Raw genomic sequence first — 126,839 nt, 5'->3', positions numbered from 1 at the left:
TTACTGACACGATTAGGTCAAACCCACGGTCAAAGCAAAAAAGGGTTATGAGCTTAGCAACAATAATTTCATAAATTATTTATTTATTAATCAGGTGTAAACAGCACACTTAATGGTTCTTTTCATAATTTTTTTTAATAATTTTTAAATTTAGTATAAAACTAAAAATCAATCAATCAATCATAATAAATCAATAAAACTAAAAATGATTTAATTGGTCATGCTTCATTTTTTTTTGATGGTTATTATAATGTATTTGATAAATATAGACTATTTTAAGAAACTAATTTCGGTATTTTTTTTTAATTAATCCTATCTACTATAAAAAATATATCAATTTATTGCTGGCGTGACGTCATCAAATCCTCAATGGATAGTGTAGTCTTTGACTGCACAAAAAAAAAACGTTTCGTCAACGTCAAGGTATTAACGTCACCGCGGACTGCTAACCTCAAAAAACTTGAAATCGCATACGGAACTTGTTTAAAATGGAAGGCTACAAGTGTTTCGTCCCTTTATGTCCGAATAACAGCCGGGATAACCCGGATTTGTTATTCGTACCAATCCAGAACGACTGCAAGAGGAATGGTGTCGTAAAGTGGAACAAAAATACATCAAAAACTATTTGCAGTTTTGTTGTGAAGATCATTTATACGTATGTACTTATTTAAACAAACACATTACTTTTACACAATTGTTTGTATATAATATAGTCGCTTATATATAATAATAAAGTCTTGACCATTGAGTACTCGTATAAATTAGATCGTATTTATTAATTATTATAATATTGTTTTATTTTGCAGCGAGAAGATATCCAAAATTATTACAAATGTAAGCTGATGAATGAGCAACCAGTAATGGCACGAAATGCTCAGCTTCGACGCGTTCCATTAACTGTGGGTCAGAAGCGATCTGTTTTGTGTGATTTACTACGATGCGAGGACACACAAGAAACACCAAAGAAACAAAAGTTAAACCAAAATATAATACCTAGTACTTCAGGATCAACATTACCAATCAAAGTGAATGCTGCAGTGCAGTGTGAAAAGATTGTGTGTTTTGATAAGGGAACAAATACACACTTTAAGAAGAAGATATTATGCCAAAGTCCAAGAAGCAGTACCTCACTGTGGGAGGAAGAAGTTGTCAATGTACAAGAGGCATCTAGTCCTTCAATAAATAACTTTCCTTCAGAAACAGAAAGTGAAGAGATTGTTTCAACTAAATCTAATTTGAAAAATCTATTTTTAGCACTAATCTATAAAAACCCAAAAACTTATTTAGGTTTTCCTCAAAAATATGTTTGGTTAATAAACACTATAGTAGAAAAAGTGCAATAAAAACAAGTATTATGTCTTTGATAATTACATTATTCAAAATCAAACAGAATGACACATTGGATAGAATGTGTGATGTATTTGAAATAACTCGACCGAAGATGACAAATCTTTTCCAACAAGGTGTAGAAGTGTTGGCAAATTATTTCCAAAACTTTATATTCTTGCCATCAGCCTTACAAATAAAAAGAAATTTACCTCTGGTTTTCAAAATTGACTATTCCAATGTGCAAATGATAATAGACTGCTTTGAAATTCAGATAGAAAAACCCACAAATCCTTTGAGGCAATCTCAAACCTGGTCTCAGTATAAAAGCTGTAATACTTTAAAATATTTAATTGGTTGTACTCCAAGTGGCTTTATCAGTTTTATATCCAAGGTTATGGTGGGCGGATTTCTGATAAAGCCCTTGTGGAAAAGAGTTGCCTGATCGAATGTCTTCCTGTTAACGCAGTGATATTAGCCGATAGAGGCTTCAAAGAAATTGAGTCTGCATTAGTAAATAAGAATATAAAACTATTGCGTCCACCAAGCGTTTACGCAAATCAGAAACCTTCCAGAGAAGAAGTCCTTAAGAGCAAAACGATTGCAAGTTTGCGAATCCATGTTGAGCGTGTCATCAGGCGAATTAGAGAATTTAAAATCTTAAAGCCCCACTCTGTTGTCAATCACAAACATGTAGGCTTCTTGGATCAAATCATAATGATTGCTTGTGGGCTTATAAATTTGCAGGGTGATTTAATAAAAATAAACTGAATTTGTAAAGACATGAATTGTTTTATTTTAATAATAATAAAATATGTTTCTGTGATACAAAAAGTAGGACAAAAATTAAAACATATTTAGTTAAAACATTCTTCAGTTGTTAACATTTTGTGTAGTACTGCCAAGGACATAAATATACCATTTAAAACTGCACAAAATTAGAATCATCCTAATACTCATTAATACATACACATTGAAGAACTCATAAGTATGTATACTACACATACACTAATTTGTATACATCAACTGTTACATTAACATGTATATGATATTAAGCTAAAAATAAATATTCACATATATGTAACTATTGTAGCTGCCAACCCTAACGCTCCGCGCAGTCATAGGTATAAATATAAATTTCAAGAATACGGCTAAGTTACTTGTATTGTGATGTTAGTTACATTTGGCACTTAACATTATTTTTGGATATATAAAAGTTTTCCAAAAAGTTTGTCGGACTAATGCCATCAGTCTTGCAGTGAGCAGCTTCATACAATTTTGAAGCAGTGAGCCGTCCCTGCCGAATTAATGCCAATATTTACTATTACCTGATTTGCTGTTTCTGGTTTATTTTTTCTATATCATCTTTACCTATTTGGTGATCTAATGTGTCTTTAAATATTCAAAATCATGATTACTTTCCTTTTCAAAAAAAATCTACCGACATGTCAAAGAGATTAAAAGTTTTTTTTTTTAATTGTTGTTGTAAATTACATATTAGTGAACCTTTTGCATCTCTTTGCACACATTGTTCATAAAAAGTTTGTAAAATGTAGGATCTCTTGGAGCCATCTTAATTTTTTTAACATTTTTGTATACATCTTCTGCCAAACATGTTTAGTTCGTTCAGATCCAAAGTAGGCTTAATCCAGAAGCATTGTGTAGATGTGCAGGAAGGCTCACAACTCTGCTTTTCAAGCCAAAATAAAAGCAGTAAAGAATGCTTGCAGCCACCTTAAAAAAGAGAGGTTGGTATAAATAACTGATTGATTTGAGGTTAAATTGGTAACATCCTGCCTATTTTTTTTATATTGTAAGTAATAAAAAAAAAACATTTATAAAAAACTATAGTTACAAAAAGACTTTTTTTTAAATCAATCAAAGTTACGCAAGGAAAGATTTAATAGATCTTACCTGCAGAAGCTGCACAATCAGAACAGTTTGACTAAGATTCGGCATCAGTTTCCCTTATTTTGGCCATTACAGTATATGACTTTTGTGTTCTATGCTCTGGTACAATTCTGGCTTTGACAATACAGATTCCCAAGCTCTCTGCACTTCCACATATCCCACAGCTGAGGACAAGTAACTATCCCGGGATGACCTAAAAAGGGAGAAAATAAATTCAACTGTAGTACTATTTAATTTGGTATCAAAATAATAAGTTGTTATTTTTAAGCCAGAATTTACTTACATAAGAGCTTTAGCTCCTCTTATTTCAGCGATGTTTGGTTGCTAGAATTCGTCATGAACTCCAGTATCATAACATTGTCCACTAGTGGCAAATTCCGGGAATCGGCTTTTTCGAAATTAGCCGTCCTTTGGCCATTTTCTGTTCCGTTAGAGATAATATGCTGGTTTTATTTACTCTTTGTGTTTTAAATAACAAACAAACTACAATTACTACAAAACGAAACGATACGTCAACGTCACTTGTGTTTGACTTAGACTAGACAGACGTCGGTGTTTTTTTTTTTGAATAAGGCATAGGAATCATTATCCATTGTTCATTTGATGACGTAGAGAAAGGTCATTTGAAGATCAAAACATTTCAACGAATATCTTAATAATGTATGTTTTTTTTTAAATCTGATACATAGAAACTGTACCGAAAGCTTGTTTCTCGAAATGGTTTTGATATTTCCATACATATTAAAAGTTAGCATGATATTTAATTGCATAATAATGCATGAAAATAAGGAAGCCAACAATGAGGGCTATCGCGTATGAATTCGCCGCTAGAGGCACTAGTGTAGCGAGGAGTTCTCCGGAATGTCAAATCTCACTGTTTTTGGGTGAGCTACGCGGGTTTATTTATAACTAGCTTTTGCCGCGACTTCGTCCGCGTGGAATAGTAATTTTGAGAATTATTTAATTTATATAGGATACCTATTCTGCCATAATAGTACATAGAAACTTCTATGGTTTACCGAAAATAACCTATTTTAATACATTGCTATAAATATAAACTAATTTTTTTTGTTCTTCCATACATACATCGATCCGATGTTCTTTGGTAAAACATAAATATTTTGCGGGTAGCCACATTTTAGCAATACGACGTGTATTCTACCCTGCCAACACAAAAGGACTAATTCTTCATAGTGAACTCTCACCTTACGTCCTTTACTGTAAGTCAAGGCATTTTTACTAAGCATATAGCTACACATATTTCCGATAAATATACTTATACGTAGTAACTTGTTTGGAATACATTGCTATAAATATAAACTATTTTTTTTTGTTCTTCCATACATACATCGATCCGATGTTCTTTGGTAAAACATAAATATTTTGCGGGTAGCCACATTTTAGCAATACGACGTGTATTCTACCCTGCCAACACAAAAGGACTAATTCTTCATAGTGAACTCTCACCTTACGTCCTTTACTGTAAGTCAAGGCATTTTTACTAAGCATATAGCTACACATATTTCCGATAAATATACTTATACGTAGTAACTTGTTTGGAACTTTCATCCCCATATTTTCAAGTAAATAGGTCGAAATTTGAAAAGCGCCAGAGCAAATAATTATTAGGGTTCCGTACCTAAAAAGGAAAAATGGAACCCTTGTAGGATTACTTTGCTGTCCGTCCGTCCGTCTGTCTGTCAAGACCCTTTATCTCGTAAACGCGCGGAGTATAGGTAGGTATCGAGTTGAAATTAAGACCCTAAACTCAGGTCAATAGTCCCGAAAGCTGTGAAAAAATCAAACCTCTAAGTCAAGGCAATCAAAAGCTACAGTCATTCAAAAGGTGTTTCCATACAAATTGCCTCAACAGAAAAAGTTATAGGGTACTTCCGACTGTCCTAGAAACTTGGAATTTTGCATAAAGGTAGCTCGTATAGCAAAATAAATAAGAAAAATCTGAAAACCATAATTTTTCATGTCTGACTGTCTATGTGAATAAGCCATCTAAAATGACCCCACATTGCGTACATTTTGCTTATGAGTTTAGAAGGCTCTGCTAACACTGCACCATCCCCTCTGCTAACATCCCCTAGCAGGTAACATTTTCAAAAACGCTTGAACAAAAGTTTCATAAAGGACCATCGATTTATCTTCGACAATGTCGATCTTCCATATAAACTTCATCCCCTATTTCACCCCCTCATAGGAAGAATTTTCAAAAATGCTTGAACAAATATGTATTTATCTCTTATCACGTGACCAAATGCCAAGTTTCATAGAGAACCATCGATTTATCTTCGACAATGACGATCTTTCATATAAACTTTCATCCCCTATTTCACCCCTTCACAGGTCGAATTTTCAAAAAAGCTCAAAGAAATATCGATTTATTTCTTATTAAGCGCCTAAATGCCAAGTTTCATGGTTTTAACTTCGACAGCAGAGTGTAAGACTCGAGCATTAAACCCATTGTATTTTCCCCTCGACGTGTCTATCCACCCTCGCCGTACCGGTTCGGGTGGCTATATTGACCGTCTTGGGTAAATGCTCTACGGGACTGCCAGGAACTGCTTACACTTTTGGCAAATTACTCGAGGGCATGACTTTCAAGGTCGCGCAGTATTGTCGTTGATTCCGTCTATATATTATTAATTACTTACTGTTTTGTATATTAACCGCGGTCATTTTATATATACTTACTTTACACTGCGAGTGCCTCATTTGTACACTCGTAAAGTAGCGTCAACAGACTACGGGTTGAAATGTTATCTTGTTTCTATAGCTCTATTCGCTTCTCGTTCGTCGTCGACGGTCAGACAAGCGCCTAATACTCAAGGTTGGGTCTACCTTATTGCAAAGAACTACAGCCCGCGGCACGTAAATGTAGCGCTGACCGTTAATTTCTGCACATGTGAAAGTTGTGCACACCAGTCAGCGCTTACGCTTGTCAGTCCCGCCGCCCCGCGCATCCCCTGTGATACCTTATTTCGTACTTGCACGTGTACGCTGTGTACGCGTACGCTTGTACGTGCACATTATAATGGTTACCTCTACACTTACGTGCCTCGGACTGTAACACATCTTAGCAATTTAAAAAAAACATAGTTGTTTGAGAACAGAGAGGGCATCGATTTTGATCCAACAGAGCTACAAACCTCATTGTACAGTCAGCAACAAAGACATGAAAACAGACAAAGTGCAAAAAATATGTACACACGACCTTAATGTACATGCGGCAATAAAGTCCTGTGTATTGGCGCTTCAAACGTATGTATATTTTTGTTACTGACTGTACAGTGTCGAGGTTAAAAAAACTTCATGTTTGAACTTTCGTTTAAAATTGTCAGATGGCATACAGTGACAAGTTACTAAAGTGTAAAGGTATATTTGACCTCGACTGTACCTAATTAATTAGTTTTCATTGGCGACAGAGATTTATCCTCCTGAGTCCTCGCGTACCTACTTTATAAAGGACCAATTATTAACACTAAGAATGTATTTCGTCCCTTTCGGTGTCGAGACCCTTGGTCCGTGGGGCCCAGGAGCACTAAAGCCTCTTCAAAGAGATTTCGAAGAGGCTTATAGATGCCACCGGTGACTGAAGAGCTGGCAGCTACCTCGCTCTAAGAATTAGCCTAGCGATTCAACGAGGAAATGCTGCCAGCATCTTCGGCACAATGCCGCAGGAGCCTTTTTAGGGTTCCGGAGCCAAAATGGCAAAAACGGAACCCTTATAGTTTCGCCATGTCTGTCTGTCTGTCTGTCCGCCCGTCCGCGGCTTTGCTCAGAGACTATCAATGCTAGAAATCTGTAATTTTGCACGAATATGTATGTAAAGTAAGCCGACAAAATGGTACAATAGACGTAAAATGGGGGTGATTTTTTTTCTCATTCAACCTTGTAGTGTAGGGTATCGTTAGATAGGTCTTTCAAAATCATTAGGGGCTTGCTGAAACGATTTTTCGATTCAGTTATTTGTTTGCAAAATATTCAACTTTAAAGTGCAAATTTTCATTAAAATCGAGCGTCCCCCCCCCCCTCTAAAATCTAAACAATTCAGAATGGTAGTAAGTATATCAAACTTTCAAGGAAAACTATAACGGCTAAGTTTAGATAGCTAACGGCTAAGATTAGTACTTAGTTCAAGAGTAAAGCAGCCAAAGGTATAAAAATATACCTATATCTATCTACTATTTTTTTTTCGTAATGGCTACGGAACCCTATTTTGGGCGTGTCCGACACGCTCTTGGCCGGTTTTTTAGGTATAGTTTAGTTTCTAATATAGTTTGTAAAATTTAGTATTATTTCTGCCTACTACTATTTATTTCTATCTTTATAAAGTACAAATAAAGAATTCTAAGAATTTTGAAATAATATCCAAAATAACAAAACAGTTCAACCACTAAGTTTGTTGTAAACAATGTCAGGACTCAGGAGGTTAAGTTAAAGTAGGTACCTAGGTAAGTATACCTATTAATTTGAAGTCTGAGTGTGGCAGATAAAGAATAAAATAAATTTATTTGGTGTAAAAACGTATGTACATGAAACATCGATTTGAATACATTAAATCTTAATCTGAATTGTGGGTAACTAGTTAACAGAGCACCAAAATGGATGCAATAAAGCTAGGAACAGCAGGGCTACTACGAAACTCGAAGTTCTTATCGTACCGTCCCTCTTGCTCTCGTATTAAATAGTATGTGTCAGAGGGACCACACGACACGAACTTTGAGTTTCGTAGTAAGTAGCCCTGCAGTGACGGTTCGTGGGGAATTATAGGTGTGACTTCTTCCGCAAATCACCCGATATGTTCAAAAATATTCTTTAAATATGATTTAATTAACCAAGCGTCCTTTAAATTTTACGAGGTCAATGACAAAAAATAATAAACCTAGTAATTGCCCATTATGTTGTGTTTCATTATCTGATATTGGAAACACCGTACTTGATAAAACTATTTCCTGTTAATGAAACAGGCCAGTTTCACACGAATACAGTAGTTTCAAAGCAATAAATAAGCCTTTCCCTTATCTTGAATTTAAAATTCATATTCAGTTTTGCATGATGTAGCCTCGTAGCCTGCCTGACTTTTTATGATGTACCTAGAGCATAAAGCAAAATCTACGTGTAAGATCAAGGCATTCAGCGCCAATAATCACATAGAAGCTCGATTTTCGAATAAGTTCGATTTTCAAATAAATTCAACCGCGCGCCCGCGCATGGGCTGCAGCTGCTGATGCTGAGCTGTACGGGCTGTACGCCGTGCGATTTTGAATAAGTAAATTAGACTTTAAACGCAAAACAATAAGAATTGAAAATTACATTAACTAACCGGGTTATAATGAAATTCAGTACAACATTACGCCTCGGCGAAAGCCTGTATAGTATAATGATTTACTACCTTTTGAAAGGTTTGCATGATATATATATAATTAGGCATTGTCCTGCGTGCGGCTTGGGTGGATATAGTCCTCAGATAAATTGGTGCGCTTTAGGATATACTTCTTTTTTAGGGTTCCGGAGCCAAAATGGCAAAAACGGAACACTTACAGTTTCGCCATGTCTGTCTGTCTGTCCGTCCGTCCGCGGCTTTGCTTAGGGACTATCAATGCTAGAAAGCTGTGATTTTGCACGAATATATTATATATATGTAAACTATGCCGACAAAATGGTACAATAAAAAAAATTTAAAAAATATTTTTTAGGTTACCTCCCATAGACGTAAAGTGTGGGTGATTTTTTTTTCTCATCCAACCCTTTAGTGTGGGGTATCGTTGGATAGGTCTTTTAAAACCATTAGGTAGGGGTTTGCTAAGACGATTTTTCGATTCATTTATTTTTTTGCGAAATATTCAACTTGAAAGTGCAAATTTTCATTAAAATCGAGCCCTCTAAAATCTAAACCGGTGGGTGGGAAAATAAAAAAAAAATCAGGATGGTAGTAAGTATATCAAACTTTCAAGGAAAACTATAACGGCTAAGTTTGCTTGAGAATTATTCGTAGTTTTACTCTTAAATAGAAGCCTAAGGTATAAATATACCTAAACTTAGAAAAATATTAATTATTTTTTTCGTAATGGCTACGGAACCCTATTTTGGGCATGTCCGACACGCTCATGGCCGGTTTTTGTAGCATTAGAAATAAGGTAAACAATCTGACGAGTCTTTTTATTAAAAAACGTTTTTAAAAAACCGGCCAAGAGCGTGTCAGACACGTCCAAAATAGGGTTCCGTAGCCATTACGAAAAAATTAAGTAATATTTTTCTAACAATTTCGTATTCTATACGGAATCTTCCATAGTTGAGGTATATTTTATACCTGAGGCTGCTATTTACTATTAAACTACTAATAATTCTTAAGCAAACTTAACCGTTATAGTTTTCTTTGAAAGTTTGGTACTTATATCCTGAATTTTTCCACCCACCGGGTTAGATTTTAGAGGTGGGGGGGGGGAACGCTCGATTTTAATTAAAATTTGCACTTTAAAGTTGGATATTTCGCAAACAAATCTCTGAATCGAAAAAATTGTCTAAGCAAACCCATAATGATTTTAAAAGACCTATCCAACGATAGCCTACACTATAGGGTTGGATGAGAAAAAAAATCACCCTCACTTAACGTCTATGGGAAGTACCCAAAAAAAATGTTTTTTTAGTTTTTTATTGTACCATTTCGTCGGCATAGTTTACATATATATTTGTGCAAAATTACAACTTTCTAGCATTGATCGTCCCTGAGCAAAGCCGCGGACGGACGGACAGACAGACAGACAGACATGGCGAAACTATAAGGGTTCCGTTTTTGCTATTTTGGCTCCGGAACCCTAAAAACAGTAACTATACCAAAAGCATGTACATAAACGATATATGTCCTTGCTAATGACATTGTTTATTTTATAATTACTTTTAAAACACAATAGCTACATTAAACATTTAAAAATATGACTGTACAAAAAATATATATGCTAACCTAACCTATAAATAAAAAATCCCTCCTAGATCACCGTCGCTGTTCATTGTGCCCAGAAGGCTGGCAGCATTCCCGCGTTGTATCGCAAGGCTATCCTTTGCCCAAAATAGCTGCCAGCCCTCTGGTCACCTGAAACATCAATGAGGCGCAATGAGGGCTATCGTTTTTTGTCTCACTAGATGGCGCACTGTTGCGTGAGGTTTTTAAGTATGGCTTTCAAGGTCTGTTATTACAGGCGTGAAAACAAAGTTTAGATTAAAATCATATTTAACACACCTTAAAACCGTACCATAAAAACATCGAGCATGCCAGTGTTGCATAGTCCCCGTTTTGTTCGGAAAAAAGGGAGGACAAAGATTTCCGACAGACAAAACTGTCTCAAAACACAGACATTCATTGCCCCGGAACGCATATTTGCCATAATCAATTTCAGATATTGCAAAATATTCACAAAATTATTCTAGTTATAAATAAACCCGCGTAGCTCACCCAAAAACTATGAGATTTGACATTTCGTAGACCTCACGCTACACTAGTGCCTCTAGTGGCGAATTCATACGCGATAGCCCTCATTGTTGACTTCCTTATTTTTCATGCATTATTATGTGACACGTCAAGATCGCTTAACTTCTTTCTAATGCAAAAAAAAAAAAAACATAGGTAAAATTAAAACGAAATATTTCAGCAAATAGAAGGGCAAGTTGGATCATGTTGGATTGAACATAAATTGTTAACGGTGGAGTTTTATGTAAAAACTAGCTTTTGCCCGTGGCTTCATTCGCGTTAAATTTGGGGTAACATAGATTTAATTTCTACGAATCTTTTTTTCGTGTTTTGATTGATTTTTCGGAGGATTACCTATACAAATACAGACAGACGTTGCACAGATGGTGCAAATTTTCGAATAAAAAAATCAACCTACATAAACATAATTCATACCAACTTTAAACTCCAGCTGTTTCACATATTCAGGAGTAGAATTTCGCAAAAACGTAAAAGTGCCTACGTGTTTCTTTTGACCGCAACTTCGTACACGATAGTTATTAGATAATTCTCGCGAGATCATCAGGCCTACGCGTCTGTTCCAGGCGAATTTTGGCGTGACGCCTGTGCACAACGTCTTTGGTGACTGACCAGACCGATGTGCCTCCCGCGAGATACGAATTAGTAAATACTAACTAAAGAAAGCTACACTGTTTTTTTTTTCTTTATAATTTAAGTCGTGTGTATCATCAAAGCTGAACGTAGGTACATGACTGTAAAATTACGTATCAGAGCTATGAGGGGTTCCCTCATGAGCAGACGACCTTGGCTATAGCATCAGGTGGTGTCTATCATATGAATTGTCATTGAAAGAAATTGAATAATCTTGCAAAACTTCTTGTGAGTGCCATTAACTTTTGAGGAGTTCGTTCATGCGGAGACGATCTGGCCGGACTACCTGGATGTCACTGCCAGATTATTGTATTGTCACCAGATTCACATAAGCCTGTGCGTTTTATGATTCAATTAGTTTAAAAAATCCTCTTTAAACGTTTAATCCCGTGGGAATTTTGCGAAATATTGAAACAAACTGTAAGTGTTACCTACGTGCATGCCAAATTTGAGGTCTCATATTTATAATTCCGGAGTTAAGGCCGCTTTGAAGCGAAAAAATAAATCCCATTTATTATTTATCCCGTGGGAATTTCGAAAAATCCCTTTTTACCTACCTACCTCTATGACTCTAGAAATATATATTTCAAATATCAAGTCTCTAAATCAGGTAGTTGGCTAGTATAAAATAGTACGCCTTATTAAGATTGTTTTTTTGGAATCTTTTTGTATTTTTTATTTCAATTCCAAATTTTTACTTTTACGGTCATCCCGTAAAACCGAAATTGAAAATACAAACTGAAATATAGATGCACAGAAAAAACAGAAAAATAAGACCATCACTGGGAATCGAACCCAGGTCCTCGGTAATCCGTACCGCGTGCTATACCGCTACACCACTGATGGTCACCTGACCTGAGGACCTGGGTTCGATTCCCAGTGATGGTCTTATTTTTGACCATCAGTGGTGTAGCGGTATAGCACGCGGTACGGATTACCGAGGACCTGGGTTCGATTCCCAGTGATGGTCTTATTTTTCTGTTTTTTCTGTGCATCTATATTTCAGTTTGTATTTTCAAGTACGCCTTATCCCGTGGGAACGTCGGTAAATTCTGAAAATTGTTTTTAGCTGTTAGTATTAGCTACTTGCATGCCAAATTTTAAGTCTCTTAATAATAGTTACGGAAATAGGGTAATTTCGAAGTGAGAATATAAATCCCATTTATTCCCTATCCCGTGGGAATTTCGAAAAATCCTAATAACGGTTTTTATCAGTTAGTTACCTACTTGCATCCCAAATTTGAAGTCTCTTATAATTATAGTTACGGAAACAGCCATTTTAAAGTGGAAATGTAAATCCCATTTTATTTCCTATTTCGCAAAATCCCTTCTTTGTGTACTGTCTATGTCATAAGGTATATGTATGCCAAATTTCAAGCGTTTAACTTCAGCGGTTTGGGCTGTGCGTTGATATATCAGTCAGTCAGTCAGGTCAGGACTTTGAATTTTATATATATGGATAAAAGTAGCGGCGCTATGCAAAATGTGAGTGTCGGCGACATCAACTTTGCGAGATCCCTGTCATTTTATTTTCCAGTTAGGAAGAAAACTTTTAATAAAACACGTTTCAATAATACATTAAGAGTATACTGTAGTTATACACTAATTTTATTGCTGAAATAACAAAAAACGCACCTAATTCCTTACTTTAATATAAAAAGACGAACTTTTCGGTTGTCCGACTTACTGTTTCTTTTTTGCGTCATAATCACTGCCAGCCACTATTTCAGCTTCAATTTTCAGCAAAGACAATTGAATATGGAAACAATTGAAGTCAAAATTATCCGATGTAAGTATAACTGGATGCCTTTTATTTTTACCCGACTGCCCGAAGGAGGGTTATGTTTTTAATTCATACAAATACTTAACAAAATGTATGAATGAGCAAATAAAGTATTTTTTTAGCTGATGATATATTTCTTCTCACAATACGAGTATGTCAAAAAAATTTTAAAACTCTATATATAACAAATAAATAATGAAAAACAAGAATAATGACTCCACATTAAATACCACACAAATTACTCCATATATTTAAATTTAGAGTTGATTGACGATTTTTTTTGTGATTCAGCTACGGCATTACCTCTGGAGAAACAGTACAAAATATTTCCTTAGTTCCTTACTAAATATAAATGTACAAATGAAACTTAATAGGATCCTAGCAAATATTGCCGATCCGACAGTGAGAGTTACAGCTCCATTTACAAGCACATAAAATACTAAGACTACCATGGATGTACGAGTACATTATTGTATGTTTAGATAGGCCTATTTGCAACGGGATCTAGCCCGTAATACCCTTGATCAAGATGCATGGCTTTACTTACTGGCAATGAAAAAGCAAACGAGCAAGCAAAGGAAGGGTCAACCAATAAATACACATTGGACACCAACTTTACATATCTAGGCGGTTTCATTATTTATTTTATTTTACATCACTCCATGCAGTAAGTAGTATTTTCAACTTACTGTTTAGGCTAGAAGTTCAATTTTTAGGTCAGGGCAAGGCGTAAAACTGCGTACAAAGCACAGGAGGTAATGAAGAAAGCTTCAGGTTGCGTGGTTTTGATTGGCATAGGTATGCAGGAAATATTACGATTTGAGACAATGCTTATTTTATCACCCCAGTTACGTAATGTAAAGTAAGATGGCAAGTGTTTTGACAATCAATCAATATATGCTGTCTGTAAATGACTAGCAGGTTAACTTTCTCTAAGCTAGGACATGTCAGAGCGCAGAACTATTTGGCGGGATACGTGTGAATTTTAAATACTGATTAATGATTATAAAAAAACAAGTTAACTGCGATATATTTGATGAGTAATGAAACACAAATAATTTATTTATAAAACATGAGAACTTAGATTAAAATTATCCTTGATAATTAAAAATATAAAAAAAAAACAAGATAATAAAAACTGTATTTCATGAAATAATTGGGTACAACAGTTTTTACTTAAATTTGTCTATATTCCTAGCTTCAATGGTGTTTATTGAAAGTGTCGTCAGTTTACGTTCGCTGAGGGATCCACAGTTTTGTACTTTGGCTTGCTGTGAGTAAAAGGTAGATACCGGTACTTGATCATGTGCTGAAAAGAAATAAATCATTATTCATGACTTACTAAGAAAAATATTGGGTTCCATTACGCAGTGAAAACTGAAAGTAAACCGATCATGTTGCTTAAAGATCAAAAGTACACTGACTTAATGTGCAGTAGGTACCTATATTTTGGGCTTTATCGTAATATATTCTAAAAGATCATAGATGGTCGCAAGGGTCCATTCATAAGTAAGATGCGTCACACAAGTTTATAATATTAGTATGGCAACGAAGTATTAATATATCCATACACACATACATAAAATCACGCCTCTTTCACAACGGGGTAGGCAGAGACTACGTCCTTCCACTTGCTCCGATACGATCCTGGCATATCTCTCGCTTCCTCTTCATTCATCAATCTTTTCATGCATACACGTCGGTTAAGAGTACTCCTGACCCGACTTTTCTTAGGAACGGGATGTTTCTTCACCGTATTAATATATGTATTATAAATAAGATGATCTTACCTTGATTTGCCTCTTCATAGTTATACAAAATAGAGTTATAAAATACATAACTAAAATAGGCCAGAATACTGGAACATTGAAAGCATCAATGAAAGTGCATATGAATCCGATTATTGTACTTTTGGTAACAGAAAGCCAGAATTTGAATTCCGGTAATCTTCTTATAAATGGTCTGAACTCTTCAGTGGATCTGGTTGGAAGGGCTGGGCCATTATCATCGTCTTCACCTGGAGTTTAATTGCTTATGTTAGTACATATTTAAAATGCATAAATATATCACTAACTATCATAGTCGTCAGAGAAAATCAGTGTTGAACAAAGACCACTCCCTAAGATCGCCACAATGAATCGCCATCTGCATCCACCAATTGCTCACAATATTGTCAGCTGTCGCAATATTTTCATATTGGCATCAACAATACTGTCAACAATATTGATAGAAAGCTGTAATTCTAGAATATGTGTAGCAACTATGCCGACAAAATTGTAAAACAAATTAAAAAAAAATTTTTTTTTGGGATACCTCCTGGGATACCTCCTACCCCATAGACGTAGTGGGGGTGATTTGTTTTTCTGGTCTAACCCCATAGGAGAGGTAATGTTGGATACTTATTTTAAAATCATTAGGGGGTTGTGAAGATGATTTTTCGATTCAATGATCTGTTTGCGAAATATTAAAATAAAAAAGTACAAACATTCATTAAAATTGAGCCCCCCTAAAAGTTATTCGTTTAAAAATTTTGGAAAAATTAATTATGCTAGTAATATATCAAATTTACAAGGAAAACTATAGCGGCTAATTTTGCTTGATAATTATTAGTAGTTTAAGAGTAAATAGCAGCCTAAGGTATAAAATATAAATATACTTGGTACAAAATACAAAAGATTTTTCCGTATCCTCTCTTGGGGGTGTTCGACACGCTCTTGGTCGTTTTTTTTTGTAAGTATACGTATACGATAAGTTGATATGATAACAAAACTATTCAAGATTATTTTGCAATAAATGTTAATGCAAAAATAATACATACCGAATATCATAACTCAATCTTATTGCAGGTGTATATTTTTCGAAAAAATCAGAAAAATCTAAATTTCTCGAAAATTATGAGATATTTGCCGATGTCATTTTCTATATTTGGTATATGACTTGCCTACCTATCTCCCCTTTAAGTTTGTCGTACTACTTACAGGACACCCTCTATGTCTATGTACTATTGTTATTTTCTGTGAAAAATGTATGTAACTGTAAATAAAATGTAAATGGTGAAAACCGCTTTAAAACCCATTGCATAGCTTAAAAAATGTAAGCGTATATATGTACATACATACAAACAGACAGAGATACGGCAAGAAGCAACTTTATATACCTAATAGAGCTCTATGGCGTGCATTGAGTAGACAGCAGGCGCTAGCTATCAACTGCCTACCCTGCAATCGACCCAGTGCAGACCAATTTAGAGCTAAAGATGGGCAAAACTATTAATTGCCAAAATTGGACTGCTGAAAATACAATTAATTACAAATATGAATCAAGCTTACCATCAAAATCCATGGCAGGATCAATTTTCGGTGTGAGGAATGCAATAAATAAATTTAAATGGTAGATACCAAGTGCGTAAGTCACGATGTACCATCCCTGTAAGTAATGATTTTAGAAGTTAATATGTAAAAAAGCCGTGGTGGCCCGAGTGGTTTGACCTATGGCCTCTCAAGCAGAGGATCGTGGGTTCAAACTAGAGATGGGCCGAATATGGGTTTCACCGAATACGAATATTCGGCATAATTGATTCCTTTACGTAAACAATACAAGTCTGAACTTCTTGTCGCAAAGCGCGCGGATGAAAGTCTAACCCTCCCGCCCGCTACCCTCGCTGTACCCGATGTTGGTCTTGCATCATCTAGTAAATAGTGAAACTCCAACACGTGCGTTTGTTTTGGTTATTAATACGGTATTTGACAACTCCTGACTTTGCCATATCTTAATATTATTATGAAAATATAGATATACAGATAGAGTTTAGCGAAGAGAAAATTAACATCGCTTGAAAATTGGATTTATAGTGTTTTTTTGAAAAATCTATATACCTGTTTTTTTTTTCAAACGCTTTTCTCTATGCAGCAAGTATGGCGGTACTGGCGTGAGACGTCACATGCCAGTATGTCTTTCTCTGTATAATCTTGAATTTCAAACCTTTATAACTTTGTTTTTTGTAAAGGTAGCTTAAAAATAATTTTTCCATTCGTTAACAGGCATTGTGTAGTTTTAATTTATAAAACATATACAAAATAGTCAAATACCGTATTATTTCAAGTCTCTTTTATATTGTATTCTAATCCAATTCATGACAAGCGTAAACAAAGACGCCATTAACTCGACCATAGACATTTAGCGATGTGAAAACCTAGAACCTATTGCAAAATAATTAATCTGTTCAGTAACTCAATTACTTATTAATTTAATAGATCAACGTATTTTTGTCTATTTTATTATTTACAATACTTGATTTAATTCCAAATGTTTATTCAATTCTAAAAGCAGTAACTATTTTTTAATTTTAAGGAAAATAAATAAAAATCGCTTATTCATCCGCGCATTAATCGATTTTCAAAAAGGTCAAATTTTCTACCATCTCTACTCTAGTCTATGCTACTTACTAATGATTATACACATGTTTCAATCAAGAAATAAAATCAGATTTTGACGAAGATTTTGCAAATTAAAAATAAATATTGGGATTATTAAATGAATTTTGGTGAGAAAAGTGATTAGACATCTAGTTAAAAGACACGAATTATAGATAAATGTGTTATTGATTTGATCCAGCGGGTGTGTATATAAGAATTTTGATGAAATCGGTGTTTACAATTTTAATATATTGGATAGGCATAACGTATCATGAGTTTCTTTTAACATAACATAAAGCCTCACTGTACCTCATAAAAATAACACATTTAACACCAACTCAGACATGGCTTAATACAGTAAAAAGTTTGAGTACCACTTTGCCGAACATTCGGTGATTTAGCCGAATCTTTGGTAAACCTGCCGATTTTTTTTTTCATTTTTTATTCGACTGTATATGACGAATGAAGAATATAAAGCGAATATTCGGCCCATTCCCAGTTCAAACTTGGTAAATTTTAACATTACGAGTCACATATGTTGATTCATATCTATCTACACCCCACTGTTGGGCAAGGGCCTTTTCTCAGAAGGCTCAGCTTGCAGTTCCCATGCATACCTTTAGCAGATTGGGAACTTAACATACCAAAAACCAAAACAAACATTTAAATTTGTAGTATATTACATATTATATTGTATAACTTTTTACTGTACATAAAACAGATGCAAATAACAATTAATACCAGAAAGAGTTGTACAAAGGCAAACTTATCCCTTATTTACAGTTACTTGTCATTTTAAATTTTAAGTATGTTTGTGAAAAATAAAATGCATACTTGGCAATTTACAATAAGAAATTTAAATATTTGTTTGGTGGCATAGTAAACAGTTGCGTTGCTCTGAGGATGAACTCTGGTTGAGTTTGAAATGCATCAGTGTTGTGTGGTGGTGGTGATAGTTGGGTTTGTGTGTTCTCACAGTTTGGGAGGTGGAGGAGCTGCGTGAACACACATTTGTTGCAAAGATATAGCTATTGTAAGGTCATGGATGAGCAAAGTAATTGTTTACAGTTGATTGACATGTGATCATGGCAGTTGTCAGAATTACACAAAATTAAAAACCAAAGTAAAGACTATTTAGCATAAAAATATTGTTTGTTTTATGTAACTCCAAATCAAATGTATGGTCGACGCCATAATTCGTGAGACTAAATTGACATTCATTTTTTTTTAAATTTATTTCATGACCGTGGATTCGAAGTCCTTCAGTCGGTTGACAATTAATTTTTTTTTAATTTTTTTCATGACCGTGGATTCGAAGTCCTTCAGTCGGTTGACAATTCATTGTGCTCAAGTGTTGCCACAGTCAGGGTAGTGCTGTTCGTGTCGATATAATAAAACATTACGGCATTGGCTTCTAGTGATATTTATTCATTATTTGCGGTGACAATATCAAATTAGTTTAATAATTTACTTTGCAATGTAAGATATCATTGTGAGAAGTGCAAATACGAACCAACGACAATTATTTTATTTATTGTTTTGATTGGCCTCACCTTAAATCCGTTTTAATTATTTTATATGCGCATGATATCATTGCCGTCCCCAAGTGCGCAGTGCGCTAACCGAAGTAATAGTTTCATCATTATCTTCAGAAGAGACGCCATTTTGTCACCGGTAATGTGTCGCGATTGGCAGGGGCAGGGGGACTATTACGAAATTCTAAAATCGAAGTTCGTATCGTACCGCCACTCTCACTGTCGTATTAAATAATATTAACGTCAGCAGGACGGCAAGATAAGAAGTTCGAATTTTATACACTTCGCTTTTCGCTTTTCACTTTTTTTTTTTAGGGCTAGGGGCGGTGCGGGGCATTTGTCGATTTTTCACTTTGAATCGTAATATAAAATAAATAAAAAATATCACGGGACAATTCACACCAATTGACCTAGTCCCAAAGTAAGCTTAGCAAAGCTTGTGTTATGGGTACTAAGCAACGGATAAATATAATTATATAGATAGATACATACTTAAATACATATTAAACACCCAAGACCCGAGAACAAACATTCGTATTTTTCATACAAATATCTGCCCCGACACGGGAATCGAACCCGGGACCTCAAGCTTCGTAGTCAGGTTCTCTAACAACTAGGCCATCTGGTCGTCTAAATGTAATGGATCTTAAGCCTATGAAACGATTCACGGATCGGATCGCATGCTCTTGAATCGATCTCAATTTATAAACCTAATAAATACTACTTATAAAAAATAATATCTACCAGTTTTTCTTCCCTTGTCCAAAGTACTTCCGAATTCCCACCCTAATACTTAAGAACCTTACAAAAACAAGTAGGTATTTAGTAGTTCATCTATTGTAAAGATCTCTTTTTTCTCCATGAAAGTGACAATTGCAACAACAATATTCCCGAAATTGTACAAAAAAATGCCACTTAGCACACCATTTAGTCGAATCGATACTGAATATCGATATCGGCTACATCACTATTTAATTTCGTCGAACCCTGGTAACCCTGTAACTGTCATTGACTTGTCAATTTAGTCTCACGAATTATGGCGTCGACTTTAATAGCTAATGGGCGGCTGACAGATGCAAATTAAGTCAAAATCGTGTCGAATGATATATATGGATATAATTTAATTTGCCATAATGACAAATCTAAGACATAATAGATAGAAACACTTAATAGTCTTGGAATTCTCAGGTGATAATTTAAAAGTACTTTCTCAATATACTAATGAGGGCTATCGTTTTTTGTCTCACTAGATGGCGCACTGTTGCGTGAGGTTTTTAAGTGTGGCTTTCAATTTTCAAAGTCGGTTATTATGGGCGTGAAAACAAAGTTTAGATTAAAATCATATTTAATACACCTTAAAACCGTACCATAAAAATATCGAGCATGCCACAGTGTTGCATAGTCCCCGTTTTGTTCGGAAAAAAGGGAGGAAAAAGGTTTCCAAAAGACAAAACTGTCTCAAAACAGACATTCATTGCCCCGTAACGCATAATTGCCATAATTAATTTCAGGTAATGCAAAATATTCACAAAATTATTCTAATTATAAATAAACCCGCGTAGCTCACCCAAAACCTATGAGATTTGACATTTCAGAAACCTCACGCTACACTAGCGCCTCTAGCGGCAAATTCATTCGCGATAGCCCTCATTATGTACGGGTATGATTTTATTGAGCACCTAACTAATAAATGCGTTTTCGGCAACCTAATAAATAATATTTGTTCCTAAAATAGTAGATCTTTCACCTAAATTGAATCACCAAATAATATTAAAACGGTTACCTAAATATTATTTAAAAATTACTCAGAAATAATATTGATCATCAAATAATTATATTGGATTCCAAAATAATAGATGTGTAACTAAAACTTAATCACCAAAAAATATAGAAATGGCTTCCTAAAAACTAATTATAATCACTGGAAAATAATATTGATCAACAAATAATTGAACTGAAATTTGATGATAATGATATACCATAAATGAAATAATAATAATATCTTCTCCGAAATCACACCAATTGACCCAGCCCAAAACTAAGCAAAGTTTGTTCTATGGGTTCTAAACAACGGGTAGACATATACATATACTAAAATACATACAAACATTCAAGACTCAAGTACCTACTACAAACATATTCATCATACAAGCATTAGCAAAAAATGTTCGGTTCTTGCACTTCGCCGGCCGCTGCCGCGGCCCGCTCGCGCACTGAGGGTCGCGGTTCTACTTAACACTTCTCCTCGCTTCCCTGGTCATCGTACCTAACCAGACCTGCCTTAGTAGAATAGGTAGAGCATCAAATTAAGGAACTGATCTATTTATTAGGTGACAGATCTATTATTTTGGTGATTGAATTTTTATGATCGAACTATAATTTAGGATACAGGTTTACATTAATCTGACAACTCATACTTAGAGACAGATTTGGTTAATTTGATGACTAATATATTTCTTAGGGATAGATATAATAATTACAGTATCGCAGTTTAGTGACAAATCTAAATTGAAGTGACAGAAAATATAGTTCCCATTATGTACTATGGAGGATAGAGGTATTATGTACTGATTTATGTATAAAGACTTATTAGTCTGCTTCCAGTAGTATCAAAGCTTTTTGAGAAACTTTTACTTCAGAGAATGCTCTCAATACTTGCTGAGAAATCCATAATACCTGATCACCAGTTTGGATTTCAAACAGAACATGGTGCAATGGAGTAAGTACACCAAGTGTACAAAAGTATCAGAAAATCGTTAGAAGGTAAAGAGTTCTGCATTTCTTGACATCAAACAGGCTTTTGATAAGGTGTGGCATAGACGTGGGGTGTGGGGGTGGTGTGGACTTTTATACAAAATTAAGGCTTCCTCACACATTGTTTGAGCTTTTGAAATCATATCTAATATATTTCAAGTAAAAGAAGGACATCCAAGTTGTACAACATCTTAGCAGGCGTACCACAGGAATCCATGCTCGGGCCCATGCTGTACACAATTTTTACAGTGGACTTGCCAGCGAGGCCAGGAATCACCACAGCGACATATGCAGATGATACAGCAGTTGTAGCAAGTCATAATAACCCATACACCGCCTCTAAAATGATACAGGACAATCTAAACAAGATACAGAGTTGGTTGAAGAAGTGGAGAGTGAATTTAAGTACAACTAAATCAGTACAGGTCACTTTCACATTGCAACAAGGGAACGAACTGCCCCACAAAGATACTGTAAAATATTAAGGCATGTATCTCGATCGGAAACTAAACTGGAGACGCCACATACAATCCAAAAGAGACCAAGTGAACCTAAAAATGAGAAACATGCAATGTATAATATATTGCAATAAATCAATAACATTCACTACTAACATGCATGATTTCTCATTAAGTGAAATGTAAAATTTCTTTTGAGTAATAAATTTCTTTAAACCAAAACTCTGTACTCAGCACAGACAGCACAGATAATAAATTACTAGTGTATAAGACCATCTTAAAGCCGATATGGACCTACGGTGTACAACTCTGGGGCTCTGCTGCCACCTCTAACATAAACATCCTACAGAGAATGCAAAACGCCATCCTAAAAAAGCATCTCAAATGCACCATGGTTTATCAAAATTTCAGAGGTTCACAAACAACTGAAAATGAACACAGTGAAGGAGGAAATAACCTCAGTTGCTAACTGCTACAAACAAAGACTAGAAAGGCATACAAATCGTCTTGCTACCAGGTTAGCCAAGCCAGCTCATAAAAAGTGTCTTAAAAGATCTGCTATAATGGATCTAGTAACCAGCACTGACAGCTGAAGCGTTGATGTTGAAAGAGAAGAGGCTCCCGATGGGGATCTTCCTCAACAAGCCAATCTCACTTCAACCCATCTGCTTATAGTCTAGGGACTGATTGCAAGATCAAGAATTAGAAAAAAAAAAAAAATTATGTATACATAACAAAAATTGCATTTATTTTTATACATAAATATTCCTCTAAATTTAATTGGTTTTATCCATCTTATGCTTTTGTGACCATATTGCATCTGTCATCCGCCCTTTGGCCATTGACTGTTAAGTAAGAACAGGTTTCTGGATACCAACTACATGTACTATACTCAAGATAAAAGATAATATTATGTATTACATTATATTCCTCATATCTTAACCTTGACTGGTCAGCCTGCTGTAGTTACCATAACTAAACAACATATGATATTAGCCTAAAATCACATGTAGTGGGCTCTTTACATAATTCAACTGTTTTTGTGTTATATCACAGAGCAAACAGATATTTTTATTACATACAACTAAATAATTAACTATAATGCACATTTACGTTGTAAAAATCATCACAGATGAATATCTCCTGTACACCATGAGACTTGACACTTATAGCAGTTGTAGGATGTAGCTGTAAGGCTTCCTTAAATTTCTTTAGATGCTAGAATAAATTGTTGCTTACTTGCTTGGCAAATATTCGTAGCATAAATACTGCTAGTAGAATAATAGTTCCAATCCATCTTCCTCTTGCATATGGTGTCCATCTATCTAATGTACCTTGATATATCTAAATAAAGATAAAACAATTTTATTGTTAGTTCACGTACATTTCAAACTATTTGACTTAATTAGTGTTTCACTACAAGTAGGTTAGTCAAATGTCATCAATAAATGTAGCAACATGGTACCAAGGAAAGGAATGTAGCGTCCCATAAATTCAAGTTACCTGAGACAAACGAGTCCATGCTTGAGAAATTACTCCTTTTCGCGATGTTTCAGACGTTAAATCATTTCCATCCATCATAACGACAATCTCACTTTTTTCGAATAAGACTACTGTTTTTATTAGGCTAGTTGAAATACATCACTGATACATTCGAGTTTTACTAAAACTTTGATTAATTAACATCTAAACTAAACAGTAAAGTACATTTAATAACATTAATCTATTTAATTTGCTGTACCTAGCCGAATAAATCTATCGGTCAGCAGGAAACTCGTCGGCACACAGATAAGAACATAGTGATGATGATGACATATATGACATGACATAAATGCGACAGATAAGAAAGCTGAATTTCTAAAACTGAAATTTAACCAATGATATCGCTTGATATTGTCGAAAAAGAAACAAACGCCAATGGGAAATGTTATTTACTAATGGTTACGTGGCCTTCTTTGTGCTCTATGGCAACTAACCTCCACTTTTTTATGCCGTCCGTCACCAGGCCGTCACTAAAAACAGTGCGCCAATAAGACCAATTTATTTCAATTCATTTATAGTCGGTATATAATAATTCACATGTATAGAATTGTTAATTATATCGATTGCCTTAATTGCCTTATAGCGCGTACACACCGGCCCAACGAATGGGATTCGTTGGTCCTGTCTGGACGGCTTAGCGAACACCAACGATTGTTCGTTGGCGTGTGCCGGCGATCCGAAGCGTGGCGGTAACATTGGCGCGTACAATACACACCGGCCCAACGAACGAAACCCATTCGTTGGCGGTCGTCAGGGCGTAATATACCATCTGGGGCCCTTGGAAAATTCTTTTGATGGGGCCCTATCAGTAAAAATCGTCACGTTGTACTTAGTTTAATTTTAAGTAAAATAAAATATGTACAATGTTATAAAAATATTTCTGAAGGGCCCGTGGCATTTTGCCAGCCCTGCCACCCTATAGTTACACCACTGACTGGCGCTCGTTGGGCCGGTGTGTACGCGCTATCAGGTATCTGATTTACCAACCTTGGCTTAAGCAAAAATCCTACAACCTGTTCCAGTTTCTTTACCGCCCTAGGTTCGTAATGTAAAGCGAACAAAGAATGACACACATCATTTTTTATAATGCGGGATTTACACTCTCGCCTCGCGCCTTGTCTCCGCGGCTCCCCGCAGCTTCCCGTTTACTCTCGTGGCGAGTTCAGTTGTCTTTGAGCTTACAACCTGCGCAGCACAATGTTCAAACTCGAATGAAGCGAGAGCACGAATGTAAACACCAAGGTCGCGTTCGTCGCGAGGTCCTTCCTTTGACTCGTGCCCAAAAACCGCTCCGGACGCGAGCGCTGCGAGGGGCGAGGCGAGGAGCGCGCGTCTGTTCACATTCTCACCTCGTACCTTCAGCCAAATAAGTGGTCTACCAATTTTTAAACAAGTTCCTATCAAATGAATATGTTACTAAAGTCCAACTTTCAAGTTGACAGACACGTCTATTGGCATTATTGTTTTATTATGACATGCAAACGATTTTCAACTTTAGTGGTATACCACACCACATATTAGGCTGATGGTACCTCGTACGCGAGTGTAAATGCGGCATAAACATTTTTTTTTATAAATAGTTATAAATGAGTCGTTATCCCTAAATATCTGAATTCTTATAAAACGACCACTTTATGTAGGTACATTAATAAACATAAAGTTGATAGGTCAGTTTACTAACTACATAAGTAAAATTCTCAATTTATTTAAATTACCCATCGCACAGTGCATTATTTACTCATGCTGACAACTATTAGGTATATATAACCGCACAGTATAAGTGGTATAACCTAGTGTTTTGACTTTGACCTGTTGCTCTCAAGCTAGGGCCGTGGGTTCGAGTCCGGGCTCGCACCTCTGAGACGAAACTTACATTAAATGTGAAATTAAAATTTGAAAATTTAACTACTATAAGCTTTTCTGTTAAGGAAAACATTGTGAGGAAATCTGTACCCGCACTGGTAGGGAACTAAAGCTCAATTCCTCTCAATGTGAGAAGCTTATGCTAAGCGGTATACTTAGGGGCTGTTTCACCATCCATTGATTAGTGTTAACGGGCGGTTAGGTGTGATGCCGTCTCTATTTGTTTTGTTCGAATAGACGGAGGCGGCATCACATTTAACCGTCGGTTAACGCTAATCAATGGATGGTGAAACAGCCCCTTAAGGTATATAAGGCCGGGGATGAGATGAGACGTAGTTGGCTTCAATCTAACTAATAGCCTACCTGCGCCGTCAATGTTCCGTTAATAAATAACTAATACGCCTCTCACCGGTGTATATACAGGTATTAAATTACTTTTTAGTCTAAAACCTAGACCTAGACAGTCGTGAGTAGGTAGCATAACCATGATAGAAAAATATTCAGTTTTGATATAATACGAGGAGGATCGCGAAAGGCAAAGGCAAATGTCACTTATTGTTTAAGAAATTTAATGAAATAATTGTTCTAATTACATTTTATACACTGTAGTATGGTACACTTTATTAAGATAATTTGCTCCTAGTAATTAAGTTCTAATAATACTATATAATAAAAAAGATAAAATTAGAATAATTATTATGCTTTATTTTCTATTACTTCTATTATTGCAGGTTTTTATTTACAAATTGTATTGAATATTATACAATAGACATTTGATTTGTAGTATCTTATAAATAACATCACCCTTTTAATTCAAAAAAAATTTTGGTCCAGCTAAATTCTATACAAAATCAAATTTCTAGTGAACAAATTGTCGGATATTGCTATCATTTTATTAATGTTATTATTCTGAAAAATTTACAATGTATTACATACATTATTAGCTTGTAATGTTACTAAGTACTATTGGGCTTCAACAAATAGTAATAAATGTGACGCAAGATACCAGTAGAGTATTTATTATACGTACCGATTCGTTTTGCTCAGTAGGTATGTACTGTCGCCATACTTCGGAGCGGCCAAGGTGGTCAAAAATATCGATACATGAACTCTAATACCTTAATAATAGAGTGCTTGTGCGGATATTTTTGACCACCTTGGCCGCTCCGAAATATCTGATGGCGACTGTCCTGTCTGAATGTTCTGATTTTATACAATAGTATCATTTTTCATTTTTATGGTGCGCATGAAGGTTATTTCACAGTGGCTGGTACTGACTATAATAATAATTATCGAACGTAGAACTCAAGTTGGTGTCGTTACTAACTTGCGCTTTTATAATTTACTTTCATAATCTACAGCAAAACAGTCTTCAACACGAAAGTTGCTGTGGACGTGCATGGTACATTAGAAGCGGCTTTATAAAATGACAACATTTTGGCCTCTTATTGTACCCTGACCCTGACGGCAGAACCGTGTCGCTCCAGAGCAAATTATAAAAGCGCCATATTGAAGTTTCAATATATCCTTATACGAGTTAATATAAAAGGTACCCGCTGAAATAAATAAAGTAGCGTACTATAGTTGAAATTATGGAAGCACATTAATAAAGTTTGACATTACTCTTATTCTTTTAGGTATTTAAAAAAAGGCAAACAAATCCCACCATAAAGCTGTTTGAAATTTACAGGAAATTTATTTACTTTTTGTTGCTACCCGACAGAGTAATACTTTAAGGTAGACATTCACAAAAAGAAAGAAGAAAACATTTTTAATTTCATTTAATTTAAAACAAATAACGGACGAATTAAGAATTTCCTCCTATTCATGGACTGTTTCAAACAATAGAAAAATATAAAAGACAAATTTAGAATAATGAGTTATAATATAATATAAAGTTTACCAATCTAGATTATATTTTGCAGTTACAATTTACAATAATAAATTATAAATGCCGACTGCATTAGGAACTTACATCATTGTGGTATTTTTTTCAACATTCGGACTCCCGTAAATAATAACAGCTATAGCAGAAACAATTAACGCAACTAACAGTTTTTTGGGCCCTTTCATTTATTTTGTGGTTCTGATACGTCACGGATTACCGCCCTATATTTCCTGCTAATATGCACTTAAGAGGATTTTTGCCGTTACGCTTACTGTGGCCTCATTCAAAGCATGTTGACAAGCCGATATAACTATATAAAATTCGCTACCAAAGTGTCTTGCAGACTACTAGTGAGTAATAGGTTTTTAACTAGATAGATATATTACATTTGTAATACCTACTATAGATAGATAAATACAAAGTAGTTAAGAAATCAGAAAGCGTACAAATTATTACTTGTTTAAGGCTTTGTCGATTATGTTTCTTATCATAATCACTACGACAATATCGAATGCCGCGTAGAAAAGCACGCGCCGTTCTAATAACTGAATATTAAGTTAAAATACTACATAAATGCCTGACATTTGTGCGGCGATTATGTCTGGACTTCAGTCCTTGAAATGACGCAGACAACCGCCTGATAAAAATGGAATGAAAAATGGCCACGACCGCTCTATTAACACTATTTTTACAAGAGGGTTTTTTTTAAATTTCCTGATACGAAAACGATAGCTCTGGTATTGATAGTTTTTCTGCATATTTTCTTGCTACCAAAACAAAAGATCGTCTCCCAAAGCAAGCTACAGAAATGTATATGGCTTGTAAGAAAGTTATAATAACAACAAAATTGTACATACAAAAAAGGTTTATTTCCAATTTATGTTCTATATCTATATTATAGGTGTGTTGCTTTCTTACATCTCAATCAACATTAACTACTCTTCGTCCATGTACAGTATAGTTTTTCCCTTATAAAGCAAATTAGGTACTAGTAGACTGCCTAGGTTAGCATGATTCACAGTCTAACTATATACCCGTAATAAATGCTACCAAAGTGGCCACAATGGAAGATCTACATTTGCAATGAAACATAAACATTTATTTACAAAATTTAACATCTCTTCAGCACAAATCAAATCATAAAAAATATTTAGTAATTTCTCACAAAAATAAAAAGCTAGCTCTAATTTACTTCCAGTTCAACAATGATGTTGCATCCCCCGATAAAAAAAAATTACTGTCAAACACTTTAATTTCCAAATGTCTTTCTGAAATAAAACTATTCCAAGTAGTAACTCTATAATAGAGGTATGATAATATAAGTGGTTATAAAAAAAACCACTACACAATGGAAATAAACTAACACAATGTTAAATTTCAAGTTCCATTGTGACCCCCTACAAGAGGACTGATAGTTTATCTAACATCGATATGCACAAATTTCATCATTTATTTTACTGCTGAAAAACTTTGCATTTGGTTGTTGCTATTAGAGGCCACCCATGAACTGAAGACATCCCTGAAAACAAGACAAGTCTTATGTAAAACCCTGCACTTTACACACCACACAATTTAACAATTATTTTTATGTTGCATGAGCTGTTATCTTGATATTTCTTGAAATGCTTTTGATTTTGAAAAGAAGGTTAAATAAAACAGGTTTTACAAAACAATACCTTACAAGCAAAAGTTTTTTTTTATTGTGTTATTTTGACGGTATTGCTTAGCGGGAGATTTTCATAATAGAAAAAATAAATAACTAAGCATTTGTATTATTACCTGCAATGGCTGACAACACATTCATTAGAGCAATATTCATCTTCCCATTCACTATTGGCTATGGCAGGGTTGGTACAACCCTGACGGATGCACGATGGCGTGCTTCTGTTTTCACTTTGCTGCGGACAATTGATCAAATATTTCAAATGCCTACGACGAAATTAACAACTTCACATGAGCTGTTAACTAAAGAGGTATATTGGGCAGTAAAAAACTAAACAATTTGAATACAAATTAAATTAAAACTATTCTAAATAATTTATTTATTTTGATTGCTCCTAAACATAATACGTAAGGTGAGGTGGGTGAGACACAGAAGACAAAATATCACACTCTTGTTAATTAGCTTTCAGAAATTACCCCTTTAAAGCCGTAAGGTAAAATTGACGAATTACCTCTGGGGAATGCTGAGGCATGCCAGAACTTCCATTGCTGTTTGGTGAATGTTGTTCGGTTTTCAGTGCTTGGTTCTGAGGCTGTTGTTGTGGTTGAGTTGTTTGCTGTTGCTGCAGTTGCTGAATTTGTTGTTGTTGCTGCTGCTGCTGCTGCTGTTGTTGTTGTTGTTGTAATTGTTGTTGTTGTATTTGCTGCTGCTGCTGTTGTATTTGTTGTTGCTGCTGCTGCTGTATTTGTTGTTGTTGTTGTTGTTGTTGCTGCTGCTGTTGTTGCTGTTGTTGCTGCTGTTGCTGTTGTTGCTGGTACTGCATTTGTTGATGTGATTGTTGCATTTGCTGGAAATGTAAACAAGATATAGGGTTTAAACTTTTTTTAATAAATGTTGCAGATAAAAATGGCCGTGTTGCAAGGGTTTGGTACATACCATAAGGGGATTTTTTAATTATCATGTTAATTGAAAATCATTGACTTTTTATAGATTTTCTACATAAAAAAACTATGCATTTGTTTTGGCAATAACACTTGTTGAAATGGTAAATTTTCATGTATCATTTAAAAACCATTTATTTTTAAATTACTTAAGATACGGAACCCTGAAAATGAATTAAAGCAGTCAGACTGCTCCTAATTTTTTCTTTCATGTAGTTTTGCTTGTAATACAATCACTTGTTATTTTTTTATACTAAGATAATAAAGAGGTTTAAGTACATGTTTAATTACCTATATGTGGAGGGCTGGAGCTACAGAACTAATTTACATAAAATACTAACATTGCAAGTTAAATAAAAGCTTGTTATAATTTATATTAATAATGAAAAAAAATTAAATACATATTTATTCAATAATTTGTTTCCAAATTTAGATTTTTTTTCATTCATAGAAAGTTTATACTATACCAGGCTAACAACTTCTTTTCCTGATACAGTGCAAAATTACTGATGAGATGATATTGGAGGACAAAGCTAGGTTCAAATAGTCTTAGAAGTAAACACCAAGATTACAAAATACAATAGAAACAGTAGTCACCTGTTGAGAGTGGTGGTATTGCATGGCAGCATGTACTTGGCCCATTGGTGGTGACTGGGACTGCACTTGTCTGTACCCTGGAGGAGACAAGCCAGATGATGGAGTGTAGTGGGCTGGAGTTTGTGTAGGCGGGTAGCTCCGTGGCGATTGATTGACACTAGGCTGGCAACCTTGAGGTGGGGTTGTCGCATTGCCTTGGTAACTTTGAGGATTTTGCCCCGGCACACCCTGATAGAAAAAAAATAGATAAGCAGATGTGTTTGAATTATAATTAATTGAAATTGATTGATTAATTATAATTAATTGATTAATTATAATTAATTAATCAATCAATCTCTCTTAAGTAAAATTACCTGTATAATACTATTAAAATCAGTTTAATGCAGAAGTCCCCAAATTGTGCATTGAGATACACATTTTTAATTTTATGGTTAAAGAACTTTATTTCTCAAAAATATTTACCTTTCACTTACTGAGAAAATGCTTAAACATACAGTATCAGCGAGCACCGAAAAATACACCATTTTTTTATTTAAAAATGCCTATTCTCTTTTATAAAGGGTATTACAATTACAACCTACAAAGGGAGTTGCAGCATGGAAATGTTTGGGAACCCCAGGGCCCAATTGCATAACAAATAACAAGCAAATAGTATTAGTGAATTTCAATACAAAATCGCTAATACTATTAGCTTGTAATTTATTATGCCTTGGTTAAATGTAAATGTTGTAACTACACAAACAGAACAAATATTTAATATTTTTGTGACTAATTCTTACCTGGTAGGTAGCAGGATTGTGCGCCATGCTCCCTTGGTAATTCTGTGTTGTTTGCTGAGGGTTTTGTGGGTAGCCTTGAGTAGGCTGTGCAGGGTAGGCTGCTTGAGGCTGACCACCGGGATAGTTCTGAGGCGTGTATCCTTGTGGCGCGGGGTTGGGTACATATCCTTGAGGCGAATGGCCATTCCCATATGCCTGTCCCTGAACCCCTTGATAGTAGTTCCCATAGTTGGAGTTAGTATTGTTGCCGTGATTGTACATGGCAGGAGTTTCTTGTTCACCTCCCTAAAAATTCCAGACATTTAAAAAAAAATTAATTGAAGAAGTTTTTATACTTACAAGATAATAAATACAATGTAATTTTAAGATTATTATGATGTGGCCCTAGCCCATGGACAAAAATTAAAACTATTTGTTCATATTCACACTATTTCAGTTAGATTTTTGTAATTTTTATTTTTCTAATAATAATAAAAAGCGTTTTTGTGAAGTAGCATGTTCAGTATTTGTTCATATAACCTGTTTATGCTCCTACTTAGGTACTAAAGTCAGCGCACTATTCTTGTGTAAAATAATAAATTACACCTGTTCTTTAAAATCGGCATTAGAACTAAAAACTTACTAAAAAAGAAAAATTGTAACCTTTCAATTTTTTCACTCGCGCCGCTTCTGTTTTTAACACCAATACTTTAATAAATCGTTGCTTTTAATGTCACAATCCAACAAAAAATACTTCGTAATAATGATTAACAACCACAAACACTGAATTTCAAACGAATTGAGCTTTAAAATGTTATAATTCTGTGAATATTTACGAACGAAACAAAAGCTCACCACACTTCCCCTCTTGAAAGCTTTAACTTTTTAAATGTTCAATTCAAGGCTAGTACTGCGTCATATTTGGATTCTAGCGAAGTTGCCAGGCGAGCAAACATTGATCGGTACGCCAAGGCGGCGGCACTGTGCGAAAGAGAACAACATATTCTACTTCACCCTCGTCCGTGTGCCTCGGTTAGTTCCGTAATTTCCGAGCGAGACGACGAAAGTTTAACATGAGAGTGACGAGGGTCAACCAAACTTGTTTCCGTATCGCGGAACATGTTGCATTTAATTTCATCTCAAGTAGAATGATTTCGTGATTATATTGCTTTTGTTGTGTAAAATTGTTACTATGGCGCATAGTACATACATATATACGTAGTACATACTCGCTCAATGCAATGACGTTGGTATATTTCAGATTGTGAACATTTTTTATGTATTTTTTTTATTGGAAAGGTTTATTTTATAAAACTGGAAACACTGAATACCACAACTTCAACATAATGCTAACAAAAACGCCTGTCTTACTATATTTTACTTATATCATTGCATTGTAATACAAAATAGACTATTAGACTGATAAATTTCAATCAGGAATGTAAATGACATTGTTTTGTTTACATTTATTTAACTACCTAAACCTTTCAAGTATAACTACTTTACAATACTGGAAGCATGCTGTGGTTGCGCGATTGATGTATCCAGCCATACCTAAATACTGTTTTTTTAAAGTTTAAGTTAAATCTGTGTATTAGTCTTACCTTAGATACTAAGCTTGCTCTGTATGCGGCAAGTGCTTTCAAGTATTCCTTCTTGGCTACCTCAGTTTTCTGTTTGTATACCTATGATACAAAACGGGAAAATTAAAATTTTAGTATTACAATCAAGACAGACCTTCCTTCTGAAAATTAAATATCTGCAGAAGCTCATTTTACATGCCTGGTTAGATTAATTACTTACACTTTTATGTTCAGAGTCCAGCCCATCCCACATAGAAGCAACTATTTTGGAGACTTCTCCAAAGCTTGCATTAGGATTTTGTCCTTTTATTGCAGCTTGGGTGTCTCGGAAGAACAATGCATATGCTGATACAGGCCTGAAAATATTTTTGAAGTTAACTTTGTAATTTGATTCCCTAATTAAAAAGATGGAATATGAATTTAAATGAATTCATGTAAGATTTAACTTACTTTTGTGGTTCATTGGGGTCTCGTTTTTTCTTTTTTTTCTGAACTTTAGGTTTCTTTTGCATCTGTCCTCGGTTGATTCCATTGTCAATAGGTTCTGGTGATGACCTCTTCACACCCATATTACTGGCACTAATCTGTGGATAGAACTAAATTTAAAATGGCAAATTATACAAGTATCATCCAATAAAAATATAGTTCATTGGCAATGAGTGTATAATGGACAGTCAACATATTCCTAGAAATATGTATGTAAGATAAATCTGCCTATACCTGATGAAGCGTAGTTTGTTGCTGCCGGCTCGCTGAGCAATAATGGATAGGCAGAAGGCTTTCCGCATCACCAGGCAACTACCAACAAACAACCAATCCATTAGAATTTTCTATGTTCTACTATTTGCATCTCAATTTTATTATTTCTAGAATGAATTATGTAATTGGTATGCCAATGAACTATATTGAAATAAAACACATGGGACACATACGCATGAACAATTAGTGAAAAAATTATAGGGATATAAGGTGGGTAATTGGGTTAATGAACATGATTTGTTTGGTCTCTTGCTAGCCAAAATAGATACGCTATGCACAATTAGCATTGGAGCAAAATCTTGTATATTTGAATCTGAATACACTAAGTAACATTCTATCTATCTATATATATATGTCGGCGGCCGATCGTAAAATCCGCCAGAGCAAGCGAAGCGAGCGTGCCGCGGCAACGGTCTTATGATATGCCTAGGAATTTCATGATCTACCTAAACGTCACTAGGCAAATCGTTAAACGGTGAGTTTTGAACAATATAGCAGATCTCCCTTAGCCAATTCATCATTCTAGCGGATTTTACGATCAGCCGCCGACAATCGGGATCTGATGAGTGGATCCTAGGGAAATTGGGAAAACTGTTCATGGGTACCTTGGGTATATTTAGTAGTAACTCATGCAAACTTTGCTCTTAGAAACCACCATTCGGTAAAGTAAAATTTATGAAATGTCCAACTGAGAATATGAAATAATGAAATAACTATGAAAATCAATAAGATTTGTATAGGCAAAGTACTAGTCCAGTTTATAGAGAAGATACCACTTATGATGATTGTAATTACCACTTAATTAAAGTCATTTTGACATAGTAATTATTCTATACACTAACAATCCATAAATAAATGTCAGATTGAGTAGCTAAGGATTGGACAAAATTTGGGTAAAGGAATTCTGTTTATATAATACATACATCAATGGTATTTTCCCTAAGCTATGTCCGATTATGTCAACAAGTTATGAATTACTTGTGAATGGTGAGAAGGCACACTATCATCAGAATCATCACTTGTGGTCCCAGGAGGAGAGGCCCTCTGTGGTGAACTGTAGACTGGGGCAGAATTCTGCGTAGGGGTGTTGGGGGTTGGGGGGCCATTCATCACTTGGGATGGCTGCATCATTAGTAGCCGTTGCTGACCTCCTGGTTGCTGCTGAATCACGTAGTTACCAGCTGGCGCTCCAGCACCACTGAAAACAAAAATAATGTAAGCAATGTGTTTATAATGTGAAACAACCTTTTAATTTGAGCAGTATCAGTATCAAGAATGACGAAAGTAGTAGAGCTAGCAGGAAATAAACATTTACCTGTGTGATGTAACTGGTGTGTGTGGTTCTTGCAAGTACAGGGGTTGTTGATACGACGGGGCCCCGCCCGGCGGCGCCAGGCCGTCTTGTGCCGGGTTCATCATACCGACCTACGAATAACACTAGTGATGTAACAATAACAGCTAAAACTTATTTGATATAATTGCTCCTATCAATTACCAAGTTCGAAAAACTTAACATAAAGTAGTACTTAATAAATAAGAAAAAAGTAAATGAAACTCTTTTATTCCAATAAGAACTAAGTTTTAAATTGGAAGCTGAAACAGTCTACAATGATATTTTTCACGAATAGGAAAAAATACTTCATTAAATAATGCAAAGAACAAGGGTTTTCTTTGATAATATAAACGAAAGAATAGAAACAGAATAGAAGTCAAAACGTAGGTGCTGAATGACAATGAATGACAATCACATCACAGATCATAAAAAAACACACGCCATCTGATTAAAGCTGTTCGGGGCAAGTATTTGAACATCAACGTGTAATATAATAATTCACAGAATGAAAAACGTAGCATTATTGAAAAAAAATGCATACTTATGTAAAAAAAAACCAGTTTGAGAGATAGATCATGTACAGTCGCCATCAGCACCAATGTCTGACACAACAAGCGTGCATAAATATCTGATATGACTCTATTTATAGGGCCGGAAGGACGTGTCAGATATTTTTGCGCGCTCCGCTGTGGCAAATATTAATGCTGGTGACTGTACCTATTATTCTATCACTTCCATATCATATCACTTTACGAGTGTACTCTACTTTATTCATTTTTGTTAGTGAATTATTTTTTCGTAGTTTCAGTAAACTACGAAGATGCTACGACCGAAAATATCTATACCTAGCCACGAAGTTCGAAAACAAACTACTATATAAGCCTATTCTTAATATTGGAATCTAATTTGTCAGTTACGTTTATTTACCTGAGGCACTGCATGATGCATTTGAGTGTATTGTATATGGCCTGGTTGACCGCCGTTCGCATGCTGCCCGTGTATGGAAGGGATATCGAACTCTTCGTCGCCGAAAGAAGGTGTGTGAAAGGTCTGAAACAAATAAGAAATATTTTAATTACCTATATATATTGAAGCGAAAATACAGAATACAGCGTTTCCAAAGATCTTGAAGTCGGTTAATGCGTAGTTCTTCTATTCAACACTTGGCGGCGTTGCTTTGCACGTAGACAGGTTCAGGTTAACTACCATTCAATACTAGATGTCGCTAACATCCAAACGATACTAAAATACTGTTACAGAAAAAATCGGTTTAATTGTTTTATAATTATGTTTGTATGAAATACTTAAAAAATATGTAGTTTAGTAGCCCTAGTTCAAAATAGTTATTATTGCCATCATTGAGATAGAGCAAAAATGATGGAAACACTTTCCTAGTATGAGTACTTTCTTGGGAACATCTAAATATTTCGGATTTAGCTTGTTCCGGTTTACAAAATTGCACATTTCAAATTACCTACTTAAAATACGAAAATTATGAATACCAATGTCAACATAAAAAAAAATTGTTTGTTTTCCGACATTCATAGCTCCGCAGAAACAAAATCTGAAATTTCAGTGGCAGCAGAAATTTAACATTTACAGGAATAAAACTTCTGTTTTAATAGTCGATGTAAGTACATCTTAAAAATTTGGGTGTTGCTATAATTAAAACTGCGACCTTAAGAGAAACGACCTGTTAGAAATAATTCTTATCCTGATAGTGGTTAGATTAGTCTGTTGCTGCGTGCGTCCCCAACAAAAAGAAAATAGATTGGTCCCAATGTGTTGATATATATTTGTTAGATTGCTTTATAAGCTCGAAGGTCACACCGCATTGGATACAATAAATGTTTAGGCCATGCGACTGTGCCAAGGGGCTCCACATGGGCTCCACGGATCGTTATAGAGAAGTTATTAAAATCCCAGTAATATCATAAATGTGAAAGTTTGTTAGTCTGTTTGTTTGTTTGTTACTTCATCACGTCTAAATCGCTGAATCTATTTAGATGAAATTCGGCAGAATTCGGTTATCGCTATCCCGCGCGAACTAGGTATGTATGTAGGTAATTTTTCGGGATAAAACTGTTCTCTGTCCATCCCCGGGATTTAAACTACTATCTATCTGTATCCTCCTGAGTCCTTGCGTACTTTATAAAGGACCAATGAACACTAAGAATAACGCCCGAATGTACTTTATAAAGTACATATTGTTCATTGAATAAAGAATTCTAATAACTTTGAAATAATATCCAAAATAACAAAGCAGGTCAACCACGTCTAGGTCTTAAGCACTAAGTTTGTTAAAAAATGTCAGGACTCAGAAGGGTATACAGAATTTCATCTCAATCGGTTCTGCGGTTTAGACGTGATGAAGTAGAAGTACCTAACAATCAAAAAACAAACAGACTTACAAACTTTCGCATTTATAATATTAGTGGGGATGGGATGCGGCAAATACTACTATTTGACCAAATTGTCGGTGTGGTTATTATGTACAGTAGGTACACCTACCTAAGTATGCCAAAGTATAACTTGTAGTCAGTAGGTACCTACAGTCAAGGAATTTAATTCATGAGCCACCATGGAACCTTTTCAAAGGAAAAGTCATTACGACTTTCCTTGATAGTTAATGCAATCACTATGACGTTTACTGTGAAATGGTTCCATGGTGGCCAATGAATTAAACTCCTTGACCGTACTAAGAATATCAAGCCAAATCGCGGAAAGACAGTCAAACCGACGATCGGACGGACATAGCGAAACTATAACTGGATTAGTTTGTAGCCATTTTGACTAAGGAACTAAAAAATAATCTTTTCACCTCAGCACCTCAAACAGGCAGGTTTTGCTATGAGAAATCAGTGAGCAAAATCGCATTCTACCTACGTATTTCTAATCGTATTTTACCTACTGGTCAATTTTTCGTTCCGAATTCAAAACCTCTCTACTTACCGCTTTTGAAAAATGTGTGGCATTCTTAACTTTCTGGTGACTTTTTAAAGATGTAATCGCGAATGTACGTATCATTTTTGAGTACTTAAAGGTTTTAAAATGTGATTATTATTATTTGTTTCTAAACAGGTAGGTATATATGTGGTTTTATTCTTATGTTACATTTAAATTATGTTCCCGCTGCTGAGGTGAAAACTTGTATATGTCACACGAGACCAAAGTTTTTTTGCATCTCGTGTGTTTGAATCCCTTGCTACTCTCAGGATTCTTACCTAGAATCACTCGCTACGCTCGTGATTCAACTATACAATCCTCGCTTACTCGGGATTCTAAATCAACACTCGCAACGAAATCAACTTCGCTCTCTTGTTGCACAAATAACTTTTTTTTTTACTTTTATCGTATCGCTTTTTTAAGTTTAACTACGTGCTTTATGAATTGTTCCTTGATTAAGATTCGTCATTCGTACCTGTGTCTGTAGGTACCTAAGTATACCTATATCACCTTATCGTGAAACTAGGTTTTAAGTGATGAACGACCGTACAACGGCTAACCGATAGTGTCTTTTCCAACCTCGACATTGGCGGAATCATCGATAGTATCGATGGAGCTATACTTTTAAGAATTGAATTGAAAAAAAAAGTGATGAAGGAACACTGTTCTGATTGCCTGACTAGACTACGACCTATCGCTAACGATACCTAATTATAATGGAATATGCGCTCGTTTTCAATTATCAATTCACCTCTTCAATTTGTATATTGAAAATAAGTTATAATTATCTGCATACATTCGTACGAAATTTAAATTTCCGAGAATTATATTTACGGAGATAGGGCCACTTTGAAGAGAAAATATAAAGCCCTATTATTTCCCTATCCCACGTGAACTTCGAAAAATCCTTTCTCTGTGCTTTTCTATGATCCTCAAGTTATACATATGTCCGATATCACAAGCCTCTATGTATATTGTATAACTGTCTCTATAGCTTCAGTAGTTTATGCTGTGCGTCGTCTGACAATTAGTCAATCAGGCTGTCACGTACATACATACAGTCGCCATCATATATTTCAGAGCGGCCAAGGTGGTCAAAAATATCGAAGCATGAACTCTAATACCTCAATAATAAAGTGCATGTGCCGATATTTTAGAGCACCTCGGACGCTCCGAAATATCTGATGGCGACTGTACATAAAATCACGCCTCTTTCCCAACGGGCTAGGCAGAGACTACATCCTTCTACTTGCTACGATTCTGGCATACAACTCTCGCTTCCTCTACATTCATCAATCTTTTCATGCATGCACGTCGGTTTAGAGTACTCCTGACCCGACCTTTCAGGCAGTCACGTTATTCTTTCTTTTAGGTAACCAACCAACAATTTGGCGATAAAATAAGTTCTATAACCGCCGTTTATTAGTTCTATTAAAATCCTATAGCTCTAGCACGACCTAAAAATTAGCCATATAGCACGCTGTAACTCTCTTATAGTCCGATTTTGGCAAAGACGTGATCACTTAGAGGCTCTTGAGTAGCTGGAATTAACTCCAATAGTGATATACAAGTGGTATAATAGTACCACAGCAGCTAATAATAAAGAGTCAAACCTGTGGAATGTTTTCTTATAATTATCACTTAAAGCCTTACAAAAAGCTACAGTGATGAAAACAAACTCTTTTCGTGATAGTGTACTCTTTTGTAAGCAATTTTATAGAAATATTTGTATCTGGAAATTAACATGTGCCATTAATAACAAAACGCGAGTGCAAAACGGTAAATGCGAGATTTTAATATCAATTATTTTTATGTAGATACGTGAAAAACTATTGAAGTTGTAAGTTTTCTGTTATTATATATGATATTTTACATCTCAATTTTCAAGCGCCTTAGAAATTTGAAATACTACGGTCCAGTTTTTTTCTAATAGTTAATTTAACGGGTTAGGTTTGCAAATGGAAGTACTAAAGTCACTAGATTTTATACTTTTGACTGTATTGACAGTAAATTAAACTTAATTTCCATTATATGTCTGGCATTTTAAAGTTATTATTTGTAAACAAAAATGGCGTTATTATCTGTTACTCTTAATCGGTCCGATATCTCTATTGCATCGATCATATGGATATAGCAGCGATTTTAAACACTTAAAGTGATTATTAACACCTTTCAATAGAGTTTAGTTCTGTATAAGTTAAAAAAGATGTATCAAAACCTAGTTTCCAACTTTGAGCTTCAAGTAATCATGTTAAACAGCTTTTGGTGATATAATAGGGCCTCTTACATTAAACATCTTAAACGGGCTTAAAAAGTAAGTAACGAGCTTAAAAAACTTGAAACTCAAAAAGCTATATCTTCAATTTCTTTTATAGCACCATAAACGCTAAAACAGCTACACAGAGTTTCAACGGGGTACCCTAACTCCGTTATATCACTCTCTCAAGTCTCTCATTGGGAGCTATTAGAATTGCCATTATAACCATTGTATAGCTTTAGGATTTTCCTACGGCTTATTTAACACTATAGGCGACATTTAGCACTAGAAGGTAAACATAACACTCTTACAGAGCGACAGCTTTAAGATGCGTTAGTAGACACTCCAAAAGAGCATTCAGTGATAAAATCACCCTATAGCTGCAACTACAATCTATAACGTGATAACTTATAGCACCACTTTACAGCTTCGAGCTTTTTTTTTCTAATTTCTATTAAATCACTTTACTATCGTCAGTTGACTAATGTATTCAATTAGCTCCATAGGTTCGCTAAAAACTATTACTATAGATCTTATAAAGCTATTATAAGACTTAAAGCTGCTATAAGCTCAATATTTATCGCCCAATTGTTTGTTGGCTACATGATAGAACAGGAAATACGCAAATACGAAATACGCAAACTGCACGCTGGCTCAGCGTTAGCTAACTTATATGACATTATACCACAGTGCATCTCCGTTGCCAAATCAGTGCCACATACTACCATGCATTTTGTCCGCGGGTACCTATCCTGAGACAGACAGGGATGACAATAATATTGATCGCTTGCGGCGGCTAGGACAGCTTCTTTATCCTGCACGTTTTACATAAAATGCAACGTTATTAGTTTTCAACTGAGCGCCGTCGAGCATTTTATTAACATTAATTTACATCAATTACTATCTGTTTAACATTTCTTGTCGCAGGGGTTATTTCCTGAGGTAGTTATAGCGTGATCTTTTCAACTCTTTGCCAACCGGCAAATTTCTGCCTACCTATATTAAATCATCTTGACCCGAATTACTCACGCCTTAAATCGAGTTTAGCTCGACATGTTCTGCCTTACTTTGTAAAACCCGAGTTGAAAAATATAAAAAAATATATGGCTCTAGATTTCCACTACCAAAGACATACGAGTTACCCCAGTTTAGACCGTGGCCCATTTCAGGACGCCACAAGTTACAATTTACAAGCGCTAATCTCTTTTCAATGCCTACTTATTGCTAAACTACCTACTGCTAAACGAAGACTACCGGTCATAAATTATGTAACTTGTAGCTTCGTGAAATACGGCACTGCAAGAAAAATCGTACAAGTTGCATTACATTGCGGCGCTCAATTGAAAACTACAAACAAACTCGTTGGCTTTACAGCCTGCCAAAATATTCCAACTTGCACGGTTTTTCTTGCAGGGCCCTATTTAACCACGCTAACAGGTGCGACTACAACTATCCTAGAGAGCCATTTTGAAAATACGCGTAGGTACCTATGTTAACCACAAAACAAAACACATACGAGTACAATCGTAACGCAAACCTGACACAGCTTTAATCTCATGTCAAGAAGATGTCAAGATTTACAGACAAATTTACAAATAAATGTCGACTACGAAAAATAATTCTTGTTTTACAACATAATTATCATTAAATTTAGATACAAACATTAGATTGTCACTCAACATATGTCACTGACAATTGTCACGTTTATGAAATAGGTAGGGGTCTATAGTTATGTACCGGGCTATAGTTATGTTTCCAATCTGCGTGTCTCAATTAAAATTATTAAAAATTTTGAATTTGTGCGTGTAATTTGTGTAGGTATTTGTCGAAAGTCAAGATACAGAAAATCCCTTTAATTGTAACTAAAAGTACTTACCTAAGTCCAGAATCAAAATGTACTTGTTTATGGGTTTCGATGTTTATGCTTAAAATTAGGCGCGTCAATCTCAATCACATAGTTGAATTCCGCGTCTCGGTTCCGCTCCTGTTGCAATTCGATAATTAGACGTGAATTTTGACTCATGCGATCGATCGATTCTGCGAGTACCTACTCTTGTTCGCTTCGTTACGCAACAGTGGAAGCGAACCCTTAAGATACCAGGAAAATAGTTCTAAGCAGAAAAGGCCTTACCAAAAAAACCGGACAAGTGCGAGTCGAACTAGCCTGGAGAAATATCCGTATGAAAAATGTATTTGATTTTTTTTAATTGTGCCCCGTATTCAAACAACACAATTTCTTATTAATTTTGCCGTATTGATACAGATAGATTGAATATGTATAGATTTTTTTAAAAAAAATTTTTGCCTGATAGTTCCGAGATTTGGGGACTGGTTAAATTAGCGCCTATGTTTTTTTTAACTCGTTATGTAACTGTTTATTTTGAACTTATAAAAAATATATATTTGCTCACAAGATAGATTATACGATATAGTTTGCATTATTTTAAAATTTTCTAATTTAACCACAAAAGTCGCCCTCACGTTAAAAAATTGTTTAAATTTGCGTTTCTCGTCTATCCTTATAGTATGGGATCGTTGGATAGTTCTTTCAAAAACATAATTACTTTTATTTTTATTTATTAACTTATTTAGTTTGTTAAGACTATTTTGAATTCAGGGTGCCGTTGCAAATTATTAACCTTTAAAATGCTAATTTTTGTCACAGACAAGTGTCCTCCCTCTCTACAAGCTAACTGCTGCCTTGAAAAATCTGATAAAAATATGATGGTGATATACGTATACCTATAACGAATTCAAAAGAAAACTATCATAGCACAGCCATGTGAGCTTTACAAGTTAACAAGTAATAGTCGATCATAACATAATATTGAATATTTGCCTTATTTAGGTACGGAACATTTGCCCGTTTTTTTTGTTTTGAGGAACGAAGCTCTAAGAATATTTCAAAAATTGTACAAATTTAAATTTATATACGAGTTCGGTTGGGACGATTCCTTTTCCCTGGGTAATAACGGCTATGGAAAAAAACAAAATCATAACAAAAATGTTAGAAAAAAACAGTCAATTGGCACCAAAGAAAGTGGGTCTGTGAGAACAGCACAACACAAGGAGTTTCTGCACAATGTTAATGGCAATAAAAAGCTCTCGCTGTAATTTGTGCCATTGTTACGCTGTTACTCGTACATATACATACATATACATGCGTAGCAACATTCTTTTGTCGCGTTGTGTATTAATAATCTCCACAATACATGCATAGCAAACAAAAGATAATTAGATAAAAGTAATTTATTGTTATTGTTTTAGTACGTGTTATAAATGGCTTTAAATGGGGTTTACGGGCACACTTCCGGAAGTTCTAAATTCTAATTACTCGAGGGGTGATTTCTGAATTTCGTATGTTCAAAAGATTTTTCACTCCTCATGCTCTAATAGTACATACGTCAGTCAATAAAGCCTCACGGAGCAAGAATGAAATGTATCATTTATTTATTTTTTATTTACTAATCGAATAAATCCAATGACATGATCTATCTCTATACAGATGACAAGATCTATACAAATCAAGTCACTAAAAGCAACTGAATGCGGAAATTATGTATAATAACAAACATTAAAACTGGCCAAGAGCGTGTTGGACACGCCCAGGATAAGGTTCCGTAGCCATTAGGTACAAAAAAATCAAATAATATTTTTCTAAAGATTTCGTATTGTGTAATATTCCTTTATATTTTATATCTCAGGCTGCTCTTAAACTGCTAATTCTCAAGCAATCTTAGCCGCTATAATTTTCCTTGTAAATTTGATATATTCTGAATTTTTACATATTTTTCTTTTTCTTCTTTGATATATTCTGAATTTTGACATATTCTATTTTTTCTACTCAACTGTTTAGATTTTAGAGGAGGGGGGGGGGAGCGCTCGATTTTAATGAAAATTTGCACCTTAAAGTTGAATATTTCGCAAACAGATCACTGAATAGAAAAATTGTCTTAGCAACCCCCCAATGATTTTAAAAACCTATCCAACGATACCCCACACTATAGGATTAGACGAGAACAAAAATCACCCCCCTTTACGTCTATGGGAGGTACCCTAAAAAATTGTTTTACTTTTTTTTATTGTACCACTGTCGGCGTGACTGATATGTATGTTCATGCCAAATTACAGCTTTCTAGTACTAACGGTCTCTGAGCTTACCCGCGGACAGACAGACGAACAGACAAACAGACGGACAGACATGGCGAAACTATAAGGGTTCCTAGTGGACTACGGAACCCTAAAAATCACTTTTGCTTTTGTGATCTGAATGTAATTCAAAAGGTTACATCCGTAAAATTGCTAATAAAAATATTACGGGTATAATTCAGTGAATTCAGTAGAAAAATGAGTGATGGTGTGTGGACCATTTTCTATGGTACTTAAAGTATTTTACATTTCTTCTGCTAAGACGTTAGATCCACTTGAATCCAATAATTTTAATTTTCCTGCATTACTGTTTAAATTTTAAATAATAAAACAAAAAAGTTTAACAGCAGCGAAAAACTTTATGTAGTTATTATTTTTGATAATTTCCCTAAAAGTAAATTTTCTGACGCATGGATCAATGATTTGAGGAAGCGAAAGAGGTGATAGGTAAGTATAGAACCGTTTATTAAAGTTTAATACTTACTTTGTTTATATTTTTTTGAAAATATAGTTATCATCTCAAGACTAAAGCTATGACCTCCTCGGACCTTCTTAGGCATCGAGGGGTTATTATGACTCAAATAAATATCTTGATAAAATATACTAAGGCATCGCGGGGTTATTATGACTCAAATAAATATCTTGATAAAATATACTACCTACTAACGGCGTTTTAAAAGTACAAGTTTGAAAAAGTTTACTCAGTTCCTGGCTTTTTTTGTCACTACAATTTAATATAATGTAACTAACCCTACTAATATTATAACTTCACTAAAGTTTTCGCCTGCATGTGCGACCACGTGTGTGTTTTTGTCTTTTTTAAGCTAAAATAGCTCATACAAAGATTGAGGTGAAGTAGGTACCTACCTATGCCTGAATCTCGGAAATGACATAGGCTGGTTTTTATTTCGATAATCACACGAGATTACGATGTGTACTTATTAAGTTTAGGTATGGTAGGTATACTTAGGTAGGTAAGCTTTACATCATGTGGGGGATGAATTCAATAAGTTGGACAATGTTAGCCGCTGTTACTATAACTGACTGCAAAAAGTTTCGTCACTACTGAAAATTATCAAACTATTTTTAACTATCAGTGTTGCGCTATGGTGGCATCTATTTTTTTTTAACTCCATCCATGTGCCCGGGCATTATGAAAAATGACCAATATGAATGAGATAGCAATTTGATAAAAAATATTCAATTAAGTAATGAAATTGTCCGGGCGTTATACATAATGTCTATCCCCTATTGGGCAGAGTAATGAAACAAACTTGTTTCATTACTATTATTTTTATTTTTTATAGATTTATTACCTACGAAATTAAATATGTATAAAAATGTGTAAAGTAAGTTATCTATAATGGCAGAGTTCAATTCTGGCAGCCGCCGGCCGCTGCTACGACACGCTCGCTCCGCTCGCTCGGCTCGTGCTTGTTATGGTCACAGTTAAACCTAACACGCTCCTCTTTGCTGCGCTCGTCGTCGCACCTAAACTCTCCGATTCAATTAATCATGCTTCGGTTGCTTAAAAATAATTTGTAATCAATTGCCCAGCGATCTCGTAGCAATATTCAGAACGATCAGATAATGTGATAAATAATGAAGTTTAGTAGTATACTAATTAAACACTCGGCCCGGTATAGCTTGAAATTGTTCATAATGCCCCCATTAATCACTTTGTCCATAACATATGCATATTAAATGCCCGGGTGTCCTTCATAAAACGTAAACGAGTAACTACGGTATTTTTTTTGGGGATATGTATAAGAGTTTAGTAAGTATCACGTAATTTTAATTCAGTCACGAACAGAAAGACAGTGTACATTTTAGCAAGGTATCTAATTAAAATAAATCCATTTTTAAGTTGACTGGTTAAAGCAACGTGAGCTAATTACCGTAAATCAGATAACACGCCCTGATTCGTTGGAATTAAATGAAAGTCATATAAAGTATAATCAAAATATTATAATCAACCTGCTACACCGGTTTTTTATCACTTTGCATAAATGAAAAAGTAAGTAATTATCTGAAGGTATGGTCTCATTTTAATTTACGGAATGCACACAGTACAATTAAGGGTGACAGGACGTTTTATTTAAACTTTAGTGTTGGATTTAAATGTTCTTTAACGCCATTATTACATTAAAAAACGAAAAGATAAACTATTGAGCATATGGGATGCACTTTAACAATACCCTATTTTCTTCAAATATACTGTAAAACCAGAACATATTGAACAACCAAGAAAAGATACGCTGGGCCCGGGAATCCAACCCGGTTCCTTATCATTTCGTGATGTGCGCTTCACCCGTACCCCGGCGTCATCTTCAAGTACCTACACTAAACCGAGCGGTTAAACGGTGAAATTTCCCAAATCCCAATGTTTTCTCGACACAGTTATTATTACACTGCGAATTTTTATGTCCCCAAGCATCATTTATATAAATTGATAATAAATACATTTTGGAAGATGAGACCACAAATGTTTACAATGGTATAAGTACCTAATATTAACGGAAGTGAAAAATGAATAACGAGCGATTAACTTCTCAAAGTATAACTACAATGTTATGTTTAAAGTATTATACATACTATTATACCATGTGTGGTCTACATCGGATTAACAATTTCCATAGTCATAAAAATAATCGTTATCCTTAAAATATAACGGCGTAATAACAGTGGTTAAAACCGGAATTTAATCTGATTAACCTCGTATACAGGACTTCAGTTTTTACCCGAATGCGACCGCTAAGTGGGGCTCGAATTGATGTATGTGGTACGTTTTATATAGCACAAGCCAAACTTGACAAGACCCTGCTGCAAGAACTTGGTTCATTAAATAGGTAGTCATATCATCAGTTTTTAGATAATAGTATACGAGATATGGAATTTTAAAATTAAATGCATGGGGCGTCGTTTCACTGACCACGACTTGGTCGCGCTTGCTAAAGACGTTGCAAAGTGCCTGCTTAGTCCATAGCTCACTTATTCATACGTTTCCCTAAAATTTTTATTATTGTGAGCCCATCCAGATACCGGAAAAGTGGTGCTTTCTTGATCTAATAAAGTTTCAGCCCTGGCAAGGTATGCCCACTTTTATGGGAATTTTAAATGGCCGTGATATTTCGGAAGTTGAACGATACAAACATCTGTGTATTTTTATAGGGCCCATGGAATTCTGTTTGTATTGGATAGGTAGGTAGTAAGTTGGTGCTTACCTGATCATTCATAGTATACACGCACTACCTATCTTTGCTATCTGTACCACTACCATGAGTTTACAGTGACCGTACTCGATAGCGACGGCGTAAATTATTTGTAGAGGCGCTGTACAATTCTCCATACAAATAATTTACGCCGTCGCTATCGAGTACGGTCACTGTAAACTCATGGTAACTGGCGGTGTGCTGACGGGGTAATAACTTAATAAGTTGTTAGGTACTCACCTGATCATTCATAGCGTACACACTAGATTTAGTGTCGCGTGGTGCTGACAGCGGCAACTCGAGATTGTCTGGTCTCTGCAACAAAAAGATTTACCTACATTAAGGTCCATCTTACTGGCCTGGCAATCATATTAAAGTTCCGAAAGTAGATGTTATAATATTCGTTATCATCATAATCATCATCATCTAAAACTGTATTTTTACAAGCTCTTATTCAATTTCAAATGTACCTACTTGTGTATCTATGTCCTTCGCAGAATTTAAAGTTCATAATAAGAGCCAATGTGCATTTTTCATAAAATTTCTCGAAAGAATTTGGTGCACAAATCTACAAAATATCCCTTGAACAAGAACTACATCAGAAAAAGTTCTTATTGATCTGTGTCGTATCTAAAAATACCTAATCATATTCTGGAATAATATTGACTTGTTTATAAGTTTGTTTAAAGAATATATCAATATTGGTATTGAACGAACAGTATAATGTGACGCGGCAGCTCTGTTTTAGTTTTTATAATCGGATATAACAGGTTAGTTAACTTCTCAGCATGATAGTTACGATCAATTTTGTGTAACTTCTTGCTTTTTATTCTCAAAGGAAAAGAAGCTCCCTCAATCTGCCGAGTAAATTGTTGATTAGATCTATCCATCCTGGATAGAAGCAAATTATTTGATCATAGTTATTTGCTTCAGTAGAGCTCTAGTTGATTGAGAATCGCCTGCAATCAGGAACTAATGTTCCTTCAACGCGGAAGTTAAAGTTCAATTTTAATAATATAGAATACAAGCTTAATAACAGCGGTTAACTCTTGTTAAACTTGTTAGGTACTAATAGGAGATTAAAATGTAGCTTTGGAAAAATAATTACCATTCGATCGCTTTTTCCACAAATTGATTTACTTAGTATTTAAAAAAAAGATAGAACTAAATTCCTCCATTTTACGAGCAAACGATAAACTTTTCTGATTTGTCTCGAGAATATACCTATATGTCGGCCGATCGTAAAATCCGCCCGATCACGAAATTCCTAGGCATATCGTGAAATGGCGCCATTTCATGAATCGGCTAAATCTCACCGTTTAACGATTTGCCTAATGACGTTTAGGCAGATCATGAAATTCCTAGGCATATCAAAAAACGCCGCCATTTCATGATTTGGCCAGTTTAGGCAGATCATGAAAATCCTAGGCATATCATGAAACGCCGCCATATCGGTTCTGGCACTTCGCTGGCCGCGCCGCGGTACGCTCGCTTCGCTCGCTCGGCTGTGCGTTGTGGCCAAAATTAATACTAACCACTCCTCGCTTCGCTTGTCGTACCTAAATTTTTCTTTTTTTCGGCATATCACGATGTGCCCGATATAGAGCTAGGTATATCGACGAATCACGAATGCGTTGCTCTAATCGATCTGCTGTATTGTTTCAAAGGCACATCGTGATATGGTTGGCCAACTTTTAGGCATACAATGAAATGGCGCCATTTCACGATATGCCTAGGAATTTCGTGATCAGGCGGATTTTAAGATCGGCCGCCGACATATAGGTACCTAGATTGAGAACGTAGCAAACGTACCTATTGCGAAACAAAGGTAGCCAATGTTGGTTATAAATTAAAATAACTCACAAAACTCGTTCACCTTTACTACCTACGAGTAGAAGGTACTCATATCAATCCCTACGTTTTTCACAAAGTATATGTATGTAAATACTATAATGAAAATAAGTAGTCGAGGGGAAGACAAAAAACTATTTTGGGTTGCATGCAGTCTGTGATGAAGATAGACACGGATTGTTATTAAATGGAAAGAACTGTGTTTATAAATTGCTTGCGTTAAACATCATTTGAATGTAAACTATACCTAAATGTATATATATACTCACTTAGTTCATTTATGGTTTTAAAACGAAAACGCGTAAAAAAAGTATTATTGTCTTCTTTATTTATGAAAGAGGGTAATGACTTAAAACGTTTTTGAATTAAGCATGTTAAAATAGGTTTAATGGAACAAGTACATATCTACGAGTGTAGATCTGTGTGATTCACGAATTCAATAAAGTAATAAACGCTAGATTTTTTATTGCACATGCTTTATTGATTTTTATGGGTCTTTATTGGTTTTATGGTAGATGATGCGATTCTTCATTTTAGGAGGTACTTTCTTGAAATGATAATTTGTGACATAAATGAAACTACCTTTCGCTATTCGTATTTGGGTAAAAGTCATCTCATTTATGGAGATGCCATGAGTAGGCCATGGGGCTAGCTTAGTAGACAATTAGTGCAAGATGCATGATGCAGTTATCAAAAGTAAGCGCAAGTATTTTACTCAAATTTCTTTGCAAATCAAATCATCATCATCATCATGACATACCACTCCACTACTGGACATAGCGGCCTCCCCTAAGGCTTTCCACTCAGACCGGTCTTGTGCTTTGCGCATCCACTACGCTACGATCCCGCGATCTTAACCAGGTCGTCGCTCTGTCTTGTTGGAGGCCTACCGACAGCTCCTCTCGGTCCGCGGACGCCATTCGAGAACCTTCTGATTCTGACCCCATCGGCCATCAGTCCTGCGAGCAATGTGCCCCGCCCATTGCCTCTTCAGTTTTGAAATTCTTTGGGCTATGTCGGTAACCTTAGTTCCACTGTGGATATCATCTTTTCTGAATGTATTTCGCAGAGAAACCACGAGCATAGCCCTCTCCATAGCCCTCTGAGTGACTTTGAGCTTCCTCATGAGGCCCATCGTTAGCGCCCACGTCTCAGTTCCGTATGTCATCACTGGCAACACACACTGGTCAAAGACTTTTGACTTCAAACACTGCGGTTTTTTGGATGAAAAGATATTTCAAAGAATATATTATAATATTGATCTTTACATAATGTCCACAATTAAAATTACTCCATATAAATGTGTCATTTATTCATTCCGCGTTATAATTTTATAACAGTTCGGTGTGGCAATTCTCGATCCAGTTTGTATTTCTTAAGATTGCGATATTGAATGGTACAGAGAGCTTTGCACTTAAATGGCACTGTGTCTCGCAGCATTGAGTTTGCGTTTGTTAAATTATTTTATAACTAGTTTATCGTCGACGTGCAACGTTCTAATCCAATGATCCGACGTAAAATTTTATTGTCTTTATTAATTTCGTAGATACATTTGTAACTTGATTAAATTTGAATGGGGAATAATCTGTTTGACCTCATAAAACATTTTTGTTTAATTTCGTCTTTGTTTCATTCAACAAGCTCTGACCTAGAAAGAACGAAGAATGTTTTAAAGTTGATATGGTGAATCTAATTATGCATCTAACTTGTAGGATTTATATTATAGGATAGTACCTACTATCAATACTGAATATAGGAAAATTTACTAAAAAATAACATTTTTTTAAAGTAGTAGTAGTAGTAGTAGTAGTAGTAGTAGGTGGAGGATCAAAATAGTAGATTGTTCAACAAGAAACTAAAACAAGCCATAATGACACGAGATGTTTATAGAGGGTGGCTATAGTTCGAGTGGCATTATGGTTGTTTAGTCTCGCGTTAGACTCTCTACTTTTCACTTTGAATGCGAGGAAAAAAACAATGTTCTGTTCAATATTAATTTTTAAAAACGTACGATCGACTAATGGCAGGACATCTGTTCAAAATTCAAATAGCAAAACAAAAATGCGCGGTTTTATCTTTTCTTTTATTGTTTTTGAAGTGACGCTTTAAATGCTAGCATATTTAGCCAACAGTTGTAAAATTGAAAATTAATTTAAAACTAATTGGACTATGCATAATAAAATGAATTAATCTTTAATATAATTTAATAGATTCATATTCGTAATCATTAATTGTGTTTCACGAAATTAAATAGTTTTTATTTTTATTTTCGCATAGTTGTCATTTTCAGGTTATTTACACGTCCTAAAAGTTTTCCATTCACAGACACCGTGATAGGCTTTCCACCGTAAATAAAAACAAAAACTTTAACCCCTGGAGATTAATGAGGAGCTTTAGTCCCGATATGCAGAGACTAAAGTAACATTTTAAGAGCATGACAAGTGAAATTTATTTTTTGTCTTTTTAAGTTTAGATAAAATGAAATTGAACTGGTTTTCTTTCATTTTATTTACCATGTTTATTATAGGGATTTAGTCCATATTATGATTAACCCTATGGATGTACCTCGGCCATGCCATACAAGTACAGGCTGTGACTGTTGTACTTTAGTCGATTTAATATCCGGGCATGGCAAATTTACGTTTTTAGGGTTCCGTAGTCAACTAGGAGCCCTTATAGTTTCGCCATGTCTCAGAATCAAAATCAGAAATACCTATTTGTATGAATACGGTTACACGGTCTTAAAATACAAATATTGGTACATGTGTATTCAACCTACATGTCTGTCCATCTGTCTGTTTGTCTGTCTGTCCGCGGCTAAGCTCAGAGACCGTTAGTACTAGAAAGCTGTAATTTGGCATGAATATATTTTTTTATTTATTTATTTTATTCAAGAACAATATACATTGTGTTTGAAATCATAATGGGTACTAGACAAAAATGCATAACAATAGATCACCCATATAAGTAATAACATAATCAAAACAAAACAATAGAACATGCACACATAATAACATTGTCAATCAAAAATTTCTAAAATGTCATTACAATTAATATTAATATATAATCAGCGCTGGGGTGTTTATAATTAACGCTAGGTATGCTGAGCCAGTGTCCGATTTACAACCGCAATGACACATACTTTCCTACGTGTTGTCTATTTGTACTTAATACTTTTGTCTTGTATTGTGAATAAATGTATTTTCTTTTCTTTTCTATTTTTTTAATTATTTAAGGGTACCCTACCTTCCATAGACGTGAAGTGAGGGTGCTTTTTTTTTCTCGACTAACCTTATAGTGCGGGGTATCGTTGGATAGGTATTTTAAAACCATTGGGGGGTTGCTAAGACGATTTTTCGATTCAGTGATCTGTTTGCGTAATATTTAACTTTAAAGTGCAAATTTTAAAATTCAGGATGGTAGTAAGTATATCAAATTTACAAGGAATATTATAACGGCTAAGTTTTGCTTGAGAATCAGTAGTAGATAAGGGGCTACCCGGCGGAATTCGATGTTTTTACTTCGCTTAAAGTATGCTTGAACGTTGTATAAACAATAAAGTTCCTAGGACAATATTTTAGCTTAGTATTTGTTCTTTAAACCTATCTTTTCAAAATTAAAAAAAATACCGTGTCTTATGAAAATTAATTTACCGTGAATCCTTTACTCGACCTAAAATACGTATAAACTCCCTTATTTTGCAATGCTTAGATATAAAACTTTAACCAAACAAGTAAATAGTAGTAGGTATAAACTACCTAATCTGGAAGATTCCGTACACATTACGAAATCCTTAGAAAAATATTACTTGATTTTTTCGTAATGGCTACGGAACCCTATCTTGGGCGTGTCCGATACGCTCTTAGCCCGTTTTTTTTTCAATCATCATTAACAGCAGTTATGTTTCTTTTTAAAAATAATGAAATGTTTCCTTGCAGTACATTTTTGTATCTTCAAAATGTAGACTACTTTCCTACCAAACGGCAGTACTACAAAGATCTCAATGAACGCGTCAAAAAACTGAACTTAACTTAATTGCAAAATTTTACTTTTTACAGTTCGCCGCGAATGTCGCTGTAGATAGATAGATCTTTTGTTCGTGATTTTTAAGTTGTATTTTGAAATTAAAGCATTAACAATATAAAGTTAATAATAATTTAATAATAAAAATAAAATAAACACCACTCGTGCAAACGTCACCTATTTTCAGTAAGGTATTTGTTACACTTTATTTGCGTATGAATATTTTAACAGGTGTCATATTTTAGTACCTACCTTATTTAAGCTGCACAGCTGGGCTGCCTATTTATTCTGACCTTGTTACCTGAGTTTATCACAGAATTTTTATTTACATTACTTAATTCAAAACCAATTCCACATTCCAATTGATTACAAGTTTTTGATTTGTCTCATTACTTTCCACGATAGTCAATCAGCCAAATATCATAGGTACTCTTAAAAGCTGAACGAGTTAATTCAATATCTAACTTAAATCATTTTAATATCTTGACAACTACAAGAGTCGATGTTTTAATTTTGTTTTAAAGTGGCAGATACTCTTACTAGGAACCTTTTTTAAGAAAAAAAATACGTAATTTTCAAGTCAAATAATGAAGAGACGATTTTAAATATCACAAGAATCACATCTCAGTTATTTCAGTTTTCAATATAAAGCAGTAACTCTATCTACTCGATATTTATCTTAAATGAATATTGTAAGCTTGCTAAAGTTAATGTACACACCACAGTCAGGATGCCAGTTGATGCGGAAGAGGCTATAGTTAAGTGAAAACGCGTAGTTATGTACTACTGACGTTGTTTTACTTTACTATTTATTGCTTTAATACAACATTAAGGTTGAAATGATTGTCAGTAATATGTAGATAAGCAACCAAATTATAAATTTTAAATGTGCTGTGTTATTTTTATATCTAAGTTTTTGAAACCAATAGGAGTAATTAGTCAAATGTTGAGGCGAGTATCGTACATCTCGTAGTTTATAAATGAACTAGCTTTTGCCGGCGACTTCACCCTAGCGGAAGAATCTTCTTATGTTTGTAAAAGAGAACTAAAGTTAGTCAGTCAGTCAGCGATGTTCTAGTTTACTTACTAGGTAAAGCAGCTCTTTAATCTTTACTTTAAATCCATTAACCGTAGATACTTAAAAAGTAAAATAAATAAGTGAAGTAAATGTTTCAGCCGATCCGAACTCCGATTGATCAACATTGTAATACTTAGTAAGTACCTTGAGCCACAACACAAGTCGGTCTCATTCCTTTCGGACCGGTTTTCGTGGCACACCGGCTGCGCGGTCCCAACGGCCTGATACAATATTATCAATAACTAAGTGAAAGGACAAGCTGATAAATATTTCTGCTTTATTTGTATCATACTGTAAAATAATTTTAAAATAACCCGTAGCTACTAAAGTTTACTAAAACCTAATACTTAAACCTTTACACAAACCCCGTAATTACATCCTGTATACAAACGTTCAATAACTTGTAATTGCTACAATTACTCTAGTCAAGAACTAAATTATAATTTACGTTTACTATAAACGTTAACTCGAAAGTATTATGATAACAAGGCGATTTTTTTCTAACCGATATATCTCAATAATTGTCAATTAATTCTGGCATCCATAATGATATGATGTTTCTAATATGTTTTTAGAGCGTGGAAAGTAGAAAGTTTTGTAATAAGCAGGTAGGTTAGATTAAACATTTCTAAAAGTGGGTTATCTGTAAGTGAATTTAAGAGGTAATTTGTAAGCATTGCGCAATGTAAATAGGATACTAAAAACGAGTTGAAAGGTAAATTTTTAAAGTTCAATTGTGGATTATTGGTGGATTATAAGGTACGTACGGGGCACATCTACACGTTGCTTTCGAAGTATAAACTGAGTCGTGTAGTGGATTCTCTAGGAGGAGGACATTATAATTGCCGGTCGGTGACCTCGTTTTGTTCCTCCCACTGTTAGAGCGTTAAATCAATTGATGTTATTATTACAAATGGAACGTGTCGTTCATCAACTGGGACACGCTTACATTTTGGGAGTTATGAAACCCTGGTAACTTAAAGGAATATTTAGGATAGGTAAGTCGCGGTGTTGGATAAATTTATTGGAATTCTTTTATAAAATCACGTAGGTAAGAAGTTTTTCACGTATGCATGTATCTGTGGGATCGCAAACTGAGTTATGGAACTTATGGATGATTTCTAAATCCATTCTGAAAATGTGTGTCAGTAAATCGGTGTAGCAGTTTTATTGAACATGTAAAACGCAATTTTATTCATCTAATTTCATGCAACTATAAAACGGAAAAAACATAAAAAATCCATTATCATCCCCAATAAAATTGATGTAAGAGGTTTTTATACGAGAAATATTCGTCAGAGCTGCCATCTATGGTAGCGGCATCTCATTTCTTTGCTAGCGAACATGAACCTGCTTTACCAGTTTTTAGGGATTCGGTTGAACGTGTTAGGACCCTTTGGACATTTATTTAACTTCCTCTGGCAGTTTCAACAATGTATGTCTTTCAATTTTGTTTATTTCGTATTCAACTAATATTTTAAATAACATGGGCAAGTTCAGTCTTTAATTAAGTTGTTATATTATTTAGCTAGTTTGCTAAGTATTCGTGTTTTTGTAAACAGAAAACTGTCTATTTGGCTGATTAATTAAGTGTCCAATTAATATTTTCGCTGTTAGACGGCATCCACTTCACATATAACCAAATTTTAGTAAGCAGAGAGTATGTAAGTAGAATTTAAATTTTGAACTTCAACGTACGCCTTGTGACATTGTCTGTCTGTGAACGAACAATAATCATCTTATTTTGGTTTAGGTATAAATGTTAATTTGAAATATCTGTTTACATCTACCTAATTTTTTGTAAGGTAATTCCAGTGTGTCGTTGATGGTCCAAAATATTGGATGAACGAGTAATCAATAATTACAATCGTATTACCAATAGCTATTAGGTACTTAGATTAACTCGAAAGGCCGATCGGACTTAATTTTGGTTAATCAAAATCAATTTACTCTCTAATTGACGGGCATATACCTAACAGGCACAAGTGTCGTGAACAACTTTAATACATTCGTATTATTTTTGATACGAACACAAACATATGAATAAGCAATGTTCTGCGGAACCCTTCACGTTTTTAAGAACGAATAAGATGGCAAAGGATTTTTATTTTACACTTTTTAAATAGGTTCAGTTAAACAAAGACCAAGATGAAAGTGGACAGCGATTGGTAGAAAACTGAATCGGATTTGAGATTTACTTAAAAATGTTGACTATAGAACATTTAAGTTTGTTTAGTTTTAAGATTATTTACTAAGCGACAAAAGCGACAAGCAGCTGACAGCAGCAATGCCATCATTATTCACTAGATGGCATTAAACTTGTAAGAAATAGTTATTTGTGCAACAAGAGAGCAAAGTTGTTTTTTGTTGTGAGTGTTATTTTGAATCCCGAGTAAGCGAAGGATTCTATAATTGAATCACGAGCGTGAGCGAGTGATTCTAGGTTAGAATCCTAAGAGCAGCAAGGGATTCAAATACACGAGATGTGAAAAAACTTTGGTCTCGTGTGACACATACAATTTTTCACCTCACCAGCGAGAACATCATTTAAATGTAACTTAAGAATAAAATCACATATACCTACCTGTTTACAAAACAAAAACATTTTTTTTAAATATAATGTGATTATTTTTCACATTTAAAACCATAAAAAGTGTCCAGTAGATACAATACAAATCTCATACTCATAGCATGTATTGTAATTTGATCTTAGAACTTCTTGTGCTAGGTATATGTCACACTTATTTTTTTATACTGCAAAAGCCTCATCTTGGGGTCATTAAAAAGGTTGAACAATAAACGTATATTTTATTATAAATGTTATTAAACCTTTAAATGCGAATATTATTAAGATTTCTATTAAATAAACATAAATCGATTTGTTAAAAATTCATTCAATTTTCAAATACCTATTTATTCCAACTGTAGAGTACTGTAACATAGTATACGGAGTTATTTTATAAAAAAAAATATACAAGAAAAGCGGCTTTCGTGCAACGAGGTTGCATACTTTATTAAAAGATCGGGAAAATTTACATTTTGGAAATATTTCGTTGTAATGTAATTTATTAGGTATCTATCGATATATTTTTAATATCAAAAATTTAATTTAAGATTGTAATCAACACATTTGATCCTATCTCTCGTGTTTTTCGTGTTGAAGTGAAATGACAGATCAAAGTGAAGTTCAAATATTTGGAATTCAGTGAGTAGACCCAAACACTGTACCCAGCATTTAAAAAAAATAATTAAAAAGCTACTTTGTCTCACGGAGTGAGCAAAATGCGATTTTGCTCACTGATTTCTCATAGCAAAACCTGCCTGTTTGAGGTGCTGAGGTGAAATAGTTATTTGTGCAACAAGAGAGCAAAGTTGTTTTTTGTTGCGAGTGTTGATTTTGAATCCCGAGTAAGCGAAGGATTCTATAATTGAATTACGAGCGCTAGCGAGTGATTCTAGGTTAGAATCCTGAGATCAGCAAGGGATTGAAATACACGAGATGCAAAAAAACTTTGGTCTCGTGTGACACATACAATTTTTCACCTCAGCAGCGAGAACATAATTTAAATGTAACATAAGAATAAAACCACATATACCTACCTGTTTACAAAACAAACACATTTTTTTAAATAGAATTCGATTATTATCAAATATAATAATTACATTTAAAACCATAAAAAGAGTCCAGTAGCTACAATACAAATCGCATACTCATAACATGCAATCTTAACTTCTTGTACTAATGTCACACTTATTTTTTAATACTGCAAAAACCTCATCTCGGGTAATTGAAAAGGTTGAACAATTAAACCTTTAAATATGATTTTTATTAAGATTTCTATTACATAAACATAAATAGATTTGTTAAAAAATCATTCAATTTAACAAATAATAATTATACTGTAGAGGCAGTATACGGAATTCTTTTTATAAAAAAAAACAAGAAAAGCGGCTTTCGTGCAACGAGGTTGCATACTTTATTAAAAGATCGGGAAAATTTACATTTTGGAAGTATTTCGATATATTTTTAATACCAAACATTTAATTTAAGTTTGTAATCGACAAATTTGATCCTATCTCTTGCTTTTTTCGAGTTGAAGTGAAATGACAGATCAAAGTAAATATTTGAATATTTGGAATTCAGTGAGTAGACCCAACACTGTACTCAGCATTTAAAAAAAAAAATTAAAAAGTTACTTTGTCTCACGGAGTGAGCAAAATGCGATTTTGCTCACTGATTTCTCATAGCAAAACCTGCCTGTTTGAGGTGCTGAGGTGAAAAGAGTATTTAAATCACAGCATATAAATTACATTAAGATCCAGTTGTTACATTCAAATATCAAACGTTAAAAATATTATATTACAGTCATGATAATAATTATATATTACATATGTATAAAGAAAAACAGTTACGTTGCGTTGCGCCTCCGCTACCACTTCTTGTTTGTGGACACTTCTTGTTACTTTGCTGAAATTCCTTTAAAAAAGAAAGGACTTCAATTTATTTAGTGTAGTACCATCAGCCAAATAAGTGGTCTATCAATTTTTAAACAAGTTCCTATCAATAATATGTCGCTAAAGTCGAACTTTCAGGTTTACAGACACATCTATTGGCATTATTGTTTTATGACATGCAGACGATTATCAACTTTAGGGTGGTAGACCACATATTTGGCTGATAGTACATTATGACACTTGGTATTATGCTCCATTTGATATAATTGGATTTTTTTTAACACCTGTAAATTACTACAGGAATCGAAACAGTTTTGCCTCCTGAACATGGGAAAATATTTATTATAATTTATTTCTCCATATTTAAAAAAATACAAAAAAATATATCTGAATTTGCCAACACAGAATAGATAATTTTCCTTTGCCTTTTTCACCAGAAAAAGGAGCTGTCATAATTTTGACAACGTCGAAGTTCGTGTCGTGCGGTCCCTCTGACACTTATACTATTTAATACGCGAGCGAGAGGGACGTTCGTAGTAGCCATGTGGATTTACGTGTTCTTTTTTTTAATAGAGACTAGACAAAAGTATTGGGTCTATTGTGTGGTAGTTTTGGAGTTATGCCCTTTTAGAATAAGTCAGCACATCTTAAGAAAATTGTAATAAATTGATTAATAATCGTAGCGAAATTTAAAAAATGTCAGCGTCTTTCTCTTTCCAAACAGAATACAGAAAAAGAATCAAATTATAATCTTAGAAATATGAAATTTTAAGATTGGTTTTTTTTTGGAATCTTTTTGTATTTTTGTCAACCCGTAAAACCTAAATTGAAAATACAAACTGAAATATAGATGCACAGAAAAAACAGAAAAATAAGACCATCACTGGGAATCGAACCCAGGTCCATCAGTGGTGTAGCGGTATAGCACGCGGTACGGATTACCGAGGACCTGGGTTCGATTCCCAGTGATGGTCTTATTTTTCTGTTTTTTCTGTGCATCTATATTTCAGTTTGTATTTTCAATATGAAATTTTGTCAATTCGACTTCAATTTCGACTTACATTACTTACTCTATTTAGAAGTAAAGGGTTACAGGATAGTTCTACACGATTCTGTATGATTTGTATCGGTTTAGGTTAGGTTAGGTTTATACCTATTATATCACATCATAACGGTATTATTAGAGAGTAGGTAAACTCGTGCTTCAGTTTTGTAATTTCATAGATCCTCGTAGGATCGTAAAAACGATCGTGAATTAGGCTGAGAGCCAAAATTTAACATATGATTTTTTTAAAGGGTGGAAAAGAAACAAGTGGGTCATCTGATAGTAAGAGAGCACCACTATTCATCATCATCATGATTAAAGTCAGAGCATTGTAGATGGTTGCCAGCTTACAGGGCTAAGAAGGAATACAGCTATGTGCTGGTAATTTCGTCGTCCACACCAGAACACAGCAGCGCTAGCACTACTGCTTGGCGGCAGAATTAGCGAGTGGTACCGGTACAAAAGACAAGACAAGACGTTACCATCCGTAAATACAAAATAAAAGCATATTTACACTAATCTGGTAGAGTCGATTTTGAAGGATTACGCGATTATTGCATGTCTAAGTTTACTAAGCTCATGACACGTAAAACATAGTTAATTTAATTTGAAAGTTAATATTAGGGCAGCATAACGTATTTATGTTGGATTCATTAATAACACGGCATCTTATCTTTGTATCAATATCTTTCGTGGCAGTTGCGTGTTAGATAAGTGCTGTTAGTTTATCATTATTACAAATATGTTTATAGTCATGCTTGCTTTATTTAAATAATACTAAACTACTCTATAATATTACGATACTAAATACTACTAAGAAACTTACTGTTAAATGAAAACTGAAAAATAGTATGATAGAGTATTGACAATATGGTATATGATGTTGTCTAAATTAGGTTACTAAATTAAAATTAAAACTTATTTAAGTTAGTTTCTAGAAGTACAATAAATATGTAATAAAAATTGAACCCACCATTTAAAGTTTAATTACTGCAACATCCAACCAGCAGGGTTTCATAAATTCCATACATTAATTTAATGCGTTCCGGTCCCAAGTAAGATCTTAATTAATGTATCGAGGAAGTTAAAAGAGTAAAGCTATTAACAATAATTGATAGAGCACTGGTACGGTCACATGAGTTCACAAGCTGCACTGAGTTTTTTTTACAGGTATGCGTGCGCGTTAAAACTGTATAAAGTTAGTTCGGGATTTTAGTCGGGGTTTTGTGGCACGCTAGAAGCACGTGCGGGCCGCGCGGGAAGACTGCGTGGCGTTGGCGCTGCCGCGACGGGGCGGGGGCCGCTAGTACCGCCGCGGGCCGCGCGCCGCCGGGGGCGCCAGCCCTGCCGTGCCCCAAACATGCCCAAACACTAACACCACACCAACTACACCAACCACAGTCTGCGGCATCCGACGTGCCACCTCACCACACTTCCGATTATTGTTTTTAGCATTTTGACGCCTTTGACTTTTATGATGATTGCCTTTTTTAGTGCCCCATTGTAGAGTCGATTTTGATGTTTTTTTAATAGTAATTTTTGTATATACTGTTAGTTGTCAGATATATTGCAATTGCAGCATAATTTGTGGATAAAATTTCATGCGTGTAAATTTTTACTACATTTAAAAATTAAGTAAGTGTTAGATATACAATGCTATGCCATGGATTTATTTTACTAGGCGGTCTCGTGCAGACTATAGAGTTAACTATTAGATACCTGTAATTCCAAGTTGAGTACTATGCAGGGTCAAGCCGTGTCAAAGTGTATGGAATTGGTATCGCTGACCCAGGTTTGACAATTTAGTTTTATTTCACCAAACTACGCAGGCACAGGTTCATACCCTCCAGTCATCATCATCATCATCATCCCAGCCTATAACGTCCCACTGCTGGGCACAGGCCTCCTCTCAGAACAAGAGGGCCCACCCTCCAGTATTATTTCACTATTCTCTCATTAAACAAATAAGTTCAAACTATAAAACACATGTCTTCAATAAAGGGGCGCCATGTTTGGCTTTGGAAGACGTTTATCTAGTAAATTCTGCCATTTTGGTGGTATTAGGCAGGGGCAGCGGCTAAAGCATTTCTTTTTATACTCGTAGATACAATACAATACAATTACTCTTTATTGTACACCAGAAATAGTAAGCGATACAGAAAACAGGTACACAGAGAAAATTACAAGATAATTAATAATCGAATTAGAAAAGTTGATAAACTCCCGTCATTTCATAGTTTGATAATTCAAAAACGGCTAAACCGATTTTAATAAAACATAGCTTCAAAACCACAGTAAGGAAATTCGCTTTCACGTAAAAAAACACATCGAAATCAGTCCATCCGTTTGAGAGCTACGTTTCTTATAAAAGCTCTATATGGACTTAAGCAGGCAGGGAGGCAGTGGTATAAGAAACTCGACACAGAATTAAAGAACATTGGTTTCAAAGCTTCACAAGCTGACCCATGTGTATATCTACTAGGGAAAAGAGGAGTTAAAATAACTATAGTAATTTATGTCGATGACCTTTTAATTGGGCAATCAACTATTTTACCGACACTTTGGGCGTCTCCTGCGTTACCAAAATTGCCTCTGGCGTTACCAAAAATCGTACTTCCAACAAGATATTTCACGGTTTAATAGGTTGAACTTACGTAAGATGGCATGTATTCATATACACCATCTATTACTTACAGAAAAAACATGTTTGCTTACAAAAATCTGCAATTGTTTGAAAAATGTCGCGGACAGATTAGTGTGGATAAAAAAGTTGATTGGCCCAATTGACTACTCATGTCAAAAGAAAGCTCCAAGAAATAAAAGACTTGTTAAACACGAAATTTGAGCTGAAAGACTTAGCGACACCTAAACGTTTGATTGGAATTGATGTAACCTACAAAAGAGACTAAATTAAACTAAATCAAGAGAAGTTCATAGAATGAACTAAAAGAATTTCCTTGCTCACCCGCGAACTTACGATAGCTAAGCTTATGCAAAATATGCGTGTTCATGCAGTTCCTCCACCTCCACACTGTAAGAACACACACAAATCACACAAACCCATCCATCACCACCACCACACTACACTGACGCGTTTCGACCTCAACTAGAGCTCATCTTCAGAGTGAAACAACCGTACACCATGCTACCAGTTGTTAGACTCATCGTTTTGAGAGTTCATAGAAGAAACTCTCAAAAAGTTTAAAATGGAAGACTGAAAATCTGTTTCTACGCCTATAGGCTCTATAGAGCCAGGTCTTATTCTAGAGAAAGGTGAAAAAGATGATCGCCTAAACCTTCCATACAAGAACTTAACTGACACTCTCATGTATATAGCAGTGGCAACTCGCCCTGATATAATGTTTGCTATAAGCTACCTCTCTCAATTTAATGATTGCTATGGAGAAGACCATTTTAAGTGCGCGAAGAGAGTACTGCGTTACTTGAAAGGATCGAAGAGTGTCGGCCTAATTTAAAAAAAAAAAATGGTCAAGAACTGTATGGGTTGGCAGATGCAGATTGGAGGGCAAGTAAACTTGATAGAAAATCTTTTTCGGGCTATTGTTTTAAATTTGCTGGGACAGCTGTAAGTTGGATGTCTAAGAAGCAAAGAAGTGTCGCTCTATCTACAGCTGAGGCCGAATATGTCGCCTTAAATGAGACTGCTAAAGAAGCAATATATAGGTCAATCAGGTAGATATAGGTTTTTTTATTTTTATTATTATTATTATTTTATTGAGGTATTCTGTTCATACAAAATGTAAATTGTTTTTGAATAAATAAACTCAAACTACATACCAAATTTCATGGCTCTAACTAAGCCCAGTGGTTGTTCTTTCGAGATTTTATCCCTAGATATCCCGTGGGAATATTGTGTCAAAAAGTCGCCTATGTGTTATTCCAGACGTCCAACTACCTACATACCAAATTTCATGACTCTAAGCCCAGCGGTTGTTATTTCGAGATTTTATTCCTATACCGTGGGAATATCGGGATTAAAAGTTTCCTATGTTTTAATTCAGGTTATTAACTAACTTTTGCTAAATTTCATCCAAATCCGTCCAGCCGTTTCAGCGTGAAGAAGTAACAAACATATTCACTCACTCACTCACAAACATCATTTATAATATTAGTAGGATTCATTCGTAATTACTGGAAAAGCAAGTTTTTGAATGACAAATTGGACTAAAATTTTTTTTTGATCTATTTTGTGTTTAACTTAAATTTTAGGAATAAGAAAATGTTAATTATGCCATGTGTATTTTATTATATTTTTCCAATACATGATAATATTTAAAAAAACTAGGAAACTTTCGTGAATTCTCTCATTCTTATTTTACTAATTAATGGCCGCTTGCTGGAAAACATTTTTGTAAGTCTGATGAGTCGTTGAACGGTTTAAACTTGACAATTGCATACATTACGGGAGTAAAGGTCTCTGCCCACAACGGCGTATCAAACCATGGCCGTAATATGAACTATGTCATCTAGAGACTTTAAGTACTAAATAAACTGAGGGTTCCATATAGGTTCGCATAGCTGCTGCAAGCAATTAGGTATTGTTATGTTTGTCATAAAGTATATTAGTCATAACTCTTTTTAGGGTGCCGTAGCCAAAATGGTAAAAACGGAACCCTCATAGTTTTGCCATGTCTGTCTGTCTGTCTATCCGTCCATCCGCAGCTTTGCTCAGAGATTATCAGTGCTAGAAACTTGAGTACATATATATTTAGCAACTATCACCAGATGGCCTAGTGGTTAGAGAACCTGACTACGAAGCTTGAGGTCCCGGGTTCGATTCCCGTGTCGGGGCAGATATTTGTATGAAAAATACGAATGTTTGTTCTCGGGTCTTGGGTGTTTAATATGTATTTAAGTATGCATCTATATCTATATAATTATATTTATCCGTTGCTTAGTACCCATAACACAAGCTTTGCTAAGCTTACTTTGGGACTAGGTCAATTGGTGTGAATTGTCCCGTGATATTTATTTATTTAACTATGCCGTCAAAGACGTAAAAAAACTAAAAAAATGTTTTTTTTTTCGTTTGATTCGGTAAGTAAACCCAGTGGTTGTTATTTCTAGATTTTATCCCTATCTCGTGGGAATATCGAGATAAAAAGTAGCCTATGTGTTATTCTAGATGTCCAGCTATCTACATACCAAATTTCATGACTCTAAGCCCAGTGGTTATTAGATCGAGAATTTATCCCCATCCCGTGGGAACATCGGGATAAAAAGTAGCCTATGTGTTATTCCAGACGTCCAGCTCCCTACATACCAAACTTCATGACTTTAAGACCAGCGGTTGTTATTTGTTTGTGTGTTTATCCCGTAGGAATATCGGGATAAAAAGTATCCCTTGTTTTAATCCAGGTTATAAACTATCTTTTTACCAAATTACATCCAAATCCGATTAGCCGTTTCAGCGTGAAGGAGTAACAATCATACTCACTCACTCACTCATTCACTCACTCACAACTTTCACATTTATAATATTAAGTAGGATTACAACGGATGAGATCGCGTTAGTGGCCAAAGGCTCGAACATTAGATTTTTTAATAATTCATTAGTTGAATCTGATCTTATCCTTTCCAATTGCTTTTTAGGGTTCCGTAGCCAAAATGGCAAAAACGGAACCCCTATAGTTTCGCCATGCCTGTCTGTCCGTCCGCGGCTTTCCGAGGGACTATCAATGCTAGAAAGCTGTAATTTTGCACGGATATATATGTAAACTATGCCAACAAAATGGTACAATAAAAAAAATTTTTTTTTTAGGATACCTCCCATAGACGTAAAGTGGGGGTGATTTTTTTTCTCATCCAACCCTACAGTGTGGGGTACCGATGGATAGGTCTTTTAAAACCATTAGGGAATTGCTAACACAAATGTTCGATTCAGTGTTTTTTTCCTCTTTATTGGGGAAAAAAAACAGATACAGCCACAATTAATAGCAAGACTAAATAAAAATAATGTGATAAGTATAGCCTACATCCTAAAACAATTCCCACTAAGACTTATTGGAAGATGTGGCAATGAGTGTAACAATGTAATTATTATTGGCACCTAAAACTAACATTTTATCATACACAACGAACAATCCAAAGTAACATGCAGATTTGAGAAATATTCAACTTTAAAGTGCAAATTTTCATTATAATCGAGCCCCCCCCCCTTCTAAAATCTAAACCGGTGGGTGGAAAAATGTGAATAAAATCAGGGTGGTAGTAAGTACATCAAACTTACAAGGAAAACTATAACGGTTAAGTTTGCTTGAGAATTATCAGTAGTTTGAGAGTAAATACTAAATAGCAGCCTAAGGTATAAAATATACCTAAACTTGGAATATTCCGCACAAAACACGAAATGCTTAAAAATATTACTTAATATTTTCGTAATGGCTACGGAACCATATTTCGGGCGTGTCCGACACGCTCTTGGCCGGTTTTTTTAAACCTGTGGTAATGGCACGAACTTCACCGTACAGCGCAATAAATCAAATGAATAATAATTTAAGCTTTTGAATTTTTAGCCATTTCTCAGCAGGCAAGGCTCTGTATGTGGTTTTAACGCGTCGTCTCTTTCTCAAGCGATACTTTGAAGAGGGATGGCCCCGCTTTATGCGGAAAAGCGCGCTGTTAGCCGCATAATGCGTGCCTTAGGCTTCTTTACGTACACGTGCATGATTGTGTGCGTGAAAATTATAAAATAGTGCAATAATAATACTAAATTTGTACAGATAATTTTGTGTGTGTTTTAGTACATAAAAGTTTTTGAGGTGTACATTTTTAAATATTGTTTTTCATTAAAACGTTATAAATAATAATGATACGAATAACTAAGTAATATTATGTAAGTAAATAACTAATATTATATGTATGTACTGTTATGAAACTATGTGCTTGCTTTGAAATTTTTACATCAATCAGGAAAAACGGTAGGATATTTTTCCTCGAATGAATAATGCTAGCAGATGATATTTCAGAACTTATCTTACCGCTTAATATATTTCACCTGAAGAATATTTTCGTAATATTCTTCTCTTATAATATATACATAACTTCTCTGATATTACCGAAAAATCAGCTCCCAGTTACCTTTTGTGTACAAGTGGACAAGGTCACCGCTCCTAACGACGAAACGACGAAAAGGTGCGCACCTTTTTGGCTCCTTATTTCCCACTTTGTAAAGAAAATGTTAATAGATTTAGGGGCTGTTTCACCATCCATTGATTAGCGACAACTGACGGTTAATAGTGATGCCGTCTCCGTTTATTCGAACAAAACAAATAGAGACGGCATCACACCTAACCGCCGGTTAACACTAATCAATGGATGGTGAAACAGCCCCTTAAATTGTGACCCTCCTTTGTGACCATACTGTGAAAATCAAAGTATAGTACCTGCAGCGTAAACTGAAAATAAAAGTCAAGTTTATTAAATCATTAGGAATTAGTATACACCTAAATAAAAAAAATGTCACCTTTAACTAAGTAATAGACATTATTAATTTATAACCTTTTTAAGCGTCCGAAATATCATCGCAGACCTGAAGACTAACATAATATACATAGCAACATAATGTATGTATGTAATTATTAGATTTTTTAACGAACGTATAAACATGGGGTTCCTTTTCAAATTATGCCTACCTTTTTAATTTGTTTAGCGGCTGATCATATTAAATTACCTACCTTATGCTATAAATATTAACCCTCACTTCACCACTCTCTGGTAAGTTCCTGATAAGTAATTTTTTTAACCGTACAACGGCAAAACCTACTAGACACTGGCAAAATTGTCCTCCAATGGACAGCGCCATTTTTTTTATAAAAAACAACAAGTTCCTGATATTATATGTAAAAGATATTCGTCACGCTTCAGGAATTGTAAATGATAAATAAACAATATGTGTTGCTCTGAAAATAAAGATTTTATTGTAGTAGGTTCTTACATACACATAAAACATGAAAAACACTAACTTAAATCATTATCTTACCTGAAAATAAAGAAACGACATTCTCAAGTCTATTATTAAGTTTAACAATTCCTTTTATATTTAGTTACTTATTGTAATATTTAAACATTATGTGTAATCACGATGAATTCTACTTCTGTCACTCCAAATCCAAAAATAATCTGCTTTACCGTATTAACCGTCATAGAGCGCACCATAAACTAAAGAAATAAGTTTCTTTACATCTCCCTCCTCAAAGAAGAAAATTTTCAAAAAAAATTTCATTAATCTGCACCTAACTTATAGTAAAGTATGAAATTATAGATATAAATAAGTTTATATTAAGCAAATTATTACTATCTTGTCTTATTTATTTTTATACAGGTATAGGTATTAATTTTGTGATATGAAAGAGATTCGACTCTGACTTTTTATGCCCTGTATTAATTCTATATATTGAATTTGATATTTTTTCCATAATTTTATACGGTCCAATCTTCAGCTCATCTAATTTGTTTCTATTTAGTTTGTTTCCATTCTCTACATATACCATATCTCCTGTTGTTTATCAAATATTTTTTTATTATAGTTATGTGTTTATTGTATTTTCCAATGCTATTGTCCTATCTCGAACCCATTCATTTTCTGTTTTATTTTGTTTTAATTCATTTGTAATAAGGAAACATCTGTACCATCCAACAGGTATTTTGTGCAAAACCAGTGACAGTGTGTTCCGTTTTATTATATTTATCTACACAGTTATGAGCAATGGTTGTCCATGCTTTTTTTTACTTTTTTCGTTTATTTTACATCTGATTTTGTTCACAAGCGTCTGATTAAGTCTTTCATTTAAGCGTTGGAAAAAGGGGCATTTACTGCGGTGAATATCATTTGTATTGACTTTTCATTTAAAAATCTTTTGAATTCTTTTGAGTTAATTCCCGGATATTGGTCGGTAAGAAGTATTTCAATTGTATCACAATCTGTTACGTTATTGATTAGTTTGACAAAATCATTAGCACTTTGTGTCTTTGAGGTAACAATATAGGCATAACGTGTAAAGTGGTCCACTAAAGGTGTAAATATCTTTTTGTTGATCTGGACCCTCCAAAACCTCCAATTGTGTCTATTGAGACTATTTGAAAGGTTTTTGTGGCAGGACCTAAATGTGACATTAGACCAAATTTATCCTGTCCTCTCGTTTTATTTTTTATACATGTCTCGCAACTTTTACAATGCGATTTAATATTCATCGTTAAATTTTTTGCTGTATATAACGTACTGATTTTATTTTGCATTTGTCTTACGCCTAAGTGACACATATTTTCATGTACTTCTTTAATAAGTTTTTTGCTAAAATCTTCCGAAAATTATTTTTTCACGTTTTCGAACTTTTTTATAATAAACATTTTTTTTTGTTATTAATTTTGACTTATTATTTTGTATTTTTTCATTGTGTTGGTCTGTTATAATATCTTGTAATGTTATTAAATTTACTACTTTTAATTGTTCATCTGTATCCTCACTTGCATCCAATACTGGATTCCTACTTAACAATCCGCTTCTATATTTTCTTTCCCCGGAGCGTATTTAATTTCAAAGTCATATTGTGATAAGTAATATGTTAAGTCTCCTAATTCATCATCTGTTCTAGATTTAATATTTAAATTTTCCAATGGTTTATGATCAGAATACACTGTAAACGACTTACCTATTAGCCAGTATTGCCAGTATTTTATGGCTTCTTTAATAGCCAAACATTCTAAATAAATTGCCTTTTTTTCTTTTGTGCTTGATTTAGTTTTTTGAGAAGTATGCCACTGGCTTATTTTTCCCATTTGTTTTGTTTGCTTTAACACTGCCCCAATACCTTCTAAACATGCATCGGTGTGAATTATTATCGGCAAATTTTGATCGAATATCTCTAAGATTGGCTGTGAGCACAATAGGTTTTTTATCTTTTCAAATGAGTTTTGACAATCGGCAGACCAAACAAATTTCTGATTTTTCCTAAGTAGTTGATGTAGGGGTTCTAATTATTACCGAACTTTTTGGTATATACTCATGATAAAAGTTAATTTTTCCGAGAAACTGTCTAACATTTTTTTGATTTTTTGGTATTGGGAAATCTTTTATCGAGACTAAATTATCTCTTACTGGTCGTACTGTGTTATTATGTATTATATGACCGAGATATTTTACTGTATCAGAAGCAAATGTACATTTCGTGAATTTTAATCGAAACCCTCAATTTTTATAGCTTCTAATAATTGTGTTAAATGGTTAATATGTTCTGAAAAAGTCTTTGAATATATCAAAATATCATCGATGTAGTTAACTGCGAAATTGGTAAGTTTATGCTTTCTTAAAATGTTACTTAGTATCCTTTGGAAGATTGCTGGTGATGTCTTCAAACCAAAAGGTAAACACGTCCATTGATAATGTCCTTCCTGCGTTACAAAGGCAGTTTTCTTCTTATCTTCAATTCTTAGTGGGATTGACCAGAAGGCTGAATTAATGTCCAATGTTGTGAAATATGTTGAATTTCTTGTCTTAATCACCAGGTCTTCAATCAATGGAAATGGTTGTGCTTGAGGTACCACTATTTTATTTAGATCTCTAAAATCTATACATAATCTTGATTTTCTGTTGTCCTCTTTTTTGAAAGCTAAAGTTACCGGTGCCGCAAAAGGACTATAAGATTCTTCTATAAGTTTTTTATCAAGTAACTTTGCTATTTGTTCTTCAATTTCCTTTTTGTCTTCAACTGAACATCTATATGGCCTTTTACTGCAGTACTTGTCCATAAGTAGATCAATACGTGCTTCATATTCTCTGACAGTGCCAATGTCATATTGTCCTTTGCAAATATTGATTTGTAATTATCAATCAGATTGTAGATTTCTAACTTTTGTTCAGTATTTAAATTACTCATAGTTATCTTGAAATCTTCTTCTTTATATGTTCATTAAAATTAATTGAACATGTGTTTGCTTCACTTTCCACTTCCTTAGAAGTGTTGTTTTTATCATTTTCTTGTACAGTAAGATCTTGTGTTTTCTTTTTTTATTTCTTCTCTTTTTTGAATGATTTCCAAATTTTCGTCTTGAACCAGTTTAAACTGTTTATAATATCCAGTCCAATCAGAAAATCGTACTTGAATTCTTCTCCGTCAATTATATAAACATCAGCTTTTTCTTCGATATCAAACATTTTTATTGTAATAGTTGTCAAACCTTTTGTCTTTTTAACACCATTAATTGTGATTAAGTTATCATTTTTTGAATCTCCGTATCCTTCTTCCTTCAGTCTTAATAATTTTGAATTAATTATAGAAACGTTAGAGCCCGAATCATATATACCAAATATTTCTAGTTTTCCATTTAATAATAGTTTGACTTTAATTAATGGTGTTATTATTCGTTTTTTTTATCGTTATTATTGAGTTCGACATCAATCACTGAATTATTTACGGCTTTACTATTTATTCTCTTATGGTTATATTCTTCTGTCTGTTTGAACCAACACTTGTCTTCGGGATGGAACCTAACGCCTTTATTTAAATTTTCACAAATCGTACATGGTTTTATTTTATCAGACTTTACTTTTATAATCATAGGCAGTTCTTTTATTCTTGCTGAAATACTTCTATTTACTACATATTCATGTTTTCCAATTTCATTGTAAAGGCTTGCAGTTGACTTCACTGTTTCTTTATCAATTTTATCCATTATATAATCTGGCAATCCCATTACAATGAGATTATCATTGTTTGGGTGTCAATTTGCTTGTTAACCTCTAATAGCAGTCTTTCTTTTTTTGTCGCATATTCCAATAACGATCCAGCTTGAAATCTAAATGAAAATGCATATTTAACTTGAGACCAACCTTTATTTCCGTATGTTTCGCAAAAATTTTCTTTCCATACTGCCCATTCGATTCACTGTCAACTTTATTAACATACTACTATACCAATCTAGGCACTGTTTTTCTAGTAGATGTTTTAAAATCTCAATTTTTTCTACATCCTGTATAATTTCGAATCTATCACATTCGCTCTCAAACTCGCTAATCCATTGGTCAGCATTTGATGTTTTATTTGAAAATTTTTCGATCAAAAACCGTTCAGCAGTTTTGCCAATACTCTTTTCTCTGGTGCATTATTGCTAGCATTATTCTGTGAAGGTGTTGTATCACCTGTAATCTCGTTTAAATATTGTTCGCCAAACTGTACGTTCGCCTTCGTCTAGATATATTTTTCTCAATTCCGTATTTAGAGGTATCCATACTGCACGTGATTGGCCTTTTTTAAGCGAGTTTTTTATTTTGTAAATATAATCTGTAGATAATATGGCCGTGTGCTTACTTACGGGTTTTAATTCATCTGGGATCTCAAAAATACATCCGTCCGTGTCTCAATAGGTTATGCATATCAAATTAGTTTTTCCATCCGTGGACCCCAGTACCATAAATTTAAATCGTAGTTTCCATTTTTCTTGATATAACTACAAATGTCGTTTTATAAGAACTTTCGTCACTTTTCAGGAATTGTAAATGATAAATAAACAATATGTGTTGCTCTGAAAATAAAGATTTTATTGTAGTAGGTTCTTACATACACATAAAACATGAAAAACACTAACTTAAATCATTATCTTACCTGAAAAATAAGAAACGACATTTAAAGTCTATTATTAAGTTTAACAATTCCTTTTTATATTTAGTTACTTATTGTAATATTAAAATTATGTGTATCACGATGAATTCTACTTCTGTCACTCCAAATCCAAAAATAATCTGCTTTACCGTAATTAACCGTCATAGAGCGCACCATAAACTAAAGAAATAAGTTTGATATTATATGTAAAAGATATTCGTGATACCGCTTCTGTTCATTTTTATTCCAATAGACAGAAACAGCCTTTCAGATATCGTCGATGATACCGCAATGTCGCTTAACCAACAATGGCTAATGCCGCTGATTAGAGGCAAATTTCACAGGAGCGCGTTAAAATTAGCGTAAAAATCTTTATAAACAATACAGCCCCGAATTCTCAATTTACTTTTGTAGGTTACGCGGCATTTATCATTGATGGTAACCGATGCCGTGTTACCATGCATCATGTCATATTCAGGCCCCAAGTATAATAACTATATTATTTTTGCTGCTGATTCAACACAAAACCCGACGTTCTGTCTATCAATATCGATCGGTGAGCCGCGCTGTCGTTGTCGTTTTAAGGGTATGTTTCCAGGCGGAGCGGAGCGAAGATATGTAGATTCGGCCATTCACATTAAAAGGGGTCAATCACGGACAGTTTTATGTAAAAAAAAAAACAAAATAAAAAGGGAACGAATTAGTGAATTTGTCTATTCTCCTCTGCTCCACCTCATTGAGAGGAGGAGCCTCTTTACTGTATCTGTACAATATTTGCAAGGACATGTTACCTTGTGTTTGTTACCCGACTGCCCGAAGGAGGGTTATGTTTTTTAAGAATACAATTAATACAATACAATGCAATACAGATGAATGTTACAATACGGGGCGAGCTTTTAACAACCATATATGTAACAACCTGCATATTATTAAACGACTGCCGTCAGAAAGATGGGTTACAGATTATGTTTTTCGAGAGTAGGCATGTCTCGATACATGATTCGTGTAATTCTTAGACACGCTCAACAGCTTAAACGGCTTGATGGATTAATATAATTATGATTAATGTGATTCACTAGGATTGTCTTAGTTGTGTGAGTGACATTTTAATATTGTAATATTTTAACATAAATACCTGACTGGTTTTCAGTTGATAAAAAAGTATTTTTACTTTAGATTAATTTTCTATTTGTTACATATTTTTTTTTGCATATTTTAAAAAAGGAAAAAAAAACAAAGTAAACAAGATGTAGGTAGGTTTACAATCTTCTTTTTTAGACGATATCCGCGGTTTATGAAAAATCTTTTTTCAGAGCATGGTGGGGGCTTTTTTCTCCAGCTTTGTTTGATACTTTCTGAGAGACCCGGTATGTTTGCAATATCATATAAATTATTCACACTATTAATCATCTTCGTCTCTTTATGGACCTAAGAATGGCACGAGCCGAGCCGTCGGAATTTAGACTAGTAGAGTCTTGAAACATAAGACAAAACTTAGACACCCGTTGATCATCCTGTCTAATTATGTCAGTTCATAGATTTTTTTTATTCATTCGTCAAACTATGCAATAAACCAAGAGAGAGGAAAGGTATGATATTCATTTTAATACTAAGTGATTGACGTCTTTGGGAATGAAAATTTATGATGGTGGAAGTAGGAGTCAGATATTGTATAACAACAAAATAGTTGGAATGAAAGAGCGCATCGGCTTAAAAATAGTTTCAAGAATGTTAAAGATTTCGTCGCAACATTTTAAATTTCCGTCGTCCCTCAGCCGCTGTGGATGGTTTTCATTTACCAAAATCCAAAATTTGCTTAACGTATTTAAGAATGTGAAATGCGTTAAATTTTTAAAGTGCATCGATTGATCTAATTAGTCAATACTTACCGTGTACATGTACATTTTATAAGCTCTCTCCTGGTCGCGGAGCGTGGCCTGGATTGGCTCCATCTTAAAACATCCACTGCATACAACTTATAATCTGAATTCAAAATACGGTCCATTTGACAGATTCATTCAATTTGACCCGTTGAACGATGATTGAGCGCTGAATAGGATTGATTAAGAGCACGTTAATTACTTTAATTAAACACGTCTCATACAGGTACTTGAGTGCAAGCTGATTCAGGATTGTATCGTTACTAAAAATAATGGGCATAAGTACAACTGGTTGGGGCCGTCGGTAATGCTAATAAGATAGATTCTACAATTTGAAGAGCTCGTTTGAATTAACTTAGACGGCTTCCTCATCTATGTTCGAAAGCGTGTCGAATGTTAATTGTTAGGGTGGACGGATTGTAAACATTGCAAGCAGCTAATGTGAGTATTTATAGTACACCTCGATATAATGCAAAATCACAAGAGTAATAAAATACTTGGTTCAAATATGAACAGCAACATTTAAATTTATTGCAATTCCCCGAAACTCAAACAGCGTTCGCGCAGTTACTCAAATCGGATTCGAGAGAGAGCATTGCACGCAAGCACAAGGCACGTATTTAACTTAATCGCTGGTTCGTAATTACGTGGATTTTATCAATGGAGTGTGCGTAAAAAAACTGGAGTTTCGTCTTTTAGGCGAGCGGAGGCCACGTGGGCGGCACGCGGGTCCGGCGCGATCGCGACGGGATACTTGCGAATCCGCGAGGGAGCGCCCGCCGGAAACCGAGGTGTACCGGGGCTCCTCGAGCACAGAGAAGTGGCGGCCCGCGGCGCGTCCCCGCCCGCGCGCGCCCGCCCCGCGCCGCCCGCACATGCACTGACTCCGCGGCCTTCGTCTCCACACCACCACTCACCCCGCTTACCATGTTTGAATTAATCGCGAATTAAGGGTCCCGCCAATGTTTTCTATTAAACCTTAGGACTTTATATTTGACATCATTTCCTCAAGCTTGAGTTCTCATTATGGATTTCGAAAATTGAGCACAAGATTTTGTACAAACAAATCGTAATTTTATGATTGTTTCATTTCACCAAGAGCAAAATGGAGAAAAATCATTATACATGCCATTTCCATGTCTTTAAAATGATCATTTATAACTTTGAAAATATTTAATCATTCCAACTGTAGGTAGGTAGGTAGGTACCTATAAGATAATCTCACTCAGAATGTTAATTTGCTAAACGACGCTCGATACCTGGAAGGGAAGCGCCATTGAGTTATTCAGTGCCTGTTTTACTACGTACTTTAGGGCAATTAAAAGAGTAGCTTTACTTTATTATGACGTCTTTAATGGTGTAGAATAAGAAAATGGTTGCAAAACAGTAATTAATTAAGCGTGAAATAGGGCTATAATGTCAAGAGGTGTTTAGTGGTCGAACGGTAGCACAAAACATTTACTAATTAGGGTATTTTGGTCCCCTGTTTGTAGGCCGTATTCAATTTGCTCTCCCCTATTTGAAAGTATCCATGTCAATTCTTTATTGTCTCGACTTGTTTTCGCAGGGGTTGAAGTTTTAAGTGGCGGAGTAAATGATTGGCATGTTTGCGCGCGACGCAAGCCAGTAAGTCTAGTTACTTACCTTTGATTGATTCAACCACATGCCTTCATGGATGACATTTTATGCGTAAAGGTATGTAAGGAACTAAGGAAACGTGTTAGCGTGTCGTCGAGAGCAACTACCTCACGGCGTATCGCTCGATCTGACGCAAAAAGGTCTCCAAGTGTGACAGTTATCGCCGGTGGGCTGGTTTCGAGTTGCGGTAGATCGGATGGAGTCGAGTGGGTCGGTCTATTTGTGGTGACAGGAGAAGCGTGGGCGCCGCGTGTACTGAGCTGGAGTGGCAATGACCTTGACACTAAGCGAGTGGCCTTGGGTAGCACGTGGCGGCTGACACCCGCTGTCTGTTGTCGGAACGCCGCCGCCGCCGCCTTTCCCAAGGGAGCCTATTGTGGATACGCCGCCAGATTAACCGACATTGATATTGCGAACACGGAAATATTAGCCACTTTTCTTTATATCACGCCTTTGTATAACATTAAACGTAGTAAGTACACTTAGTTTAAAATGATTTATAATTTTAATGTTATACAGTTTTATACCAATAAACTACTTTCTAATCTACGCAAGGTTGTAAGCCTTATTAATGTGCCTGATAAATGAATAGAGAAAGGAAATTTTGTAACCTTGAAAATCAGAATATTGATCAGAGATCATGAGAATCATGTATTTACACAATAGATACCTCCAGTACCTAAGTTTACACTGTAATATTAAGAAAGTGTAGGTATCCAAATAATGTAATGTAAACGTAATGTTTCCAAAAAACTTCGAAACCATTCAAGTTTTAATATCCTAGATCGCAATCATGCTACGCATTTGCATGTCTCCTGTGCTTCCAAAGTACCGACCCTAGGTATATTATATTTCAATCGTTCAAATAATATAATACACGAGATAGTGGGAATGTCCATTGTTATGTTATTGTGTGAATGGGTGCGATTCAGCGCGTCGGCGACGTGCGGCAGCCGGCAGCCGGCAGCGTGTCGAGTGCGGTCGCCGCGGGGGCGGCCGTCCCCGCCCGGCCGGGCCCGGCCGATACGTTTATGAGCCGACACTAACTTTAACGGTGACCCCGCCCGCACTCGTGCACAGCCTGCTTTACATCCCGGCTCAATGAAATACGTCACACCATTACACCTAACCTCAAGAGGTTGCGTGAACGAGACACTTGTCCTAGCAACCCACACTATCATTTCGACTCGACCACGGCGAGGCCGCTAATTGACTACTGCTATTGAAACTTTGTTTTGTATGATTAAACCTTACATTATATATGCTATTTCAACGAAGCAAAAAATATGTCTAGCCTTGGTTGGCATATAGCATCTACTCGCGATTCTGTGCGTACTTAACAACACTACATGCCTGATTGATTTTGCTACAATTTATTTATCGGGAGCTACTACTACGTGAATTACGTGATACTATAAATATTTTACGATACTACACCTGATGTGGGTGTCATAGTAAATCGAGTAGGCATAACAAAGGTAAACAAAGTATCACCTGTCAGCGTGTGGGTCGGTCTCGGTCGGCGCGCGGCCCGAGCGGCATGAATGGACTCGCATTTTATCATTATCACCACTTTGTTGGAAGTGACGCGACGATTCAGACTGCAATTTGCCGCCTTGAGACGCGTGTCGATGATGTTTATCTCGAATGCCCACTGGGGAGCTCGGCTCGGCTGGGCTGGTGTGAGGTTTACCATTACTTTAAGGTTTACGTTCGCTTACATAACAAAGGAATGTTTGTGTTTACCTTTTTCAAATAGTATTTTAATTAAAAACTATTTTATAGTAGGCACATATCATCATCCATCATCATCATCCCAGCCTATATGTGGCGTTATCTGGGAAAAGGGACCTTGTTGTCGGTTCTAGTTTCCGAGATAATCGCGTATAAAGTAGTGTCGAAAAAAATTTTTTTTTCTTTTTTTCTCTATATTAATAAGCAGGGTCTAAATTCTAATTTGACAGAGACACAAGTTTTTAAATCGATTTTGTATGAGTTAAAACATCTCTTAAAGTTTAGTAAGAAAGGGACCTTATTGTCGGTGCCGCTCTTGAATGCTTTGTGTGCGCTTGGTATCGGTTTGGAAGACGTGTCGGATTTCGGTACTTTGTCGGCGCGTCATCATCATCATCATCCCAGCCTATATACGTCCCACTGCTGGGCACAGGCCTCCTCTCAGCACTTTGGCAAGGTAAACTATAGGTAAACAGTTGTCCAATTACAAAATTGTTCTTGAAATAGGTTTCAAGAACAACAAGGAGTAGATTGTACGGGCTTCTAGGGAAGCCCGTACAATCTACTCCTCAAATAGCATGTTATCTATGTAACTTCCAATAACAACATACTTTTATTAGGTGTATATGTATATATATTACACAAATATCCCTTTTAGTTTTAGTTTTAGTCCCTCGATAAAAATAATACTATTACACGCTTTATATTAGAAGGAAGCCATGCTGTTTTTACCGCCGTGGTAGATATGTATATTATATATATGTTTTTAAAAACCGGCCAAGAGCGTGTCGAGCGTGTGAGCGTGAAATAGGGTTCCGTAGCCATTACGAAAAAACTAAGTATTTTTTTTAATTCGTACGGAATATTCCACCTTTAGGTATATTTTATATCTTAGGCTGCTATTTAGTATTTACTCTCAAACAACTAATAATTCTCAAGAAAACTTTACCGTTATAGTTTTCCTTGTAAGTTTGATATATTTACTACCATTCTTAATTGTTTCAAAACTTACCACCTACTGGTTTAGATTTTAGAGGGGACGACGACGCTCGATTTTAATGAAAATTTGCACTTTAAAGTTGAATATTTTGCAAACAAATCACTGAATCGATAAATCATTTTAAACACCCCAATGGGTTTAAAAGACCTATCCAACGATACCCCACACTACAAGGTTGTATGAGATAAAAAAAGTCTATGGGAGGTAAAGGGGAGGTACTCTAAAAACAATTTATTTTTATTTTTTATTGCACCATTTTGTCGGCATAGTTAAATATTCGTGCAAAATTACAGCTTTCTAGCATTGATAATCCCTGAGCAAAGCCGCGGACGGACAGTCAGACAGACAGCGAAACTATAAGGGTTCCGTTTTTACCATTTTGGCTACGGAACCCTAAAAATGGCGTTTATTGCACCTTAGGAATTATTATTAATTTTATTCCATCCTTACAATATTTTTAGGGTTCCGTAGCCAGAATGGCAAAAACGGAACCCTTATAGTTTCGCCATGTCTGTCAGTCTGTCTGTCCGTCCGCGGCTTTGCTCAGGGACTATCAATGCTAGAAAGCTGTAGTTTTGCACGAATATATATGTAAGGTATTCCAACAAAATGGTACAATAAAAAATTAAAAAAAAATTTTTTAACGTATCTCCCATACGTAAAGTGGGGGTGATTTTTTTTCTTTCATTAGGGTTGGTACGAGTAAGACGATTTTTCTATTCAGTGATCTGTTTGAGCAATATTCAACTTTAAAGTGCAAATTTTCATTAAAATCGAGCGTCCCCCCCTCTAAAATCAACCGTTCGGTGAAAAAATTTGGAAAAATTTAGAATGGTAGTAAATATATCAAATTTACAATGAAAATTATAGCGGCTCAGATTGCTAGAGAATTATTAGTAGTTTAAGAGTAAATAGCAGCCTAAGGTATAAAACATACCTACCTAAACTTGGAAGATTCCGTACACAATAGGAAATCCTTAGAAAAATATTACTTGATTTTTTCGTAATGGCTACGGAACACTATCCTGGGCGTGTCAAGACAGTCTCAACAGTCACAACACACAACAGTCTCAACCGGCCAAGCATGCTCTTGGCCGGTTTTTCGGTCAGAAATCAATTAATATAAGTAATACCAGTACATGCTCAGCATACCAGTCCCAGTAGTGATATGCATTACTATTTTTTATCCATGCTTATTCTTATCCATCTTACCATGTCACGAAAAAATGTTTTCTTTCTTTCTTTCTTTCTTTCTTTCAGTATAATTTATTTATTTATTTGTCACTTAAAAATTACAGCATTAGGTACAGTAAAAACCAATGCGTCTTAAAATTGAAATTATAAAAAAAAAACAAAAAGATATAAAAACACAAAAAAAAGAAACAAAATAATTATGGATTTTTTGTTGTCTTCGTTGCTACCCTAAAACGATGGAACACCACACCCTCCGGCCAGAAGTCGGAGCGCAGGAACATTTGGTGGTGCTTGGCAGGGACTTGAAGTCTAAATGAGCTGAAATTTGAGACTCGAGCCTCGAGCGGCAGGATATGGACAGCTCTAGATGGGCTCCCTGTAACCGGCCCTTTGCTGCCTCGCGGACGTGCTCGAACACCTTTTCCGGCATCGTCTTCCACCATCGATACATATGATAAGATAATACATGCAACATGATCATTTGTTATTTTACTCTATTATATGGTATTTTTACAGCACTAATCGTAAGTAAGACAAATTTGACGTCAATTCGACCACTGAAAGTGGCTGAAGATTCATTTGCAAGATTTGGCCCGAACATACATTACCCACATACGAGTAGAAACATTGCTAATTAAAAGTAGTTCATAAAAAGTTTCTAATTTTTTTGGTCATTGTGTAGAGGTACACATAAGATACCAAATAGGTACATAATGCAAAAAAACTAACTGTATTAGACATTCACTTTTCTTAGATAATGATCGTTATCTTATCTGGTATTACCCAATTGATATCAAAACATTTTTCTATTTTATGGAGGATATTCATTCAAAATGATCTACAAAAAATAACTACTTCTTGACTTCGGAACCCTATTCCTGCAAGGCGAGGCCTATAAACGAATGAAAATGTAATTCTATTGGCAGTGTTCTTAAAAATGTAAATGGGGAAATTGAGATGTTTCCACGGTCTTATTTGAATAGGTATTATAATAAATTTTATCGTTACAATGGTGAAAAAAACACTAGAATACGTTACGTATGAAATTATTAAAATGATGAAATGTCAAGTTTATACTACATTTTTATTCTTGTAACTTTTAGACTGCTCCTTCCGTTATCATCTTTAATACTTTCATCTCTTAAGGTTTAGTTTTACATATTACTTAATTGTTTATAGCTGCATAAGTAGAACAGATTAGATTAAGTAAAGCCTGACCAGAAATATATGACTATTCGCCATGTTGCGATTGCATTTAATTGGAACTTATTTCATACACTGGCAATAATTTTAATGATTGTCAGTGTCACTGTGGCGGTTTCTTTGAACAATAACAAAAAAATCCCAAAAACGATTAGTAGTCAACAACGGATCATTGTAAATAATGCTTATAATAATCTACTGAAAAAAACGCTTGGGGAATGAAACTATTTCACTACAAATCCTTTCCAAATTAACATCAGACAGAGCTAACACGTAAACGTTGTAGACAAGTCCAGATGTCATTGTTCCGACTATACTGCAGGGCTACTACGAAACTCGAAGTTCGTGTCGTGCGGTCCCTCTCACACTTATACTATTTAATACGAGAGCGAGAGGGACGGTACGATACCATCTTCGATTTTCGAATTTCGGAGTAGGCCCTCTGAACTATTGCCATATAAATAAGAACAATAGGCGCCCTCTTGACAATAGTCATATATTTTTGGTTTACCTTTAGATTACGTAACTTTCATACTCGCCTCTCAACCCCTTAACCCTCTTTACTCCCTTTTAACTCCTTTAAGAGTGTGAATTTCCAAAAAATGCCATCACCGATATTTATTTGACGGTATTCAGTATCAACCAAAATACTAAATTTCAAATTTCTTATTTTAAAATTGGATAGATGCCGATATAAAAAATGGGATAGATACCCAGTCAGTAAGACGAAGAACATTAGGTATTTGACTATTTTTTCTTAAGAACAACTTGCTAAAAGCTATATCAGTCCAAAATATTAGGTTTTAACTACATATATCTATCATGTTTAGTAGCATTGAACGCTGTCTTTAGCGTTTTCTCGGAACCATAACTTATTTTATCTAATTTGAATTCAATGCTTATGCTTGGTTGTATTGTATCGAATTCCGTAAACTTTGGCATTTATATCAAATTTTAGACAGTTTAATGGTAGCCATCAATTCGAGTGAATGCTTAAATTTAATTTAAGTTTAAACTCTAAATATCACCATATCGTACATTAAGAGCATATGAACTAAAATTCAAGAGGTAATCGTTGAACATTTACATTTATTATTTCTGATGAATTAAATTATACATTACTTGCGTCAACACAAACGTGAAAAAAAATTGGCCACTAGGTACTCCACACGCATACTTAATTTTGTTTTTACAAGCTTTTATTTAGTTTCACCTGTCCCGTTGTCTGTCTGTCTGTAGTCAAATCTTGCAAGTTGAATTTGACCAACTTCCAGTAGTGAGATTGACTTGAAATTTGGAATACTTATGTGAATTAGGTGACAATACACTAATCTAGTAGTGACATCTTGGTAGTCCAGCGGATAGTCTCTGTAGGAACTCTTGAACGGTTAATACTCGTAGCATCGACTTGAAATTTGGTATGCAAATGTAGTTTGGGTGACAATGCAAGTACAGTCAACAAAAAGTACAGTCAGCAAAAAAATCTTGTATTAAAAATATTTTTTTTTTATGGTCAGGTTATTAGAAAAATCGTTTTGTTGTAGCACTACTAATAGGTAGAGCTGGCGGGGATGTAAAAGACGTAATGTACATAGATGTGCGTCAAATATTATGACAAACGCAAATAGGTGAATATCCAAACAGATTTTTTTTACGTGTCCAAGTTGAAAATCTCAGGGTAAAGTGCATATAAATATTCTTGTAATCCATGTGTAGATTGCAGTAAACCTAACTATTTATTTAAGGAAAAAAAACTGATTATTTAAGAACAAGGTGGGTGTCCTCAACTGTTTTTTTATAAAACACTCACTTGGCATGGCTGTGGTTTAAGTCCGTATGTAAATAAGGTTTTATGAAAAAAAAGAAAGAAAAAACATTTATTCGTGACATTATTACACAAAATACTATAGGTATAGAGTTAAACTAAAAAAATACTTATCACGGTTACGAAATGATCCCTAATCAGCATAATGCCGCCCGTGCGAACGGCGCTGGTCTTCCTTTGGGACCGTGGACTGCATACCTACAATTTACAAAAAAAAAACAGTGAAACTGAAAAACTTAAAAATAACTGCCAACAAAAACAAACATGACATTACTCTGCTCATTATAGATCAAGTTCCTCTACCCTTTAGGGCAGGAACCGAAAGAGCAAAAAAAAAGAATATTTATAGCCTCTTAAATTTGGAAAATATAATTTAATTTCTTTAAAATTAATTTCTTTTTTAAACCTTTTAAGATCTTCATCACAACATTTAATGCAATAAAGAGTATGAATTTGAGTTTTGACTTTGGTATAATTTCATCATTTAACCTATTTAAATACACATGACGCCAGATCAAAGTTTATCCAGGCAATAAGTTACGGTGGCGAAATTTCAGCAGGTCATAGGGTTACCCTTGCCGGCACCAAGGGACACATTAAGCACAGTACTTATACTGTACCTAGTAGGTACCTTATTTCCAGTTGTCTAAAAAAATGATGTGCGACCATTACTTATAAAAAAATGTGTCTCTTTGTTGCGAAAGTGTTAGTTTGTTCTTTTCTTATCCAGGATATCAAAACGCATTGACAGACCGCGAACCGCGATACGTGATTTCTTGTTCAGAGTTAAACCGAAGCCACAGATTAAAAGTTAGCAAATTAGCTTCATTACCAATTCATCCAGTTTGAAGCACACGAAAAAGCTTTTCAGTTCAAATTATTTTTTTAATTGTGATTTATAATAATTTATAGAAGCCTCAAATTACCAGGTTATCCATTATGTTTAACGGAGAGTTTACATAATTAAAAGGAAAATACTTCCAAAGCAATAAACCTGTTTAACATATTTCAGTTTAATTTTGGAATTTCGCAAAAGTTTCCGTTTGCCCGCGCGAAGTACGGGATTCGCAAAGCGCAAAATTATTTTATGGCTTTTGTTAGACTCATTATGAAACTTATTTTGAAAAATATGCCATAAAGAATCATTATAAAAATCGTAAAGTATTTTCACTTGTTAGCTGCGAAGCCTTTATTAATAAATTCGATGTTCGGTAATAGAAAGGATTTCGAAGTTAAAAAATAACATTTCAGTTTCGCAGCCCGTCGTCTGTTTAGTGGTTATCTATTGTTTGCCCGAAAGTTATATGCTATAATTTCATTTGCCCGAAGTTCATATGCCCGAAACTTCATTTGCCCGAATGTTTCGTTTACTATAAAATTTATTTGATATATTCTTATTTTCCCGAAAATTAGATGCCATAATTATACGAATGCAATACGTATTGTTTTCCATATTATTAAGTGCAATAATATTATTTAATAGAATATTCAAACGCCATACTAAATAGTGTTTATTTTGATTATGATTGATTAAAATTGCTTTTTTCTATTACTAATCTATCTAGTATCTTTATAATCCGAGCTGCTATAAAAAATACCTAACATAGAAGGAGAAGCTACGCTCCGCTTCGCTCCCGCCTTAGCCTTCTTAACCTAGCCTATCCGAGTCGCTTCTGCTCTGAACCATCTTGTTCACTCGCTTCGCTCGCTCGCACAAATCAAAAGTCGCAATTCTAACCTAACCTAATTTATGTGATTAAAATTTACCTAATTCAAAGGCTTGTTTGACGTATGACATTTATCAGTATTATAGTGTCGGTACGGGATCCCTTTGTTCCCCATACATTTTTTGTTCCGAATTTCGAAGGTCAGAAATTAATATCCATATAATTTATAAAATAAACATCACTAGTCATAAAGAATAATGCTTATTATCTAATATTAATGGCACATAATATTAAATTCTATAATCACAAAAGTCATAATTTTGAACTATAACGTTCCAAGATCTAACGATAATTGTTCAGAAATAGTTTAGCCATATATTCACCGTACTAATGGTTGTTACTCATATCGTTTTAATGCCTAAAGCGTCTAGGTCTAAGAAAAATCCATAATATTGATAGGCATATAGATATTTTCTTAGAAACATTTCCAGGCATACATTTGAAAGTGCTAATTCATTTAACTACGACTTTAGATAATATGAGTAATAGAAATTATGTTGAAAACATTTGATTTGTGCGAGCGAGCGAAGCGAGCGAGCAAGATGGTTCGGAGCAGAAGCGATTCGGATAGGTTAGGTTTAGAAGGCTAAGGCGGAGCGAAGCGTAGCGTAGCTCCGCCTTAGCCTTCGATGTTAGGTTTTTTTTTATAGCAGTCCATAATATTTCTTCACAAAATATTTATGATCTCGATGTTCCTATAAAAATTGTTTATTATGCACTTTGATTATTATGCATACAATACAGTTAGTATACAGTCGTTAAAATATTATGTATTTCATTTGAATTCATTCTTATGATTATTATGAGTGTTTTTATTGAATTTAACATTATGACGTTAAATTTTATGACTAACTTATCAGGGACTATCAATCATTATGACCTGCAAAAACCTTACAACAGTTATTATAAACTAGTATATTGCCTTTAATATTATGGAAGTATACTATATGGACATCGAATGTTAAACTAACAAATTTTATGACTTCAATAATTATGACCTGCGAAAATCGGAACTTCACTTTATACTGTTTAATGTTATGACTTAAGATAATATGTTGCAAAATTATGATATAACTTATGGATTGTTCAAATTTTTAATTTTTGGCAATAGAGTGTCGGTACTCACCATTTACATGGATGGCAAATGATATTATGGCAAGTGATACTTATGTCTTACAATGATTATGAAAAATGAAATGATCGAAATTAATATTATGGAAAGGCCGGCAACGCACTTGTGACTCTTCTGGTGTTGCAGGTGTCCATGGGCGACGGTAATCGCTTACCATCAGGCGATCCGCCTGCTCGTTTGCCCCCTATACCATAAAAAAAAACAAAGATTCTGTCATTTGATTAATCTGGTAAATAATGAGTAGTAAAAATGAATTTATAAGAAACAATATTATGGCGGTTGAATATTATAGCAGATGAAATTCGGGCAAATGAAATTCGGTCAAGTGAAGGGATACCCTGTTTAGTCTGTCTGAGGCTTAGTTTAGAGGCTCTTAGTATTAAAATTGTATTTTTGACTGTAATTTGGCACAGGTGGAACATCTTTTTATCTAGACATGCCGTAGCTTGTCAAGCCAAGTTCAAGCTAACAGAACTGGCGAGCAGCACTGTGTATAATTTTACCCCAATCATTTGGAGCCACTTTTGACCCCCTCATAATTCAAAAACTATTTCACATAAACATGTGAGTGAGTGAAAGAGTGTGCGATGAATGTTTGAAGTTCTGTGAGATGATGGATGCACGTCCGTCCTCATGTTATTGTTAATTTTGTAGTATTGTTATTATTATTATTACTTAATTTCTTTTTTTTTGTCTTACTCAGTGCTTTGGTGTCAAACTGTTATGCTGTGTGAGTTTTTACAAATAAATAAATAAATAAATAAATAAATGTCAATTTTGGCTCATACGACACTTACGACGTACATATGTGCTTCAAATTTTATAAACACACCTCAAACAGTTATTTAGACATTAACGTCCAAATTCGTCATTTTTATCACTGACTGACATATACTTATGCTACTTATAACTTTAACCCTGTTCCCGATAACCTAGAAAGGGTGAATACAAAGGAATAAATCAGAAACTAGTACATTTTTATCAGTTTATTATAATTTTTCAATTTTATCATTTTATTAAAACTTAAAACCTTACTTATATCTATTCTTTTGGGTCTTGGATGTTTAATATCTATTTAAGTATGTATTTATTTATATAAGTATGTTTATCCGTTGTCTAGTATCTATAGTACAAGCTTTGCTTAGTTTGGGACTAGGTCAATTGGTGTCAAGTATCCTATGATATTTATTTATTTATATTTATTATAAAAGCGAAAGTGTGTCTGTGTGTCTGGCTGTTAAATAATCTTCACGCTCAAACCGCTGAACTGATTTAGATGAAATTGTTATCCCGGGAAATGACGTAGTTTTTGCGGGATAGCGATAAACAGATTCTTTGCAGGTGGAGTCGTGGGAAAAGGCCAGTATTGAATATTTAAAGAAAGAAAGAAGACATTTATTCACATTCACAAAGACACACAAATACATCAAAATTTAAAAATAAGAAATTTCAACAAACGTAAAAGAAAACAAAAAAAACAAACATGAAAATACATACACGATTACACACACACATACACGATTATACACGATACACGATTATTATACACGACTAGCTTTTGCCCGCGGCTTCGCTCGCGTTAAATTTGGGGTAACATACATTTACTTTCTGCGATCCTTTTTTCGTGTTTTGATTGTTTTTTTGGAGGATTACATGGAAATACTACAGACAGACGTTTTAGACAGATGGTGCATGGAATTCAATAATCAATATACATAGCAGGTGGTAGGACCTTGTGGAAGGTCCGCCCGTATTGCTACCATCATCTTGGTCGCTAATCCTGCCGTGAACTGCTGAGCTCACTGCTGAGTGCTTGCACTGTTGTGTTTCGGCGTGGAGAGTAAGACAGCCGGTGAAATTACTGGCACTTGAGGTATCCCATCTTAGTTCTCTAGGTTGGCAACGCATCTGCAATACCCCTGGTGTTGCAGGTGTTTATGGGCGGTGGTGATCTCTTACCATCAGGAGACCCTACTTGCTCGTTTGCCATACAGTCGAATAAAAAAAAAAACGTATACTTTGAAACCCTTTTCCGCTGATTCAGGGGTGGAATTTTGGAAAACCTTAAAGTACTGCGCGTTTAAAATGGTTTTTAGCACTTAGTTGCATGCACCTACTTGCATGCCAAATTTGAAGTCTCTTATAATTCTGGGGCCCTAGTGAAAAAGGGGTTAATTCTGCAGAAGTTGAACAGCTGATTTCGACTTAAACGGCTTAAACCCCTTTACACATAAAATAGAAAACAGCTGTGTGTTTTTTGCAGACTTAACCCCTTTTTCACTAGGGTCCCAGAATTATAGTTACGGAAATAGAGCCATTTTAAAGTGAAAATGTAAATTCCATTTATTCTCTATTCCGTGGGAATTTCGAAAAATCCCTTCTTAGTGTACCTCTATATCACTTAAGGTATATGTATGCCAAATTTCGAGCGTTTAGCTTCAGCGGTTTGGGCTGTGCGTTGATATATCAGTCAGTCAGTCAGTCAGGTCTTTTAATATTATAGATATAGATTTGACGCATTTCAATATATGAATTCTACACTGCACGTTATCCGACATGCGCTTGGTTGCTTTATTTACAAATACCATCTTACTCGCAGAAAAATAATAATCATCATCATCATGTCCAGTAAAAAAAAACATAAAAACATAACATAAACATAGTAAAACTAGTAAGTACTTAAAACTTGTTTTTTTATATATTTTCCTACCTAAATTATATAAGATAAGATAAGATAAGATAATGATTTATTTTCCAGTCATAAAATTTACAGTATTAATCGCCATGCATCTTATGAACTAAAGTCAGATATGAGTCGTGATATCAGCCGTAGGACGTCCACTGTTGGAGATAGGCTTCCCGCACAGACCTCCAGTGGCCTCGGTTGGAAGCGGCTTGCATTCACCGTGACCCCGCGACTTTAACCAGGTCATCCATTCATCTCGATGGTGGATGTCCTACGCTGCGCTTTCCGATCCGCGGTCTCCTTATGGCGTGGCATCTGTTATCCGAGCTATATGGCCTGCCCATTGGCACTTCAACGAGCTAATTCGCTTGGCTATGTCGGTGATCCTGTTCATCTATGTATCTTCTTATTTCCGATTCGATCCCGTAGAGAAATCCCAAGCATAGCTAGCTCCATAGCTTGCTGAGCAACTCTGAGCCTATTTATAAGGCCTATAGTGAAGTATCACGTCTCGGATCCAAATGTCATCACTAAAAACACACATTAGTTAAAAACTTTAGGCACTGAGGAATTTTTGACGAAAAACATTGCGCTGGCCATCTGAGTTGGATTCGACGATTGACCTCCTTCTCGAAGTTAGAAAAATAATGCTCAAAGTAAAAGTCAGTACTAATACAACATTTTGTAAACAGAGTTAGGCCTGAAATATTAACAGGCATTATGTATGAAGCAGGGCTAGAAATTAGTTTGTTAGGATACGTCCTTCCAATCTAAATCCGTTCTTCCCGTTCGCAATTGATAGTAAAGTGACTTCGCTGTATACATTCAATAAGTTGAAATATTGCGTAAATATCACAAGAAGTATAACAAACGAAGCAGTCTATAACACAACGCAATACCCACGCGTTCATTCAAACTTCGCCCTTACAGCGCAAGCAATTCGTTTTGAAATTGTTCTAGCACCGACTTTCTACAGGCTGATGTCAGGAAATTGTGATCTTTGCAATGCAATTGAGTTTTATTATTCAATTTAATATTATGCCCTACTACGTCGGGCGCTTTAAATTTAATTATTTGGGGACATAATAGCGATGGCGTAGAGTAGATATACCGCACAGAGGCGAGGATCAAGTTTTTTGTGCAGGTACGCTTTCCTAGTACCTATTTAATTAAACACAGGCAATGATAAATAATCTACGAGGGATAAATGATGTAATGCACGTTTCAAATGTAATTAGTGCATGTTTAGGCGCTTCATTCGATAGATTTTCTTTATGAATACAAAGTGCTGTTACGAGTACTTACACGGCATTCCAAATGCGATACGGTACGGATAATATAATAAAATAAAATTGCGATGCGAATTCGTGAGAAAATTTAAATAAATAACTTTTCTGTTTGCACATAAAAAGAAATATATTGCGGCACAATGAATGTTGGGGGGTGGAATGGGTAGTGGGGACACTCGCGGGTGGACGAGAGACGGGTCCGGGGGAGGGGCAGGGGCCAGGGGGCCGCGACGCGGAGAGGGGGTGACCCACTTTAACGGGACAAGTAATATTACTTTTTACTTTTAGGTAACTATTTCATATTTTATCGCGATTATATTACTTACTAACGGGTGTAGACACACAACTTTCCCTATTTGCCTTAATTGCTTTAAGTCACATAAATTTAGTCCGGCATTAATAGGCACCATGACTGAGTTTCTGCGAATGTCCTGTTTCCGTATGAATTTTTGGTACAGCCATTTTATAATAATTGAATTTTGTAATTGGGCCGGGAGTCGTAAAGATTTTGATAACGTGCTATTTTTATGATGAAAAGTCTTCTTTTACATTTATGAAACACCTCTCAAGTGAAGCTGGTCTTTAAATAAAAGGTTGAGCATTTACGTCAGAACAACCTCTCAAACTTGAACCTGACACCACTCGAAGCGAAGCGAGGTCTCCACGGAAATCTCTGCGGTCCCTCGACGATTCACGATTCCGTTTTGGGCCCCAACACGGTGGGTCACAGCCACCCATGTGCAGTGTATATTTGTGAGTTGCGATTACAGTTATTATTAGATACCTAAGATCAAACATATCAAGTAAAATCATCTTCTTACATATTCACACGTAGTAGGTACAGGTGAAAAATCACCAAATAAATTCTATCTAATCGTTTTGCCAATCACTACTTCTCTATTTTTTACCGGATTCGTTAAAATTGAGTTATAATTAAGCTGTTTTGACAAAACATTTATAAAGGACCTACCTACCTACTTAGCAGTTGTTGGGGAGATTTTTAATAGGTTAACTCTAAATTGTCCCTGGCTGTGTTGTGAGAAATAACGCTTTACACGTAAAGTAAAAATATCCGCTGTTAAACGAAAACTTGATAATCATGTAAAAGCAGGAAGAACGATATATCTACAAACAACATCGTAAGCGCAAGACTGTAGCTACGTGTATAGGTATGTACATGCCGTTATTTTATTGACGTAGCATAGCTATTGTACGTGTAGCTGTGTGATGTTGATTGTTTTCATTCAACCCCACACTCTTATTTTGTAAGTGGGGTAAATTCGTTTGAATTAATTATGTTTTCCTTCATATTTCATTTCTGCTTATGTTAATGTAAGATTTGTAAGTGCTTCAATTTCCTAATATCCTTTTAACAAATTGCGAAATTCGTTTATGTAATTTTAATAACGCTTACAAACACTAGTTAAAATCATGTGTTAAATTTCAGGTACAATTACGAGGAGTTAATGAGTTTGCATGATTTAATTTTCCGTGCCAAGTAGTCTACGGTGAAGTTGAAGAGTAGGTACAGCTCAATTTCCGGAAAAAAAGTGGCGTACCTACCTCAAATTTGTTGCTTGTATCTTTTGATGTAAATAATATTAGCCGTAAATAAAAATTATGGTTATGGATGGCTATTTAAGTGCCTATCATATGTTTTTGATGTATTTTTTATTGCTAAAGGTGGGAAACCCTTGGGCAGTTATAGGGTGAGGGGCTGAGCTATGTGTCAGCTGAATGTTTGTAACTCAGGTTTGTAAGTAGAAAGCGGAATTTGTGATCTGAAAATAATATATATTATTTCGGTACCTAATATGGTGCCTAAAACATGTTATACTTAAGTGGAAGTGGTAAATATTTACTCTAATAAACTACCAGGAAACGAAAAAAAGTAGTACCTAGTACCTACTTGTACTACGAGTATAACCAGTTCAGGAATTACAGGTAAGAAGTTCAGGAATTTCAATAGGGTAGTTGACATTTTTTTTATAAGTAGCCTGTATAGTGTCCCACTGCTGGGTAAAGGCCTCCCCTCTTGACCTCCACAACTCCCGTTCTGACGCTATGGCAGGCCAGTCCTTTGCGTACGTGTCCAAATCGTCCCGCCATAACCTCGGTCTGCCTCGATTTTGCTGGCCGTTCTCCGGCACCCACCAAGTAACTCTGCGAGCCCACCTTTGTTTAGCAGTTTTTTTCCCAACGTCGGTTATGCGTGTTTTTGAGCGCAGCGTGGTATTCCGGATTCTGTCCAACAGTTTCACACTTTTAATATGCCACGCTTTATCGCTCTTAGGCAAACCTTGTTTCGACTTTTGATTTTCAGTCAGGGACCATGTGTGTGCACCGTAGGTAGGACGGGCAGGATACACAGTGTTGTTGTGTAGTCGACAATATAAAACAAAAATTCCAAGACGCGACTGTATGATTAAAAAATCGGCCAAGTGCGAGTCGTATTTACACACTGAAGACTCCTTACGAATGTGTCTATGAATATCCAGTGTTAGCAGAGCCCCTCTCCTAAGTAAAATGTACGCAGTGTGCGAACATTTAGACTTTTCTTATTAGTTGTACAATACGATCTTATGTTGTTGAAAGATGGAGGGACAGACAGGCAAACAGACAGACCAGAGACAGGCAAAGAAATGGACAACAAAGCGTTCCTATGAGGTTTTTGTTTTTGGCAACTGAGGAACGGAATCTTAAATACACTTTATAACCGGATTACCTTGATAACCGGATTAATTTTCAATTAAAACTGTTAAACTAGATTTTTAGTTGTTTTGAACCAAAAACGAGTAAAGTAAACGTACGAGTGCTCGTCACTGTCCCAATAGTTGGCATCGTTAATCTTATGTCATTAGCAATAGAGATGACAGCAGGATCTAGTGTCGAGAACTCGGGCGTTTACCTTAAATAGTTATTAAATTGAGTTGACAAATAAGGGACGTCACGGGCATCCATCGCTACACAAGAGAGACTCGAATTTTAATGGCTCATTAAAAGTTCGTGTTATCTATTCTATTGTGGCTGACAAATGTTTGAGCACTTTGATCGATATAAAAACCATGATAGCCGTGGTTTGACCTATGGCCTCCCAAGCAGAGGGTCGTGGGTTCGAGCCCGGGCTGGCATTTTGAGATTTACGTGCGACCTAAGGTGTGTGAAGTTCCCGATCCGCATTGGACCCGCGTCATGGGCACTATATTGAGAGGAGACTGTACCCTGGGACGTCTATTAGGTCGAGATGACTGATTTGTTAAAGTAACTTTTATTTTTGCTCATCATTTTATTTTTTGGTACTAATATCGTGTTGACATCCTATTCATTTGCCAAAAGTCATAGCGATATTGATTATGAAAAGGTTACACCCTGGTATACCTGATTCAGTTTCTTCGACTGTACCGATCATTAACGTTCTCTAGTTATGAACAATTTAACTAACCTTTCAGTTTCTGACAGATCACTTGTTATACATTTACAACGCCCTGTCTCTTTCATTTGTTGTTGTGTGCGACAAGGCGCCTATTGCTTTCCTTGTAATTTTATTTCTGTGTACCTGTTTTCTGTATCGCTTACTATTTCTGGTGTACAATAAAGAGTCATTGTATTGTATTGTATCATCATCAAAGTTGAGCATGTGACAGGCTCTTTATTACATAGATAAAATAAAAAAACATTTGGGAAAAATACGCGGCAAATTCTCCATTAGTTGATATTGTAACGGTCGCTCACTACAAGCCCGGGGCTCCCCTGCAAACCAGGCTCTTCCGGTCGGAACTTCCGCCCGGTTTCAGTACGTAAGTATCCACTTCGGGTCATTTTGGTTTAGATAGTATCATTTGATCAGAACTATGTTGTTAGGTATAATACTTTTATTACTATTGTAATTATTGTCTCAAAAAAAACTAACAATAAATTTTCAGGTCTTTATGTAACTGTAACATACTTGTGTAACGTCACCTAGTAAATTATTTTTGGTGTTGTTTATTTTGTATCCGTTACCTCACGTCATATTCAGACATTGGCTATTGCTTATCAATAGGCATACAGTCATATCATAGTTCTATGCTACCGTGCGTGTCACGTTGTTCGTAAGTTGGGTACAACGCTTAAAAATGCTTGAGCAATTTCAGGAATGAAACGAAGACGAGTGCTCGTTTATAAGCGTGATTTAACAACTCCGGCATATTGATTTTTACGTCGCCGTGGGCCCGCCCCCTCCCCCGCGGGAAGAGTTGCACGGGGGTAATGCTAAAATGCTTGTTCCCCTATTTGAGAGTACATGCTGCGGGGACGTTCAACTGCGCCTCCCGCGGATACGTTTTTTTAAAAATGTTTCTGAGGCTGTTACTTGTGCCATATAGGCCAGTTTAACAAACTAATAATGTAATTATATATTTAGTCAAGAGACCATAAAAATAAAATTACAATACAAAGTTACTTTTAACTAGCTTAAAATAAACCAAACTGAAATAAGCCCAACACGTCTTTAAGAGAACTAACAATGTAGTGTATTATAAAAAAATGTGGGCCCGGTTATATGTTTTCGTTTTATAATACATTTTCTTATCCCAAATAGGTACATTTATTCCCACTTTTTTCTATTTAAGTTATCGTGAATACTTTACGTAAGATTTACGACCGGATGCGTCTTCATTCAAACGTGAATGTGACACACTTTCTATCGTAGTTACATTCTTATCTCTCACTTATTGTGTTTTTAACAACTAGTTTAGTGGCAATTTGTCATGTTTTATTTCAATCACCTACTTTTCGTGTTTTGAAATGGAATTTTAGAATTTATTAGTTTTTGCTGGACTTCGATTTACTAATATGACGTTGCCTTGTAGCAAAACTAACTTAATAAGTAAATTTCTGTAGTATAATGTAACGTAAACTAGTTTAATTCAGTTTAATGAACTTAAAAAAAATTAGGTACATTATTTATTTCACATGGCTGGGCCCCCTTTCTTGATAAAAAATTAACCAAAAACATTTGGTGCATTACCGTGTTCATAAACAAACATGCTGTGTCTATAAAAATTACTCAATTTATTTTTGTTCAAAATGAATCCTTGGAAATAATTCTCCTAATTTCCGGGAAGAAAATTGTCGGAAAAGTGTAGGTCCGCAGTTGTATGTCCCCGCGAGTTTGTTCAGCCCCACCCGCGCACTTTTCAGTGGGCGGCCCGCACCCTTCGCTGCACCCCATGTGTTATTCCGCTCCGGCCCGCGCCGGGACGCTCCTTCATACAACTCCAATTTACAACTGAAAAAAATTTACAAACATTCTCCAAATTAATTTAATGTTAAATTGGTTATTAAAAAAAAACTAACCTGTTTACGCGTGTATCTATTCAATTACGAGCCTTGGCTCAAATCCTTTGCAGGTATCATGGCCACGTGTTAAAAGTCGATCGACCAGATTAATGTTCGGAAATTTGTAGAGTTTGCAATAACCGCGAGGCAGGAGTTTCGGAAATATAGAAGAATTTCATTTATTTCTTTGTTTCGATTAAAGCATGACGCAGCATACTTAAATTTAAGCACTTAAATTATAGTAAGTACAATATGCATACGTTAACTAAATAAAAATAGCAAGCAGGCAAGAGTAAATAACAGCAAGCTCAATCGATAGTAAAGTATAAAGAAAAACCTTATATTACGTAAATGACAGCGCGTACGAAAATGTATCTAGAGCGAAATTTAGTTTGTAATAACAACCGAGGGGCGCCACCCCAACCCTACTGAGTTTGAAATGGAAAGCTTTTAAGAGCTTTTTGTTTTGTAATTAATTATGTTTTTTATTTACATTCCTTTACAATGTTCGTGATTTATTTTATGAACAAATTAAATTGAATAAAGCGTATTACTTGCACAGATTGACCTTAACAGTTATCTACCTTATTTTCCGACACAGCAATGCAGAAAAAGGCTTGAAAAAAATTGAAATGTAACTTATTGACTTCTTATCTTTACCGTTTATAGTAACTATTTGCTAATCTCTTGAGTCTCTGATTCGATTAAAAAAGAGGGTTTCGACTTTTCCAATTCTGAAACAAACACCGAATCACTGGTTCGTCTCATTGACATTTATTGCCGGACATCATGTGCCCGGATGGATTGCTAGCGACAGAAATAAAATAAACAATGTCATCTTGGAGATTGGGGAAAATACGGAACCCTAAAAAGTTCAATAAAATATGAGGGAGAAGGAGGTCTAGAGAGAGATGATTGCTGTACTCATGAGGGTAATATGAAAGTTCGTTTGCAATAGATACGGCTGTTATAACGATTACTCTTGCCTAATTAATACTTTTAGTTTTAAGACCATGCGGATTAATTAGTTATAAGTTTGTTAATTACAAATTGTATAGTACGTTTGTCTAGGCTAATTATGGCGTGTTTGTTGAATAATTGCAGTAACAGAATTTCAGTTCAGGGTAGTGGTACAAGTCAATGAAATAGAGCACTTTTTATTGAAACACAAACTACATCCCGTGGCTTCACACCCGTGAAAGGATAGGATGATTTCGGAAAATCTCTTCTCAGCGCGTCTTTGGAATCCTCAAGGAATTTGTTTGTCAAATTGTAAGCGTCCGTAGTTTAGGCTGTACGTTGCCCATCAATATCAGTCACGTTACTCTTTTATAAGGTATAAGATCTTGTCAATTGGTATATAGGACCTGTATACTCGCAATATGTATACGTTTAAATTTCTAACACATTATTACTGAGGGCGATTAAATTACTCCCACAGGAATGGTAGAGTCATTGGTGGGTATAATTTCCAAAGCACAACAAAGTTTACTGATATGCATAATACAGTCGTAAAACTGTTCCAGACATGTAATTATTTTGTCCGTGCACGAGTATTTACTATTTCTTGTTTTGTCAATAACATGGAGAGCTGATGGGTGATCTTACGTACAGTAGCTTCAATATATGTTTTTTGCAGCATGTGTTTAATATCTCTCGGGAATAAAATTGGTATATCAAATATGGTGATCACACATTAGGATTTGTTTTGAAATATCATCACATATAAAACAATAATTGATTGTTTGAAAAACAATAAAAAACTCTTTTCCTAGTAAAATTTCACGAATTCAGAAAAAATAATCTGTGAGCAATTGTTTTATGGTGCTGGGAATTGTATTAGTGCTTAAATATTATCAGTATTCTGAAACTTTCTAATCCTCAGATTAATTCTTAAGTAAAAACATAACTGTTTTGCCAAAAATTTAATGTCTATCGTCTCTCTTTTCATATAAACATGTAAATATCTCACGTAAAAGAATAAACAGACAATATAAAATATTATAAGTTTCTCAGAATACAATAAGCTATAATAGCATACATTTCCATACATCAAAATCTCTTATGGGCTAACTAAAGGTTTTAAATTGTTTCTCGATGTTAATAAATTTTAAACAGATAAACCTGTACATCTCGAGCTCGCGTCCTAAAAAACGAGTATTGTAAGTATAGAATCCAGACGAAAAAAGTAGTCGCGCAACATTTCACAAGGCACAACGGCCCGCTGCACTCGCATTGTGTGCCTTAACAATATCCACGAGCTCGCCGCAGCATCCACAATAAATACAACACGCCGACGTCATTTCAACAAATCAAATACCCTACGCAAACAATCTTAAATCGACTGTTCTAGCCAATTCCAATTTTATGCCCTTTGCTGGATGTTGACTGGCGGTCTGCAGCCGCGTATAGGTTCTATTTCTTACGTAGAACGTAATGTTAAACGCATTTTTTTCGCTTGCTTTCTCCCGATCTCATCTATGTATATTTTTGTAACTAACTGAGTTTAATTTATTGTAAATTACTTGTAGGTCTTCAAATCAGTTTGAGACACCTGCGGCTCACAAAGCCGGTTTGCCCGACCTAGATACAACGTTAATACTTCGGCTCTGGTGTGGTCGTAATTTGATCTGCCTTTATGAAACGTTTCAATACAGGATTGATAAGTTTTTATTATAACTGGTTGTTTTGTTATGAAATACTCACTATTTAAACACTGATCTTACCATTAAAAGTTAGGCATGCCTAAAATTAGAGTTCCTATGAACTGTCATGTTTTATCTCTATCTTTGCTTTTAATATGAGTACGAGTATTCATACCTTTTTTAATAAACGACTGATAATTCACCGGAGCAGCGGTAGACCTAGGAGGCGATGGCGGGACGATTTGGACCGTTTCCAGCCACACTGAATATGTATTCACTGTATTCCTGAATATTTAAAGTAGCATAAGAAATTTCCCTAATCACGCTAAACAAAAAAATAATAGAACCGGTCACAAAATTTAAATATTTGGACAGTTTAGTTACCAATGACTCTAGATGTACTCCAGAAATAATACAACGAATAGCTATGTATGGCTAAAAGAGCTTTGAATAAAAAAAAATAACAAAAAATTTAACCGAATACAAAAAACCATGAAAATAATTTTCTACCAGTCTGAAGTCGGTGCCTCAGCACGAGCCAGCAGGAGTGGACCGGTCTATAGTCATCTACCTCACCTACGCATTACATATTGGGCTTCAATCACACCTGCTGGCTCGTGCTGAGGCACCGACCGACTTCAGAATGGAAGAAAATTATTTTCATGGTTTTTTGTAGTCGGTTCAATTTTTTGTTATATATTTTTTTTTTCACGCTTCTTAGTGTAAATAATCTAAGGTACAATAGTTAAATATCAACTGCTCGTCACCTTTTACGGAAGATTGCTTTTTCCGATGCAGAGACCTTCATTATTGAGGAGTCCTGGTGCTTCACCACCCGTTTTACCATATGCGTTACGAGGCTGCTTAGCAACTGTGTTAAAGTAATTAAAATTCAACTCATGAAATAGTTGTTATTGAGTAGTATCTCCGATGATCAACTGCAATCTTCATCATCAGTTCCACTTCACTAAATGATGATTTTCAAGAGCAAATGCACGAGTTACTACTAAATATATCGAAAATACCATAGGTGGCCCTACAATATTTGAAAACTTAGATGCCTACAATATTAGAAGAGAGAGGAACAAAAATTTAAAAAAAACTCGGCCAAGAGCGTGTCGGACACGCCCGAAACAGGGAATATTTTTCTAAGGATTTCGTATTTTGTCTATTTACTATTAAACTACTAATAATTCTCAAGAAAACTTAACCGTTATAGTTTTCCTTATAACTTTGATATACTTACTACCATCCTGATTTTTTTCAAAATTTTCCACCCATCGGTTTAGACTTTAGAGGGAGGGGGGACGGAGGGACGCTCGATTTTATTGAAAATTTGCACTTTAAAGTTCAATATTTTGCAAACAAATCACTGAATCGAAAAATCATTTTAGCAACTCCCTAATGGTTTTATCCAACGATACCCCACACTACAAGGTTGGATGAGAAAAAAAACTTTACGTCTATGGGAGGGAACTACAGTAAAAAAATTTTTTTTGCATTTTTCATTGTACCATTTGGTCGGCATATATATTCGTGCAAAATTACAGCTTTCTAGCATTGATAGTCCCTGAGCAAAGCCGCGGACGGACAGACAGATAGGACAGACAGACATGGCGAAACTATAAGGGTTCCGTTTTTGCCATGTTGGCTACGGAACCCTAAAAACATCCAAATTGATAACCTCCTCCTTTTTGAAGTCGGCTAAAAAGCACCTACTCAAAGCCAAAATATCAATAAGTAATCAATAAGCTAAAAGCTTACATCTGGATCATAGCATTAAATACATATATGATATGGGAGTTAGAAGTGGATTAGAAGAAGTCTTTGAGATGTGGTGTTGAAAAAGAATGGAAAGGATTAGTTGAACAGAAAAGAATACTAACGCAGAGGTTTTTACCATGGTCAAAGAGAAAAGAACGCTACTGGAGACCATAAATTGCAGGAGAGGACATATGATGGATGGGACATTAATACGACACAATAATTTCTTTTTAAACCTGATGGAAGGAAAAGTAGAAGAAAGACGAGACAGAGGAAAGCCAAGATTGACCTATTTTGACGAGGTGCAGTTTTACTTGTTGCTGTTAAAAATGTAAAATATTTTCTAGTTAATAAATAGAGAGATTTTAACTTGGTTAAATCGACTTTGAAGATTTTATTAGTCTGTAAGAATTTGATAACAATTTACAATAATGGTATTAAATGATTATATTGAGTTAAGTAAAAAAGTTTAAAATAAAGTAGGTATTTTAATTCGTCTCTACCTACTCTTAAAATTTTGTTTGATTATTTACTTTACTTTCACGGATAGCGAACCAAGAAGACGGCTTTTACAGGAAAGTTTTCTTAATTAGTGGCTAACAAAGAAAAACTATTCCGAGTTGTATAAGTTATTCAAGAAAGATTTTGAATTTTATGATAATATCTGATATAATCTGTAATTTTACTTAAGAAAAGACTGATATTGACAAATATTTTATACCTAAACGAATGCCTTGTTAGAATAATGTTCGAATTAACGCAAATAAATTATACCTAATTGTAGCATGTATCAATGGGCAGGAAATGTTTTCATCGCAATACGCTTACCTTTTAAAATTTACCTAAAATTTATTTACTTGTTTACTAATCGTAATCACATTATAAGGTAATTGAGGAATCACAAAAAACATTCTCAGGTATAGTATAATAAAAATAAATAAATTAATATCATGGGACACTTTACACCAATTGATCTAGTCCCAAACTAAGCAAAGCTTGTACTATGGATACTAGGCAACGGATAAACATACTTATATAGATAAATACATACTTAAATACATATTGAACATCCAAGACCCGAGAAAAAACATTCGTATTATTCATAAATATCTGCCCCGGCTGGGAATCGAACCCGGAACCTCAAGCTTCGTAGTCAGGTTCTCTAATCACTTGGCCGTCCGGTCGTCAATGCCTGATTTTCCCCAACGAATTAATTTAAAGCAGATTTATAAGGAAAATAAATTTCGAATGTTCATCAGTCAGAGAGTCAAGGGCTCGGGTCACTGCAAGACAGCCGCCGCCGCGGTCTCGGGGGAGGGGTCACAAACAGGTTATGACCCCGACAAGTAACTTGTCCGAGGCTCCGAACTTGACCAGCATTTAAGACCCCTAAACGCTGGGGATGTTCCCCCGTGGGGTCCCGCAGTCTACGCCGTCGGCGGGACATGTAAGGCTCTGGGAATTTGGTCACAGCCGTTCACTCGGTCCTGCCCCGAACCAGGATAAGATAAAATAATGTTTTGACGTTGTGTGACTTTAAGTTTCACGTGTTGGATAAAAATGTAGCAGTTTAGGTCACTGGCATTGTTGTTGCATTAGTAAGTACGATTGACAGATTGTAATTATTGGCTAATAACAAAAGCGATTCTCATGATTGTATACATTTAAGTAGATACTTATGTGTATGTGTATACCGGTTTATTTCCATTATCTTTTAAACCGTCCTTATTTTACAGAATCTAGTAAATGGAACTACAAAATCTGGAACTCTTATAAAGACAGTGTCAGTTTGTTGATGGTGTTAAGTACTTATAAATTAAACGAATGGTGCTATTAAATATTTTTTTTATTACATATGAAGGTCCTGTTACTTTTTATTAGGAAGAAGAGAGTGAACAATGCCGTTATTTGTTTAGTTACTTTTTCCTAGCAAAAGTAAATGAATATCTTATTTCTCTTATTACCACATAATACTCCATTGTTCCTCAGTTCGTTGATATTTCTCCAACATTTCCAACGGTTGGACGCTACTTAAGTGATACACGTGCCTAGCGAACCATGAATACCATAAACTGTTACAGTTCGTGTTGGTATCAAAACGTTCCATTACCATTAGCATAATCCTTTTATTTGAACTGAATATAAAATAGCTCGGTTGTTTACAGATTTTTATAGCCCCAGAGATAAAAGACAGATAATTTTGATGAAAATATTCACAACGGTTACTGTTCGTAAAATGTCAAATCTGATTAGAAAATGTCGCTAAGTATAAAAGATACTAGCGCCCCGTCCCGGCTCCGCACGGGTACACTTTTCAAAATAACCCTCCTTTGGACAGTCTGGTAAAAAGGTCTGAAGGGCACGTCACACACATTTTTCAGCTCCTTTTCCCAAAGACTATACATTTAATCATTCATTTTATGATTGGATTGATATTTTTAAATTCTTAATATCTTTTGAATGGAATGTCCGATTGGTTTGAATAATTCAAAAAGCAATCTACAGTTATTAAAACAGTCTTGAGTATTAAATTATTTATTTCGATAAGGATTAATGAACAGTTATGGATAACATGGTCTAATTTTGGTCGGTATTTCTATCAACTTTTAGAACGTAAAAAGTAGTTATATTTTTTTCGGGTAATAAATATACATATGGCACTTTGGGATAACTTAGCAATCTAATGGTGAAAAAATTTAGTAATCGGTCCAGTAGTTTTTGAGTTTATTTGTAACAAACATCCAAAAATCCTAATCTTTCATCTTTATAATATTAGAATAGATATGTGTAATCTTCCACGTTCAATGATAATCACCGCTATCGATTTATTATGGGTTTCTAATTAAATAATAAAATCCCCGAGGAAAAGTGATACCTGGAAATAGTACGACCTATACTTGCGCTTTCATGCACCTACCGTGTGGACGAGAATAACCCGTAACTTTCACCGTTTTTCCAATCAATTTGTTTTTGGCAAGCACGTTTGTTTCAATATCATCAGATGAATACCGATAATCTGATTGATTTTATGCATGGCAACACATACCATGACGTTATTCTGTTCATAATCGCTCCTTCACAGCTTTGTTATATAGACAATTGTACGTTCGAAATCAATAAGGATTTATCTGCAGAATAATAACTAATTTTGCCGGACAAAACTTAAAATAACTTGGTAAAAATAAACATTGGGAACAATTGTTATTTAAAAGAAGGTAATTCTATTGTACATAATATTGGCTGATAGTATTCGAGTTGACTGCGCACCATTGTCTGCCTCTGATTTATTTCAGAAACCCTTTGCATCGATTTGGTTAATTCTTCTTTTTATGTGGTTTGGTAATGAGAAGAGGACAAAGGCTGTCCTGTTTGTTTTACTGCTCTTGTCCTTCGAACTATTGAGTGCTTTTGGGTTTGGAGATAATCTTGGACGAAATTGCATAATATTAAATTGTAGTATGCAATGGTGACTTAACATTGATATCATGTTTTACCTAAGCTAAGAAATTTTGGTAGTTGGTAAAGAAGACAATTTAAAGGAAATCACTAAATATTATTTTATTTATTTATTATAACGGGTTCCTCTTTTCTTGCATAATATCTATTCTCCGAAATACATTTCGCATAACAGGTATCACATTTTTTTTTAGCCAAATTATACTTTTGCATAATCATATAGGTACTTTGCATAATTATCAGTTCGAATAATAATAATTTCTCAGAATATTAAATAGCACAGCATTAGTATCACCGATTTTTGTGTGGCATAATGGCATAGCAATATTAGTTGCGCTGACCTTAGTTACTAGCTCTAACCTTAATATTTATTTATTTATTTATATGGCATAATGACACAGTTAAAGGAACGAACAGCTACCATACTTAAAAACCAGCAAAGTAAGCGTGCTATGAAAGCAGCAGGCGCAGCACTAGAACAGAACAGCAGCTACATAAGTGGGTTGGGTTAGGTTAGAACAGCGGGCAAAACAGCGCGCAAGCCGAGCGAGCGAAGCGAGCGTGCCGCGGCAGCGGCCGGCGAAGCGCCAGAATCTTACTGCTGCCAATAGGTAAAGGTCAACATAGAAAATACAATTAAAACAACACTGGGGTGTTTTTAACGCTTCAAATACTATGATATATATCTTCCTGCGTAATAACTATTCGAACATATAAATATTTTTGTCATCGATATTATGTCATGTTAATATTCTGCTTTGCAAAATTATGAAAAATTACAGTATGCGACAAAATAAATGCAAAAAGTAATTCGGTGATATGATGATTCTGCTCAAGGTTGTTATGCGGAACAAAAGTACGACTTCCTATCGATTTTATGCAAAAAAGAAAAAAAAATGATTCGCTAATCAATAATAATATTCTCCGTCTTAATAATATTAATGATAGGGAAATATTTTAACTTTGTTTGTTTGTTTGTATCTAGGGGGAGATCTCTGAAACTACTGAGTTAATTTATTAATTCTTTCAGGAATAGAAAGCTACACTATCCCTGATTGACATAGGCTATTTTTTCTCCGGGAAAATGCAAAATTCCTCGGGATAGAAGTAAGTGAAATCAACATTGGGGCAATTAAAAAAAAATCTCAATAATAGAAAGCTACATTGCATCGGATGATATCAAAATTTAAGAATTTTTTAAATTATGTCAAATCGGTTATTTTTATCCCGTATTACACTTTTTCAAGATAAAAGTAGCCTATGTCAATCAGAAACAGTTTTGTATATGAAGTAACTGACTGACTGACTTACAGACCAATGCACTGCCCAAACCAATGATGGGCCTAGAAGCTGAAATTTGGCACATGTGTACTTATGTAGAATATCATGGCGGTGCAATGAGGATTTTTTTTTTAAATCCCCAGGGGATAGGGACATATCTAAAATTTGTATGTTTCTTTGTTTGTAGGGGTAATCTTTGAAAGTACTGAGTTGATTGTGAAAATTCTTACACCAATAGAAAGCTATACCTATTCTTGACTGACATAAGCTACTTTCTAGTAGTAGTCGTAGTACTAGTGGTGGTCTAGTAGTAGTAGTACTAGTGATTTCAACTTCGGGGCTTCGGGGGCACTATCCTTGATTGACATACTTTTACTCTGGGAAAAAGCAAAATTCTTCGGGATAGAAACAGTGAATACAACTTAAGGGCTAAAATTTTTTTTCAAGCTTTTTAGTGTAAATAATCTAAGATACAATAGTTTAATATCAACTGGTCGTCACCTTTTGCGAAAGATTGATTTTTCCGATGCTGAGACGTTCATTATTGAGGAGTCCTGGTGCTTCACCACCCCTTTTACCATAAGCATTACGAGGAGCATAAGTTGCTTAGCAACTGTGTCAAAGTAATTAAAATTCAACCCGTGAAATACTTGTAATTGAGTAGCATTATCATCAGTTCTACTTCACCAAATGATGATTTTCAAGAGCAAATGCACGAGTTACTACTAAATATATCGAATTTACTATAGGAGTCCCTACAACATTTGAAGAGTTCCCTCGATTTCCTTAAGATCCAATCATCAGACCCTGATTTGGTGCTTATGGGACCTAATTGAAGACATTCCTAGAAGAACGCAAAAAAAAATCAAATCTGTTCATAAATGGTGGAGTTCTGAGGTAAGTAACAAACATAAAAAAAAAAAAAAAATTGATGTAGGTTAAAAAAAAGAACAGGATTTTTTTTCAGACATACGAAGTATTTTTAGTAAGTAGATAGTTCCATTGGGTTCACAGAAAAACATAGCAACATCAACTTATTACAATAAAATTTATTATTTGTTTTATTTACGTACGTACGAAGTCGAGGGGAAAAGCTAGTCTTAATTAAGTTTGCATAAAAAACACCCTTTTCCAAAAGTAGTTTAAAAAGTAAAAAACCACCGTATAGGAAGGAACGTATCAGACGGAATTTCAAACGGAATGTCAAACGCATAAGTACATCACACGCTTAACACACGCGACGGCGGCGGTTGGTTACGAATCGTGCTAGTGGGCATAGTCTCATACTTTTCGATACAAAGAATATATTTTTTGCCTGAGACGTTGCTGTTACGATTATGGTACGATACGATACGGTGTAATATGTATAGACCTTAAGTAAACGCTATTTGTTACGCGGAAAAATGACAATAAAATCACACACTTTTACCACCCCAGTTGCATGAAAATGAGTTTTTTAAGGAAAATTCCATAGCGGGCAAGCGGGCAAGAAGGGTGCGCAGTGCCATGTCTATATTGCGTACCTACTACGTTTACACGGCATAGTTAAACTTTGCCTTTATTACTATAGTGCTGGAAAACAAAGCTCGTTATTTAAATAGAAAGCCAGCGATAAGATAAGTACATTAGTAGTTAAGTTAATTTAGTTTACGATGTTTCCCTTCACACGTTACGTCTATGACAATCATTGAAGTCTGAATTAAAAAAAAAACTGTGAAAAGACACTGAAATACGAAAGCGTTTTATAGATAAAGGCGCTTAAAAACATGGCTTCATAATCTATGTATAATGCGCATCCTATGTGATATTAAGTCAAATAAACTATCCGAATCCATACTCGTACATTACACACTACACTACACCGTGAACACCATGTAGAGGCGCCATCTGGTGGCCATCATCCAATCAGAAAAACAAACCCGCTGTGAAAATAAACAAACATAATTTATAAATAGATATTCTCGTTTCGTTTACATAAACTGACATTTCATTTTGAACTTCTAGGACGTTAAAGTTTACTTCCTGCGTCGGTGTTGTACGTACCTACCGGCATTTAATAATAGTGGGTATTATTAATGTTTTAGTGAGCCGGTAAGACAAACCGGTCTCACGATCTCAATTCTCACATCTTAATTATGACGGGCTATTCAAACATTTTGTTGTTAAAACTTTGCTTGCTCTACTTCATTAAAGATTCACTGATAATAATATTAACGTAAAGAAAGAACGCTGACATTTTCGATGAATAAACTAACATATCTATTGGAAAATTTTAGGTTTTAAGTTACTATGTTCATTTATGAACCTGGTTGTCTGAGGATAAACATTTTAATTTTGTCTCTAAAAAGTATAAGATTTTTTTTAAACCGAAAAAGATTTTCGTGTGCTCCGGAAGCGATTCTGTAGTACATTATAGATATCATTCTGTCACCCTATCTTAAAGTTAGTTCATTATTCGTTGAGTAAATGACACTAGATTTCTACACTGAATCAAACTAACAAAGGTTAAAAGCTGCCATTGTGTTTATGAAACGCAGTAAGTAGTTAAAGGTCAGATTCTCGTGGGTAAGGCAGGTAATATCAACAAACAAATCTTTTTGGGAAGAAATGAAGCATTGCATAGTTTTTGAGATGTATGAATAGCAATTAAAAAAGGGACAATTCTATTCATAAAACAGCAACGTTTGTATTGAGCTTAAGATTATGTTTATTTTTTATTGTTACCCTTAATTTCAAAATGATTTATAAATTTAATAAATAAAGTAAATAAATAAGTGAAATTTTAGTTGCTATTATTCAAGGATAACGTATATAACGAACGGAAAACGTATAATATAATAAACTGATTATTTATATAGGCTTTTCCAATGGCTAAAAGAGGCCATAAGCTGTAACGCAGCTAACACGTCGAAAAAACTAATAAGTACGTGTTCAGTGTAGAAACTTTCCACAAACAAACATGTCAACGCGTGCTATAAGGAAATCATTAATAAAATTATTCTGAAAAAAGTTACAGTGGGGTTTCTTTACGTATTGTAGGCACTTACTAACGTGACTGGAGTGGCATGAGGTGATAATGACGAGTAGGTACGATAAAAAGCCTCATTGCAAGTACATTGACTAATAAAATATATCGTTTAACATTGTAATTACTCTGCAATTTCCTGCATTCATGCTACTCCAACCTACCCGTGTTCTATCCACTCTTAGTCAATAGCTATGTGACCACGCAACAAAAGTTAATCGTACAAACAATGTTTAGTTTAGTCTGAGCGTCATGTACTTATACAAAAATGAAAATAATAAAAAAAGGCTAAAAATTTTAGAACCGGTCCCCGGCACCGTGGCTCGGAGAGCGTCGGAGGAGTGACCTCAGTTGGCCTTGACAGCTGCGCTTGCTCCGTCCACAGCCGCGAGCCTCACCACTCTGACTCAACCACTAGCCTCACTCCACTAAAACATCGTTACATTATAATAAAAAGCTCTCGCTGCAACTATGCGTTACATTACGTTACCACGCTCACAAGCGCAGATGAACTCGTTGGCCTAACGCATTTCATTAGATCATTCTGTCGTCAAACCATGATCTGTTGCCATTAGTGCTCAAAAAGGACGATTCCTTCATTTGTCGCAGGAGAGCAGTAGGCTTTTCATGCTCTGTGCTTATTATTATTATTTAACTTCGGGCTATTGAGTTAGATTCATTGTGATTTATAAAAAAATAGACGTACCTACTCGTAATACATACCTATATAACCCGTCAAACTTGCATTAAAAATTTAATATGTGCAACAACATACCAGAAAATTGAGCTCTACTTTATCGCTACGCTTAGCATAACGGTCTAATTTGATATGAACAAAAGTATGAACATAAGTGGCTTGCCATAACATGATATTGGCAGGACAATGGACATTCCCCTTAACAGCGGGTAAGGACTGCGGGTAGATACAGAAGAGGGGAGGGTACCCTATGGGTTCCCCAACTCTATCACCTATAGTCACGTTTAAAAATTTGAGTAGGTACCTCTATATCCTAAATAATTAAAATCCATATCAATGGCCTCATATATCGGTAGCAAAGCGTTATTATATCATATTACCTCTAAATTATTGAAATTTTGCGTACTAGACATATTCGCATTTGATATACTATAATTTTATTTCAGTTGCAACTGGCGTAAATATTGATCGTAAATGTTAAACTCATTTCGATTTAGCTGAAAAATAAATAGAACGGGATGCAGGTAAATCGATTGCTATAGGTACTCTATCTTACTAAGTTTCTTACATACAATGTATGAAATGGATCTAGTGGTCCTTTGCAGCGTATTATCCTGGGAACTTAAATAGATTAGCATTACGAGTAAAGCACCTACTGCATGGACTTATGCATTGACAGTAAGGATTGAATATACTTAAGATAATAATGCTAGGCTATTGACAAATGTGACCGGCCCCACTAAATATCTACCTACTTGGATAACATGGCATCTAGTATACCTATATAGCTACGTTCATAATTGCATACAGATTTGATAGGTTCTCCTCACTCCCCTTGCAATAGACTGCATCCATCAAATTGCCAGACTAGGTTCCGGAATATTCCCGATGATTGCTATTTATAAACCTAAACAAGAATATACACTGAATAATACGAATGTACTTTGTTTTCAAATACCTGTCAGGAGTTACATCTACAATAGAAGTCAACGGCAGTCATCACATAGTTAGTCGTTTGAAAATTAGATGGTATGTGTCGTGAGCCCTCACAAGTAGGTAGTCGATATTACTTATTCCAAATGCCTTAACGCACATGCGGGCGGTTCATTAAACAAATAAATAAAGTACAAGTAGTTGCCAACACTAATGTAAATGTAAATCAAATACTTAACTTAGTTCCGGGTTCAGTCGAATTACAGTTACATATTAAATACAATCAGATGTATTTTTCAATTTAACTTAATACTACTTCAAAGTAGAACTCTCATTCATTTGTAGATCAGTCGTTGCGGTTTTAAGTAATTTGAATCAAATTACTTGATGTCACACTCCATGCCATTTAGTTGTTTCAAAGATCGTACTAATTTAATTTATGGTGTCCAAACCACTGCATTGTCATTTACTTGTATAAATAAAATTTCTGCGTTTGATGTAAAATTATTCGTCCGTATCATTTTCTTACTTTACTTGCAAATGTGATGCAAAACTTTGGCAATTTATGGCCCGTTTGCAAGTGATTACTCAATATATTATGTACAATAGTCAATATATTATTGATATAGCGATCGATCGTATTCGATTTAGGTAATAATCGACAACATACTTATCTTTCCGTCCTTATTAATTTTCTCATCGAATTTCTGTTGACGTTGTACTCACGTTTCTCGTAAAAGACCTTATTATCTTAGGAATTTTCTAAGCACATTTAATGTAAGGATAATTTTGATTAATGCGCATTATTACAAAATTATTAGGTTAAGCGGATAAGCCCTTAAACTGTTGCAATAGCACGAGTATTGTATCAAGCGATCGTGGAATTATACGTACGTAATAATGCAGACTAGTGATTTAGTACAGGTTTTGCTCGCAAGGATCTATATTTCTTAGTTCGCATCGAGGGAAGACGTTATGACTGAAACGCGAATCGGTGGAATAGTTGTGATATACCTATTTATCTTTTTTTTGGCTGTTAAATATTGAAGAAAAATTTCTGGTACAATGTTCAGATAATGTTTAGTTTTTGAAAGTTGTGTGAAACACCGAATTCATTTAAAAGTGAGTATGATTGATAGGACAAAAATATTGTTCCGTAATACTGCTAGTTGGCCACAGGCGTGAACTTAATAAATAATTTGTGTATGGGTTTGAGACCATGTAATTGTGAAAATGAAGAGGCCTTTACCCAGCACTGGGTGGATAGGGGCTGATTTGATTGAATTGTAGTTAGTGGGCTCGCGAGAACTTGATGAAACTTCGAAAGTGGCCATAGTTAAAATTCTTTACTTTCGTTATTCTCATATTTAAAAAATTAGAAATGCATGTCAGTTGTAGGTAGATATCTGTGTTGATATATTTCTAAAAACACAATAAGAATAAGTTTTTCAGCCATTTCTGATTAATATTTCATGAGACTCCGCGGATCCCCTGTTCTCCAGCAAAGTAGGTTTACTCACACCAGGGAAAATCCAATTCGCTCTGTCGTGCACACGCGCGCACACAGACGCCTGACTTGAGGGAAAAATAAAATTTCTCGCTAAGTTTATAATGGGAAAACTTTGAGAACCACTTAATTATGTTAATGTTCGAAACAAAATTTTATAAGAGACGTTTATACATGGTAATGTTTTAATTTAAAAACATTTAAATTGACTTTTACACACCCTTTATTATTATGCTGAGATATGTAAGTAGAGCCAATGTTTTTCCTGTGGGTATAATGGAAGGACTGTACACGCCAGCCTGTATTGTTTTCAATTTATTCAGAGCTTTTAGCTCATTTTCTACGGTCTGTAGTGTTTGTAATCAAAATGTTAATCTTTGTGTTGAATATCAACATTTACCTACATTCCATGTGGTCATAGCTTGTCGTTATAAACAATGTTTATATGTAGATGAATGATAGTTATAAAAGATCTAGTATTAATTAATTATAGAATATATTCCAGAATAAACTAAATTTAAATATATATAGTAATATAGCGTAGCGAAATAATAACGCACCATTGCTTCACGGAACGTTGATTTTGATTTTTTTCCGGTAACCTATTAATGGTCTCACCATGCTCATCTAGATGCCTGTCTGTATTGCAGTCTTCTTGTTTGTGACTTAGCTCTGAGGCTCGTTCTAGTAAGCTGTAACTTGACATGGGTGTACATACTCCTAATAGTCACAATCTTTCCTATACCTAAGTCAATTGCCCAATATGACTATTTTTATGTCTACTTTATAGTTTCGTTGGATACCTACTCGTAGTAGGTAGTTTAAAAATATTTTAGGTTTCCTAGATTATTTTTTGATTCAGTAGAGATCCGTTAAATATTAAGCTGTAAGTGTTTTATTTGTGTTATATTTATTAGTTAATATTGGTTTTCGGACATCTGTTGTTTAATTTGTTAATTTCATTTACTTTACGAGTATTTACAATACGGAGTACGCATACGTACCTACCTAACAAAACTAAATAAAACTCACAATCACATTAACACGAATTGGTTGTGTCAACTTTTTCACATTTGGCATGTGGCCCATTTCTTAAAACTGGCAGATCTAATGTCCCACGATTCTCATAATGTGTTCTTTCTGGCTGCTTGAAAACATTTACAATACAATAGTTGGTAAGAACTAGAGAAGCGTAGGTACTCGTAAGTTGGAGCAAGACGGTGTAAGAAACTTAACATTGTTCGTTTTTTTCAAGATTTAAGTAGACATGTTCTGGGTAATCTAGTCATTTGCACAATACTACACGATGTCACGTTTTTAAAAATATGTCACCAGGGAGTAAAGTTTTTACTTTAAATAATATTTTTGGTTCTGATTGTGAACTTAATGCAATGAATGTCCTGGGATATCAACGGACACATTTTAACATTGTTAGACTGAGAAAACTGAGTGAAAAACGTTTACAGCGGGAATTCATAACGCTATTTGAACTTTTCCTTTCTCCCGTCTGGCTTAAATGCATTTCGCTATTGACTTTAGTAAATTAATTAAACTTATACTAATCAAAGTTGAGCAAGAGTTACTGCAACTTTATATTCAGATTCACAAAGAGCTGTATTAAATATATATTGTGGATACATATCTACAATTCTGCTTTTAATAACGGTTATGTTATTATGGAACATAATTGTTCTGTGCAGATATTGGATAGTTATTCGATACTCAAATAACCATGTGAAATGAATATTCGGCTGGAATTTTCTTAGCAAATTGATCAAATCCGCGCTCGAATCGAGTGTGATTGTAGAGGGAAGCAAAATCACGAAATGTACCTCATTTTCATTTTAATGAAAATATCATTTCCTTCCAAGAAGGTATATCCAAACTTTACATCCGTCATTTTGCATGGGCCAACGGTCGAGTGCGGAGGCAGGGGTGCAAGGGGGTTGGTGCGGCGGGTGGAGAGGCGCCACCCCGGGACCCCCTCCCCCCACGCGGGATCGATACGTCATTTGAGCTGGTCGCCATGGAGACCGCGAACGGAGCGGGGCGGCGCCGCGGCTTCGGGATGGTGGGTGCACGGAACTCCACGGGCCCGCGGGCCCCGCCAAATGAAAAAATAGATACAGCCTTATTTGGGACAAATCCCTCTATAAAAACAAGCCAGTTAAGATGATGCGGAATTGAGATGTTCTGTTTATTATGTCTAGATATGGTGTATTTTAACTCGAGCGTTTACTTGCAGAATAAGAAGTATGTAAATTTTAAGACAGGATTTTTAATATTACCAAGTTCATTTATCTTGGAACTGAGGGTAAAAAGGTCGATAGACGGAGATGTTATGTCACGATTCATGACGTAAACAAAAACCTGGAGCTGATATTTTTTATTCACTACAGAGCAAAGGGCAGGCTAAGGAAGGCCATGTGGCCCCTGTGAGGAATAGTTGAATTGGTATAGGTAGAGTCATTCACGATGACGCGTGCCATGGTTCTTATTACAATGTCATTAATGTCTAATTTTGTCAAAATCACGCGTCTTCGTGGATGGCACTAGGTATAAATGTCAATTGTTTGTCGCCTCATTACTCGTACTAGTAATCACTCCAACTTTCAGCCCTCTATCTTGAACTGTCACAGACATAATGTAAAAAAGGAATTTTTTTAACTTTTTTTCAAACTCGTTTTCCTCCTAATCCATAGCAGCTAAAGCATTACAACAAAATCACAGCTTCGCAGTTTTTATGGGATTATACCCACCTATATACACCTATGAAAGAAATCATATAAATTGCAAATAGTATTAGCTAATACCATATAAAAAATCAATTGATTATAATTGGTGCAACATACTGAAAAAAATAAAAAAACTAGTGAAAGTATTCAAACACCCAAATTCAAATTCAAATTTGTTGCTAGGCAACGAACATGAAACTTCAGAAAAGCGAACCTTCAGAAGGCTACATTCTTGATACTTGAATACTTTCGTTAGTTTTTATTTTTTTTCAGTATGTTGCACCGATTATAATCAATTGATTTTTTTATGGTAGTAGCTAATACTATTTGAAATTTATATGATTTTTATCATAGTTGTACCTTCAAAAAAACTTGTTAAAAAAAGCTGTCAAAAAATAAATTGTCATTTTATATTTTTTACGTATAAAATATTAATAAAATTGTAAGGTAGGTATACTCCCATTCAAATTACGTAGCTGTGATTTTGTTTCGATGCTTTAGCTGCTTTGATCACAGAGATTATGTAAAAAATACATTTTTGACATTATCTCTGTGATAGTTCAAGATAGAGGGCTGAAAGTTTTAGTGATAACTAGTTATGAGGCGACAAACAATTCACATTTACCAATTCTACTATTCCTCACGTGGCCACATGTCATTCCTAGCCTGCTAAACTCTTAAAACTTATTATTATCAAAACGAACAAGTTTAAGAATCTAACCTCATTTCGCTGTTTATACTTATACTGTCTCTTTATGTTGGCTACTTGGCTTAGAGTTCAATAACCACGAACATTAAAATCTTAAGTTTATCTTTTCAGCTGCACTTATATTTAAGGAAGAACCTGATTGATGATTAATTAATTAATAGATTAATTTCTGAGTGGTTGACTTGTTAGCGAAGCGCTAAAACTCCCAACTACCTAGGTAGTCTAGAACTATTTTATAGGTGTTACTATTGTAAACCAATTACCTAAAAGAAAACTTGTTAAAAAAATTACTACCGTATAGTCTTTCTACCTTAGTTCTCAGGGTAGGCAGCGCATAGGCCACTGATTGATTACCTTGTATCCATGGGCGGATGTGACTCAGGTTCCACTTTTCATCAGGTAGGCTGCAAGGTCGTCTGCCTGCTTAAAACAATAAAAAATGTTTACTGCAGCCATAGTGGAGGATAAATATCTAGGATGTACAGCTTATATGTACTTATTGTTTTATACGGTTTGCAGCATATATATTGTTTTATTAAATATTTGTATTGTTTTATTACGGTTTACAACAGCAAAATAATGTTCTATTAGCAGCTTGCATGCTAGGTGGGTATGAACTTAAGAACAAGGTATGAATCATAGGTAAGTACCTATTTTACATCATAGAACAGAATTTAGAAATTAAAATAATCGCATACCGGGCTTCTTGCAGCTTCTGATTAGCCGGAGCGTGTCGAAACAGAGAAAAATCTCGTGCATGTTTAATTGCCGCTTGTATTGGGAATCAAGCTCTACGGTATATTTAAGGGCGCTTACCTACAGCCACTAAGTATTAAAATAAAGAGCCCTAAAAAGGGTATAATTTGGAAGGGAACTCAATGTTTACACGATCGCTAAAAATATTATATACTAATCTTTTATGTCTTCATTAATATTATTGATGCTTGAAATAGTACATTGTCTTAAGGGCGGTATAAGGAATTACGAACGAGAGTCTATTATTAGAAGCCCGAAGTCGAAGACTGAGGGCTTTAATGAGTCGATGTTCGTAATTCTAGTACCACCCGTGCGACATACAATGTTTTTCATCACATTTGCGAGTAAAATTGTATATTTGTAAAATTAAAACTATTTTTATTTCAAAAATTGCCGATACCGCTGATTGCGCCCTTGGCAGCGCCAGCTGCGCGCCGCCCTCCCGCACACCAGCACGAGCAGCACGCCATGCAGTAACAACTTTATTTACCAACCTTGGGCTTCATGACAGCAAAAATAGTACGGGCAATGACTCATTTACCGACCACGGGTTTCATGACAAGCACATTAAGGTAGAGGGTTTTATTTGGGGGGTGTCAATGCAAGGTAGCCTACATGTTACGACACTGTTTACGAGCAAGTGTGACGAAAATTAAAAAAAAAAAACCCGATACCGCTGGCTGCGCTCTTGGCAGCGTCAGCTCCCCGCCGCCCTCCTCCTCCGCAGCATGTGCCCGACGTGCGCGTGCATCTCCTCCTGCAGCAGCGCGCGCAGCAATATCAGTACGGGTATTGACTCATTTACCGACCTTGGGCTTCATGACAGCAAAATGACTACGGGCAATGACTCATTTACCGACCACGGGTTTCATGACAAGCACATTAAGGTAGAGGGTTTTATTTGGGGGGTGTCAATGCAAGGTAGCCTGCATGTTACGACACTGTTTACGAGCAAGTGTGATGAAAAAGTAATAAATTAACATTGTCTATAAATACTCAAATAAATTTGTACCTTTTTTTCTTCATTGCCTATCACCTTGTCTTAATGGTTGTCTCGCTTTTAAGCGATAAGACCGCCTATTGTTTACCCTGCATTTTTCTCTGTATAAAAATTAGTGTACTGATTTGTGGTGTGCAATAAAGAATATTTGTATTGAATTGTATTGCACTTATTACTTGATATGTTTGTTACGGAATCTGGACGGAATTACCTTTAATGAGCTCCCCGGTGAGTCTACCCGTGATCACGGTGCATGCAACTGCATGGAAATATCAGGACTTCATTAAATGATCGATTAAATGTGATTACTTTTATTTATTTTCATCACACTTGCTCGTAAACAATGTCGTAACATGCAGACTACCTTAGTTGCAAACCCGCAAATAAAACCCTCGACCTTAATGTGCTTGTCATGAAACCCGTGGTCGGTAAATGAGTCATTGCCCGTACTAATTTTCTTGTCATGAAGCCCAAGTTCGGTAAATGAGTTTAGTGCTGCTCGTGCTGGCGTGCTGGTCGGGCACATGCTGCCAAGAGCGCAGTCAGCGGTATTGGCAATTTTTGAAAAAAAAATATTAGTTTTTCTTTTACAAATATAAAATTTTACTCGCAAATGTGATGAAAAACATTGTATGTCGCACGGGCGGTACTAGAATTACGAACATCGACTCATTAAAGCCCTCAGTCGTCGACTTCGGGCTTCTAATAGACTCTTGTTCGTAATTCCTTATTTACCGCCCTTAAGACACAATGTACTATTTAACTTCTAGGTGTACTAGCGTATATAGTGCTTAGCAGTTAAACTGAAATCACTTTAAAATCCAAACATTTTTAACATTGACATTTTCCTCTCACTGTGAAAATCACTAGGGACATTTTCGCCTTAGAAATAAAGGTATGTGAGCACACGACCCATTCTATTATAGTTAGCATTAAGAAAATGTCCAAAAGTATCGGACACACTAGAAAACTGTAGCTTTACGAAAAAATTAAGTAAGGTTTAATTTCATATTTTGTACGAAATAAGTTTATATTTTAACCTTAAGATGCGATTTACTCTTAAATACTAAAACTTACCAACTTGTCGTTATAGTTTTCCTTTAATTTGAAGCCTGACGCCATTTTCAATTTTTATTGAAAATTTGGATTAAAGGATTTTTTTAAATATGGCTTGAATTGGCCAGTATAATTACAATATAAAGAGTTTTTATTTAATTAAAAAGGTAATGACATGTGCATTTTGCACCAAGAGACTGAAAATAGAACACCGTTCACGTTGTATTAAAGATGACTAGCTAACTAGATAATTGGACCTTATACGGTATATAATAAAGTCAATTTTTCTGTGGTTCCCATACTTTGGATACTTTGGCTGCTACGGTACTAATGTCGGCTTGAATGTTATAAAGTATTTGACGACGGGCGTGCTCGGTATATTTCTACACGATGGCTGTCTCGAACAATTTGACCGCTTTGACTGAGTCACTGGTAATGACTATTTTGTATGTTTAAAATATTTGGTTGCTACGTTATATGACGCTGACTGTACTATGTATATTAACTTCTCTTCAAACTGGAAGTAATCACATTTCAAATCTAACATTTTCTAACAATCTGACATTTTCCTCTCACTGTGAAGGTCACTAGGTGATATTTTCGCCTTAAGAGCTTTAAAGGTATGTGATGGAACACGACCCGATTCTTTATTACATAGTTAATCAATTAAGAAAAACGGCCAAGAGCGTGTCGGACACGCCCAAAATAGGGTTCCGTAGCCATTACGAAAAAAATTAATAATATTTTTCTAAGAATTTTTATTTTGTAAAATCAATTCCAAATTTATATATACCTTAGGTTGCGATTTACTCTTAAACTACTAATAATTCTTAAGAAAACTAACCGTTATAGTTTTCCTTGTAAGTTTGATATACTTACTACCATCCTGAATTTTTTAAAAATTTATTTTGCAAACAAATCACTGAATCGAAGCATCGTTTTAGCAACCCCCTAATGGTTTTAAAACGGACCCCTAAAAACTGTGATTTAAATCAAAAAATTATACCAACGTCGATCTTTATCTACAAGGATAAACATTTAATAAAAGCAGTGTACCTGCAAGGCGTAGTTTACGTGTACCGTCAGTCAGTGGCACATTTAATGTGTACACCGAAGAGGGCATTCATATGTAGGTGAACCACTCTGCAAGTCCAAAAGTTATGATCCTTATTTCCCATAAAAGTAGCTGTCAAACTCTTTGACGTTGGGCGTAAATTCAACGTAGTCTTATAGACACTTATAGTATTTCATGTGAGCGCATTAAGAGTAAAGAGTTTTTAAGTCTGTAGGTATGTGCGTTATACTTTCGCTCAAATTATAAATATCTAAATACCTGACTGCTTTAAAAAAATGTATAAAAATAAACAGCATATAATAAGTCTAGTACCTAATCTAGAACTCTGTTAACTAATATAGTTATTTTAACAGTCAGGATCCATTCTAAATCGCGACATTCTCATTATTATTATTTTTATTTTTATTTTATACTGTTTTGATGTTTAGTGTTAAAATGGTACCTAAAGTGTTATAACGTAGGTAGGCTAATTATTAGCTTTTATGTGATACCTATAGCGTTATAAATTTAATCACCCAGGCTTCATAATGCTTATTTTTCTTTTTGTAGATATTATTTTGAACTATTATATACCCTATGTTACTTCGACAGTTTGACAAATCTACTGATACCTAATATGTTGAAAGCCGTTCAATCCTTTAGCCTGCAGAAAGGACCAAAGAAATAGACATACATTACATACTTATATACGATCGAAAAATATATCTTCCTACGGGCAAGAAACAGGATAATAATACGAGTATAATATGTTATTAGTTTATTTGGTTCTACATACATTATTTACTGTGTAAAATATATGAAGATCTACGCTACGATGTCCCTAATTGATAGTAGCCGTATTCATAAATGAGCGTTAATGGTTTTATTTCGGTTTGACTTTTAAATCTGTGTTGATTTATTTACTTAACTGTTAGGGCAATCAGAGTAATGTGTGTGTATTTTGTGTTGTATACGATATATGCGTCCGAGTTGAGAACCTTCGATAGCGCCATGTAGGACTTTGTTGGAGTTTCTATATTTGCACACTAGATGGCGCTAGGAGTCGCTACATTAACTATTAAGTATACCTACATAACTCTCTTACTTACCTAAGTAATTGCTAAAATAAAGTATCTGATATCAAATGGACGGGGATGTCATACCTAACCCAGGTTTAACAGGTCTAAACAATGCGTGGCTTTAAGAGTTATCTAACATTGATTGATCGGGTAACATTGCTTCAAGTTAAAAATGAAATTCTTATTACGACAATACAACGTCATGCTGACTCGAATTGAAAAGTTAAATTAGACAATGGCTAGGATACAAATGAAAAAATCAGATATGAATCTGTATTTATCGATGAAAAGGTTATTTTATTTAAGAAGTGAGCAAGTATATAGATATTTATTCATTTTTGTTTTCGTCTTGTACCTTCAATCAAAAAGTTTGAATGCTCGTAATATTTTAAGTAGGTATTTGTATTAAGAAAGGCCTTCATACTTTACTTTGGGCTTTAGACCAGTGAGTTTTATCGCAGACATAAACCTCTAAGTATCTCTTTTACTTCCATGTCATATCAACATGCTTTGTATGCTCACAGGCACATACTTTGGTTGTTATAAATAAAAGGGCCCAGCTAAAGTTGAACTTGAACATTTTGGATAGTTTTCTTGTTTTGATATCTACTGTAAAGTTCAATTCTTTTATTTCGCAATATGTTACTAAATTATACAATATTTTTTTTAAAAGTAGCCTATATAGTGTCCCACTGCTGGGCAAAGGCCTCCCCTCTTGACCTCCATAACACCCGTTCTGGGGGCTATTACGAAATTCGAAAATCGAATTATTGAACACTGTCCCTGTTTTGTTCTTAATTCCTCTACATCTCGGACATGTCCAGCAACAATTTTCCTTATGAAACGGTTTGTGGTTGAAATTTTATATTATATTGAGTGATACTTACAAAACCGGTCTTCAAAATGATACTCATTTTGATCTGAAAACGATATTTAATTTATTACTAGCGAAATAAGAACAATTATATAATTTTACTGTTATTCAAAGAAACCAATAAGATAGCTTTATCTTTTCGTTTTACAGTAAAAGTACCTACAACTAGACATGAAGTAAACAAACCCTGACATAACGAAAATAAAACTCATTTTTTGAATAAATTAACTTACCTCATTCAATTTTAATGACCAAAAATGAATTCCCAACCTTGTGTCCACCCAAATCACAGTATCACAGTAATTTTGTATTATAAATTAATACGTTATAGGTTTGATTTTTGTCACAATGGCGCGATGAAATTTCAAAACGTCAGAGCATCTGCCAAAAAAGTTGCGGACGCTAGGTGGCGCTGATGTCGTGCACAGAGCCTATACTGATATACTTAGGTTAAAGGTTGGTTAAAGGTATTTTATAATAAAAATAGTTTCTTCAAATCCATCCATAAATACTTCCATTCTCCATACTAATATAATAAATGCGAAAATGACTTTGACTGCTGTCTGTCTGGATGAAATTTGGTATGGAATAGTTAAAACTCTGAAAAGAACATCCATTTCATCCATTTCGGCCTCTACAATTAATAATATATTTACGTATCGTATACGCACATACGTAGGCATAGAGCACATACCTCTTCTGAGAATGAGAGGGGTTGGGCAGTAGTTTCCACGCCAGCCCAGTGCAGATTAGGAATTTCACACATCATTGAATTTCTTCGCAGGCGTGTACTGGTTTTCTCAAAATGTTTTTCACCATCGTAAAATTCGTGGTAAATTTCTAATGCAATTTCGCAAATTAATTCCGAAAAATTCAGAGGTTCGAGCTCGGGGCTCCAAATCACAACCTTATGCTCGAGAGGACATAGCCCAATCCACTAGGCGACCACGACTTAATCGGAAACAACAGAGATACTTAGTTTTAATTCCAAAAATATCTCAAAAACGGCTGAATCGATTTTGATAAAACATGTCTAAGAACCATCGCTAGAAACCCTGCTTTCAAACAAAAGAACACAGACATTTAACACAGCGCTGAAACTTATATTCATATTAATATTAATTTATTCATATAATTAAAAATGAACAACACCCCACTTTTTGCGTCGGGGGTTAAAAATCATCCCTTGGGAGAGTGAGAAAGGGAGTGAGTGGTTGTGTGGGAACTATGTTTTTTATACATAAGAGGGGGCATACGAGCATGCGGGTCACCTGATGGGAAGCAATCACTGCCGTCCATGGACACCTGCCAACACGAGGGGTATCACAGATGCATTCCCGGCTTTTTGAGAGCCTGATAGGCTCGTTTTTAGGGTTCCGTAGCCCAAATTGCAAAAACGGAACCCTTATAGTTTCGCCATGTCTGTCTGTCTGTCTTTCTGTCCGTCCGCGGCTTTGCTCAGGGACTATCAATGCTAGAAAGCTGTAATTTTGCACGAATATATGTGTAAACTATGCCGACAAAATGTTACAATAAAAAAAACAAAAGTTTTTTTAGAGTACCTCCAATAGACGTAAAGTGAAAGTGTTTTTTTTTCTCATCCAATCGTGTAGTGTGGGGTATCGTTGGATCGGTCTTTTAAAACCATTAGGGGGATTGCTAAAAGGATTTTTCGATTCAGTGATTTGTTTGCAAAATATTCAACTTTAAAGTGCAAATTTTTCACTAAAATTGAAACCGGTGGGTGGAAAAATAAAAAAAAATTAGGATGGTAGTAAGTATACACTTACAAGGAAAACTACAACGGTTAAGTTTTCTTGAGAATTATTAGTAGTTTAAGAGTAAATAGCAGCCTAAGGTGTAAAATATATCTATATACGAAATCCTTAGAAAAATGTTACTTAATTTACTATTTCGGGCGTGTTCGACACGCTCTTGGCCGGTGTTTTAAAGTTCCTTAAGCTGTTCCGCTCCGGAAACACTGTCGCAGGAAGCAGGTTCCGTATGTCATTTATGAGATTAGAAACGTGAAACTCAAGTTATTACATCATAAATATACCTACACATAGAATCTATTGTTAAATAGTAGTACCTAATTCCGTCAAAGAATGGAAAATATTAACTTTATTAGCAATTTTGTAAAAGTAACCCGTAGGGTAGGTAGGGCTTAAATGGTGTGAAAACAAGGACAGAGGTTATATTACTTCTTGTGTTAGAAAAATAAAAAAAATATATATTACTGTACTAAATCAGAACAAAAAAGGACTGCGAGCAATTTTAAAAACTATTGCAGCAAAAGGGATTTAAAAGGGGGTGGAAGGTTAAGTACAGGTTTAATTTTGTTTCAAATTTAAAAAATAAAAAATGTAGGCATTGGTATCACTTTGTCACATTTTAAACTTAAAAGAATAGATGGTAATCAGGTAGTTCAGTAGCCTAAAAGGACAATTAACTGTTTTTATTATAAACAGTAAAAGTTTCCCCAGGATAAGAGATTCTGGATTAATAACCAACAAGATGCAGAACACCAAGCCGAATTGGCACTAATTATAATTCAATTCTAATGAGTATGAGCACGACCCCCAGTTAAGCTGCTAGTAATCTGTAAGCACTTACAAAATATCGAAAGCCTCATAAGTCAATAAACGTTACATTTGTTAACGTTGAAATTGTTAAAACTGAACGAAAGTATTATACTTATTCTTATACAATTCAACCTACAAATATACAAACTTTCAAATACGTGTATTTGCTTATACAAACAAGAAAGTTAGCGAACAATATAAAAGTAATGGGATAGAGTGAGACGGCGAAAAGAGTCGGCGCGGGTGCGAGAGAGACACGGTTATTCAAATTGAGGGTACATATTTCTACATAGGTAACAAATAGCTAGTAAAGAATCTCATGGACATTCCGGTTTTAATAATTTATATCAGAGTCTATAATTTTAAAGGTTTTTGTTACATTTGTGTTGAAATAATTTCAAACTTCATATCTTTCGGTCTTTAAATGTGAGGGTTCTCATTTAACCTTGCTTGGGTGATCGAATTAGGAAGCAGTTTGACAGATTTGTAGACCCATATATTCACTTGAATTTTCCTTGTTTGTCAGGCAATGCACAAGAATTGTTTGTAATATATATATATATAATCATAGATTGATACAGATCTTACCTTGTGGATATCCATAGGTATCTTATCTTATCCTGATTCGAGGGGTCCTTACGGAGGTCCATATCATAAACAAGTCTTAAATGAGTTTCCGTTAAAAGTGTTGTTTTTAATACAAACTTTTTTGCTTACTGTACTTTTGCATTGTCATCCGACTATGTCATATTCATATTAAAAATCAAGTCGATGCCATTAACCGCTGAAAGTAGAGAGTATTCTGCAAAGACGATCCTGGCCAGACAGACCGCCAGAAATTCACTACCAGGTTATTATATTGTCACCAAATTTACATAAGCATCCAAATTCCAGCTCAGTATCAGAAATTTTGATTTTTGAAACCACAACTTTCATACTTACATATAAACAAATATAAGAAGGTTGCAGATAAAGCTTCTTAAAATAGTGTCATCATCATCATTATTCTATTTTTTTATGGATCAACTTGTGAATTACAACTAAGGTAGATCCAAATACAACCTATAATTACTACCCAAATATTTGGCACTCTACTAACATTTGTTTAGTAAGTTGACCATAGTTTAAGGATTTAAGAGCATTGGAACATAGAACCTCCTCCTTTTTTGAAGTCGGTTTAAATATATACGTACGTCTGATAGCATCCTCTAAACCAAAAGTAAAATAAAATAAACCCCTTGAACTTTTCAAACCCATTAATTGCTCGTTAAATAAGTAGCTAAAGTAAATATTTATTTACCTAATCTTACATAAAAGTTCATAGTTGTGGGTCAACTTAGTAGTAATAACTACATTTAAAATAATAACAGTATGAAAGCTCTTCCTTAACATTTAACAGTGAAGGACCTACAGATGACGCAAAGAAAAGGCATTCCCATGTTATGATTATTGAACAAAAAGTAGAAAAGTTGAAGAGAGTTGCAGGAGCAACTTCAAGAACAGGTATTTACACTGTTTGAATATGTAGGTTGTCCAGGTAGTTTAGGATTATTTTCTGTTAATTCAATTTATGTATGCCAGGAATGGGAACATCGATCCAGTAATACATACTTGTGTGAGTAGAGAAATAAAGATTATACAATATAATGTAACCAAATTTTACTTAGATACCTAAGTAGGTACTTTGAACAAAATTAATTTAGGTTCAAAAAGGTTAACAATGTACTCGTACTCTTTTGCGTTCTATAAACCATAAAGTATTTATTTTGTATATTTTGTAAATAACGATGCTTAGAAGCAAAACAGGTAGAGCGTAAAAAGAATTTATTTTATTAGGTTAATGTGTATCAATAACGCAATAGTACCTACCATACTTCAATTCAATTACTGGAGTATAATGAAATCGTTATAATTAAACCTGGGCCACGCATAGGTTTAACGTCAGTAGTTAACGATCGATTTTATGACATTAAATCCAAATTTTACAATATGCCCATACACACAATGATAGGTTAGTGTCGTCAATTAATGAGTTAACAAATCAGTTCCTAGTTGTTTTTTTTACAAATTCTTAAAAACTTAGCCTTATAAATTTGTATGTTTTTCTTTTTAATTATTGCGTATATATAATAGTTAATAACAAGTATATTATCATTATGAATATGATCAACATGTTTGTTTATTTGTTTTAAATGTGGACCTTGTCGGTTTTACAAAACTATACAGTAGCGACATCTATTTGAAATTCTCTGAACGCTAATAATACGTAGAGGGATCTCGGGCCTTGTCAGGGTCAGGATCGTATCCCTTCGTTGTACTGACGCCATATTACTCAGTGCCTCACTCGGTCACTAGAGGGGGTGCGCCAGTTCCATGGAATTTAAATCATGTTTTACAATGTTCTTGTATTGTGAAATCAATTCAGTGGTCATCCACTGTGGAGTATTTTCATAATAAAGGTCATAGTTATAAGAAAGTAATTTTACCACACATGCGCTATACGTTTTTTAAGTGAAGATGAAAATGGATTATAACGATTTAGAATAAATACATACATTTCCTATCTAATTTTTTACCCAAAACAGTTAAACATGGTTCAAATTAGTTTTTGAAATAAAAAACCACAGCCAAAATTTCAAGGTAAAACAGTGAAAATATATAAATTTACGTTACAAAAATATCGCTTGAATTAATTTATCGATTACTTGAGTAAGAAAATAAATAAGAGCGGTAATTTTCTACCAGTCCATTCAAGATAGGATGTTTAGACTTTTACCAATACTTACATATGTATTTTTTGATCTATGTTTTAGCTGTAGTTACAGCCTAGCCTAGTTAGGGGTGACACTATTTCCCGATCCGGATAATACCAACATGGAAATACCGACCCTGTTTTTCGTGTACTGACAGACGTAGAAACTGACATGCGCTTCTATGGGCGTTTACACGAAAAACAGCAGGGCTATTACGAAACTCGAAACTCGAAGATCGTGTCGTGCGGTCCCTCTGACACTTATACTATTTAATACGAGAGCGAGATGGACGGTACGATACGAACTTCGAGTTTCGAGTTTCGTAGTAGCCCTGTAGAGTCGTTATTTCCATGTCGGTATTATCCGGGCCGGGAAAGAGTGTCACCCTCATCATCATCCCAGCCTATATACGTCCCACTGCTGGGCACAGGCCTCCTCTCAGAACAAGAGGGCTTGGGCCATAGTTCCCACGCGGGCCCAGTGCGGATTGGGAACTTTGCACGCACCATTGAATCGCTTTGCAGGTTTGTACAGGTTTCCTCACGAGTGTCACCCTAGCAAAGCCAAATAAATGTCAAATTTGGTTTACTAATGTTTCGACGAATAACGTTTGGCAACCTGTTTCATTTCGCAACTTTTAATTTCCCAACTGTTTAATATTTCTGAAACTGTTAATACTTCAGGATTTTTATAAAACTAACCTAACCTAACCTAACCTAAAGGGTTCTACACGATGGCCCTGAAATATATACAGTTTTAGAGTTTGCGAAATGAAAAGTTGCGAAATGAAACAGGTTGCCAAACGTTACGTTGCGAAAAGGCAGTACTCGGTCAAATTTACAGATAGGTACTACCAAATCAACGTTCATGATTAAGGACCGGCTTGCGGTCTGAAATGAAAAAAATCGTTAAATCTGAATTAGGATAGACAGTTCCATTCATTTTGACACTGTTTAGTTTAACTCTGGGTTAGCGCTTAACTCGGAATTATGTTAGTAGGTAGTTAGGTGTAGACCGTGCAAGCTAGGCAACTATAGGGCATGCTGGTGGATCAGTCTTACACACCAGTCTATAAAGTACCTACTTGCGCCAGTCGTATTTATTATATAAATGTCAGATTCAAATTATTGTGTTTATTTTGTTCAACATAATTCGATTCGTTTGATAACGACGCCACAAACGTAACTTCGATGTGAGATACACAAAAAAATAGTAGCTGAACTCTTCTAGTCGAAGAGAACTTTCTGTTAAATTACATTGCTATTCTTCAATTAAAGGCGTTAAAAATGTTGTTTTTTTATCGCCTGAAGATATCTGAGCTTTAATAAGGGAACAAGGATCAAATGAGGGAAAGTTAAAATACTTCTAAGGATATTTCTCAGTATTTACCTATTTACTGTCAATTGAGTTATATAGACGCAAAGTCAATAACA

The 126,839-nt window shown here is 35.0% G+C and overlaps 2 protein-coding genes and 1 pseudogene across 5 annotated transcripts; all 3 read right to left on the bottom strand.

Moving 5' to 3' along the window:
• Nucleotides 1–14,268: 14,268 nt before the first annotated feature.
• LOC141428111 (protein RER1-like) lies at nt 14,269–24,124 on the bottom strand. Its single transcript, XM_074087873.1, has 5 exons — nt 23,814–24,124; nt 23,550–23,654; nt 16,478–16,574; nt 14,939–15,165; nt 14,269–14,457 (listed from the first exon to the last, which is right to left on the bottom strand). Exons 1-5 carry the CDS (start codon nt 23,889–23,891, stop codon nt 14,374–14,376), a joined length of 591 nt encoding a protein of 196 aa, XP_073943974.1. The 5' UTR covers nt 23,892–24,124; the 3' UTR covers nt 14,269–14,373.
• A 4,326-nt stretch (nt 24,125–28,450) lies between these two features.
• On the bottom strand, nt 28,451–75,567 carry LOC141428110 (uncharacterized). Of its 4 annotated transcripts, XM_074087869.1 has the most exons (15): nt 75,398–75,567; nt 74,760–74,919; nt 48,042–48,116; nt 36,165–36,287; nt 35,220–35,329; nt 34,883–35,102; nt 33,866–33,943; nt 33,596–33,729; nt 33,366–33,501; nt 33,167–33,247; nt 31,584–31,868; nt 30,805–31,032; nt 29,778–30,113; nt 29,383–29,501; nt 28,451–29,122 (listed from the first exon to the last, which is right to left on the bottom strand). In XM_074087869.1, exons 2-15 carry the CDS (start codon nt 74,820–74,822, stop codon nt 29,053–29,055), a joined length of 2,058 nt encoding a protein of 685 aa, XP_073943970.1. In that variant the 5' UTR covers nt 74,823–74,919; nt 75,398–75,567; the 3' UTR covers nt 28,451–29,052. The 4 variants fall into 4 exon arrangements, with proteins under 4 accessions (XP_073943970.1, XP_073943972.1, XP_073943971.1 ...); XM_074087871.1 differs by lacking the exon at nt 33,866–33,943 and having other exon boundaries at nt 75,398–75,566; XM_074087870.1 differs by lacking the exons at nt 74,760–74,919; nt 75,398–75,567 and adding an exon at nt 61,227–61,526.
• On the bottom strand, nt 71,356–73,656 carry LOC141427678 (uncharacterized; annotated as a pseudogene).
• Nucleotides 75,568–126,839: the final 51,272 nt, after the last annotated feature.

The sequence above is a fragment of the Choristoneura fumiferana genome, chromosome 5, assembly GCF_025370935.1.
Source record: "Choristoneura fumiferana chromosome 5, NRCan_CFum_1, whole genome shotgun sequence".
Lineage (NCBI taxonomy): Eukaryota > Metazoa > Arthropoda > Insecta > Lepidoptera > Tortricidae > Choristoneura > Choristoneura fumiferana.
This window is presented reverse-complemented; position numbering and strand designations above follow the sequence as displayed.

What these genes read in the sequence shown, in the direction of transcription:
- LOC141428111 (XM_074087873.1), bottom strand. Translation starts at nt 23,891, where the DNA reads ATGATGGATGGAAATGATTTAACGTCTGAAACATCGCGAAAAGGAGTA. An exon ending in TACGAATATTTGCCAAGCAA is followed by an intron (nt 16,575 to 23,549) that starts GTAAGCAACAAT and finishes CATTACTTACAG; the next exon opens with GGATGGTACATCGTGACTTA. An exon ending in TCCTGCCATGGATTTTGATG is followed by an intron (nt 15,166 to 16,477) that starts GTAAGCTTGATT and finishes ATTAAACTCCAG; the next exon opens with GTGAAGACGATGATAATGGC.
- LOC141428110 (XM_074087869.1), bottom strand. Translation starts at nt 74,822, where the DNA reads ATGGAGCCAATCCAGGCCACGCTCCGCGACCAGGAGAGAGCTTATAAA. An exon ending in GACCCCAATGAACCACAAAA is followed by an intron (nt 33,502 to 33,595) that starts GTAAGTTAAATC and finishes AAATATTTTCAG; the next exon opens with GCCTGTATCAGCATATGCAT. An exon ending in ACAATCCTGCTACCTACCAG is followed by an intron (nt 31,033 to 31,583) that starts GTAAGAATTAGT and finishes TTTTTCTATCAG; the next exon opens with GGTGTGCCGGGGCAAAATCC.